Source organism: Sinohyriopsis cumingii, chromosome 14, assembly GCF_028554795.1.
Source record: "Sinohyriopsis cumingii isolate HCF-2022 chromosome 14, ASM2855479v2, whole genome shotgun sequence".
Lineage (NCBI taxonomy): Eukaryota > Metazoa > Mollusca > Bivalvia > Unionida > Unionidae > Sinohyriopsis > Sinohyriopsis cumingii.
The window spans coordinates 115,742,687-115,886,865 of NC_142974.1; the positions used below are offsets into that span (position 1 = coordinate 115,742,687).

At 35.1% G+C, this 144,179-nt stretch overlaps 2 protein-coding genes and 1 long non-coding RNA gene across 6 annotated transcripts; 2 read left to right on the forward strand and 1 right to left on the reverse strand.

Annotated features, from left to right (window-relative positions):
* Nucleotides 1–5,728: 5,728 nt before the first annotated feature.
* On the forward strand, nt 5,729–14,921 carry LOC149784647 (collectin-12-like). The gene is made up of 4 exons (XM_089933303.1): nt 5,729–5,842; nt 6,614–6,853; nt 11,269–11,445; nt 14,501–14,921. The coding sequence occupies exons 1-4, from the start codon at nt 5,779–5,781 to the stop codon at nt 14,728–14,730; spliced, it is 711 nt and encodes a 236-aa protein (XP_089789429.1). The 5' UTR covers nt 5,729–5,778; the 3' UTR covers nt 14,731–14,921.
* Nucleotides 14,922–31,142: 16,221 nt separating this feature from the next.
* LOC149784648 (sodium-dependent phosphate transporter 1-A-like) lies at nt 31,143–112,437 on the reverse strand. Of its 3 annotated transcripts, XM_089932702.1 has the most exons (18): nt 112,292–112,437; nt 92,672–92,823; nt 88,092–88,164; nt 86,052–86,153; nt 74,649–74,869; nt 71,732–71,833; nt 68,860–69,000; nt 65,376–65,558; nt 63,023–63,142; nt 58,044–58,109; nt 54,668–54,796; nt 52,451–52,512; nt 48,264–48,405; nt 47,015–47,041; nt 42,279–42,340; nt 41,078–41,199; nt 37,708–37,893; nt 31,143–35,130 (listed from the first exon to the last, which is right to left on the reverse strand). In XM_089932702.1, the coding sequence occupies exons 5-18, from the start codon at nt 74,836–74,838 to the stop codon at nt 34,893–34,895; spliced, it is 1,770 nt and encodes a 589-aa protein (XP_089788828.1). In that variant the 5' UTR covers nt 74,839–74,869; nt 86,052–86,153; nt 88,092–88,164; nt 92,672–92,823; nt 112,292–112,437; the 3' UTR covers nt 31,143–34,892. The 3 variants fall into 3 exon arrangements, with proteins under 3 accessions (XP_089788828.1, XP_089788829.1, XP_089788830.1); XM_089932703.1 differs by lacking the exon at nt 88,092–88,164; XM_089932704.1 differs by lacking the exon at nt 47,015–47,041.
* Nucleotides 112,438–118,161: 5,724 nt separating this feature from the next.
* LOC149784649 (uncharacterized) lies at nt 118,162–130,026 on the forward strand. Of its 2 annotated transcripts, none has more exons than XR_016413920.1 (3): nt 118,162–118,318; nt 127,061–127,204; nt 129,058–130,026. It is a non-coding gene; the product is annotated as an uncharacterized LOC149784649 (long non-coding RNA). The 2 variants fall into 2 exon arrangements; XR_016413921.1 differs by lacking the exon at nt 118,162–118,318 and adding an exon at nt 118,893–118,939.
* Nucleotides 130,027–144,179: the final 14,153 nt, after the last annotated feature.

Sequence of the window (144,179 nt, forward strand, 5' to 3'; positions counted from 1 at the left end):
TCCACCCTATAAAATCTGGCCAGATTCGTGTGGAAATTCAGTTTGCAAACCGAGACCCTGCTGATCCAACGTTGAACGTCATCCTGTATGCAGAATTTGACAATACGATAGAAATCAACAGTTTGAGAGAAGTCATTCTAGACTATTAGAAGCCATGGAAGACTGTTATCCCTTTTTACCTAGTGGAGAAACTTTGGACATGGAATGTAAGGAGACTGTGGAAGAAGAAGTGATCATGATGAAGTCAAGATGGCCAGAACAAGAAGCCCATTTAGTCTCCTGTTTTGCCAAACACTTGGTCGAAAAAATGACGGAATTGATCAAGAAAAATTGCTATGGATGTCAAAACGATCATCCCAGTCAAATTCAACACGATAAATGCCTAATGTTGAGTCAAGAAGAAAAATTGGACGAGTATCTGGACGAAGCTTGGAGTCTCATCTCGGACAAAGACGTGTTGCACCAGTGGTATAAAGACTTGCGTAAACATTCTTGTCCACCATTAACCACTCAAGAGATCCATCGTATCGAAGCTCTCCTGAATCAGAGTGAGGAAACAGAACGAATAACCGTTTATTCGTCAGACATTTTCAAGCAAAAAGTCAGGATCGAATTGACGACTTATTATTACCTGTGAAGAAAAAAACACACAAATGGATACTTTGGAACTTTATTACCTTTTGAACCACAATTCGTATACGGCTTCTTGGAATCCTGTCGTCTGTGCTAAAGATGAACTTCCTCATCGCAAACCTAAAGACCATCAAGCTTACGTGATCAACACGGACGACAGTCATCTCCCAGGAACCCACTGGGTAGCCGTCTACTTTCCTCAAGAAGGATGTGTGGAATATTTCGATTCGTACGGATTGCCCCCTTTGGAAGACGATATCATTGACTTTATGAGAAGAAATGCTCAGACTACCCGATTCAATAATGTGAAATTACAAGGCACAGATTCCTTGGTGTGTGGACAGTACTGTGTGTATTTTCTGCATCATCGCAGCCTGGGCTATTCCTTAGAACATTTAGTGACTCATTTTGATCCTCGTTCTTCTACTAGAAACGATGTGAAAGTAGATCGATGGTTTTGTGACCATTATGCTTATCTTTTGTCTCAAGCTAGGAAACGTAGCGTCCATCAATGGCCTAATGATTTCCAAAAGTGGAAATCACAATTTCATTCACAACGTTGTCAGCCCTGTTCAAGGTAAATTGTATTTGAAAAAAAAATGTTTGTGATTTGAAAAGATTGTTTGATGTTATAGTGTTGGATTATTGTTAAAAATGTTAGAGTTGTTGTTTAGTGTTAAGTGATTTTTGAATAAAAAATGTTGTGTTTTGAAAAAAATGCCTTTGTCTTTTGTTTAGCTATAAGAATGTTGGATTGATGCTCTTTCATTTCTTACTATCCCTCTCGTGACACTCATTGAACGTTGCGGCTCGAAAACCGTGTGGGGAATGTTTTCCTTCACGTCCGCGCTTTGACTTTAAGAACCGGGGTTGTTTCCAGTCTAACCATCCATTGTCGACTCATCCTCCTAAGAAGATGTGTTCCAAACTAGCCAAGCTCAACGAAGCCTACGTGAATTTGCATAGGGTCAGACACAGTCTGATACCGAAGCCAGAAGAAATAGAGAATGTGAGAATGTTAAAAATCACTGAAGACCTGATAGAAGAGCTCTTCAGAGAAGAAATGAACAGGGAAAAAGAAGAATGGACAGAGAAGTACAGACTTCAGAGACAGCAGCAACAGCAGCAACAACAACAACAACAAGAGCAGCAGCAGCAACCTGAAGCTGACAGAGGCTTTGTCGATTGCCGTATCGACACCAAAGAGTTCTTCTTCTCTTTCCGAAGAAGCAGACCTATTGCCAGAAAGTCTATCCTCAGAGGACATCGCATTCTTAGAAACTAAAAAAGAATGCCATAGCAAGCAAAAAAAAAAACAGCCCTTTTCAGGGCTACCCAATACTCTAGAAAAGAAATAACGATCGATTTGCCAATGTGTGTAGGCAGAGTAGTGTGAAAATAAACACTAACTCTTTATTGATAGTGAGAGTGTATGTGTTTGTGTGTTAGTGTTAGTAACAGTTCACGTAAGTTTAGGTCAATAGTAGATTAAAATAATGTATTTTTTGGTGTTTGAGGTGTATATTTGGGGTTAGATTGGATTGCTTTGCGTATGTAAATAGTCTATTGAAGTGACTTATAAAAAATTTTAAAATAGTGATGGGTAGCATAAAAAAGTGAGTGAGTGTTTCTTTTAGGTCCGCGCGTTGTTTTTTTTGGTCATGATCTAGGTAAGATGAATTTTATGTTTTTAGGGGGATGTTTTCCTTCACGTCCGCGCTTTCACTATAAATTAAAAACTAATCATCAGTTGGGTCACATCGTCGACCTGTTAACAGCAAGAGAATGAATACAAGGATTGTGAAGCTGCTAGAACTCCAGATGCACCTGGAATATGCCAGGCGCATAGTAAACGAACTATCAGCGGAGGCTATCGTAGAAGAAGCAAGAATAAAGAAGGAAGAGGAGGAGAGAAGAGAGAGGGAAGAAGAGGAAAAGAAAATAGGAGAGAGGATGTCATACAATATTGACGAGACAGAGGATTGGGGTGCTGAAGCGAATCATCCCGCCTCTGCACTCTCAAGACAAAAAGTAAAAAGAGACTGGAGTCAAAGATGTGTGTGTGGCGCCAGGCCTGGAAGGTGCAACCATTAGATAGGTGCATCTGGAGTTGAAAAAAAACAGCCCTTTTAAGGGCTACCCAATACTCTAGAAAAGAAATAACTATTAATTTGCCAATGTGTGTAGGTAGAGTAGTGTGAATATAAACACTAACTCTTTATTATTAGTAAGAGTGTATGTGTTAGCGTTTGTGTTTGTAAATGATGAAGTAAGTTTGTGTGAATAGTAGATTATGGGTTTCTTTATTGTTTATTAGCGTATGTGGAGAGTATAGTTTGGGTTTGATTATATGAAATGAGAAAAGTGGGGATGTTTTCCTTCACGTCCGCGCGTTGCTTGGTCATGATCTAGGTAAGATCAATTTTATGTTTTAGGGGATGTTTTCCATCACGTCCGCGCTTTCAGTATAAGAACCCACTACGTTCGTCGTTGGAACCATTCTACGGAATAACTGAGACAAAATGACTCAAGTATCAGTTCTATTCAATCTACTGAGAGACATCTATTTTTGGATAATGGATGTAGAATATGTTTTAGGAAGAATAGAAGAGGAATGGAGGCATGGAGATATGAAAGACTTTGCAACGAGTCAAGTTCAAGGCCTAAAGACAGCAAGAGATATCATAGCAGGGATGATTGAAGAAGAAGTCAATAAGTCAAGAGGCTTCATTAACCCACCTTACTTCAGAGTGGGAAGTTTGAAGGAAGCACTGGATCATGTCATCCAAGTCCGGTGCTTCCTAGAAAAGATATTATATTGGACAGAGTGGAGGAATGTAAAATGGGGGTTGGACAAGGTGAAGAAAGGGGAAGATATGATGAGAAAAGTAATGGAGGAAGAATTAGAGAAGATTAAAGAGAAATGGAGGGAAGAAAGAAAAGATGTGGAAAACAAAAAGAAAAAGGAAGAGTTCGAGCGACTTAACAACAATTGGATGAAAATCCAAAACAAGTTCCGAGCCATGGGTCACCCGGACTGGATGCCGGAAACAGAAAAGAAGAAGAAAGGAATGATGAACAAAATAAGAGGATGGTGGAAAAAGTTAAGAAGTTAAAAGAAGAAGAAAAACCCAAAGGCCCTTTTCAGGGCCAGCCATATTTCTCGAAAAGAGATAGCCTTTCCATTGCCTACCCCTTTTTTTTAAAACATTTAAATTTAAATCTAAAAAAAATTTTTAAAAAAATCCCATATTCAATTTCCCTTGACGCTATAAAGTCCCACCCTGTTTAAATTCCTTTGACGCTAAACCGTCCCACGATTTTTCTCCATGTTAAATTTCCCTTGACGCTAATCTGTCCCACGATTTTTCTCCATGTTAAATTTCCCTTGACGCTAATCTGTCCCAGGGGTCTCTGTAATGCTAATTCCCATTGACGCTAATGCGTCCCCCCTTACTACTGTTCTCATTTGAGGATTGTAATTTTCGTTGAATCTTTGCACCGCTCTTTCAAGATCTATTTTGGCATGAATGTACATATTTCTTCAAAATACTTATTCGACTATTCTCCTCGGCCAGTATCAAAAATATCCCGTTTTGCATTTCATTAGACTGGTTCTTTAGACAATTATAACAATGTTCTTTGGTTATGAAAGTGATTCTGTCTGCAAAGTGGCAGTCATAACAAGAGACTCAGCGATGTTCTTTATCTCCAACAAATAATTGTCTTGACCCCATACGTTCAAGAGTAAACGATCCATCGTTTCTAAGCTTATTTGACTTTCTTTTGGCGGTCGTTAAATATATATGCAGTGGAAGTATATTTTTCATTTTATCCGTGCATTGCACACTCGACAGGTGAAAGAAATGGAGCTCACAACTCTAAACTTATGTGAAAGAAGGTGACTAATACAATAGCTAAGTAAAATAGTCCACCATTATCTATCTCCTTGTTTCAGACTCAAATTTTCAATAACTGATACAATTACGCAATGTACCGCAATGCACCGCAAAGATTGGATAGAAAAAGAAAAATCATTACATCCACTGTTTTTCTTGTATTTGTAGATTGTGAAGAGATGAACTCTGCGAAGAGAATACGTTGTTTTAAAGGCATTACATTGTTAGTTCTTTTTTATAATCAAATACTTTTGAAGCTGCAAACAATTAAAATAAGATGGGTTGAGATTCTTTCCAACGTTGTTTGACTCTCTGGATGCAATATACTTTACTTCACCTTTCTTTCCATCTATTTAGTAATAAAATATCGCGTCCAAGGGGACTGATTCATGTATACGGCGCTCGACACTTCCATTTTTTCTTCTGGTCTTTGGCGTTGCAAATAATCGATCAGACTTTTGAGATAATTTAAGTTTACCTTCTTCATTTTTTTGTATAACTGATTATTTCCAATACTTACTGTTGAGGTCAGTATATAATGATTCTATGGAAATCATTATATATATATATATATATATATATATATATATATATATATATATATATATATATATATATATATATATATATATATATATATATATATATATATATTCTTAATTAGCATCTCAGTTGTACACAGTGGTGTGGGCAGATTCAAACGTTAATGATCGACACTGGTACTTTTCCTTTCGTATTTGTCTAACAGTTTTATTCAGTTCTGCCTGTTTTAATATAAACTTTTAAAACATCTATAATATTCAATTAAGCTACATTTGTTTACTATAAAGTTTACTTTGCGTTACAATAATTAGACTGCATACATCAAATATTTTGTGTTCGCTTTAAAATTTCGATTTTGAAGCGTTACACAGCAAATACCATGCACTTTCAATAGAAAGTGTATGTTCTTTGTGAAATTTCATTAATATTTCACAATGTTATCTTTTAAATCGCATGACATATTTGTATTTCATTTTTTCCATAGCAAATACGAACGGACTTGTTTGCTGTAAGCAGGTACCTGTGAAAGGCTTTAATAAATTAATAGAATACGTTGAAACATGCTTCTAATATTGTGCATTTGAGATGCGCATGTCCTATCATCATTAAATCAAGATTTAAATCGTGTTTGCATGCATCTCCTATGACAGAAAGAGAACGTCTGACGTACTATTTCTCTAAAGCCTTGATTTCAGGATTGCAAATGGGAAAGATCCAAATCAAACGTATATATGCTGTGGTGATGATTGCTATTTACACGACGGCCAGTACGTATTCTCTCTCTCTCTCTCTCTCTCTCTCTCAGGTAGATCAAGATCGATCTTGGGATTTCGTTGTCAAGTTACAAACATAAATAGATAAGTATGATAACATTATAGATCCATTGTATTAGTAAAATGCTAGCAATGTACATTTTTTTATCAAACATCGCAAATGTGAGCCAGAGTTTATTCCAGTCTATAGAAGTGTCCCATACTTTATTTATTTTATCCTTAATGAATCCGTGGAAGCTTTCTCTAGACAATATTTCTCTTGCTCATTATACAACAGGTCAAACGTTTTCAATTCACTATTTCCCATGTGCATGTGGTTGTGTGTTTGTGTTGTTATTATTGTTGCATTTTTATCGTAGCTTTAACAATTTCTCAGTCATATCGCTACGATGTATGTAGTGTTGCACATCGTAGTCATTCCTAGCACTGTCGACCTCCCGCATCCGTGGCGGATGCTCTAACCACTAAGTGATCGGAGTGGTCTCCAATGTATATAATATACATACGTATGTCGGTACTTAGGTTTATTGTAGATGTTGTGCAATTATATTGGTTTGTCTCTTGAAAGCTCGTTTCTTATCTCATAGATGGATATTAATATTGATTGATTTAACGATTGTTTGTTATTTGTGTTGCTTATGTTCCTTCCTTCTTTCATTCTTTCTTTCTCTCTTTTCTGTTTTATTTATTTGTTTGCTTTTGTATATAGCAAAATACATTTAAAATAGATATTGCCTTATTTAAGTAAACACTTTCTATCGGAAGGTGCTTTGAGCAATAAATGGGTGCTGGACCATGACTCTGAGAACAACCTAGACACTTCTAAGGTGTTGTGGGAGAAGGACGGAATATCATCGGTAACCTGTGGCAGTTTATGTAACTTGAATCCGTCATGTAGATCTTTCTTCTATCATCCTTCACTGAAGAAATGTCTGGGGTCCCAGTCATACAAGCGTGGTCTCCCTTCTGGTCAATCAATGCAAGAAGGATGGAAATATTACACAAGTACGTACAATGGTAACTTATGAAAATGACTGGGGAAATATGTTACTTATTGTCAACGGTCATGTTTCGTGATTGCCATGAAAAATAAGGATACATTGCCCTTTCATCTCCCGTCACCATCTGCAGCGAATATGATGACAACCTTTGTTAACTATAAAATAAGCGATTTTACAAGAAGCACATAAAGCTGTCATGATGTAAAAGGTTTACACATTCCATTTCATTTTATTCATTATAGACCAGACATGACTTTTATGTATTTTAGACGGAATATATAATTTACACCTTATAGAAATAGCATGTCTTTGACACATGACAGACATGACACTAGTTCCGAAAATGAGCCAGGTCATGGTTGTTGTTCTGTAAACTAACTAATCTACGACTACCTGTTTCTTATGTAATTTTTAAAATACGATTTTGTATGATCAAACGCATAGATTTAAAATGTCATCTGTTGCAATACATTTTTAGCGTCTATATTGACGTCATTCATTTATAGATGATAAAAGTATTGCCTATACGTGCCCAAATATGTACTCTTCCAAACTATTCACGCGGCACATATGATAAGAACAAATAGTTGCCATACGAGCGCATTATCACTTTGTTGTTTGTACCCTAGTATTATTATTATTATTATTGAATTACCTGTTCTCCTGTTATTTCTGTCAATGTGGCAGCTTATCCATTCAGTTCCATTATTTGTCTTTATAGTTCCGTTTGTACGAAAAAGATAAAAAAAATATTAACCTTTTTTGAATATATCATGAATAATCATTCCATAAGGACGTAAGGTAAGTTCATCCTTCTTAAACATTACTAAAAGCACACATCATCAAGTTCCATCCTCCCTCGTTATCTTCATAAGCACACAACATATAAATTTCGTCCTTTCTCAATATTTCCATCAGCAAAACATCAAGTAAATCTCACCCTTTCTCAATATTTCCATAAGCACACACCAGGTAAATTTCACCCTTTCTCAATATTTCCATCAGCACACGTAAGATAAATTTCACGCTTTCTCAATATTTCCATAAGCACACACTAGGTAAATTGCATCCTTTCCTATATTTCCACAAGCACACGTCACATACATTTCTTTCTTCATCAATACTTCAGAAACTGATTCCATTAAATCATTTCTCAGAGAAAATTACATTACATTGTTTCCTTGTTTGCTGTATGGCAAATATGTCTTGCACCAAGATTTAAAGAAAACAAAAACTGTGGAAAATAATCCTATTTTTATTTTGTATTTTGTTACCAATCGTCTCCTTGCATACTCTGCAAGTCGAAGAAGCGGTCGGTCGCCATAAATAAAAGAAAGGAGTTTTCATTCAGGAAACATATTGTAACAGAATGGGGGGGGGGTATGGGCTAACTTGTGTAAACGTAATAATAAATTGCAAGAATGCTCAAAGTCAAAACCTTTTTATTTTTGACTATGAAATTGTGGTAAGATGCTTAGTACAAGAAATATGACTAAAACATGAATGTATGTGTTTGATTACGTGTAACGTATGCAATACACAAATGTATGTGTTTCATTCCGTGTAACGTATGCAATACACAAATGTATGTGTTTGATTACGTGTAACGTATGCAATACACAAATGTATGTGTTTGATTACGTGTAACGTATGCAATACACAAATGTATGTGTTTGATTACGTGTAACATATGCAATACACAAATGTATGTGTTTGATTACGTGTAACGTATGCAATACACAAATGTATGTGTTTGATTACGTGTAACGTATGCAATACACAAATGTATGTGTTTGATTACGTGTAACGTATGCAATACACAAATGTATGTGTTTGATTACGTGTAACGTATGCAATACACAAATGCTATGATATGCTGGCCTTCATAACCTTGACGTAGTCATTCAGCGAGAAATGGACGACCCACGGAGTATTTTGAAAGTTAACCCTAAATTCTTAGTGTGGCGGGAGATAGCTGCTTATTTATGTGGCACCATATTACTTTTATATTAAGCTAGACTCAATAGCAGTGAATTGAATTTGTTTGAATTGAATTGATTCCTATTGTTGTACTATATATAATTCAAGTTTAGTTTTGAGAATAAAGAAATTAAAATTTGTAGACTTGTCTTATTTTTATAAGTATCTGTGAGCTTTTTAACGCCATCCAATAAAGTTGTAATTATAACTACCTCAGTGGTGGAGAGATATTGATTAAAGCGCTGATGTTGACAGCTATCTGCCGAATTTCGAATTTCACTCCTATTTATACTCTTTGGAAAGTAGTCATGTGATGTAAACATAACCAATCATTGCTTGTCCGGGACGCCGAACAGGTCTGGTGGTGCCGAACAGATACTCTACAACCAGCGACACAAACTGAGGGTTAATATACAACTTAACTATCATTACTTGTCCGTTCACACTCTGTCATTAGCAAATATATAAACATTACGTATTTTGTCGTGTCCGTCAAACGTCAACGTACTTGAAATCGTAACCAAGACAGTTAAGCTTGGGTGAAGAGTACACAACTACCAATGAACGCTGATAACATTGAAAATATACTGACCAGCTTAAACACGAAGAATACACCATTAAATATTCAAAACATACTTATTCTAGTATAAAAGAAGGCCAGCATTTACAATCAACAAGTGAAATTTAATTTTTAAAAATGTGCACTTGACAGATTTACTGTGTGGAACCGGTCATGTGATCTAGTGTCGGCCATCTTGCCTGCAGACGTATTTTCGTGATGTCAGCTGTTGGAATAGAGCTTAGTGCTATTCAAATGATGAGCTGTCATGGGAATTTAAGGGTGATAAACATATTTCTTGGTGTGATAAATTCATATGAAATAAGATTCCAGAAGATTTTGTGAGCATTTAACGATGTGCGAGGTTGAATTTCATGACGCATGTTACCACATGACCGGCAGTCACAGTTGACATAAACATGAACGGTTTAATACAGATATCAATGTAAGTCGCGATCTATACACTTCTGATACATTACAATGTTTAAATTCATTCTTTCAGCAGTTTATATGTTCATTGACATGAACAACATGTTAAATTTATGACATAGAAAAACCACCCTTCCCATCCATCCTATTACAGCTTTAGATCCCCAGGTCTATTACAATATGATTCAGCTGAAGATAACAATATAAAACCAAATAACATACTAGCGTCATTTTCCATCACGACCCTCTGTTTGCAAGCTTTTTGCGATCACTATTTTGTAACTAATTTTACTCTTACAAGCAAAGAATAAATGTGACCCGAATTCAAATCATGCTTAGAAACAGTTAGTATGGACCAAATTTCAATGTTGCTCTCAAGCAGTAATCATAGACAGAAAATTTAACAATTGCATTCAAGCAGTAATTCAACTCTTGCTATCAAACAGTACCGAGAGACCGAATTAAACCCTTGCAACCAAACAATAATTATGCACCGAATTCAACTCTTGCTATCAATCAATAATTATGGACCGATTTTCAATTCTTGACATTGAGAAATAATAATGGATTTTATTCAGTACTTGTTTTCGAGCAATAATAATGGACTGAATTCAATTATTGCTATCAATCAATAATTATGGACTGAATTAAATTATTGATATCGAGAAATATTAATGGGCTGAATTCAGTTCTTGATATCGAGCAATAATAATGGACTGAATTCAAGTCTTGCTATCAATCAATAATTATGGACTGAATTAAATTCTTGATATCGAGAAATATTAATGGACTGAATTCAATTCTTGCTATAAAGCAATACTTGTGGACAGAATTCAAATGTTGCTATCAGACATTAACTATAGGCCTTATTAAACTTTTGGTATCATTAGGTAATTATGAACAAAATTCAGCGCTTTAATTCTTGCATCCAAACAATAATTATCGACCAAATTTAACTCTTGCTGTCAAACACTTCTCTCTCTCTCTCTCTCTCTCTCACACACACACACACACACACACACACCATGAGATAGTGACATGTGTTTATATGAAATCTAATATCCAACAAAAACGATGATCATGTTTTACTACCCTAGGTCTCTAAAGGATAATTTCAAAACTATTCCCAGCATATATTCTCTAGTTATTTTTTATTCATAGTCATTATCTGAAGGGGTGATATTAAAGAAATTGAGGGTGTTCAAGAAGCAGAACGATAACTTTGGACTGGATCCAAATATTGGTATATCAGTCGACAATATCGCTTTTCGCAATACGAATTGAGAATATTTACGTGTAGAGATCAAAGGGATGGCCCTGTTTAATAAAATCATATACTACCACATATGTTTTAATGCACGTACAGCACTTTTATCACATCATCTGTTAGATTATGTTCTTTATAATAGTTGTCATGTAAAAACGTTTGCGTTTTAATTTTCCTATTCTAGAACAACAACAATGCGATGCAACATATACACTCAACATGACACTTGGACTCTGCTATAAAATTCATCTAGAAATTGCAACCTCTTTCGAAGCCATGGATGCATGTGAAGCAGAGGAAGCGAAATTGATTATTATCAGGAATGAGATGGAATTTGTACAAATTAAAAATGCTGTCAAAGGTATGGTGTAAAGCTGTTTCTTATAACTCTTTTTTTTGTTTTTATTTTTGTTATTGTTGCATACAAGAAAATGACAGTACCAAGTGTACTGGCCTTCGGTTCCCTCTGTTACTTTTTCAGATGAACTTTAAACACTAACTTTAAAAATATTACATAAACTGTGCATTTGTTTTGCCTGTAACATATTATAAATTCGAGAAGTAGTTTCAAGGTGTCTAAGCAAATCAAATGGTACACTTATATTTCTATATTTAAGTGTTTAATTAGATTTATTTGAAATATATCACTCATAACATATGGATGTGTATTTTTCTTATGTAAGCAAGAATAATGGAAAAGTGTTCAAAGTGGATCATAAGACAAAAAGCACCAAAACCCCCGTTATAAATGCTACTTACTTTGGACACAATTATAAAATCCACGTGAAAGATTGATTGCTGTAAAGTTGGTTTGATAAATGGAGGCAACAAAAAAAGAAAAATGCAACAAACAATGAATGTGTGTGTGTGTGTGTGTGTGTGTGTGTACGGATAATCTCGTTACGTTTTATTGGCATTTCTAAAAGCTCGATAAATACAATAATATAAAACTCAGTAATTGCTAAAATGTGGCTATCAAATTTTAGCTTCTTCTATGTAATTGTTCAAGTTCTATTATATTCTCAAATTTTTGAAAGGTTTTTCTTCTTTTTAGATCTTAATGATGTAAAAATACCTGAATTTGTTCTATATGTGCATAATATCTGTATATCTGTAGTTACAACATGTTTTTATTTGCACACGAGTTCAAAGTGAGGTTCTTATTATTGGCTAGTAGTTATGTTTGAAGTTGAATAGTAAATTCCGGTAAAACAATTTATTTTCAACTAGACCTATTTATATCAGATCGATAGGTCGATGATGTCATCACTCCGATTCGCATGTTGGAAACTGCTTTTTCTATTATGCGTATGAATTAAACTATGAAGCGAAATATTCAAATTTTGTGGAACTTAAGCTGCATTTCTTCTTTGACAGTAAAATGATTTTCTTTCAAGCCCTTCCGATGCATGTTCGTAGCTTTCCGATGCATGTTGGTAAATCGATATCCTCCACATAACATACAACTTTCGCCCGTCTCAATTGTACTGCAAATCATATAACAATTTTTGGGGGGCCCCGAGTGGCCGAGTGGTCTAAAGCGCTGTTCGTTACGGATCACTGCCATCTCACCTCTGTCTGCGGCGGTTCGAGTCTAAGATTCAGCCAATGTGGGCATGTGAGAAAGCTTGCCAGTAGCTTCTCGTGGGTCGGTGGTTCTTTCCGGGGTTTTCCGGGTTCTTCCTCCACCATTAATACTGGCCGCCATGTATAGCCTATCGTGCTGAAAAATGGCGTTAAACCCCACAACAACAACAACAACAACAATTTTTGGAGCTATAGAATAATAAACAAGTTTCTAGTTTACTATCATAGTATATCACTTTAGATTTGCTTATAACTATTTTGTTCGAGATATTTTGTGAAAAATAATTATGTTTGGAGATTTTATTTTGAACAGTTTTGGTCGTGACGAGGCAATCCGGTTGACATTCGACCTAATAGAGATAATGTGTTCATTACAATGACTCGATCCCATACCGAAATATTTTTATGTTCGACTGACTACACGCACCTGACTCCGCATGATGAATAGGTTAGCACAGATAAACCAAACCTAATGTCAATGCCTGAGTCTAAATTATCAATATTTCTGAATATTAATGTACATATTTTTAAGCCTGGAGAAAACAATATAACAGAAACTTCCTTAATGACATAATCTTGCAAATAATGTCATCTTAAGTTAATGACCAGTTTAATATATATTCTGTCTTTACAAACCTGTATCAAGTCTATTCAAGATTTCCTGGTAGGATAATTTTAACAGAATTATTATTTTCAGTTGTTAAAAGTATATTCGACGACCTGCACCTGCCTCGTTATTATGTTGAATATAAGTATTCAAATAATAAAATAATTGCATATTCTTGATATCCTGAAAATGCATTGTATTTTGTTGTAAAAACCATATTCTTGCATTCCATCAAGCTGATTTAACAATATTCATTTGTATTAAATGACAATCAATCTAATGTGACATCCAAAATTACTTTAATATTCAAAGACTGCAAAACAATCATACAACTAATAGGAACTTGTTTTTGTATCATGTTAAATGGAATGTATCCTATGGTGAGAATAACGTGAGAAAGAATATGAGATTCTCTTCGTGTTTGAGAATAATATTATTGGCTTCCACACTGAATTATGTTGAAGAAAATGCTCTCACGAGCAAGATGTTCATTTTTCATATGTTAGTAATAACACCTAAATAACACAAATGTATTTTTTCTCAGAGTCCGAATGTGTATAGTAGCCTTACAGAATTTAATTAAGTAAGGTGTGCACAGAGAAGAACTGACAAGCAATTTGCAGACATGTAGCATGATGTCCCACCCAGTCACATTACCCTGACACCAGGCCGACCAGTCTTAACACTAACCTCCGAACGCGAAGCGAGGCAGCTGTTAGTACCATTTTTGTAAGTCTTTCTATGACTCGGCCAGGGATCGAACCCACGACTTCCCGCATCCTAGCATCTGAGGCGGACGCTCTAACCACAAGGCCACCGGAGCGGTCAATTCACACAGAAGACCGAACAATGATAATATATGACTTTATAGACTGTTAGACCTTTTTGTATTTGAGAAACTTACAATATTTCTGCATAATGTATTTACACACCTAAATAATGCAGCATATCAAAGATAACATTCTGATTTGTTTCGTCAATCGTCAATGCCATCATCAATAATGCTCAAATGCTAATTTTGAACAACCTTAATCTAGCCCCTGTAGATAATTCAAATTCCAATATAATATGTATATATGTCCAAATGTCAATTTTCTTTCTTTTTAAACAAAATCTTCATAAATAATGATGTATATATTGTATATTAATGACCGTGGAACCGTCTTGTGGAATGCAATAGTAACATAACAAGTATTCCCAACTATCATCACTCTAATTACAGCTGCCGTCTCACCAATATATCCAATCATCGGATTCAGGAAAACCATTTCCAATGGGACAATAACGTGGAAATGGTGGAATGGCCAAAGTCTTTCTTATCAGGACTGGGAAACTGGACAACCTAATAACTTTGGTGGAGTTGAGGATTGCGGGAACCTCTGGGCAGAACATAACTTTAATGATGTTAGCTGCGTATGGAAATATTCTTTTATCTGTCAGAAGTACATTTAACTGTATAAATATAACACTTATGACTAGATGGAATGTGATGTATTCGAATCCTAGATATTCCTACATACATGTTTGTCAGTGAACATAGTGACATGATTGTGAACGAAAAGAGGAATTACATTGCGTTGATTTCTGAGGAATGATTTTGGAATAATGTGGATGTATAAGCATTAAAAGATTATGATTGGTCATGCAGTTGTTTGTTTTATCTACAAGTTTATTATCTTAATATTTTTTCATTCACAGATGACAATAAAGAAAAACAAATATTTTTTATAATAAACATCACTCATGTATCTTGAAAGAAACTAAAGTGGCACTCTAAATATATATATATATATATATATATATATATATATATATATATATATATATATATATATATATATATATATATATTACTATTCAATAATGTACAATAGAAGAAATTTTGGTTCAGGGTATTGGTCACAATATTGTCTACGAAGTCTCTTTTATACCACAATGTAAACTTTCAGATCAAAATATATGTATGGCTATTGTAAATCAAATCAAAGCATAACTTGCGCATTTATTATCTTCACTTAACTATTCAATGATGGATTATATTAAAAGGACGATTGATGGAAGAGTTCATTATTAGCCTGTCGGATACATTGGTTATAATTGAAACAGCCGATATTTCTAAGCTTATGAACTTTCCTAGAACATCTGAAATCAATTAGATAGGAATTTAATTTGTATTTGTTCTTTTTAAACATAGATGCCGTCAGCCGACCATTATAATAATATATTTGAATAAATTGCAACTTTGAATAACTCAACTGTCATAAATAGTTTATAAATAAAAATAGATATATATATATACATTTATATATATATATATATATATATATATATATATATATATATATATATATATATATATATATATATATATTATTATTATTATTATTCTGTATCCTTTTCATATTTTTATATTACCTATATACTTGACAGTGCTTTGTACAAGGATGGTTCTTTTCTTACAAGTGTACGTTTGTCGGTGTTGCTTAACATATGTTTATCATAATCTGCCATTCTCCCAAATCAAGAACGCTAACAAAATAGAAGTACATGCAATTAATTGAAATCACATATATGTTAGTATCCTTGACTATTTAGCAATTTCGAAAAATATATATTTAACCCTGATGAAAAGGACATAAAACGCTATGCTTTGTTGTTTTCGAAGATACTTAGAATTCCTGCTTTTAATGAAATAATTTCATTAAAATATATTCACCATTTTCACTTGTTTTAATAATTATCTCCCCATCTAACACTCTTAAGCTGGTCATTTCTACACTAATGCGTTCATCATTATTAGAAGGACAACAATCAAAAGTTGATTTAGATATACGTAAGGTCTCTGGGTAGAAGTTTGATAGTCATAGCCAGCCGCTGTTAATCTCATTTGCATCTTAATAGGGAATATATACGAGCTGGAAGCTCTGTTATTTCCCGTCCCCTTATTGATGACTGTCCATGGTAGGATTCAACAAGAGCGTGTTCGTAAAACACACATGCACTGCACTATCGTTTACAGGATCCAGAAGACAAACATGCATTAGTCTCACCAAACCCGAAGTCACTGACGCGTGGAATCTTTAGCCTTTTGTATCCATATAAACTTTATTCAATCTATATCGAACCATGTCAAAGAAATCGACCTTATCGCAAAATTGAATTGGAGTTATTAGGGCAGGAATATATATGATGACCGGGTCTAGAAGGTTTCTACTGCCATGACACTAATTATATTTTTCTGCAAAGTCATTCAAAAAATAAAACGTGTCTATTCGTTAAATAAAATTGAGTGATGTATGATTTAGTCATGTGTTTCATGTAGAACCTTACGTGTGTCGTTTAGTTGTACTATTCATATGTTTGATGGTTCAGTTTAAACTGGTTACTGAAATGGGTTAAACAGACACAACTTAGGAAATTAAATTGACATGTTGATACTATATATGTAACATAACATCCGCCGCCCGTCTCTGATTCTTATTGATAACAATCAACCTACAACCGATGTAACAGCCACTGTATTTATTTCGAGGCAGAGACTACACAATGTGAAAACATCACTATGAGGCAGATTGAACTTGACACTCATCGATGATATTAGCAGCACAGAGGCTCATCCCACCACGATCCCACTTCCGGCGAGCACCAGCAGAAAACATAGTAGATGAGACCTGTTGCTACAGATAAAAGACATATCAAAAGATTTAAGTTTAGAACTGCAAATCATATGTCTCCAGTTTAAACTGGTTGGTGAGTAGATGTTCCCTACTTGGCAAAAGATATTGCACCCGATTGTCAGTGTCAAAATATGAGGGATGAATCTCACTTGCTTTTATCAAATTCTTATCTTTGACGATGAGAAACATAATTAAATATCGATACTTTCACTTCCAGGATTAACATTTATAAATATAATCAATTAAGGAATACAGATAATGTACGTTACTTACAAAATATTTGCGGGACTTCAGGTTGTGTTTCCTGAATACCGTAATCACGGTAATGCATTCTGAAAGAACATCACATGGTAAATCCAAGTTCTTTTTTATATACTTCATATCCTGCAACATTTATAACCGGAGTGTAATAAAGTCTTGTCTTGCAATGAGTAGATAACAAAGTTCGACATGCTTGACCAGCCTCAAACTAGGTACAATAACACCATATAATCTTTCAGGGTGATATTAGAATTAACCATATAACATGTCTCTCAAGCATCAAACGAAAGAAGTTTTGTTTGCTAAGTTTGATCCCTTTCGTAACCGGAGAAGTGCTTGCACAACTTAGTATTGTATCGTGAGAAATTAATATGTGTACAATAAATGAACTTAAGTTCTCCTAACTTGGTATTTTTATATTCCAGTTTTTATAAAGTTTCACATTATACTTTAAGTCTGATTTCAATCGATTAGACATTTTGTCAAAACAAAAAACAACAACAAAAGGACACTTGAATTAAACCAATAATTGTGTTAATAGAAAGATAACACCTTTGTTTGTAGAAGAAATGAAAACTCTATAGTTAAGGTGGGGAAAATAATGTGTTGCTTTTTTACATTCTCGGCAACAGTCCTGAATAAATGTCACAATAACCTAATTAGATACTACGATACATTCATCCACATTGAAAGAGACCTACATGTATGCGGCTAACCATTTTCCCGAAATTGGACTGAAGACAAAATTTCCACTTTAATGACGATGTAATATTTAAATGTATGTGACCCACTTTCGTTGAATTGACGTTTTACAAGCCAAGACAAGTCTGCATACAAACTCTGAAAGACACTAACAATGACAAAGACATTAATTTAAATGCAAAATGTAACCAAGGTCGGCAATGACGTGTGCATACGAAGAAAACACAAAACTGTAAATCATAAATAGACCATTGATAATGGTCACAAGTGTTTTGTCCAGAACATATCCGTTTTTGGTCCATTTATCGAAGACCAGGAAAAGTAACATTATATATTGTTCAGCGAGCATTTGTATATATGCATTTATTCTAAATAACAATTTTGCTTCTTGGATTCGATATTAAGACTAATGGTCGAAATATATCGTTTCTTGCACGTAGTGAGAACTTCCATACAATGCAATACATTCGAGGTTCTATTAAATAGGAATAAAATCTTGTACGGTAGGAAAGATTTCCGTTTTAAGCCAGTTCACATGGAATACAAGCTGAAAGCGTTTGTTAAAAGCAAATACAATGCATCGTCCTATATGCTTATGCATGTTAACGAGTATCATTTAGTGTCAGTCTGCATTTGTAAATTAATAATGGTGACAAATAGAAATGTACTAAATGACATCATGGTTGCATGACTAATGTGCTTTTTATTGTAAACTTCAGTCATATAAATAGTGTAACCAGTCAAATGACAATGATTTGGATACAATATATAACTTGAAAGATATGATCGAGTACACAGCATGCTAAGCTGGTTATATTACCGTTTTGCCTTTATATTTCTTTATTAAATATTAACAAGACATGAGTTTGTAAACACATACGCATATCCTTTCTATGCTCCCTTTGATTGCCAAAAACCATCTAAGACAATTAAGATGGAGGAGCAGGGTGGTTGGTGGATGTGTCTATAAGTTTGAATTTATTTTCTCATAACTGTTTGTTATATAATTGAATATCGCTATCTTTTAATTAGATTTTTCTATATTAATCTAAGGAATGATTAAATATAGGACTGTACTGAAAACACATGTACGCTTTCCGACCAGCAGTGTACACAACCAACCCCGCAGCCCACTAGCCCGCCTAGATGTATTTATACCAACCAGCCTAGACCCCATTTAATATACTTAAGAAAGGGGAATAGTACGTTTTTATTAAAACTTCAGATACCATTATTATGTACCGCTTTTCACATTTATATCAACTCTAAATCAAATCTACTAAGTTAACCGATAATTATTCTAAACCATCACCTCTTTAACTTTTAAACTTGTAACTTAAAATGAGATAACGCCATTTACCAGATATTAAATCATTACTACCAGTTAAGAAAATTGATTTGAGCAATTGATATACTAATCTTTTAAAACCACAAGAAACGTTAGGAACCAAACTGGGACACGCCTGGATGGAATCCTTACACACTAACATTAATTAATAAACACTGTCAATTTTCGTCACTTGAAATAAAGACAACAATTCAACGGCAATATTATCAATTTCCATTTCAATTTCAATTTATCGTAAAATCTCTTAAATCAATATTAATCCGATTTGAATAAATATTTAAATAAAACACTAATAATGGTATAATTGTCAAACATAAAACTAACATAAAATGAACATAAATTGTACTACGCCAGAATAAACTAGACGCACGCACTAGGATCTCAAGATTACAGATTGTACGCATTTTTCCAAACATAGCCAGGCTCTCAGATTACACAAAGACGTAGGAAGGGACATGAACAATTGAAACATTTGATATCGAGATCATAACAACTTGAGCAGCTGTAGTAATCCCTGAATTAAATATCGAAATAGGAAACAGACTGCCTGACCACAGCTCTTTCTATACGACAGAATTATGGGCCATCTTGGAAGCCCTGAAGTGGATTAAAGAAAACAACGTTAACAAGGTAGTAATAATAGGTGACTCGCTTAGGGCCAGTTCCTCTATACTAACAAAAATATTAAATCAAAAGAGAATTTCCTTAACCATACCTACATACTATTCACATAATTAAATAACAACCAACAAAAAGTAGAATCATCTACCTTCAATCCCACGTCCATATAAAAGAAAATGAACTAGCTGACCAAGTAGAGAAACACAATCTAAACGAACCTAACCCCACTAACATTAAATATAGATTCAGCGAGTTACTCAGTATAGGGAAAACGTATATTAACATCAAATGGCAGGAGCACTGGAACCAAAGCACCAAAGGTCGGAAACTATTTTCCATACAAAAAGATATTGTCAGAACTAGGAAACCATCAAACGTTAATAACTCCAATCAAAATAAAATTAATAGAACTCCCACCTGAAAAACAAAATTGGCCAGCAATTTTAGAAAGCACATAGTATCAAAACCATCCAACATAAATGCTTCCACTGCCAAACTGAAGAAGATTTCACTGACATATTCAACAACTAAAAAACACTCAAGAAAGAACTAAAATCAGAAGGGAACAAACCAAAATTGGAACCCTTGATGCATGTCCAGAATTCAAATAGAATGCAAACCTCAACATAAACATACGTACGTAAACATCATTAACTTCATTCACGAGTCAGGACTTTAAAAAATATAAGGTAAACCATCATTTAAACTAGGAAACGATATAAGATTTTATATATTTGAAAAATCCCATTCCCATGGAACACTCGGCAAAGATGTCGGTCTTCTCAAAAACCAAATTGATAGGAGTTAAAATAAGATTAGGTGTCTTTGAAATGCCCCACGAATATTAATATCTGTGGGAACCAAACACTTGGCAAAGATAAATGTCTTTTCAGAAACTCCGTATTGATTGGGACTTAAATAAAATAAATCTCAAAAAAGAAATTCTGCATAGCCATTAAAAATATTAAGCTACATAAGGCATCAAGAAACTCTCTTAAAACTTTTAACGAAAAATATTCTTTTTCTATTTTACTTTCTTTCATTTCTACCTCCTTTAACACCAGCCATCTTCTAATCTATTACTCTGTACGAATACTAATATTATTAACACCCAAAATCTAACCACACTCTAGCCTGAAGGTGACAGCTATAATTTCGGCAAGGACATTTAATCAACACAGAACATAGCAAACATTAAAACAAATAAGGTGGTCAAAATACTCAAGACCATCAAGCTTCGCAGAACAAGGAGGCAAACAAACAGTCATTTTTTGGAAAGTAAAACCCAAAATTAGCTCATATAAGGTGGTCTAAACACCAAAGACGATCAGGCCCCTCAACACAAGGCTGCAATTAAAAATAAATTATGTAGGTACAGGAATGACCCCATCTTGTATACATATAAGGTGGTCTGAAGTCCATGACCATCAGGATCAGCCACACAAGGTGGCAAACCTAGTAGTATAACAAAGCTGTCATCTAAAGTACTCATATCCATTCTACACTAAACGTTCTAAACAGCACAGAGTTTCATTCCAAATTGTACAGGACGACCCAGTTTAGGCCTTATACAATGGAGTCTAGCAGCGCCGACCTGTGAACCTGAATTCAACCTGTCCAAATTTTCCTCCCTTGCCACGTTTGGACATCAAAACCAATTAGCGAGCGACGCATGCCATAACACTACTGGAAATTCAGTACAATTACAACATTTTATGAGTGTGTGCTGTGTCTGCTCCCACTAAAATACTATATTCTCTGCTCAGTGGACACAGATCTGAAACATGAGTGTGTGCTGGGTCTATTCCCACTCATGCAAACCCATAATTCAGGTAGTTAGGGATTTTAATTAGTCCCACGACCTGACGGCTTCAATTAAGGAGTGCTTCTTGAGCACATAAATGTCTGGGGGATGTGGCTCTAATTCCTTATCTTGGAAATAATTCAATAGTCTGCTGTGCAGGCATACAACAGTGGCATATGCACTGATGTGCGAAAACCACTTTCATTCAATGTAAGCAATCGTTCCATTCAGTTGCGTGGAAGTCGAGCTAGTGAGCATACCGCAATGGAATCAATTAACAGTAACAGCGTAGCGCATTGCGTGCCAGCCAATGAGATTATTCTTATTTCATCATTACGAGCAATTAGAGCAATACGTAACGCTAAAGCAGACAACTGGAGCCTGAGAGCTGGAATGAAAATAATTACTTTACTTCTTATATGGGTTAAACGTGAAGGGACAAACCAAGATATTGCTCACCGCGGGGATAAAGGCGAACGTAGACCGGACATAATAAAAGCGTAAGGAGAGGAGAAAACCGGCCTTATTAAAGACTAAGAACCAATCTACTGAGTTAACTGGACCTCTACCGGGAAGTCTACGATCCCAGAACCGAAGATGGTCACCTTCACTGAAACTCAAAGCCAATAGATCGGCAGGTAAACGGCAAAAATGTGGAAAAACAAACTGAATGCAGTATCCCTATGTCTGACTCAGAGTGAAGCGAAGATGAAGAAGACACTGAAAGGAAAGAGAAAGACGCTGACGAAGTAGCTAAAGAAGAAACAGACAAATCGGAAACAATGTTGAAAATTGGACTCGAAGCTGCACTAAGCAACATAAGAAACGCACAGAATTACGTTAGTACAGTAAAATACGTTGGATGGTGGCAACTTGCAGTCAGTAAACTGAGAACTCAATAATGGCTGTTTGGGGTTCGTATACTTGACCAATACTACATCGATGCTTTTCACTAACGTCCAAAGGATACCCTGATAGAAGCTGAAAATCATCTGACTGCATTACACGGATTAATGGCGTTCCCTGAACAGCGACATAAAGAACTACGCAGTTCAGTGGCAAACGTAGACTATGAAGACGACCGCTACTCATTTGGAACGCCGTCCTAAAGTCCTTGTAAGGGCTATTACTAAACAAATGCCTCTTATTTTAAGGGTTTCTGCTTTGGCTTAGAAACCGAATTTGAAACCCAACTAACAAAACTTTGGCTACTTTTAAATACGGTACTTTTTTGATACATTTTTATTAAAATTTAAATCTAAATTTTATGTATGCTGAGTATATTAGCTTTAAGCTAACGACAGTAGGGCAAATTAAGACTTTAATTAAACGTGTCTCTAACGACGATTGTGGCCAACACAAAATTGGCAATGAACTCCCGAAAAATTTCAACTGGGATTAATTTCCACTGCACGCTCAGACAATTTGCCAATTATGAAGTGCAACATTCGCACATAAAAGCGGGAATGTAGTGGCTTCATTCGTACAGTCCCGACCAATTAAGAAGCTCGACATTAGAGACTTAGCCAGTCGCAAAAGCACTAGTTTGGGCAAGCGACTATAATTATTTTATTGATTGATTGAATCGTTTTATTCAACATTGAATAATTTAGCCATAGAGACAAACCATATGGAGCAGATGCTTAAATTTCAGGAAGGTAGATTGTATTGGAATGGTAGAAACTATGCTGGTCAGAGTGGAGGATGTGTGTTACAGCCCCCTCCGTGTAAGGATGGAGATTAACAATTTAAGGACCGCTAAGGAACGATTGAGAGACATGATATAAGAAGTAAAAGACAAAATAGTAGTTAAAAGAGGAATACGAACATATAAGAAGATGCAATGAGAAAATATTTTTTTTTTATCAAACGTTCCTCTGCATCCTCTCTGATGAGGAATACAAATACGTAGAGTAAGAGAGTAGGAAATCAATATGGGTATCGTACAAGAGCCAGAGTTCTTATAATCATATGTGTATACAGTTCCCATGGGATCTTTGTATGTTACACGACACCAATACTACAATGTCCTTATTATATAATGTATATACACCACATGGGATATTTGTTTACAGGTATGTGATACCAGTAATACAATGTTGCACAAGGGTGCTGGAATGAAAGAGCCATACTCCTAAAATCCTTGCTTGCTGAAATTTATTTATATTGGTGTACTTGATTTTTATTGTTTTTTCACACATAACAAATGACTACAGCAGATCATTTTTAAATTGGTCTATGACTATAGGCATCTGTGTTTGCTGGAAATTCAGCATGTCTGTTCCACTCCAGCGACTCCATGTTGATATTTATGAGTGAGAGAAGAAATAATGGCATGGTCAGTAGAAATCATGAGCCATGTTTAATAAAAAAAAACGGTATTTATGCAATGTTTTAAAAAAAAAAACCTTTTCTATCGTTTTGCTTGTCCTACATTCGACAATGGATCAGCATCATTTGTCCAAATTGTAAAGGCCTACGTGCCTCACGTTGGCTGTACTCTTCATCAATATTACATTATGCATTTTTTAAAATTTGTTTAAGTTTTACTTTCAGAAATAATAACCATAATATTACCAGATCTGCATCATTTCTGAATATTTGTAAGGCTAGCTAATATTTCTATATATAAACCATTTTTCTTCATTCAATTAAAATCTGCCTTGACTTTGAAAATACTTCCTTACCTTAAATATAAGTCATTGACTAAATCTTGGGCTAGGTCCGTTTGCAAACTTTTTTTCTGCATTCAGTATGTGACTGAGATTTTTGGATAACAAACTCAACACCTTTCATCATACCCCTAGCATATGCCATCTAAAATGTTTGGCTCAGGTATGCCATATAAAACTACTCTGGTATTGTGCAGAAATATGTGCCTTTTATTTCTGTTAGTGATCTTCATTTTTCAAGTCCGAAATCAATAGGTTTCTTCCTCATACTAAATATATATCGTAAGTTTGGTAGCCAATACAATGGAGAACTCCATCGATTGTCTGAAAAACAGTTCTTATTTCATTCTATGTGACACCGACCATTTGCCCATCTGAACCCAAAATCAGCAGTGCTCATTCTTACCAAGTGATGGTGCCAGGATTTTATCTAAAGGGGAGGAATACCCCCCCCCCCTTGTCACAACAACCAAGAGAAATAAGGGGGAGTACAAAAAGCGAGAGACAGAGGGAAACAGCCACACTTTAAAAATTATGGATACATCAATCTCCATCTCTTTTACTACTCTAATATGCTATAGCTTCATTCAAACCAAAACCTTTTAAAGATGTTGCCTATATTTGTATAAACCATAATTTCTTCGTTGTTTCTGAGCTTTACTTTGCCGTATCAGTGTGTGAATGTTGAGCTGTGCTAAATTACCCACCCACCCCCAACTTCAGTCTGCTGCCATAAGACATAAGACATTAACCCTTAGCGGCGACTTAACGGGACAGGAGGTAGTAGTCTACTGTCGAGCTCTCTGTAGCGTCATGGTCATGCATGGTATTATAGAAAGGTAGACAGATTTAGCTCTACAATGATACCAAATAATCTGGAATATCTAGTTGCACTACAGAATACAAATATATTTATTAAAAAAAAACTCATTTTTTGGACTTTTTAAATACTAAAATTCGCCCATGCTTGGAATCCGATTGTGTCCAGATTGTAGCCTTTTTGGTCTCAGATCTAAGCTAAACGGATATGAACTGCAAACAGACAGATGAGCCTTTGAAAAAGTAGGATAAGATGGCATTTGGAATAAAGAGTGTCTCCATACAAAAATAATGGCTCTGTTTAGCAACAACAAAAAAATGCAACTTTTACCCTTCTGCTCATGCGCAAGTGAAATAGCCAAAGAAAAATGTTTCTAACACAACTTCGCAGTATGTTATTGAAGATGACCAGGGATTTGGTGATTTCGAGTCTATTCAGAAATAGCTTTCAAAATGTGTTTCCTACTCAATTTTCAGGCGAAAATGACAAAAAGCTCCAGGGGTTAATGTGGTAAGGGGCATATACATCGTTAATTTAGCAAGCTTGAACAAGCTGGGAAACTTTATACTTTATTAATGTTTCGCTAGCTCCAATAACCAACTATCTGCATTACTTGTTTTGCAACATTTGCTTTAAAAAATTAGTAAAAATTGCACATTACACCGAGCACATCCTTATATACGTGACTTTACACTGCTTTGCCAAGTTCTCATGCATTACTGCTCTCCAAGTGATTCAATGTGTACATAATTTCAGTGTTTCCAACAGCCTGGCAGCATCTCTGCTCATCTCAAGTACAGGCTATCCATATAATTTGGTAACCAGATAGTAGAAAACTTCCGATATTGTCCAGACACTCTCTCTTCCTTCGTTCAAAGTGACCAATATGACCTTGACCATTCACATACATGGTTTTGGTCTTTGATAAATATTTTTTACAAAGCAGAAAATATTCTAAAGGGGTTTCCGAGTTTTCCCCCAACAGGTGAATATCAGTGTTCACAACGTAATTAAGTCCCAATAATTTGCAAATTTTTGCAGCAAATATATTATACTTCTCTCTTTTCATAACAAATCTGTAAAATAAACAACCAAGTATATCAACTATGTATAAATTATCCCATACATTTACATGTCGTTTTCTCCAATAGACACAACCTTTTGATATGCCAAATGTTTATCCTTTGAGTCACTACTTACGTTTTTGGCTCAATGTGCAAATGTTTCTTTTCCTTCTCAATGACAGCCATTTATTTTCTTTCAAGCTTGTACTGGCAACATCCAGTGCACATACTCTGACAGAGGCCTACATCTGTTCTCTCATGCAAGAGATCTTTCTTCTTATAATAATTGCACTTTTTCCAGATGCAATCTGAGCTTTAATTTTTCCGTATGCAGCATATTTTGTAGGTGCTGATCCAAACCCTTACAACCGCGATTACCGTAACTCAGATCTTTTAAAAAAAATGACACTCAGGGAAAAAACTGCTCTTTATGCAACTTATGATCATAAAATAGACCAAAATAATCATTTGAAAAACAAATAAACTTACCAAAAATGTTAAACTTGTCTTCAATAATATCACAATATTTAGTCACATGACTTTGTTCTCCAATACTATTGATGCAGAAGTTATTTTATGTGCATGCTGTGTTGACATTGTAATTAAATCCCAATAATTTGTCAATTTTTGCAGCAAATATGTTATACTTCTCTCTTTTCATAACAAAACTGTAAACTAAAAACCAAAGTACATCAACTATATATAAATAATACCATACATTCACTTGTTGTTTTCTCTAATGGACACAACCTGTTGATATGCCAGTCGAGCTCTTTTTGCAGCTTTGGTAAAGATTTTTTTAGTCTGCCTTTTTGTCACCACTGACGGTTTGGCTCAACGTGCAATCACTTCATTTCCTTCTCAATGAAAGCCTTTTTTCTTTCAAGCTTGTGCTCAGATCTTTCTTGCAGAGGTCACAAAATGCCAGGCCTCTAGCATTCAGTTTTCTTATAAACTGACCAAGTAAATTTATGTCAACTTTTCGCTCCAGCCATTCCCATACATTATTTAAAACATTTAAACTTTTCGTGTCATGGTCTCTCCCAATAACTCAGGATGCCATGTTTTGCAAGCATGCTTTTTCTTTTCATTGCCATTAGTTTACATTACAGGAAGATTCATTATATGAATTTAAACCTTTGACCAATCAGAATACTCTTTATGAGAGTCATGGGCTAACTAATATATGGAACAAACAATTTACAAGGGTTGTTGCGGAATGGTATCAAATCGACTGTTTTTTAAAAGCCGGATTGGAGACGATATTTTAAAAAAACGGACTATATCAAGAAAAATCTGAAGAAAAGCGGAATGCTGCTTTAAAACAGAGAAAAATCATGTCTGCTCTCAGCTCTTGAGATTACAATTGATCAAAATGTTCCTAACCCTAAGTGCAAGCCTACCACAAAGTCTTGTAAATGTGCATGGTAAATAAAGATGGACAAATGGCTGTACACCATAACACAGCTTAAGTTTGGTAGACTGCAGTGCAGGACCAATGTTACTGACTGCAAACCATTTATACTAGCAGTAGCACATTGGATCTTTATGGATATCTTCTGTACGTGTGTCATTCGGATTTTTAACTTAGCGTTAACAATGTTTCAGTCATATCACTACAACGTCTGCAGTGTGGCTGTTTATAGTGATGTCTAGCACTCAGGCAAATCTAGGTAGTGTTGGGTTCCACGGGTCTTGGACCAGCGAGTCAGAACTGAGATTGTAGGCCCTGACTCATCTTTGGTTATGAGACCCAAAACAAATTCCATTGATTTTGTCAAAAGAAAGTAAAGACAAAACACTTAAATTTCCTATGTCTTTTATTTCATCACTTTTGACCTGTCAAGTGGCAATTATGTACCTGAATCTGTGGCTAAATTAAGAAATTTTTAAGTATTTGTTCTTGTTTCCCCACCCAATTTATTGGTAATGTTTCAAACAGTTTTCACATTTATTAAATTTCTTTGAACTTGATTTCTTTTCAATTTTGGATTTCTAAAAGGCGAAAAACAAAATCCCAACTCTTTCTTTTCTCCAATATTGCATTATTTTAAAATTTGATCACAAGTATGATGGCATATCACTGATAGATTTCTATTTGAATTACGAATTCAAAATCTCATCAAAGCCCAGTTTCTTTGCTAATGAAAGACTTAAATTTTAACATCATGAAGCTCTTCGAAAATAGACTTCATTAATTATGTACACAAGTATTCCGTATAAACGAAAAAGCTGATTTAATAGACAATGCATTACAACTGAAAACACACAGTAACATGAAATTATTTAACACTGCATTTTACATTCATTCAAGCAAGTTCTTTACATTCTTTCCAAACTTATGTCAAGTGACAAAAGTAATTTGTTTTAAACAGATATGATGAAAACTTTTAACTTCAGATTAGAAAATTCAATGCACATTTTCATGCACTTTTACTTTTCACTTTTCCAAACACATGTAAATTAAATTATTTAACACAAATCAAGGAAACACATTTAGATTGTTAGATTTGCATTTTTAGATTATCTTCCAAATTAATTAAGGCTAAATATATGTAACAAAATTAAATATTGCAATTACACATATGGCACTATATTAAAAAATATTTATTGACTTATCAAGCATATTTTGCCATGAGAATTATGTGTAATTTACACATATACCATGCTGATGCATGTATTCAAGTCATATTCTGTGATATTCTGCTGCGTGTATTTAAGTTATATACTGTGAAATACTGCTGAGTTATCTATTTTATAACAACTGTATTAGGAAAAGTTTTGACATTCTCACAACTTGCACATACCAGCTCCTATTGTTTTTAAACTGAATAAATAATTGTTCAATATCTCCACTATAATAACGAGAAGAGTACATTTAATTGTGCCAGTGAAATCTACATAGATGTCATGTATTCAAATGCAGTGGTTCCCAAACTTTTTCGGGACACTGCCCCCTGGGTTATTCTCAGCGTCCACCTTCCTTACCACACAACAAGCACTATTCAGAATTAATGCCCCCCTTGGTAATCCCACAACCCCAAGGGGACAGTACCACCTACTTTGGGAACCACTGTTATAATGCATAAAAAAGCACTTCAAGAATTTTCTTGCACAAGTTACTAAGGTAATAGATACAAATACTTCTGGTACAAATGGTATGGAAAACAAATGTTCAAAAACTAAATAAAATCAACATTCTACAAGAAAACCTAAATTTTAAACACAAAAAAGGAAAATATTATAGGCAGTTGATTTGATCAATCCCATTCCTAATAATAAACAATTTAAAGCCATACACCAACAGTTGGCAGTCATGTGGACATCAAAGTAGGACTGAATGACCGCTGACCCATAATCAGTTAGAATGATACACCAACATTTGTCCATGTGAACATCAAAAAGTATTACTGATTCACCCTTTTCCTATTCATAAAGTTAGAACCATACACCAACAGGTGCTAGTCCATGCGAACTTCAAAACGTATTAATGATTTACCCTTTCCTCTTCATAAACAGTTAGAACCATACACCAACAGCTGGCAGTCCATGTGAACATCAAAAAGTATTACTGATTCACCCTTTACCTATTCATAAACGGTTATAACCATACACCAACAGGTGCTAGTACATATGAACTTCAAAAAGTATTAATGATTCACCCTTTTCCTATTCATAAACAGTTAGAACCATACACCAACAGGTGCTAGTCCATACAAACTTCAAAGTAGAACTGATTCGTTCCTTTCATAATTACAGACCGTAACAATAAATATATGTCAATAATTGTCAGTCCTAGTAGAGATCAAAACAAAATCCTGACCTACCAGCCACAGCAAGACTTTCTCAGTATGACATCCAAAATATACCACTTTCAGTAAGATGTAATGAAATATGTACGGCTATTGTCAACACAGAAACAAGCATTTAAAAAGTTCAGACCTTCAATTTGAGACTAGTGCAGCAAAAGTAAACAAAGGCTTATTGCTACATCTCTCAACTTGAAGCAATCTTTGGGTTTGTTTTGTTGTCTTTTCAATTTCAAGTGGCATTAGGAATCACCTCTCCCTACATGAGATATATTCATTTCTACAGAACATAATGTCCAATAAACAACTGTTGCCTTTGCTTCTCTTTTAGATCAAGAATCTGAATATTCATTTTCATATTTCTATGTGGACTATTCACAACTTTTAAGAGTGTCTTTGTTCATTGGATGCAATTTCTATACTAATAATAAAAAACTAAAACACTAGCTTGATCATGCAGGCAAAATATTGGCAGTTTAAAGCATTAAGTAAATCACCTCACTACTGGTACTGAGGTAATGACCTGTCGTGTTTTGTTTTTTTTTCCACCAGTGTTAAAAGTCATTTAGGAAGTAATTGCAATGAACTTAGAACTAACTGGATAATGTTTATCATGTGTATAATACACAGGATCTGATGTAACACTTCCTACTTGAACAAATAGTTATTCTTTTGATTAACAAAATGTGAGATCGTGAACAAATAATTATTTTTATTATCAAGATGTGTATACTACATACAGGACCTGGTGTAAAACTGCCTGCTTGAACAAATAATTCTTTTGGAACAAAATACTTATCTGGACACATTAATCATGGTGATTCAAAGGTTAGTTTGCTGGATCCAACTCAATGACTACAGGTTACAATCTCATCACTCAATCATCCCAGGACAGCTGTCATTATCATAGTGTATCCCTTGAGTCAGCTACAAGAGTGCAGGTTACAATCTCATCACTCAATCATCCAAGGACAGCTATCATTATCATAGTGTGTCCCTTGACTCAGCTACAAGAGTGCAGGATACAAATGCATCATTGAATCAACCTAGGTTAGTTATCATAGTGTCCCTTGACTTAACTGCATGTTATTTCAATTTTCCTACTTTTCCTTGCCAATGTCTCTTAAGTCGATAAATACTTAAATTTCAATGAAGAATGTTACTAGGATAGACCAAACAGTAATATGAATCTTGTGGCATATAACAACATCGAGGAAAATGAGTTTCTAAATTAATTTTTAATTTATTTTAAATTTCAACTGATTGAGAGCAACAAGAAATTAAAATTGACTGGCATGTCTTCTACTACAATGCCATCCATACACATCTGATATCTGTTTCATGAGTTACATGTGTACAGTTAGATCAGAAGAAAATTCTCAACCATATTTGATGCATGCACGATTAGAGATAATACCTCATCTTGTGACTTTACAATTCCGACAACAGCATCAATTCTAGAACTGAATTTTCCTTTCAATATAGAAGGGATTCAATGAAGAATAAAAAGGCAAGGTGATTCAGACAATTTAAAATTCAGACTTAGATAAAAACACCAACACCCCATTCACACATCATACTAGTTTCAGCAAGTGACTTTCAAAGCATACAAATATTTTCTTTTGTTGGTAATGCAAAAGGGAATGTTAGTTGATTATACATAATATATTTATCCATCTATACCAGGGGTCTCAAGCATGTGGCCCGCCAAGCCAAATACTGTGGCCTGCAAAATGACTGGCATCACAAGGTGCCACGAGATAACAAAAGTGGTGAAGACGTTGGGCCATCATAAATGCCCTCAAACAGCCATCATGGTGGTTTGAGTTTGAGACCCCTGATCTTAACATTAATGTCAGGTAATAAGAATTCAATGTTACAAAGAATTAATCATAGGCAAGTCAACAACTAACATCTTTGATATGATCACAAGCAAAGGGCATGAGTATATTATAGTGCCACAGCTGGCATTGCACAGACAATATATGTTAAAAGTCTAATGATAACCTCAAGAGTGCCACAGAGTTTCATCTTGCCATCAATGTGCTACTGGCATGATTTTCAAGTGAAACTCCAGACACGTTCAACCTGTAGTGGTAAATAACCTGTTCCAAACCCAAAACCAAAAATATCCATTCTGAGTATAGACTTTTTAAAGCATACCAGTAAATTTTGAACATTTCATTGTTTTGCCATTTACAATCAAAGATTGCAGGCAGATTTAACTGTTAACTACAACAAAATTGCATAATGAGTTTATAATCTAAAGATTATAACATGTTAAATATTTGTTTGTAAAGCTCCAATGCTGCATTTTTTTCCCAAACCAATTTGTAGCTAAAATAAGAAGTGTGTTGTTTATGAGTGATAACTGTAATATTATGGTTTTACACCTAAAATCTATTCAGATTGTTCAGTTTAGGTTTAGTTTAGGGAAACCCAACATTTTATTATGTACAGTGTAGAGTTTGAAAAACATGAGATTCACATTTCTCAAATTGCACAAATGCATGGTATTCTGATTATTACGTTGTATAAAAATCAGTGAGGGTTTATACATTTTTTTCGCCCACTTTGTATTAATTATGTTTTGTGCTCAGCTGAACATGTCCTGCTTTTATTTTTGCTGATTCTTTTCTGCAATGCACAGCAACCAATGCACTGAAAACCAACCAAGTACAATGAGACAGACCTGTCTTTGCTTATTTTTTTCAACTTTAATGGACATTTTCGCAGGAAAATGTCACTTCACCTATTCTGAGAGTGGAAATGCAGCAGGGTCATGCATGACAAGGAATTATGAATAATACATTCAAAGACTTTTCCACAAGCATTCACAGACCACAAGACTTCAAAGACTGATACTATCATTTTGTCATTTTGTGTTTTGGTTTGGTACTACTACTGAATACTTGAAAAATAAGAGAACACTTTTTTATTTAAATTTTTGTCTTTATAAACATTTATTTCAGGCTTTACATAATTTGCATATTATAAAGAGTTATCTCCCTTCTGTTGTTGGAGTTACTTTCCATAACAAGTTAATTAAAACATTCAGGTTTATTTAAATTTTCAAAGGCTTACAAAGACATCAGGATAATCTACTTAATTTGGCCAGGCTTTCACGGCCTGCAAACAGGCTACCACATTTCTCAAACTCCTTCAAAAACCCTCTGAACATTGAGCACCTTCAACTTTTACAATAATGTCAGACAATGAGGAATGAGAACAAATTATTTCTGACATTTCAGGTTTTTCTGACCCGAGTATCTTACAATGCATTTCAGCACATTACCTATATTCTACAACATGAACAATGGTTTATTTACAATTCAGGAGTTTTCTATTTTTAGTGTATATATTTGCCGTCTTGTAACAAGCTTTAATCAGAGCATCAAGTTATACTGTATTATCATATTTGCAACTTCTTTATGGTAAAATACACCTCAAGATCGTATATGTCCATGATCAGACAACCATCACCATGACGAATACTTTTCTATCTTCATTAAATAATCGGATTAAAAAGATATCATTATTTTCTCTATAGATTTAAAATGACCTAGGAAGAGGCACCTGGCTGGTCATTTATATGATTGATTATTTAAACATCCAAGTCAGATGTTCCATCTATTTTGCAGCCATTATAGTTCAGCTGGTGGACTATTGGAATTATAATTTAAAGGTCACGGGTTCAACGCCTACAGTGACAAGACTAGTTTAGCTGCCTATTTGTGTCCTGTGTAGTTAATGTGTTTAAAGCGCCCATTAAGGAACACACCTTTACCGGTGAACACATATTAGAATTACTTACTTCACTTTTTAGATCATTATATCATCCTAACTACAATTTTATTTGACCACTGAATGTTTCTCAAGCATTTAGCAGATATAAAGTTGCATGTTAAAAATAAACAAAACAGATACAAATACTGAAATTAATTAATCATATGCCTTGATATAATCCTATGCATATCATTGTAAAGTGTCAGAAATTTACAAGAAAATGACTCCATTTCTTGTAATTATGAAATGAAAATGATTATACATATAAATGAATATAGTAAATATCAGTTTGATAATGAAATGATAGATGGAACAGGTGAAAAACTTGATCAAGAAGCTGACCATGGCCTAAGTGCCAAGGTGGTTCCCATGCTGACCATAGCGTAAGTGCTAAGGTGGTTCCCAAGCTGACCATGGCCTAAGTGCTCAGTTGGTTCCCAAGCTATGGTCCACAAAGTCTAAAGAGAGTGGGACCAAATAAAATGGTGAGGATTTAAAAGTAAGCAAACTTTAACAATAAGGTTAATCTTAAGTGTGATTACAGATACACATAGAAGCCGAGGTGATGTCAAACTTCAGCCAAACTTCGACAATTATGATTACATCTTGAGCATCACGTAAACAATTGCTCCATGGAATGTAGTGTCTCTCTGATGAATTGCCTTATGATGGTTCAGCATTCCATTTATACACAGCAGTGGCTTCAGCTGAATACAGCAAGTGATGGTGAATGTTCAGAAGCTTTAAATAAAGTACTCTGCTCTTTCTCTCCCTTCACAAGTCAGACAAAAATATCTGTGACAACAGAACCAGAACTGATAAATGATCAAAGCGAAAAGGAATTTCTATTTCTAATGACTCCTTTAGTGAAAGCTTCCTTCAAACAGAATGTTCTAAATTTCCATACCAGTTTAATCAATTTTACAAAGAAATACCGGTGTCAACTGCACCTTGATATACAGTTCTGACTTTTCTATCTTCCATTTCAGACACATTTCTTCTAAAACTTGACACATCCCTGAGAGATTACTCTCTTGCTTTCTCCAGTCATCATACAGCTTGCATCAAGCCAGCCATGAAAGCTGCACTCAATCCAGCAGAAACAGGAACTGTCACAAACCATGCAAGGATTATATTTCGGAACAGTCTCCAATCTACAGTGTCCTTGGACCTTACTCGTCCCGTAATGACAACCGAGCCCACCTTGCAGTGTGTTGTGCTGATTGGGATTCCGATATTAGAGGCAATTAGGACTGTAAGTGCTGATCCTATTTCAATGCAGAATCCACTGTGGATGAGAAACAAAAATAACATTTTATACTTCTCTTAGTCAAGAATGAAATAATCCAAATGACCTTAATTATTTATGCACCTTACAAAGAACTGCTGATAGGTGACCGGTTTTCACCCCTCTAATCATGCATGACAATTGTGTGAAGGTGACTTTCCAGGAGCATAATAAAATATGGCACTTTGTCTTTGCTAGATCACACAGTATTGCCATTTAATACTGATGGCTTGGACATATGGTCAATTTGCTACATTAAACAGGATCACAAGGATGACCTTTATTGAGAGACCAGTATGTTCAAACTCAGTATTATCCCTCTGAACACCTGTAACCTGAATTATAAATGAAGTCTTTTCTCTTTTATTTCTTAACAGAAAATATGTTGCAAAAAATTCACACATTTTGTTTGGAAATTATGTAACCCTTTCACCAGGGAAAGACTACCTTACCAATTTTCAAGATGTTAATAAATTACAGTAATACAATTTCAATGATTTGTACACATTTCATTTCTTGTCATAGCAATACCTATCTGATTCTTTTGTAAAGAATTTTCATGGTAAACTTCAGTGTTTAAAAAGTAACATCTGGTCTGATTTTGAGCCATCATGCTGTTCTTACAAACTGTGGCTTCCATAAATGCATTTCTGAAAAATCCATAGGTGTGTAATGATATTTATACAGGCATTAAAAAAGTATCCATTTTATATTGATTTTTATGGAAATAAATAAGAACTAGGCGTTGCACCAGATTAACTGAGCAAAAATCCAAAACAGTTCTTTGGCACACAAATTTATCACCTCTACATGCATAACTCTACAAGCATTAAAGCATTGCCAGATTATACTTTCATGTGGTAGTCATGGAAGCAAGTGCTGCAAGCATTACAGCATTGGGGAACATCACATTTCAACACAACCTATGTTGTTGTTTTGGTCCTTTTTTAAGGGTTACTGCTGTGTGGAATGTCAAATGTGATGTTACATATTGCATACAATGAACATGTTGAATCCACCAGCACTTGTTGGGCAATGGTCTTTTTCATCAAGTCTACTGCATCATTGTTGCTTTCACTTCTGGGATGTGTGAATGGATGTTGAGACCTCAATGTTCCAAATGTGCTACATCAAGCCGAAATGACATCCCAATTACGTTAATAAGGAGGATTATGAACAAAGACAGTACCCTCGATGACATAGGCATTGCACAACGAAAGCTCCAGTAACATGGATTCAACTCTTCTGTACCACCAATTATTGGAATGATATGTCCTAGTATTCGGAAGCTTCAAATTTGTAACTGGGATGAGAGGTTTGTCTTTTATTTATTGTTTGATTCCAAGTTTACCTTTAACTGGTACGATGGCTTCATTCACTGATTCTTCTCTGCCTGAAAATGTTTCCAACTGAAACTGGTGACGACACTGGTCTAATATAAAACCTTATTAAGTTCAATTTGTCACCTTTAGGATTTTCACCTATATCATCACTAAAATTCAGGTAGAGTTACCTGTATGAATCAGTCATGTGATATAATGTCTTCAAAATTCAATTCAACCAATCAGTATTTCTCACTTTTAAACCAATAAAATTTATGCTGAATTTCATTACTTCCATCAAAATCAACAAGCCTTTAATGTCATAGTATTATTTATTGCCTCTGCAAACATGATGTCACCCCAAGCACTTCTGAGCATATGTAGGTTGTAAATTTTGCTATTTCCAATGTAACATGGTCACTATAAAATAGCTGAAAACATGCAAGAGGTGTTCCAGATTCATTGAATACTTGTGTTGGACCTACACATTTGGAAAATGAACAAATATTAAGTATTCATTCCGAGGCAGTCCACTTATGAAATTCAGATGTCTTGACACATTGATCAATTTATAGCCTTCAAATTCATCAGTCATCACTATCTCCAATTATATCATTCCACTCTTGTTCCCAACATTTCCTTGCTTCCTGATTGATGTTTACAATATCGAAATTTACAGTATTTTCAATTATTTTATCCCCAGAAAATTCCAACTCAGTATCAGTCTGCCATTTTGAATGTACTTAGCTGACTTTGTTCGGAAAATCCGCAATTTCTTGTTAGCAACCTACTTTACAGTTCAAATTAATTGTGCTACGAAAAAGATACTGATTATAGGGAAACTTCTAACACTGACTAATCAGTGAATATATTGTCAAAATGAGACATGCATGTGAGACCGGAATACCAGTCTGCAGTGTTAAAAGGATTATGTAATTACCTTTCATAAAACATTTCTATTGGAATGATTCATTATTATTTTAATTACTGCACATATTATTTTAATTACTGCACAAATGCAATCACAATTATAACAAGAGGGAAAACCATTCTGGGTCATATAGTTTCCTCTAAAAAAATTAATAACTGAATGTTTATGCATTATTGCATTAGAATTTTTGTATCAATGCACCAGTAATTATGTTTTTATTTTGCCTTGAAATTGTAAATAAGCAACTCATTAAAACAAAAAGACAAACAAGATTTGGTTAGTGCATAATGCAGCTAATATAACAAAGTACAATCTATATAATACCTGGAAGGTGTGATCTTCGTTAGGTCCTCTCCCATGGTCTGTATGACTCTCCTGCCCCAGACCCAAAGACCCACAGAAATTCCCACACCACCGTATACGAGAATCCAGATGGGTACTGGGGCTTCCTGGGCGGCACTTCCTGTTGTGGCTGTCACCCAAAGGGCAACCACTGGACCAATACAATTGCTGAAATAAATAAACATACATGAAGTATTGTAACAAAAATCTATTTTCTTCTTTTCAGGAGCCTTGGTCCTATTGATGATGGTGCAAACTAATGACGCATTTTGACAATATTTTCAACCACACTGATGTTAACCAAATGAGAAAAATGACACATGTTGACAACTGTGGCTTTAATGTTCACAATCTTTTGTAATCTTTTTCCTGCAGTTTGACTTGCAATATAAATGAAATACAATTCAATATATGAGGGCAATCTCCACGTGTTTGAAGCTTCTTTGAACTGACTCAAAATGACAAACAATGGTGTCATTATTACAATTTAAATTAAAGATATCAGCCAGTTTAAAAAAATAGTAAACACAGTGAATATTTTCTTTGTGTGTCCATTTGATTTGGGTTTTTAATGTAGCTTTAACAATTTTCCAGTCAGCGCTACTATGTCTGCAGTGTGGCAGTTTATAATGATGCCTAGCACTTGGGCATCATGCCACAGACATATAACATAATGTCCCACCTAGTCACATTATCCTGACACCAGGCCGACCAGTCCTAACACTAGCCTCATAATACTGAGCACCTAGTGAGGTAGCTGTTAGTAGCATTTTTATAAGTCTTTAGTATGACTCAGCCCGGGTTTGAACCTGCAACCACCTGCATCCAAAGTGTACACTCTAACCACTAGGCCACCAGATCGGCCATATCAATTTCTGTGCAAAATGACAATTGCACTAGTAGCACAATTTGTTGACTGAAGGATTTATATTTCTGCTGAGAATACATAGCTGGGTATAGCTTCATTTGTGGACCGGAGAAGGGTTTCTATATCCGCTATGAAGATATAGTTGGGTATAGATTCATTTGTTGACTGAAGAGGGGTTTCTGTTTTGGCTATGAAGACATAGTTGGGTATATTTGTTCTCTGTGCTACGTTTCACTGTCGGACTTCAACATACCTATCCGACCTCACACATGTGTACACACCAGCAAGATACTTACGCTCCTCTTCTGACAGTCGTATGCTCATTATTCCCACTATGAAAACAAAGTCATATGGACAGCGTTCTTTTGCATACCAGGGTCCAGCAACGTGGAATGAATCGCCCACTGAACTTAGACACAAAGACACAGTGGTCACATTCAAAAGGGCTCTCAAAACTAACTTCGACTGCAAGAACAAACTTAAAGACCTAATAATGTTTCCTACCTGAAATATTCTCAGCATGTTTACTGTTTTTCTAATTTCATGGTGTTTGTTTTTGTAATCATATCATTATGTTTTTTTTATATCTTACAGGTGTTGTCTAATGTTGTAAAGCGCTTAGAGCTTCTAAAGATTAGACACCATACAAAGTCCTCATTATTATTATTATTATTATATCTTCATTTGTTGATTGGAGAAGGGGTTCCATTTCCTCTACAAAAGCGTCACTTGGTGTAGCTAAATTCATTAATTGGATACGGGGTTCTATTTCCTCTACAAAAACAATGTTGGGTGTAGCTTAATTCATTGACTGGAGAAAGATTTTTGTTTTTGCTATAAAAACATGCTGGGTGTAGCCAACTTCATTGATTTGAGAAGGGGTTACAGACCTGCACAGGCTAAAAAGGCCTCAGTAAGGCAATCAATTTCTTTCGGAAAGTTAGACCAGTTTTCAGTAAGGTGAAACAAAATACCATTTAATGCTATTGTAAAGCTGGAAAACATGCATCTGAAAGTCAAGAAGTGTGATTCAAGACTGGTACAGTGATGGTAAACACTGTTCAGCTGGTCTAAAACATTTGAAAGTTTACATGAACCTCAATTATCTCCATTACAGTTTCAAAAACTGCAGTTCCAAACCCTGTGGAGCTCAATGGCTTCTTGCTATCTCTCAACTTGACATAATCCTTAAAAAATATTCAAATTTGACTTTGGCCATTGTAACAACAGTCACCTTTCCTGCTATCTGATCTACTGAAATCAAAACAAGTCCACTAAACATAATTGTGGCCAATCCTACTCCCCCCACCAAGAATCTGAACATTCCATTTTATTCTTCTGTACTATTAAAACTTTGAAAGGGGTATATTGTCTCTTTTGTCTTGAAAGTATCACTTATGGATGCCATTTTTGAAAATTTTTCCAAAAACTTCACCTTACAAATGTTTACATCATAAAGATTGTGCAGTTTAAACCAACCCTACTGAATCTAATATAAAACTGGCTTTTAATCAGACATGGACAATCAAGTATCTGGATTTACTACAAACAGTCATATTTCCATATCTTGTGCTTTAAATCCTTAAGTCTTTATTTTAAGGGTCATTTCCACAAGACTTAAAAGTAAAATCACTAGCGCTGACAGGTCAGGGGTTCTATTTCCACTATAAAATGTTGTTGGATGTAGACAAATTTGTTGACTGGAGTTCTATTCCACTTTCTGTTGGGTATTTAAATCTATGGTTTCTAAGCAAGCAGAAAAATCCAAAACATATTGGAAACCTGATACTTGACCATCGCAATGACAAAGACAGACCTGCTAACCATAACGAGACTTTCACAGTAAGGACGTGCCATTTTTTAACCAACTTTAATGATAAATGCCATTGTCGTCTTGGAAACATGCATTCAAAACTGTGACACAAGACTAATGCAGCAAAAGAGGTTTGTCAAGTACACCTAAACCTTAATGATTTCTGAAAGTTTTAAAAACTGCATTCCAAACCCCATAGAGGACAGGGGCTTCTTGCTTGATCTCTTTTGACATAAGCCTTTGTTTATGTGGCAACAGCAGCTGTTTCTATTGTAGTTAAGTGTAAACCCCATTTTGATAGAAGATTTTCAAAATGGCTGCCATATTGGATGTCGGATCGACACCATTTTAAATCTAAACCAATAAGACATTAAGTGAAAGTCCACACTGATATGACCATTCATAGCTTTAAGATATTCAAGATGGCCACTGTGGCAGCCATATTGAATTTAATAGCAACCCTATTTTCATCTAGGACCAACTAGACCATGGGGTTAATGTGTGTGTCAAGTTTCATATCAATCCTGAAAGTTGTTTAGGAGACGAAGCGATAACAACTTTTTGCGAATGGAATGATGGATGACTAGTAGATCTAAATAATAGATATTCTGCAAAATCCAGAATTCTTGGCAGCTCTTTATTTTGTGCCTTATTTTCCACACAAGAAATACCTGACATCATTTCCACCATGTGCAAAGGACCCAAATATTGCAGTCAGGATCTGTAAGAAGGAGAACAGACTGGCTATCTCTGGTTTGTCCTCCACTTTGCGTCTAGCTTCCTCTCTCTGGGCCTGAAAAATTTAAATTATTTCATACAGTGAAACCTCTTGTAATGGTGACCCCTGTACAGCTTTCACCTGTGTAAAATGGTCGGGCAAATTTTATGCAAATTTACCTCTATTTTGAATATCAACTGCTCAAAACGTCAAGTTTTAAAAGCCACATGGGTTACTTTTATGCATAGGTTACTGCTCAACCAAAAGAACTTTGCACAAATCCATTATGTGGAGGGACCTGGATGGACAAGTTGTCTTGACAGATCCCTCACGTCTCACCTGTGTGGGTTTGAGTCTCAGCTCTACCAATGTAGGTATGTGAGAAAGCTCAACAGTAACTTCCTACGGGATGACATTTCTCCCTAGGACCCATGGGAAATTCTTGTACCAGATATACTGGCACCATGTGTACCCAATCATGAAAATGGCACTAACATTAAATCAAACTCCATACATTATGTAATTACAGGTGCAATTGCATTGGTCACTGACTAAAAGGACCTCCATAGACCACTTAGCATAGTCAAGGATCACATAAAATTCTTTTACTATTCTGTTTAATCTATTTTCCTTCATTGTTGGCTAATGATAACTACTTATTGTGAAATTTTACTCCAATAAATACACTATCACTGTATTTTATGAATCTCAGTATAAGACACACAAAGAAAATGTGCTTCCTATTGCACTAAAATTAGATTATGTCATGAAGAAATTTTCTTTTTTTAAACATTGTACATGTTATAACAATTAGTATATATTATGAAACCAGCTCCAGTAAATGCACAAATCAATTTCAGGATTCGTATTCCTTTTTTGCCCATGGAGAAAATGTGCTAGGGACGACAAAAAGAATCAGAGACGCTCGTCCAACCAGAAATATTTTTTGGGGGACTAAGGTAGTGAAAAACAGAATTAGAAATAATGAGCAATGTACTGATAATGGGGACAACTGTTCACTATTTGCATGTAATTTTCTTACTCAGTCCACCAAAACCCTAGGTGGCCAAGTGTTTGAAGGCACTCACCGCTACATAACACTGACATTCCACCTCTTTAAATAAGGCAAATATGTAAAAATGCAGTGGACTTACATAAATATCTGACTGAGAACTGTCTGTGGAACTGGTTACTCCACTGCTGTCCCTAGATGAACCTGAAGAAAGAAAAGAGATTGATTTTTTAGTTTGCATAAACAAAGATAAATAATGGTCCAAGGATAAATTCAGAACTTACCAAAATATAAAAACAAAAAAATAAATAATCAATCAATCAAAGACAGCACAGCTTACGTACTTGTAGCATTGAATTTTATTAAGATTCTCAATTAGAAACAATTAGAGTGCCAACTATACTGACATTAACAAAGTTACTTAGCTTTCAAAACTAAATAGAAAAAAAGGAAGATAATTTAAGAACTTACCAAAATATAAAGACAAGAAAGTAAGTAATTTCGCAATCAAAGAGAGTAATGCTTTATCTACTTGTAACAGTGAATAGTCAATTATAGTCACATCTTAACAAAGTGAAACATAAATAGAAATGTAAATCACTATTTAGGTAAATCACTATTCAATACAAGGATACTCTGGTACAAAGCCACAAGACAAGGTGTGGAACATCAATGCATAATTTTAAATGGACCACAGCGTTATAAATTCAATGGGGTTACAGTTGAAAAAGGATGGTTTGTCATCATTTATGATTTAACAATGAAAAGTGCACCATTTTAACTGAAAAAAGGAAGCTTTAACTGAGCACTCCCAAACACTCTCTAAATCCGCTTTTAGCCACAAAGACTTGTTTTATAATAAAAGCAAAATATCCTAGACTTGCAGGCATGTTACAACATATCAAATTTCATCAAGACAACAGCAAAAAAAGTACAAGAAGTGGACCATAACATTAAAAAGCTGTCTCAGTATTAAAGCCTACACAAATAGTGATGACTATAATGACGATGCACAAGAACAGTTGTTTTCATCAATACATGTACGTGCAGGTGAGAAATACAAAATAAGCAGGTGTTCCAGACAACCTTGTGTTTATCTATTTCGGATTCTATTTGAATTGCACATACTTAACACAGAACATTATATATATATATATATATATATATATATATATATATATATATATATATATATATATATATATATATATACACCTTAACATGCTAGCCCCAGTTCACTTTAACTTCACCATTGTTATTGCCACTGCCTTGCCATTAAAATGATGTACAGGTCTGAATATTTTGTTACTACATTTGTTTCTTTGAACCTGACAATAAATATACCATTTATTTTTCTTAGTCTTGGTCTGCTGGGGTCTAAGTCCCTTTTCAGCACACACCAGGCTATACATTACCGCCAGTATAAATTGTGAATGTGCACACTGAGCACTTCAAGGGGATGCACTGATGGTTCATTAATAAAGAACACTGCTGTACAGCATGTTGATATTGCAAATATCCCTTGTATTACCATGGTAATCCTCGTGTACTTAAACACTGTTACCACTGCTGATGATAGTGACAAGCATTACTATGGTAACTTGGGTAAGCCAATAAATAAACCAATAAATAAAATGAACATATTTTAAAGAAATTCTAGAACTAATTTGTACTTCAGTTGGGAAGTTAATGCCTTATTTCAGAATTTTCTATCACAAGGCTGACAACCTTAGACTGAATATTATCATAATTGTCCCTTTTTAAACAACTACTACTATTGTAGTACATTCTTCATTGTGCGAATGCTTTTAGCCAAACATGTTATCTTATGCCTACTTATAAATGGATTACTGTGCCTGTGCATTTTTAGAACTTTTATACCTTTCTCTTGGTCCTAAACATGGTGGTAAACAAATTGGTTTTAAACCCGAAGGTTATATTATAAAATTAAGGTGTGGGTAGGGTGACAGCAAATTTTTCTGTAATATCATTTGCAATAACACCCCCCACTGTCCATCACCATTCCCCTGGCTGTGAATACTTAATACTGCCTAAACAGAGTTTACTAAGGACTATTCCATTTGACTCTTATCATGGAGGGCAACATGAGGGCAAATCATCCATCAGGCCGGGGTGGGAGGGGGGGTTGGGGTGGTGGTGTAAATTACATATTATTCATCTTTCAATATCTTAATAATTTTCGTCTCTACTGATGGTACTAAAAACAAATACACTGGCATACCAGAAAAGACAGCAACTTTAAATTAAACAGATTCAAGTTTATATGATATTTCACTAATGCCATAGTAACCATGACATGCAAGAATTTTAATAAGAAAGTAACTGTGTCTATATTAGACTACAAGAGAAAGACCATTAATGCAATCATTAGGCTTTTCTAGTTTCCTGTCAAAACAATACAACAATTTCATTTAAATAGACAGCTATCTTTAAATAGTCTGAAGGTTGTTGAATGTTTATATTTTTATTTGTAGAATTAAATGATCATGGTTGGGTATTTATTAAAGAGTATGTTTTGCCTTGGAACTTATAATACTAACAAGTAAAATGTACACTTAAAAAACCTTGATCATTTTAATCCCTACAAGCAGCCGTGAAATAGAGATCATTCTAAAGTATTCTTACATTTAACTAGTTAGATGGGACAAGGAGTATCTATCTGAGAGTGGATATGAACAAATACGAGTGCCTTGGAGTATAGTAATTTTACAGTTGACTTGGTGATGTGACTACATGGTGTTGGACCTGACCTGAGGCAGATGGGTGAATGGTTACCAGTTTTACCCATCCAGCTGTTTGGCAGCCATACTGTTGTACATAGGGTCTGAGTCACCAGTTAGCCCCACACATGGAGACTATTATGTTGAGGGAAAATAATAATACCATCTTTCATGTGATTTTTTAGTCATAAGGTATTTTTTTGCAAAGTAGTGTCTAACCGCTGAAGTTTAGCAAAGTAGAGCGTCATTACTTTAATAATCATAGGGTTACTTGATTGCTAAAATCTGACAGGGAAATATGATTACTAGTTAATTATGGTAGTACTTTACTGCTAAAATCTGACAGTGGTAGTATCGTTACTAAAGTTAATCAATGAAGTACCGACTGCTACGCATTTCACTGAATATTTCACTGTTATACCATATTATTCATTGTCCCTGGTGTGAGAATGAGAGAATAAGCATATACACTTTAATACATTTCGTATCATTGAACATACAAGTTTTGTGGTTTTCTTTTAACCCATTTCAGTCTCAAAGGGGTGCAAGCTCGACTTTGTTACACTTCTAAAGCCTGACATATACTTTGTTTGGCTACATAGGTAAGGTTTGAGTGCAGAAGGAATGTGCAATTACATTGCTTAAGCTTTCTAATGGAAACTTTATCAGGAATTACACATTTTCAGTTGAAGTCACATGGGTGTTTGTGCACGTGGTTTATAAAATAACTTGAGTGGAAAGTATATCAGACACCAGATTAGAAAGCAAAAGTAGTCCTGTCTAGAGTTTACCAATGTGTAAAGAATTCCAAAACTGTCTTATGTAACCATCATGGTCAAACACATACTAGAAAATGTAGTCCCTTTATAACAATTTTGATTCCATTTTTAAAACTGAATTTATTGATTCCAAAGCAATTAATGTTAGAAAACAAAGAATGTCTAATTGAGATGCCAAGTTTTAATCAAGCTGAATTAAACGAAAATAAACCATTGTGATCAGATATACATGAACACAAAATGCCATAATATCATATTTCAAGCTTTCCAAATTTCTGGGCATTAACAGCTGATACATATATACTCGCTTATAAATCGACCTTTTCTTGTTAAATTCTTTTTAACAGTGCAGACTTATGAAGAAAATATGAACAATTGAAAGCCCTTATGCAAACAGGTAGATTGGTTTGAATGAGTGAGTTCTAGGGCAGTGTCTTTTTGGCTTATTTTGAGACTATTAAACAAATGTGGAAATATGCATAAAAAGGGGTAAATGTCGACTGTAGATGGGTCAAAAGAATTTATAAAGGCAGAAAAGTGAAAAGTCCAGGGATTTATTTAATAGCTCAACAGGTGTGTAATACATAGAAGGAAGATGGACAAAATATAAGCTGTCAATTTATTTGTAAATATTTAAATCAGTAATACAAATGTGTTTATTCTACATTGGTATTGTCTTTATTTTTCCTATCGCTATGTCTATCCATCTATCCAGTTTGACTTGTTTATTTTTCACCACCTGCAACTCAGATTCAACAGTCACATGTCACCCATTACACATGGTGTTGACTTGCAAAAAATTACCTCAACTTATAGGAGGGTCAAAAAGGAATTCACATTTTTGCAGCCCTAAAATGGGGAGGTCGTCAGACTTATAAGTGAGGATAGATGGCATATAAATATTTTCTTAATACCATTTTCCAGTGAATATATACACATACAGCAAAAACTGGGACTGGTTTTATTTTTACATCATCTAAAACAAAAATATGGATCCACATACACTCCTGCTTAATTTCTGGGCATACTAAAATGATTAGGCAGTGTACCTACATGTGCCACTTTATTAAGCTCACATGTCTAGATGAAATGGTGTGTAAGAGAAATATTCACTCAGCTTTGTATCTGCTTTTGTTGGGGAAAAATGCAGATAAGCTCTAATTACTAACATTTGACACCCAAATCTAGTAACAACATCAGAACTGGCTTAATAGATACACTAACACAAGCCAAACATGACTCTAAAGCAAAAATGTAAAATATAAATCAGTTTTAAAAATGATGTGCAAAAAATATACTGGACTGAACAGGTGTGACAAGGTAAAATGGGAGGGTGAGTGTAATAACAGTACCAATACCATACTTCTTGAATTTTAATTTTTTGGCTGGAAAAGAAAAGTTTATTTATTTGCAAGGTTGCTCAGCTAAACATAATCAAATATTTAAAATAATTGTCCTAATTGCTACATATTTTCATCAGAACTTTCCTAAACTAGACATTACTGGGACCAAAATATATCTGAATGGTCAGTAAACAATATTCAATATCACTAGCCATGTTGTATCATGATTCATATCACAATGTCTTTGATATGTAACAAACTATAAAATACATGAGGAAGTCCATATTTGGAAAACATTACTTTGATCATCAAAAGAATTTTCAGAAGTACAGGGTAAGATTTATTTTCCTTTCTTTCTTTCCTTAATACATCTACCAAACATTGTTCAAACCTCAAGAATTAACTACCATCTGTTGAAAGAGTAAAATTCTTTGTAAACGGGAAATTAGAAAGGATGCAATTTTTAAAAACGTTAAGTAAAGCAGGTTATAAAGGGTCCATTTTAGGGGAAGTTTCCACTTACTGGTCTGTAAAAACAAAGTACCAACAACACCAAATGGAGATCATTGTTAATGCTATTCTGAAAATTCACTTCATGGTGAGGGCTCGTGTGGACAAAACATAAATGGTATATTTATGATGTGCAACCAGTTGGATACATTACAGATCAAGATCTGCCATCTGTTAAAATGCCAGAGTCTAAACTGATCTTTCAAAAGCAAAGTACTGACTCTGTACAATGACCTCCTCACAACACGTTTTTTTAGTCAAAACATGACTCATACTGCCTGTGAGATTTGTTTTGTAAAGACATTTAAGGAGTATTTTTATTCTTAGATAAATGGAAATTTTTCCATGTATTACTTTATTTATCACTGCAACAACAGGTATAAAAGTAAAAAGACTAATTAGTGCATCAGTAAAGAAATGCTACTCCATCTAGTAACTACCCGTGTTGTGTGCAATTTATGCCACCAATCTTTTTCTTATTTTTCTATTATCTTTTGAAATATGTAAATGGGAAAATAATCAAGGAGTACACCAACCTTCTGACACTGCAAAATCAATGCTTACATTATTTTACAGTTCCTCTCTTTCTGCAAAATTTACACAATCAATTCTCCCTAAGCATTCATTCCCAAATTCACTACCACTTCCACATCCAACTTCTCTCACACTTTAGCATAAAACAAATGCATTTATAAATCCCATTTTTTTAAAAATATATAAAGAAATTCAAAGATACTGATGTTGGCCTACTCACCATCACAAGAAGAATTAGTGTAGCCTTGGGAACTAATTAGATGAGTGGTGGAGTTTGCAAGGAGTGGCATTGATGATGCTACACTGGCAGTGCCTACGATCTTAGTATTTTGGAATTCAGGATCTATGTTCACGTCCTTCTCCTGCAAGAGGGAAAAACGTTATCCGGTCGCATAAAAATTGGCGAGTCAAACCTTAACACGGAAAAAGGTGATTTGAGTAAGAGTAAAATTTGTAATAGTCTACATCTTAATGCATGATCAAATAATTATCGGGTCTTTCCTGGTTTCTACCACATTACTTGCACTTGCTTGAAATGTATGCATATCTTACTCTGACAAAAATATATGGTAATTCAATTATTAATCCCTTCCCATCAGAACTTCAATGCTGTCATATGATTCCTACTATTTAAATACATCAGACTGCCAATACTGCTTTATGGTACCTATTAATTCAATACATCGGACCTTTAATACTGCTTTATTGTTACTATTAACTCAATACATCGGACCTTTAATATTGCATTATTGTTCCTTCTGACTCAATACATTGGACCTTTAATATTGCCTTATGGTTACTATTAATTCAATACATCGGACCTTTAATACTGCCTTATGGTTACTATTAATACAATACATCAGACCTTTAATATTGCATTATTGTTCCTTCTGACTCAATACATTGGACCTTTAATATTGCCTTATGGTTACTATTAATTCAATACATCGGACCTTTAATATTGCCTTATGGTTACTATTAATTCAATACATCGGACCTTTAATATTGCCTTATGGTTACTATTAATACAATACATCAGACCTTTATTATTGCCTTATGGTTACTATTAATTCAATACATCGGACCTTTAATATTGCCTTATGGTTACTATTAATACAATACATCAGACCTTTATTATTGCCTTATGGTTACTATTAATTCAATACATCGGACCTTTAATATTGCCTTATGGTTACTATTAATACAATACATCAGACCTTTATTATTGCCTTATGGTTACTATTAATTCAATACATCGGACCTTTAATATTGCCTTATGGTTACTATTAATTCAATACATCGGACCTTTAATATTGCATTATTGTTCCTACTGACTCAATACATTGGACCTTTATTATTGCCTTATGGTTACTATTAATTCAATACATCGGACCTTTAATATTGCATTATTGTTACTATTAATTCAATACATCGGACCTTTAATATTGCATTATTGTTCCTACTGACTCAATACATTGGACCTTTATTATTGCCTTATGGTTACTATTAATTCAATACATCGGACTTTTAATATTGCATTATTGTTACTATTAATTCAATACATCGGACTTTTAATATTGCATTATTGTTACTATTAATTCAATACATAAGACCTTTAATATTGCATTGTTGTTCCTTTTGACTCAATACATTGGACCTTTAATATTGCTTATGGTTCCTATTAACTCAATACATCAGAACTTTCATACTGCATTACACTTACTATTAACTCGATATATCAGACCTTTAATATTGCATTATGGTTCCTTTTAACTCAACACATTGGACCATTAATATTGCTTATGGTTCCTTTTAACTCAATACAATGTGCTGCTTGATACTGGACTTCAATATTGTGTTATAATTCCTACTAAATGAATACCTCAGACATTTGATATTGAGTTATGATTCCTAAAAAGTGAGAGCAATAATGCAGGTTGAAGTTGATGATTTGATAACAATTTTCATGTTACAATATGACTGGTAAATAGCAAATTTAGCAACTAATATATTTAAAAACACCAGTCTAATATTTATCGTCATCAATCAAATGCTTAGGCTTCCTGAACTTCAAATAAAACCAAGCATCTACTCTGTGGGCTTACTGAATATTCTATACGAGTTTAAGTATCGATTTAGTGGCAGGCAACATCAAGCAATGGGAAATCATTTGCAATAACTAGTACAGTACCAGTTGCAGTACAAGGCAGACAACATTCCAGGTTTTAGAAAAGGATGCAATCCACCTGAAAAATAAACTGAGGGCTGTGTATCTATTTCTTCATGATTCATTAAAAAAATTCAAACTGAAATTTAAGAACTTTTTAGAGCCTCTTAGGGCCTTATCACAAATTTTAAGGCCCTATAACCAGCTGTTTTGTCCAACACTGTTTTAGTGGGTAAGCCATGTTGATATAACCAGCTGTTTTGTCCATCACTGTGTTTTAGTGGGTAACCCAGGTTGATATAAGTAGATGCTTTGTCCATCACTGTGTTTTGGTGGGTAACCCATGCTGATATAACCAGCTGTTTTGTCCATCACTGTGTTTTAGTGGGTAACCCATGTTGATATAACCAGATGTTTTGTCCATCACTGTGTTTTAGTGGGTAATCCATGTTGATATAACGAGCTGTTTTGTCCAACACTGTTTTAGTGGGTAAACCATGTTGATATAACCAGATGTTTTGTCCAACACTGTTTTAGTGGGTAACCCAGGTTGATATAACCAGATGTTTTGTCCAACACTGTTTTAGTGGGTAAACCATGTTGATATAACCAGCTGTTTTGTCCAACACTGTTTTAGTGGGTAAACCATGTTGATATAACCAGCTGTTTTGTCCAATACTGTTTTAGTGGGTAAACCATGTTGATATAACCAGATGTTTTGTCCATCACTGTGTTTTAGTGGGTAACCCATGTTGATATAACCAGCTGTTTAAGATGAGTAGCAGTTACATTTTTTAAATGGCTACAATGCTAGCAACAATCAGGTCAGAGCAGAACCATTTTTATTCCGGTCAACATATTATCTGAAGTCTTAAGTAAAAAAAAGAATGCATGTCCTTATGAGACTCCATTTAGATGTAGAAATTACCTGCACAACGTCTGAGGTGTACCAGTTTTATTTAAGACCAACAAAGTCATTTACTGAAAACCCCATGTTGATAAGACCAAATGTTCAGAAGTAGCACTAACAATATTTTCAAGATAGCTGCCATGTTGGTCACCAGATCGTCCCATAACCAATTACATATAGTCTTTTAGCAAATCACCATGCAGAGATGACCATTTAAAATCATGCAGAGATGACCATTTAAGATCAGTAAAATATGATGTTTAAATCATCCATCATGGCAGCCATGCCTGGTCAGGTTGAAAGCATTTTCATTTCAGGATCAACTCAACATACCAACTCTTTAACTGAAAATCTTGTGCCAGTCTATTTCGGAGGAACAGTGATAAGATATTCAAGGTATGGTACATCTGAAAGACACCATTTTCATTCAAGACCAAATAAAATGAACTGTGTCACATTGCATTACTTTCCTCCCACTAGTTTAGACTGAGTAGCTACTGCAAATTTATTACAAATCAAAGCCTTCCTGTCATCGATCGACATACTCTGGAGATTAGACAAGTATGTACCCACAGCATGAATATATTTAACTGATAATAATAATAATAATGAGGACTTTGTATAGCTGTGTTCCATAAACATGTTTGGAGGTCGTGGTGAGTTATTTGAATAGATACCATGAACATGATCGTTTCCTTCCATGATAATAATAATAAGAATAATGAGGGCTGTGTATAGTACACATCTATTACAAACTCGGGACAAATAAAAATGGAAAATAAATATGCTAATAGGTTCTAGTTACTTTAATACTAATATTCATGCACACACAAAAATGCACTGTGAAACACAATGCGCACTGAATACATGTTATCAACCTTCATGACAATTTTTAATTTATATTTGCAGCAACAAAAATCAATAAGTGGCATGTATATATACAGCATCAGTTCCATATAAACATGAAAAAGACTGATTCATGATCATTATATAATTCCTTACAGGATTTTGAAAATTTAAGTTCATTGCCGTGCTTCTTCAAAATCCCAAAACGCAGAAAATTGTTGATTTTGAAAAGCAAGAGCCCAAAACCAGGAACTGGCAGTCTTGAAAGCAAAGTCTCACAACTCTTATTACAGTGACCAATAATTTCCCAATCGTTTTTTTTTTCCTTGCAAAATTTCAAAAACAGGTCAGAGCTAGAGGAATATGTAATGAAGATGCAATTGTGCTAATTAGGTTTTTGGGTAATTCTGCCATGTCTCTTCCTTGACAAAATACAGGCAGATACAAAAAGGAACTGACAAAGAAGTGTGAACTGCAAACTTACCTTTGGCACTAAACCATTCTTTTTTATGGGTGTGCTTGTGGCACCCTTGCTCATCAAGTCAACTGAAAAGATTGTAATTTTAACGTAAAACCGAAAAACAAAATGTAATGGGCATAGATCTAAAATATAATCTTTAAAGGAAAATAATCTAAAACTTATCGTTTATTCACATCTTAATGAATACCTTAAAACTGTGGGATAATAAAAACTATGGCATCAAATAAACTCCACCTCCCACAAGGTTAGCAGTTTTTTTAAACTTGCTAAATCAGTGCAGTTCTGATACTGCAGGAAATTTAAAAATGCAGGATCAATGTGCTTAATACTCTTCACCTGTCTTATAAACGTAATAGTAAAAATGTTAAAAATAAAAACTAGCAAATTTAAAAACCTGTTTACTGAACATGCATTATCTGTAAAACACTTGAACACATCGCATGAGACATAAATAAACAAATGCTTCATTTGTAACAACTTATTGTTTAAACTAATTTAAGCTTTTCTAGTAAAGATATCCCAGGAGACCCAACTAATAATGATTCTTGAGGAACTCAGAAAAAATGTGAAATTGGTAATCAAACTGATTTGAATTTTTGAAACTACAGTAAATATTTGCAATAATGCTGCTCATGGGAAAGTCTCCTCAGCATAACATTATTATGGCTACTTTAGTATTGATTGAAAAGAAGCCTAAGTCCAAACCTCTGAATCATGTAAACTTTGACTATTTCTCAAGTTTGAACAATAAAGACACAATTAACATGTATGGTTCTGTAACCCATTTACCAAATGTTACTGAATCTGCTTGAGAAGTATGGTCTTTGGTGAAGCAACAAGTTCTACCAACTCGATGCAAGATCACCACATTAACATGGACAAATCTCGCTTGTTACAAGCCATGATGATGGAAGCTTATTTAAAACATTTTTGCAAGATCCAATTTAATCTCAATCTCCAGAGTGGCAACAATCTTAGCCACTTGGACAAAACACTACAATAATATTGAACTCATCTAAGATCACATTGAAATAAGATATTTTAATGAGCCCACATTCCAAGTTTGATCAGATTCAGACAAGAAATATGGTTCCTAGTGTGGTAGCAATCATTGTGAATCAGCTGAAAGATCACCTGATTATTATGCAAGGATCTCTTATTATCAAATCTGTCAGAGATGAAGATGATATAAGATCCACAAAGTCTGACCAAAATCTGATCAGAAATATGGCCCCTGAGTGGTAACAGTTGTTGTTATAGGGTTTAACACCATTTTTCAGCACAAGATAGGCTATACATGGCAGCCAGTATAAATGGTGGAGGAAGAATCTGGGAAAAACCCAGAAAGAACCACTGACTCACGGGAAGCTACTAGCAAGCTTTCTCACATACCCACATTGGCCAAGCCCGAGACTTGAAATCACACAGAGATAAGATGACAATGATCCATAATGGTGAGCGCTTTAGAAATATGGCCCTGTGCTAACAACACACTAAGCCAATCATAAGCATCGGCAGCACATTAATATGCGCGGATCTCGTTCACTACAGAATTTGTCCAATATAAAGATTAATCAAAATCAGCTCAGAATTATATCATTCAGAACAGTAACAGACAGATGGATGAGGGGTGATACCAACGAGCTTTCAGGGGTGAAATTTCAGCCAGGTCAGTTGAACACTAATCTCACCCATGGAACATCAGTTCTTCTTACCCTTCATCAATTGTAAGTCAACAAACCCTTGAACTGTAAACCTGTGATCCACTCATATCCTCCATGTAACCTTGGTGCAAATACTAATGTATCTGGTAAGGTAATAGATAATGCCATCTTGACATTCCTTGGAAATGCTATACTCAAAATCTTGTACCTGCCTTTTGTCTTGCCTATCACAATTTATTTCTCTTGCAGGCAAAACAAGCATTCTCATATAAAGCATTCTACTGCAGTGTTCCATGATCTTTTAATCCCCAAAATGAATAACATATTTAGGTTAAATTTGACAAAGTCTCTAAACTACATTCACTTTAACATTCTCTTCAGCAAAGCCCTATTTATGTATACTGTTAGGCTTGTCAACTGGCCAACAGATGTCACTAGCACATAAATGTCATGTTGATAAATGAGCCGACTGTCCAAATTCTATTTGTTTCCCTCTCCAGAGAAGGACTTTTTTCATTCACATCTGCACTGAAGAACATTGCAAAGGAAAACTCACTCGGTTGAAAATTCTCCTTGTCATCGGTGATGAATCTCGTTTCCTGTCTTCCTTTCCTGTCCACTTCATTATCGTATTTATAGGTGCATACCTCTCTGCCTGTTGCTTCACTGAGCTCCTTTTCTAAAGCTACAAAATAAATTATTAACAATGTTCACCAGAAAGCGGTCTTAATAATTTCTAAGATGGCAATGTTTATTTCATAATTGGGTTGCATCAAGGATTTAGCACACTAGGGCAATATCACCCCTTCAAGCCCCTCATAATATGGGAGGGGGAAATTTTGTCATAGATGGGGCTTATTAACAGAGCATAAATTAAAACTAATAATGCAAGCATAACAATAGTTCTACAATATATCAATTGCTTCTTTACAGTTAAAATATGACTATGAAAATCCATTATCCATTTCTTTAGTTCAGGTTTTAAAGTTTCATTTCTTCTTTACAATGCCACAAAAGAAACTTAACCAGGCTGCACTTCCAAAATACAGTCAATCACTGTTATGTCCATCCACAAGTTCTTATGCAACACTGAATGAACACACGTTGCTGTCACATAAAATGTACAACCGAAGACTCTCCGAAAACACGTCTAATACACAATTTGTCCTTTGATATTATAAGAAGAAAATGTAGAGTCATGATACTGTGGATTATCAAGTACGATGCAGTGACATTACTATCATCAAAGTCTACACCCATCATTCAAATTCAACAATAGAACAAAATGGTGTGGATCCATATCTTCAGACCCATTATATCAAATTAGCAGACCTTTCAATCCAATTGGCCTTCTCAGTGATGTAATTGATATTTCCCCATCAAGTCAGACCAATTTGCCTTCTCAGTAATGTATTTGATATTTCCCCATCAAGTCAGACCAATCTGCCTTCTCAGTAATGAAGTTGATATTTCCCCATCAAGTCAGAACAATTTGCCTTCTCAGTGAGGTAGTTGATATTTTCCTACCAAGTCAGACCAATTTACCATCTCAGTGAGGTAGTTGATATTTTCCTATCAAGTCAGACCAATTTGCCTTCTCAGTGAGGTAGTTGATATTTTCCTATCAAGTCAGACCAATTTGCCTTTCTCAGTGAGGTAGTTGATATTTTCCTATCAAGTCAGACCAATTTGCAGTACGGTGTAACAAAATATTACCTACTGATGTGGTCAAATTGGAAAACATGCATTCAAAAAGTTCTGAAGTGTGACTGGAGACTGATGTAGCAATGGTAACACTATCTTCAAGTAAGGAGTTTATGAAATACATAAACTGTAATTACTACCAGCACAGTTTCAATAGCTCACAACACTATGGAACTTCATGGCTACTTTCTATTTTGCAATTTCATGTAATTATTGGCTTTCATTTTCTTTTTTTTAAATTTTACATGGCGACAGCAATCATCTTTCCTGCCATGATGTATTCTCAAATCAACAATAGACGTTAAATAAATGAAACTGTTGTCTTTCCTTTCCTTTTTAGAATCTGAATATTCCATTTCATTCTTCTGTGCCAACTATATAAACTATCTAAAAGGTTTATTGTCCCCTGTGATTTGAACATGTATCCTTTGTTGGTCGACATTTTTAGAAAATTCAAAAAGCAACAGATTGATCATGCAGATCTGTTTCGTGAAAAACTACATACAGATTAAAGCATTAGAGGTACTCCTATAAAGATAGTCTGGTTTCCTGCCAAACTCCACTGAATCTAATTTTTTGAAGTTCTATTCTTTTCTTAGAAATGGGTCATATACATTTGCTATAAATAGCACAAAAAAGGAAAGTATTCTCACAATATTCTTACATAGCGTTCATCTTTTTAAAAATCTTCTCAAATGTAAAAGTCGAATGAAAGGTGATAAGAAAAATGACAAAAACTTCACTACATTTTTTAAGAACTTTTTGAATGAACCAAAAAAATTGTAATCCATACAGCCGAGCATAGAGCAGAATTTCGTTATAAAATGTTAATGGTTACCCCAAAAATATAATGGTCACCAAGTATGCAATTACATCTTTTGTACATGAATTATATATCATGAATTATATATTAGCAATCATGTAAATGTTTTAAAATCCTTCTCAATGTCAGGTCCAGTATTTTTTTGTACATAAATTATTCCCCAAATTGAAAATTATTTGTACACATTTTTTTTGTACTTTTGGAGGACATCTTTTTCATGTATGAAAAATTAAACAACATACAATAAAGCGATCTGAATGGCTGGCAAATTAAGTTTTGGCAGGTCTGTGTGTTCCTACAATGTAAAACGATGACCCCTAATATGTATAACTGGGGATTCGATGCCTGGCTACCATAACAATCAGTGCTCAGCATCTCTATTCAAACAGTGTCGACAGGGAACTGGAAGCCAAATTTTCAAAACAACCCTTCATAGTTGGCAGCCTATATTGACATTGTTTCAGAGCTATGACTCTAATTGCTTTATCCATACTATGATTATTCAGATGCCTTTTGTCCTTATTTAAGTAAATCCTGGCACCTTCAGTTCACTGAGGGTTAGTTCAACTCAAAATTCATCATTCCTCAGTAACCATTGCTTTTCATTGCTAAATTACTGGTTTACAACGGTAACATCATTCAGCATCAAAATGGATAATTCCTACATTTCTTGAAGAAAAAAAGTATATCCGACTCTTGAAAATCGGGCCACACATATTAAAACATCTTTGCAAATTGTTAATTTAAGCAAGATTTTCCAACTGTACATCCTAGATACATGCCAGGAACACCTCTGTATCAAGAACCGATGGAACAAAATAAACCTTATTTGGTCATTCAATCAAAATAAGCACCTAATTAGTCCGTTCACCAATTAATTAATTTGGACGATGAATATACATGTACTAGCATGCTCCAACTAGACTCTTACTATGTACTACTGGCAGGATATAATATCTCTCAGCAATAAAACATTTTGCTGCATTATTTATTTTTGATATTACCCTATTAATATACTTAGGAAAATTCCTAGTTTCTAGAAGAGACCAGATTTCTCTACTGATGTTTATCCATTACACCAACAATTACATTTGCATATGGCATCTTAAATACCATCAAAGACAAATGGACAACATTCAAGGCAAAGAACATATCTTAAATACCATCAAAGACAAATGGACAACATTTAAGGCAAAGAACATATCTTAAACATCATCAATGACAACTGGACAACATTCAAGGCAAAGAACATATAGCATGGGAAGGCATGGCACAAAGCATTCACAGTCACAGACAAATGTAAAGCAGTAATTGGGATTTTGATTTTGCGGTAAAATTAATCACTTGGACGACTTGAAAAGGGGCAAAAAACAGAATCAGGTGATATAGCAGTTACATAAATTACCAAGACTGAACTCCTCCTCCTTCTGTTTCTTCAAGGCCTCTGTTTCCTGTGCATCTCTAATTGCATCTGAGAAAGATTTAGACATGAAATCAACATCTGACAGTAACAACAAGTATTGCATAACATTTAAATGAAGTATTCATGATGTTTTACAGTAGAAAGGATTCAACAGGAAGTAAAAATGTCAAGTCCACTGTAGACAGGAAAAAGATATTAGAACAAAGCAATATCACCAGTTCCAATAGTAACCTTCAATGTTGCTTTCCAAAAGTCATGTAACATTCAAAGGATGTAACTTACCTGCACAAAGGTGTTGAAAATATCTGGAATTTATAGTCTCTTTTTATGGTACCATTCTCTTCATAATATTTCTGAGAGTGATGAAATGGAGATTGAGTTAATAGACCCAATATAGACTAATACTCTTTTTACATTAACTGTCGAATGTTCTAAACTGCTCTGAAATTCACCTTTACCTCAATAGGCTACAATCAAAATTAGTGTGGTAGATACTTCGAGACAAGAAGTCCTTTCTTCCTACATTGATCTACTCATGACTTATACAAATGAATCTTCAAGTTTTATGTGTGAAGATTTAGTGGAATACTATAGCATAGCTGACAACCCTCCAGGCTCGCAATTAGTGAAAATAGGGATAAAAATTAGTGAATTTTGTCATGTCTTCGAGTCCGGGAATGTTTGTCAGAACAAATGTTTTGCATGGTTTCCAGCTGACAAAGGAAAAATGTGTTCAACAAGAAAACTCACAAACAATGCTTCAGCACTGGTAGCTTGCAGGCCTTCTGTGAGAGCTGAAATCTGCTGAAAGTTCTTCATTTTCCCAACCTCTATGTGCTTTTTGCTACCAATGCGCCTCCTCACATTGTCTCTGCCATCATGCCCAATGCTAACATTTTTGGAACACTGCGTGCAAAAAGCATGATGGATAACAATGTTTGATGGCTGAATGCACGGCCAATTTTTGGTATTTTCCAAACTAAACTTCACTTTTTGTGCAATACATTTCTTTTTCCTTGTTGGTGAATAGATTTTCAAGATGCGGTGCCAAATGGTAATTCAAATCAGTTTTTGTGGCTCATGCGAGGAACAAAATTCCGGTTAGGCCCCAGTTTCCCTCAAAAGCATTTGTAAAACTACTCTTCTACATATAGATTAAAATACGCTAAAATGCTTGCTACTGGGCCAACAGTACCAATCGGTGTAGTTCTACTAATATCGCTATCAGCAGTACCGGACTGTTTCGGCAACTGACGATATCACGACTATCGCTTAACAGGAAATCAGGGTTTTTTTAATTAAAGATTTAAAATAATTTAGAATTGGGGAATTAGTGATTTTTTAGCATGCAGCGTGAATCCGTGCCTCGCTGAAAAAGTTGTGAAATTCACACCAAATTCGTGAGATTTGGCAGCTATGTACTAGTACTACAAATGCAACTTCTAATTTTATATGTGAAGTTTTGGTGTGAAACTAGTACTATAAATACATCTTCAAGTTTTATGTTTGAAGTTTTGGTGGAAAACTAGTAAACTGAATTGCCGGCATAAACACAAGTACTTTGAACAACATGTTTTACTTCTTCTTAGTGTCAACTAGTTCTCTACATGGGAAACTGAAATTATATTTTATTTTCTTCTTCAATCACAGACACCTTGACCAAAGACCTTTTGATCCCATAATTACTAGGCTTCTTTATAAATCTAACCATAAAGACTGGTCTAAGTCTATGATATCAACTAATGTTATTTGGCAGAAATAACTTTTCATCTGACCATGAACCTTTATGATTAAAAAATCAATAGGTTCTTTCCTGAGCCCAAATGCAAGCCAATTCACTAAGCATGGGGGACATATGCAATGTAGACAAAATTTGATTGCGAGGAAATCATTTTATACCTTTGTCTAAGACTATCATGTTTAAAAGAAATCAGACGTTCAGACAACCATTGGAACACAATTACTGAAACTCGATTACTCCTCCTGCATGCTAGAACTGGCAATTTGTACCAAATGTTAGTTATGTTCATTAAGGATATTGATATGTAAAGTCTCCTTAATTAATTCTGGAAATAAGTCTTTTCCTGGGAGCTGTGGTGTGGTTCAGTGGCTAGTGTGCCAGACTCACAAACGAAAGGGAGTGAGTTTGTATCCTACTAACAGACTAGCCTGGGTTAGCTATTGTGTATTGTCCTTGGGCAATGCATTTGACTCCAATTGCCTTGGCACTAAATAAACTACTTTGTCTTGCCATAAAGCACCAAAACCAAATGTAATTTCAATAATAAATCAGATTACGTGATAAAGCTAGTTGCCTGTTAACCCAACCTTCAGCTTCAATTTCGAATGAAGGACAACTATATATGTACCCAAAAATAATACAAAGAAAGAGTATCACAGATTGGATCCTTGCTCTGATGATTAAATAAATGACATTAATATTATCAAGATAAAAGTAAACTTGTATAAACAACCTATCCAGGTGATTTGAATCTGTCTTCGTACATAAATTTCCTTCACATCAACTGTGTATGTAGACCAAAAGTTGCAAAATGCATATTCCTTTGCTACAAGAAAGTGCACAACAGTATTATCTCATAGTCATAATGCAGTAACTTGCAAATTGAGTCACCTAGAATTTACAAGGGAACAATTTCAGACATTTTCTTAATTTTCTCTTTCAGTATCTGTGAACTATTCAGATAAATGGCACTCAGTTAGCATTAGTATGCAGGCACAAATGTTTTCCCCACCACACCAGTGTAGTAAGATGCCTGGCTCTTGTCACGCAGTGGAAATCATCTCAGATGGAACACAATAATATAATTGGTTGTAACACAAATACATCTGAAAATTTTAGTGTTTTCTTGGCACATTGCACAAAGGACTTAATTTGACACAAGAACCTTTGAATGCCTCCCTCTCAAATATACTGAGTGGCAAGAGGTCATGTGCACACATGATGGTTAGATTTTCAATACATCACTGCCACATCACTTTGGATATTGTGGATAGCAGTGATAACTGCAGTAATTGGCTGAGTGTTAATACTTTTTTTGCCGGGGACCACATGCCAAGTAACTTCACTTCTATGAGACTTGTGCAGACATTTTAATAGGTTGCTCATCACATCAGTCCTAACAAATTCAGACCCCAATGAGTCCGTCTCAGTAACGCAGTTGATTTTTTTAAATAAGATTGACCACTGTTCAGTAAGGTGTAATAAAATATCAATAACTACTACTGTAAAGCTGGAAAACGTATTTAAAGGTTTGATACATGGACGATAAACATTATGTTCCACTTAAAAGTTTGTAAAGTACATGTAGACTTTATTTACCACTAGTAGAGTTTCACAAACTAAAGTTCCAAACCCTATGCAGCTCAATAGCTTGTTGCTATCTCTTAACTTTACATAATTCTTAGAAATTTGTTTCCATTTCACATGATGACGGCAATCATATCTATCGCCATGAGACATACTCAAATTGGTACAAGATGTCCAATAAATGTAATTGTGTCCTTTGCAGCTTTTATTCATAAGAATCTAAATCCTCCTCTGTGTTGATTATTAACACTTTTCTAGAAGCTTATTTTCCCTTTTCGTCTTAAACATACATCACTTTCTGGATGCCATTAAAAAAATGATATAATCAAGAGTTTGATCATGCAGATGCTTCACATGAACAAATAGGTGCAGTTTAAAGCATCTGGGATGATGATGTAAAGTTAGTCTGGTTCAATATCTAGTTTCACTAATTTTAACATGAAACCCAGATCCAAATAAAACATGGATAAACCAATTATCTGGATATTTCGGCAATGATCCTTTTTCCGTAGTTTTCTCTAGAATGCCGTATTATAAACTAATTTTCGTAAGACTTGCGGCAAAATCATAAGAGTTTGCATGTCTGTAATTTTGTAGAAAATTTATGCACAGTAAAGGCAGCATTCAGCTTTGTTTGCAACATGCATCAACAATTGTGAAATACTTCCCAAGGGGAGATAATTTGTTATGCTTGCTTACCGTGATGTCGTGATCTTACTTCTCCTTTGAACAGAAGGCAAGTTTTGTAAACAATTTTGTTCACACAGGCAAACACAAGAGCACTTCATCCACAGAGGCCTTGGACCTCTGACCTCTTGAGACTAAAATCACTAGGGTTTTTCCCTATGCCAAATGTAGGTCATCCACAGAGTTTGACAACTGGGAATGGCAGAGATCAAGTTAATGTACAGAAACAATTTTTGTTGATGCTGATGTTAATGAGTGAGAAACGAAAATGGCAACATACAAATGTATGGATGGACAAAAAGACATAACATGTTGCACATCATAGGAACATATACAATCATTGATTTCACACAGAAGTTGGTCAAAAAGCACATATACAATACAATTAAACCATTTTATATTGCTTTTTCAACAAAACAAGTTACTATAGTGCACAGAATATGGAAGCAGTCAGTGGTGAGCATAGTGAGGTCAATATTATGATAACTACAGTTTCTCTGTGCATTTGATTGAAAGAGTAGGCAATGGGGTAACTATGGTGTTCCTTTAAAAAATAAAAACAAAAACAATCCAGACCTTTCCAGACCAAAAAGAAAAAAAATTCCAGACCTTTCAAAGAGCTCCAATTGCATATACTAAAACTTCTCCCAAACGCAAAATAGCAATCAAATTAATGGTTTCCAACAATGACGGTTGAAATAAACAAACATTTAATACTTTTCCAAGATCGTTCAGTCATTTTTTAATTTTTCCAGATATTTTCTAGACCGGAAAATCAATTTTCAAATCGAGAACATATCAAGAATTCCAGACCCACGCATGAACCCTGCAACTAAACTGCACAAACATCCCTAAGCACGGAACCAGTAAAATAAAATTCCAGATATCTAAAATCGGGTGTTTATTCTGAATCTAATGAAATAAAATTTTAACAAATCAAGCTTACCTTGAATCTTCCTTCTCTGATAGGGTACTATCAATACCCTCACAATAAAAGCCGCAATAATGGCTGGGCCAAATGTCAGAATGAAAGTTCCATAGAGAGGAATTTTGTTAAAGTGAAGCACTGAAAGAAAACAAATAAGATTTGTGTTTGTAAAACATGCATACAAATCGAAAAGCCCAAACATGTCAGAAATTTAAAGAAATATAAACTTTGGCAAGTTTTGAATAAAGATAAGACAAAATATGTGATGATGTGTGGAAGAAACTATTGGGTCATGACTTGGAATGCTGTCCATTATGTTGTTGTTCTTGTTGTGTGGGTTTAATACCATTTTTCAGCACACAATAGGCTATACTTGGCGGCCAGTATTAATGGTGGAGGAAGAACCAGGGAAAACCCTGGAAAGAACCACCAACCTACGAGAAGCTACTGGCAAGCTTTCTCACACACCCACATTGGCAGAATCCTAGACTCGAACCCATGCAGACAGAGGTGAGATGGCGGTGATCCGTAAAGGAGAGCACTTTAGACCACTCGACAAAGCATTTGTGTAAATGTTGACACCATTGTTATGTAAACTATGTCATAATTATTGTGGATCGAGATATAAGCAACTTATTTGCATTCGCCTGTTCCTTGCACAAACTGGCAAGTCATCATGAATGCAGCTCCTATAATGATTATTAATTTTATTTTCCTGCTCTGAAGTATTGTTTACAACATAATTTTCTTCACTATCCGCAAGTGACAAACCATGCATTGATGAGACTGGTTCATTTGCATTTGTACAGATAAAATTTGTTCTTGTACAGACTTTTTCTGTCCTTGCCGGTACCATGTACTAGGAGTAGTGTAACCATAGCTATATGATGCCAAGTAAAATAGAAGTTCAAAATGTGTCAAACATAAAGATAAAATTAAAATGCAAAAAATTTAAAGCAAACAAAAATCAGAAAGATGGACAAAACTGAAGCAAACTAGATGCTCCAGCTGGCCCTGTGAGGGCTTTGTACCAATCCAGACAGATCAAATATTCATCATACAGTGTTCCTGCAACAAATTTTTAAAAAAAAAAGATTCCAAGCATTTTCCATACCTTTTCTAGACCAAAAAATACAAATTTCCAGACCTCCCAATGATCCTTGATTCCATAAGCTAGAACTTCTCTCAAATGCAATAGTTGTTGTTGTTGTTGTTGTTGTTGTGGGGTTTAACGCCATTTCTCAGCACACGATAGGCTATACATGGCGGCCAGTATTAATGGTGGAGGAAGAACCCGGGAAAACCCCGGAAAGAACCACCGACCCTCGGGAAGCTACTGGCAACAAATGCAATAGAGCAATCACATTACTGGTTTCCAACCAAGACAGTATTAATAACGAAAAGTTCAGACTTACTCCAGACATTTTAGTCATTTTTCCATTTTCCAGACATTTTTAAAACCTAGACGAGCAAATTTTACATGTTAGTCTTTTTCCAGAATTCCAAACCCATGCAGGAACCCTGATGTATGCTGCATTCACCAAGCTAAAACATTTTTTGGGAAATCCAAAAAAAACATTGTCCACAGCTGCTACACTAATACTTTAATTTATATTTTAAATTTCAAGTCATTTTTATAGTTTTTTCTTTGTTCGGAAACTGAATTTTCTCAAGACTATATGTTAAACAGGTATAGTAGTTGCCAAAACTGCAGAAGAAAAAAGTAGCTCATTAGCTTGCCACTACAGCAAAAGTGACCTTGGCAAACAAGCTGTATGTCTTATCTTTTGATCCAAAATTTTATTTAACATTTCTGAAAAATATGAAAATAATAAATCTGAATTTAAAAAGTGTTTCAGTCAGTTTTAACAGTTTGGATTCCTTAAAGAAAAAAACAAAGGAACTTTCTGAAAGAATTTTTCAATATAGGCTTTTGTAAAATTCAAGGAGTTTTCAAGGCAAACCCTCATTAAGGTTGTATGAAAAATGGCTAACAGATGAAAAAAATCATCTAACAAAAGGTGTTACAAGGCATTAAGACAATACATTTAAATACTTTATGGCCTAGATAATCAATAGAAATTAATCAAATCGATCTGATTTTATTCAAAATAATTTGCTTGTATGTCCTTCACTAAACATACATTTCTACAGACAATAAATGTTTCTTTGTCAATCAGAAAAAATACTCCCCCTCAAATAATAACAATGAGTGAAGTGCAGTTGTGGGAAATGAGTTTTTGTCTGTAATATTCAAAATCTGCAAGAAGACCTGGCTATGTAAAAGAACCCATCTTTTCCTGCCTAAAATTTGCTATGTTCCCACTGAATGCACCACAGATATATCCGACATCTTGACAGGAGGACTTACATTCAGATCCCTCAAAGAAGATGGAGAACAGGTTGATGGCTAGTGTCACGGAATAGAAAAATGGCAATAATCGAAGCCCATATTCCATAGGTTCACTCTTTTTCAACACAAGATGGTGCACAAGCAGAAATAATCCAGCTGATGCCAACCCTGATAACAATGGTGAAACAAACCAAGAGGCAACTGAAAAGAAATTAAAAAAATCATTTAACGTTTGGAAGAACCAGAATGCCTAATCAGGAACCTTACATGAAATTTATTATATATTGTTATTACCTGCAAATAAGATAAAACACTACCTTTGAGTTTCAGTTTATGTACTATAGAACCTTTGCTTTCACCGCTATCTTTCCATCAACACAGTTTCTACTATCATGAGCTGACACTAGAATTACATTATTTAATTGCATATTTTCCAGTAATGTAGGTAAGGTTTACAATGAAACAGGTGGATTATCTCCCATTGCAAATCTCACATGTGGTAATGGCCCCCAAAATCATGAGTAAAATCCCAGCCAGATTAAAAATTATTCATTTTTCAAAAAACCATACTGTCTTGCAGCTACTATTAAATACAATGTTTGTGATTATTTAACATTTCTGTCAAGATGATACTTAACAGGATCATAAAACAAATATAAGTTTCTTTTAAAACATCAAAATAAAGTGGTTACCTGCAAGTCCAGCTTGATTCTTAAAGCTTTTCTCATGAAGTACAACTCTGCTCCTAGTCTACTTCTGTATTTATAGACTTTGCAATGAATAGCATATCCAAAGACTTTGCAATTAATATCTATTAGACTTTGCAATGAACAGCATCTACGTTGCTTTAAATGTTCTTTAACCCTTTACCTCAAAGAGCATAGTTACAAAGTACAGTGTACTATAAATAGAACACTTGTTACCTAAACGACATCATACGCATAGGCCTGCCTGTGAACTGTTAAGCAATGTAGTGTATGTTAAGTTTAACAGCAATTTTAACCATTTTACATTTTTGGTACAAACTATTATATGTGGAAAAATTGAAGAGTAAAGTCCGATTGTTATAGCTGTGTAATTATTTTTAATGGAAGAATTTTTATGTGCTTTAAAATCTTGAGAGAACTCATTCACCGTCATGTCAGTGAGGCTGTATGATTAACTGTAGCTGCCATTTGCCATACTGGAAATTTACAAGTTTTTGTGGGTTTTTTACATCACAAAGTCATCTGAATTTGATAATTTATAAAAACTAATTGCTGCCTACATCAATATCAGAGCCTTTACCTAAGTTATTGAATCTTTCATGGTTGTGATTCTAATCATGAAAACTTTGTACGTACTGAATGAAATTCACAACCGCCATTTGGAGAGTAGAGATTATGACCCAGTTATTTTAAATAGCAGATATCGACCAGTTCATAAACAGCAACCATGTGATCTGATGTAAATGTCATTCACAGAAATGAATATAGTTATCTAAAAAGGGGGGTTTCCTCCGAAGTGGTGCTACGAAAACCATCTAAAGTGGCTGATATTTACAGCAGGTGTCAAAAGGCACTTCCATGCGAATGGAGTAGAGGCGTCAAAAGGCACATCCATGTGAATGGAGTAGAGGCGTGAAAAGGCGCTTCCATGTGAATGAAGAAGAGGCGTCCAAAGACGCTTGCATGAGGTAAAGGGTTAAATATTAAATTAAAATCTCAACTACCATACCCAAGGCAGTGTGTCATCTCTGCATGAAGAAATCTTTGTATTAAACATCTCCTATTGCAAAGGCTGACACCCTGACATGTAATAAAAAAAAATAGACAACCTCCCTAATAATACAGCAGGTATTACAACATGCTTCTGCAAGTTTATAAAGGCAGCCAAACGGTTCTGCTAAAAGAAATAAAACCTTTTAAGAAAGGTAATACCTGTGCATCCAGTTCCAGACTGTGCCTCTCTCAGATTTACCAACTAACTCAAAAACAGGCTGTGCCTCTAACAGATTTACCATGTAACTCAAAAACAGACTGTGCCTCTATCAGATTTACCATCTAACTCAAAAACAATAATCATGGTCTTGCACTGAACCTTGATTTGAATCACAAAATCACTAACAATTTGGTATGTCAAACAAACAAATTTTGGTAACTATTAACCTTTTCTCTGTGCAAGATCAGTTTGCAAATTGTGATTATTTGAATTAGATATCGTGTCAATTATGACAAATTGAACATTTAAACTGGTATGTAACACTGATCATCACATTGTTGTCATTTCAATGTGCTTTATCACACCTCAGTTGTATTTAATATTCTACATATCCAGATATCATGTTTCACCAGTTTGAATATGAATACTACATTTTGTTGGAGAAAATACATATATAAACTGTGTTCACTATTTGTTCCGTTTTGTACTAGTATAATCTAAACAAAAATTTTTGTCGTTAAAGCATTCTTGATACTACCATACACTGGAAATCAAGTAACTGAAATAGGCTTCAGCTGTTCATCTATTCTATTTTATTTGGTCTTGACCCCACTCATTTCATGATTGTGTCTATCTATCTATCTATCTATCTATCTATCTATCTATCTATCTATATATATATATATATATATATATATATATATATATATATATATATATATATATATATATATATATATATATATATATATAGATAGATAGATAGACACACAGTGGAACCCTGCTATAATGCGATATTTGGGGCCATAAAAATTGGATCGTATTAATAGCATGGCCACGTATACGTGGGGTTTTACATTAATTTATTTTTATTCAATGAAAAATGCATTGGCAGATTTACCTTTATTCATGTCTAATGTATAGGGTGTCAAATTAATATGTGAATTCTTCCCCAAAATGATAATAAACAGTTTACACATTATTTCTCATACAGTGCAACCCTGCTTAACGCGAATTCGGATATAACCCAGTCGTGGCGTGGCTCTTGAAATTTCATATACTCATTCGCACATGAAAAAATATTTTTGGTTCAAAGTTTATCATGATTATGAGGAAGACAGCACGTATGAATTCGAACTTCATATGACTGTAGCGTGGTTCCTGCCATTTTAATTACATGTATGTGTATTTTTCTTGTACCGGGATTTTTTTTTTAAAGTACGAGAAATAGTGTGTAAAACATTGATTATCATTTGGGGGAAGAGTTAGCATATGAATTTTATTATAACAAAATCATGGTGTAGCTTCTAAAATTTAACAATATCATCAGGTTTTTGAAGTGTTATGCCAAAATAAACATTATCAGAAATGTTCCTTATTACTGGTCAATGAGTAAAGCAAGCAAGTCGCCCTCACAAAAAACCTAAAAGGGGCAGAGTCAAGTCAGCGTCAAAATTTCTATGCTAACTATAACTCTGAAAGCGTAAAATTAATTGTAATATTAATATCAATTGTTCCCTTTTGAAGCTTCCTTTCCTCAACTTTTAAACATACATATAAAAAAAAAACACCGAAAACTTACCTATCATACCAAGCGTTGCCCAGCTTATGCCCTTGAGCCCATGGACAACCAGAGAAAATCCAAGCGTGGCACCCACAATACTATGTGTTCCAGAAACTGGCAACTTGAAAAATGTGGCCACCAACATCCATATACAGGAACCTGCAGGAAAAGTTATTTCACTAAATTACATCAGGAATAAAAAATTGGCTATTTGTAGCAATCAAAATGCAGTAGAATTTACTAAAACTACTCCCACCCATACATACCAAACTAGCCACCCACCCCAGTGTACTGTAGAAATTATTCCTAATATTTGGCAAAAAGTGACACTTTGGCATAAAAAGTGTAACCTATATGTTACATGCCATAATTACAGCACACTATAAAAAAGTACATTTAATTTTGCTACTAACCTGGTACTGCAGCTGGTCAAAATTCTTGTGACAAAGGGTAAAATGGAAGTGGATTAGAACCAGAATAAAAACACAAAATAAATTGGCAATTATTCATATTCAGCACTTGCTATAAATAGTACAGACGGGTAACTTTCACTGTATGATCGTGAACTTGAAGTCGTTAACTCCACACTGAGCATGAAAATCATGTACTGAATCAGAGTGCTGTATTACATCACCCTCGGTTTCTTCTTTTAAAGTTTGTAAAGCGGCACTTATTTGTCCTTTGTCTGATCTGATGTATTGAAGTTTGAAAAGATCTATCTACTTAAATATTTTCATTCATATAACATCCACAACTGACACTGTAAATCCTGTTTCACTTAACATCTGGCACCATTTTCTTTGAAAGTATTGACTGGTCCACTACCTAACTACCTTATTAATATAATATTGTTGCTGTTGTTGGGTTTAAGGACATTTTTCAGCACATGATAGGTTATGCACAGCAGTCTTTATTAATGGTGGAGAAAGAACCCAGGAACACCCCGGAAAGAACCACTGCCCCACGAGAAACTACTGGCAAGCTTTCTCACATGCCCACATTAGCCGAATCCAAGACTTGAACCCATGCAGACAGAGGTTGAGATGGCAGTGATCCATAACGGACAGTACTTTAGACCACACGGCCACCTATTAATATAATGAATCTGAGGCAAAGTTCCAAATTGAAGAGACCTATCTTTCTCTTGGAAATGTGTCATAAAACAGAAGAAGAAAACAATGAAAGTACATGTGGATGACATCTAGTACTCTTACGCTATTCTAACATACCCATTCCTGCAGAGGGTCATTGGAGGTATTTTAGGAACATGGATACTTTTGTTAAAAAAAAGAGGCACTCTTGAAACAATGTGAAATATTTTGCAATAAAAGAACTTTTTACCACATTGTGAAATGCAGAATTTCATCTTTGGACACAAACAAATATTAACAAATCTCACTTTAAATGTACACACACACGCACATAAAACCTAAATAGAAAATAAAGGCAGAAGTGGAGTTAGAGTGGCAACGAAACAGAAGGGAAGGCACTAGAGAACACAGGGTGTTGGGGGACACCCCTCAATTTATGTCAAGCTTCTGGAGCAAATGGCATTAGGACTAAGCTGGTTCATGACAAATTCACAACTCAGACTGCTGAGATCAGCAAGTTTTGCTCCTGGTCATCTGACAGTACTGGTGGGTTCAGCCATTACTGGCTCCAACACTGGTCATTCAGATGACCACTCAAATATTCCAAGTTCTCATCACTGTTGTGTGCATGATGTGAGGAATAATACAATTAAAGATATAAATTATACTGATACCAACTGTTATTGTAACACCTAATTAAAGAATTAGTTTTAAATATTTTTGTGGAGTTATTTCCCTTGAATAAAGAAAGGAGCTAAGCAAATCAACTTTGGAATATATCCATCAGTTGCAATAGATGTATTTTTCATCCTGGGGTAAAGACAAGTGTATCAATGTTTGTTTTAAAAAATAAAAGATTTCCCTTTAACCTTGTTCAGATTCAAGTTAAAATGGTCGAATGTCTCCCCATCTTTCACCCTGACATATGCTGACATGGAATACCAGATGGAAATAGTAAAATGGGGGCAATCTTGTTTTGTAGATGCCTCTCAACATGGAATAAAAAGTAACTAAAAATGAAACAAGAGGAATCTTATCATGTATCACTTTTATTAACTGGTGTTAAAATATGAAATAAAATCTACATTCTTTTTCATTAGCTCATTTTTGAAGTCTTTTGCTTTCTTTTTCATATGCACATCATTGGGTCAAACTGCTTTATTTATGCTAAATTTACTCGGCAATCATTTTACTTGTTGGGTAAATCTAAGAACAACCTTGTTGTTGCATTTTTCAAACTCTGTCAACCACCATTCCAGTTCCTTGAACAGTCGTTCTACCCGAGGAGTGCCTAAGCCTGTTTCAGTATAGGTGCAATTTCTTTGACAAAACTAATACATCTAATCACATTCAGCCTAAAGTGATTTAATTTCATTTAAGTTTTTCTGACAGTTCAACCAAATTCAGTATTCGTTAGCAACCATCGCTCTTTAACTGAAAAGGTAGTCTACAATAATAACAATGCACGTGAGCAAAACAGAAAATTTATACAATTCTTCAAAGTAACGTATACTGATTGCTTGTATTTTTACGGCGCATCAGCACTCTTAGACTATTTAGCGCAAACCAAATATGACCCTTCAAGTTTGAAAACTGGGTCAAGGCCACCATAACCTAATCCAGGCTTGGTAACCTGACAAGGCACTTGGACATTCAATTCAGTTTTGTTTGATTCGAAGGTTCACAAGATATCCCGCCTACAAACTCAAGATGAATTTCTCCAGCCCTGAGAATTGGATGTGGTGGGGTGGGATGGGGTAAGGAGGAATATGGATGCACTGCTAAACTCTGCAACTTACCCGATAAAGCAGCTACATTTCCCACCATGAATACGCTTTCAGTTCCATTGAAGGCATCTGTAGAAATTATTCCTTTGCGAATTGTGTTGGATACTCTTGCCCCTGTAAGTAAATTTCTGATGATGAAACCATGCATCTCATTACAAACACGAGTATACTGGTTCTGTCCCTAAAGCAAACAATGGTAACATGGATCTCCAACTACTAGCAAAATGAATGAACCTGCATTCTAGTTCTACCTGGTTTCTAGTGCCCTATTTAACTATTTAAAAACTTGCTGAACACGGACATTCATTTTATATAATATACTGAAAAGTTTTCCCTACTCTTACATTTGCACATCTAGCTAATGGTCACCAATCTGCCTTGTTCCATATAAACCATTGCAAGCCAAAACATATCAGCCATTAAACTACCATTCTGATAAAATACAAACATAGCCGTTATGCCAATAATGAAGATAAGCAGTTTCAAGTTTTATCTTTATTCAGTAAAATTTATCACACAATCATTCACTAAAACACAGTACAAGGGGGCCTATTCATAGATACTGTGCATATACATTAATAGCTACCCTTAAAATGTTTTGAAAATTCCCTTATGAAAATGAAAGACCTGGATTTCACCCTATGAGGAAATTCTATAGTCACTGGCCAATGACAAATTTGTGCTTGTGTTCAATCCTGGCATGAAATGTACTATACCCACAGGTGTAAACTGAACTCAAATCTACAGGCACAAAGACCTACCTGGAAAATTAGTGGATTACATGTGTGTGTGTGTGTGTGTCCCCTTACATTCAAATACTGAGGTTTTTGTCAGAACTCAGTTTTGACATTTATGTGTGTAAAAAACAATGTTCAATAGAAATTACAGCAGTTAAAAGTAAGACGTCTGAAAAGTTACCATGGTATAACCTCCCTATCTTATCGACAGTGGAAGTAATGTTGTAGTTGTTGCTGTTTTGGAGTTTAACGCCATTTTTCAGCACACGATAGGCTATGCATGGCGGCCAGTATTAATGGTGGAGGAAGAGCCCGGGAAAAACCACCGACCCACGAGAACGGAAGTAATGTATCACTACATCAAACAACTTGCCAATATTTAGATTAAAGTGAAGAGAATGTGTGACAGATTAAAGTGAAGAGAATGTGTGACAGATTAAAGTGAAGAGAATGTGTGACAGATTAAAGTGAAGAGAATGTGTGACAGATTAAGAAATGAACAGTAACCTGCTGGAAATTTAACAAATAGAAAACTGTAAGGCCAAACCTACAGCTGCCAAGATATAACCTAAAAGGAAGGGCTCCCCAAAACCACCAAAGTGCACAGACTCTGATCTACCAGCACATCATACAATGGCAGAACCGGGTCTGTGCAGTTTGAAGCTGGATCGCCAGTACATACAGTCCATTCATGAGGAATTATTTCATGACATTACAGTCATGAGGAAATATTTTACAACAGTCCAGTCATGAGGAAATATTTTACAACAGCCATGAGGAAATATTTTATGACAGTCCAGTCATGAGGAAATATTTTATGACAGTCCAGTCATGAGGAAATATTTTACAACAGCCATGAGGAAATATTTTACAACAGCCATGAGGAAATATTTTATGACAGTCCAGTCATGAGGAAATATTTTACAACAGTCCAGTCATGAGGAAATATTTTACAACAGCCATGAGGAAATATCTTACAACAGTCCAGTCATGAGGAAATATTTTACAAAAGTTCAGTCATGAGTAATTATTCTATGACAGTCCAGTCATGAGGAAATATTTTACAAAAGTTCAGTCATAAGTAATTATTCTATGACAGTCTAGTCATGAGGAAATATTTTACAACAGTCCAGTCATGAGGAATTATTCTATGGCAGTCCAGTTATGAGGAAATATTTTACAACAGTCCAGTCATGAGGAATTATTCTATGACAGTCCAGTCATGAGGAAATATTTTACAACAGTCCAGTCATGAGGAATTATTCTATAACAGTCCAGTCGGGAGGAAATATTTTATAACAGTCCAGTCATGAGGAAATATTTTATAACAGTCCAGTCATGAGTAAATATTTTATGACAGTCCAGTCATGATGGAATAAATTACAACAGTCCAGTCATGAGGAATTATTCTATGACAGTCCAGTCATGAGGAAATATTTTATGACAGTCCAGTGATGAGGAAATATTCTATGACAGTCCAGTGATGAGGAAATATTTTACAACAGTCCAGTCATGAGGAAATATTTTACAACAGTCCAGTCATGAGGAAATATTTTATGACAGTCCAGTCATGATGGAATAAATTACAACAGTCCAGTCATGAGGAATTATTCTAAGACAGTCCAGTCATGAGGAAATATTTTATGACAGTCCAGTGATGAGGAAATATTCTATGACAGTCCAGTGATGAGGAAATATTTTACAACAGTCCAGTCATGAGGAAATATTTTACAACAGTCCAGTCATGAGGAATTAAATTACAACAGTCCAGTCATGAGGAATTATTTAATGAAAGTCAAGTAATGAGGAATTAAATTATGACAGTCCAGTCATGAGGAATTAAATTACGACAGTCCAGTCATGAGGAAATATTCTATGTCTAGAAAAAACAAGATCTTTAAGAAAAGCTAGCACATATTTCAATCATAAAATTTTAGGGACATCACTGGAGATTGCAACAAATTATGAGCAAAAAAAGTAGCTAAACAGATTTCATAGGAATCATTGAAAATTTACAGGGAGCTGCAATGTCTGACTTTTCCTTAAATTTTATTTTTAAAATATAGAAACATTGGCACTGTCTCCTGCAGAAAGAAGCCCATACAAGTCAGGCAACATTCACACAGTTTGTGAATGCAAACCACATTTTGATGAACTGATTATTAAAAATGAGATAACAAAAACAGTCTTACCTATCAAAACAGCACCAAGAATTTCAAATATTGTCCCTAGAATACACGCCTGTCGAAGTGTAAGAACTTTTGCTCCGACTGAAGTTCCAAAGGAGTTTGCCACATCGTTTGCACCAATGCCAAATGCCAGGACAAAGGCGATGATAAAGCCAACTATGACCATCCATAGATACTCGTCAGGGACTATCATTTTGCCAAGAGATCAAGAACAAAGATGAAACCTGGAAATGACATGAAAAAGCAAAATTTAACAAAAAAGCCTTCAGACAGTGATGGAATAATGCGCTATAATCTGACATACCAAACCTCCCTCTTGTCATGATCATGGATGCTGCCAGGAATTTTCTAAAGAAGGTCCCCCACACACATCTGAAGAGTAAAGCTGTACCGATATAATTGGCCATATTATTAGAACAATCGGTATTGGCAGTGCTGCTTGTCATGCTCTATACAATTTTGTTGTGGCTGATTACTCTATCAGTTTGTTATATCCTTCAAGATGACAATTTAACCCTAATTCCAGGATAGTTTTTGCAGAACCGGCATCTGATCTTAATAATACAGATGGTTGCATTCAAACACTAAATCTACATTAATGCAGATTTATGGTGATCACTGGCAAAACAGACGACCAAAGCTTAATTTGACAAGACGTTATTTTAATTTAATATAAAAGAAATGAAACAAATACAGTGCACAATGGGTAATACAAACTGGGCGTAACACAAATTACATATTTCCCCATTTGGTTTTGAGAAGTGGTGTGAGTAATGATTTTGTTGTGAAAATCGAGCAATCCCATGGCCTGGCAGCATTTCTGGTCATGATAAGTAATTATTTAAGATCTATTACATCATTAAAGTTTTAACTGATATAACCATTCTGCAAAAATGAGATTTATGTATGTAAAACACATACAATGCTCCCTCTTTATAATACAGCCAATGAGTGACAGCATATACTTTATAGAACTCCCTCATTATCAGTGTCAATGAGTGACAGCATATACTTTATCATACCACCTCATTATAACAGTCAATGGATGACAGCATATACTTATAGTAATTTCTCATTATAACACTGATCGGTGCCATTGAGTAGAATATTACTTTAAAGTACTCCCTCCTTGTTAGTCAACAGGTGACAGTGAGTATACTGCATTACAGTACTCCCTCATTATAACAGTCCATATGTGCCGAGTATACTGCTATATAGTACTCACTCATTATAACATTATCAATGGGTGACAATTAGTAAACTGCCATATAGTACTCACATTATAACACAATACAAGGGTGCCATAGAGTATACTGCCATATAGTACTCCCTCATTATAACACTATCAATGTGACAATGAGTACACTGCCACATAGAACTCTCATAATAACACAATCCAAGGGTGGCATAGAATATACTTCCATATAGTACTCCCTCGTTATAACACTATCAATATGTGACAGTGAGTACACTGCCACACAGAACTCTCATAATAACACAATACAAGGGTGCCATAGAGCATACTTCCATATAGTACTCCCTTGTTATAACACTATCAATATGTGACAATGAGTACACTGCCACATAGAACTCATAAAAACACAATACAAGGGGGCCATAGAGTATACTTCCATATAGTACTCCCTCGTTATAACACTATCCAAGGATGCAAAGTATACTGCCTTATAATATTCCTTTATTATAATTCTGTTGATGGATACCATAGCATATACTGCCTTGTGGTGAGTCTGACATACAATTAAGTACATGATCCATATAATTTTAATACCACCTAATGAAACTGGATTCATGACCAGATCATGTACCAGGAACCATGCCATAATGAAATACATGATCCATATAATTGAAAATACCACCTAAGGAAACTGGATCCATGACCAGATCATGTACCAGGAACCATGCCATAATGAAATACATGATCCACATATGATATATATCACACATCTATTTTAATACCATCTAAATAATGAAATTTGATCACTGAACACATCTTATACCAGGAACCATGCTAAAATGAAATACATGTTGCATATAGTGTTACCACCACTTAATGAAATGGGATTCATTACCCTGTTCTGATAAAGTACATAATATATACAATGTTACCACTACTTAATGAAATGGGATTCATTGCTCAATTCATACCTGGAATAATATTATAAGAAAGTACATAATACACATAAGGTTACCACCGCTTAATGAAATGGGATTCATGACCTAACTTATAACAGGATCATTTAGGGGTCCTCCCCCAACGGGGTCTCAAGGGGCAGCACCTCTGAGCCAGGGGTCTAGGGGGCCAAAGGCCTTAGGCCAAGAACGCATTTTACACTCTTAAAAACTGCTCCTAGTGCAACTTATGAACATAAAACAAAAAAATTATCATTTGAAAAACTAATAAACTTGCCAAAAATGTACAATTTTACTTCAGTAATTTCACAATATTTATAGTCACATGAATTTGTTCTCCAATACGATTGATGCAGAAGTTATTTCATGTGCATGTCAGTGTTGTAATTAAGTCACAATAATTTGTAAAGTTTTGCAGCAAATATATGATACTTCTCTCTTTTCATTACAAATCTGTAAAATAAACACCCAAGTACATCAACTATATACAAATAATCCCATACATTCACTTGTCTTTTTATCCAGTGGAAACAACCTGTCGATATGCCAGTTGAGATCTTTTTGTGGCTTTGGCAAAGATTTGTTTAGCCTTCCTTTTTGTCATCACTGACTTTTTTTTTACTCAATGTGCAATCGTTTCTTTTCCTTCTCAAAGAGAGCCTTTTTCCTTTCACGCTGGTGCTTGTATTGGCGACATGCAGTGCACATATTCTGACAGAGGGCTACATCCATTCTCTCAAGCAAGAAATCTTTTTTCTTATAGCAATTAATAGCACTTTTTCCAGATGCCTCCTGAGCTTCAATTTTTCCATATGCAGCTTCTTTTGTAGGTGCTTTTCCAAACTCTTCCAACCGTGATTACCATAATTCTTATCTATCTTGCAGAGGTCACAAAATGCCAGTCCACTAGCGTTCAGTTTTCAATAAACTGACCAACTAAATTCCATCAACTTTTAGCTCCAGCCATTCTCATTTCCATATGTTTTTTGAACCTTTATTTAAACTTTCCATGTCATGCTCTCCCTCTCCCTCAACAACTCAGGACGCCAGGTTTTGCAAGCATTCGTTATCTTTCCTTGCCATCAGTTTAATTTAAACCTTTGACCAATAAGAATACTCTTTATGTGAGTTGTGTACTAATATATGGAACAAATAATTTACAATGGTTGTTGCACAATGGGACCAGAAAGACCGTTTTTAAAAAACCAGATCAGAGATGACATAAAAAACAGACTATATCATTAAAAATCTGATTCAAGTCAGGAGAAAAGTCGAATTCCGCTTTAAAACGGAGAAAAATCATGTCTACACTCTAGACCCCAAAGTAAAAAAAAATAACAAAATTATATAATACTGGAATATCTATTGTAACAGCCTGAAATTATAATTAGGATATACCTATATGCAAACAAAAGTAACTGTACTCTATTTAATCCAAGTCTAATCAGGTTAACTTCATCCAAATCTAATTAGGTTATCTATATGTACATGAATCAATGCAAGCTTTTCCAGTGTTAATTTCATACAAAACTAATTAGGTTATCTATATGTACATGAATCAATGCAAGCTTTTCCAGTGTTAATTTCATACAAAACTAATTAGGTTATCTATATGTACATGAATCAATGCAAGCTTTTCCAATGTTAATTTCATACAAAACTAATTAGGTTATCTATATGTACATGAATCAATGCAAGCTTTTCCAATGTTAATTTCATACAAAACTAATTAGGTTATCTATATGTACCTGAATCAATGCAAGCTTTTCCAGTGTTAATTTCATACAAAACTAATTAGGTTATCTATATGTACATGAATCGAAGCAAGTTTACTTAATTCTGTCTCTCTCAAGAGGACTTTACTTAATCAAGCGAACAAAACTAAATCAAGCTGTGGGTTTAAAGCCATTTTCCAGGCATGATAGGTTATAAATGGATGCCAGTATAACTGGCAGAGGAAGAACCAAGGAAAATCCCATAAGAACCACTGACCCCACAGGATGCTGCTGGTAGGATTTCTCATGTATTCACAATGGTCAAGCCAGAGACTTGAGCCCATGTAGACAGAGGCGAGATGACTGTGATTGGTTAAAGTAAGCACTTTAGACCAATTGATCACCCGGGGCCCAGAAGTAATATTAAACGTATAAAAACACAGAGACTCAGAGCATGAATAGCCATAAAATCTCTAAAATATCTAATTGTGCAATTATGCTAAAATGGACTAGTGACATGTCCAAACTAACAATCAGTGAACAAAGCTTGATTATGTACATTATGTAAGTCTACATTAGACTTGTATTAGACAATACCCAAGACGTTCAATGCAGACTTATAATGAAGACATGATAGGCGAATAATGTAGGTCACAATGACCTTTATTCTGACAGTCATTTCTCCAGTAAGCAGGCACACATATTTTAAGAGCACACAATCAAATACCATGCATACATGCATATAAGTTGAGTCCAACTGCAGACTGTACTGATCCAGATCTTCCTTCTCATAATACACCGGCAGATCTGGGTCTGTGCAGTTTGTTAGAAGTAATCAGTAAACAAATAAAACGAGACTGTGACCTGCTGGTGCATTATGCTATGGCATATCAGGATCTCTGCAGTAAGCCTTGCCTTATAAGTGAGTATATACAGTGTGAGAAACTGAACTAGAGAGAAGAGAGTCCACCTTAAATAAATGATGCCCAAGTAACTGAACAGAATTTGTAAAAATTCATGAAAAAGCCATCTCTTTCCTCTTTATTTCTGATAAACTGTCAGGCTGAGTTTAATTGTACTCTGCACCATTGTGCCAATGACCCTTATTTTTCCTCTTTGGCACAAGAAAGTAGTCTCTATGGCACACATGGTTTGCATATAGAACACCTCAACAATAAAGATAAATGATAATTACATCGGATTTTAGACCAACTGAATCTAGCTCAACCAAGGCTGGCTCACTAAACAGTGTACACTCCTTGCCAAAGAAACACAATGAAGATCAATTTCAATCAAAGGTCTTACTGATTTATTGATTAGCCTTGGTAACAATCGATAACACAAGCAGGGTTGCATCTAGGATTTGATAAATGTGGGTACTTGCCACCACTGAATCTGAAGGAAAATAAAAGGGGACCAACATAGCCATGTGGGGAGGGGGCTTCCATTATGGTGAAAAACCTCAATGTATGCAAAAAGAGCAATAGCAAGCATGATAAGTGCATTAAATGCATATCATGCCTTCTTTATATTATAACACTTGAAATTGAAATCAGAGTCTTATGTTTTCTAATAACAAGATTCTATCTACACACTAACCATTAAAGAATCAAACCATAAACTACAAATGTCACTCCTCTGTACTTCATGCATGTCCCATGCTCAATTCTGATTGGTTACAAATCCATACTAAAAAAGATCAGAAGAGCACATTTTTTCATTTCATGGATGACAAAAAATAATTTGTTATAAGTCCAAAGCTCAAAATGAATTAGGGAAAGTATATTTTTGTTGTTGTTGTGGGGTTTAATACCATTTTTGAGCACACGATAGGCTATACATGGTGGCCAGTATTAATGGTGGAGGAAGAACCCAGAAAAACACCGGAAAGAACCACCAACCCACGAGAAGCTACTGACAAGCTTTCTCACATACCCACACTGGTCGAACCTGAGACTCGAACCCACGCAGACCGAGGCGAAGATGGTAGTGATTCGTAATGGAGTGTGCTTTAGACCACTCAGGGCCCCAGGAAAGTATATACACTGTTTCTGTAACAGTTAACCAGTGTATCCCCCAGGGGTGTAAAATTGAGGGTACAAAAAACCCCTAGGTGTCAAAACTGGGGGTCAAATAAAAAATGTGGGGGTCAAAAATGTACTGACAAATTTTCATACGACTCGTACTTTTTCAGCTTGAAATAGGATATTACAACTTGCACAACATACTCCCTCTCTCTCTTGCTCTAAACATACAAATACACCAACATGCACAGTTAACAAGCAAATGCATTGTCCATTCAAAGAATAATTTTATTAGTTCATTTTTCTTTTAAAGTCGTACTGTTAACAGTCTCCTCAACAATATTATAGCCCAACACATTACATATAAGCCAATACAAAAAGCCAAACAAATATTTTTAACCAAATGGGAGTTAATTTACTGCCTTTCATCAAATGTGTACTATCATAGGTTTCATTGTACTTCGTCCTAGAACACATTTATCCAAATAGCAAGGAGGATACTGATTCATCTTCTTTCTAATAAGTTACACTTGAACTTTAAGATCTTTCTTTTATTGCAGTAAAAGTTAAAAACCAACAAAATCTGCAATGACCCGCTGACTTTGTAATCCAAATAACGCATTTGTCTCTGCAAGTTTACTGATTTCTTTGTTGTGAAATAATGTCTTAGGTTATAATGTGTTCTCCAGATATCTTATGGCGAACGAGGGCCTCTTTTTAAAAATTTTAAAATCCTGTCACGAAAGGATTATTCACTTTTGCAGTCTTTGCAATCATGCGATCAGAAGTCACACCGGTAATCATAATGAATATTCCAGTCAAGGGAATAATTTTCTCCATTTTTCATTAAAGTTAGATCCACAGTTACTCTTTGTGTTCTGCTTCTTTCACTTTCTTCGCTAATGCTTTTTAGTGCATGACGTTTTAATCTGGAGATCACTTTCTCGTGCAACGAGCCTTGATGTTAAATATCTAGAACAGTTTGCTGAGCTCGATGAAAATCGCGAGAAGCTCGCGAGATTAGGGGAAGCTACTCCGTCATAACATTGCCTATGCTAATCTGGTTCATTGTTTTATGTGTTTCCTGCGTTGCACTTTGCTATACGAATAGAGGAGCGCAAGGCAGGGAGAAAACAAGGCGGGGAACCAGTCAATGCCTATACGTGAAGTATATACGATGCCATCCATCGTCCAATGCATTGGGTATTAAATAAATCATGATCATATTATGAAAATCCTTTGCGTCAAAAAGAACGCACGGTAACAAAATGTGTGCGTCAATTTTCTCCAGTGTGCATCCCTGACGCACAAATGTGCGTAAAGGGAAACATTGGTTAACTCTTAAATGGAACATATATACATCTGCATCCTGGCTGTAATTGTGACTGCATTATTCTGCAAATATGATCACTATTTCCTAAATAGCCTCCTGTCCTTTCTCATCCTCCACTCTACCAATGCCTTGTAAAAGTTGAAGTCTCTCACAGGAGGTCCTTAAATTGAAATCATCACAAGTCTGTTGAGAACCCTTTCTTCTAGACGCCTTCTTCCTGCAGTTTTGGTTTGATTTTGATTGCTGAATCTTCTCACAGTCAACGGCCTAGTATGGCATAACCATGGCCATCGATGCTATTTGAAGAAGATTTGGAAATGTGTCTGCATGATGTTGATGTACAATCTGCCAGAGCCCGTACATTTTGTCTCAAGGGCACATTTTTCTCTTACTGATAGTCTTAGCAAGAGACCACTGTCAAAACATGTTTTGGGTCACACAAAGGGGGACTGATAGCTTCACAGAGAATTTTTATCTGGTCATAATCATACATTTCTTGTTCCTCAGAAGACAGGAATGTGAGGTTACATAGACCAAGAACCGCAAATGCTGTTGCCACTTGTGTGCTGCTCTTTGGAAATCTTGCAGCCATCTCCACCTTCACAAACTTGTGGCAAAGGTTAGACACATGATCTGAAACTTTTTCAATGTGCTCCTATGTAACTTGAGTTAAACACCATTGTAAGTGAATTTTAGTTTTGTTTCCATTCTTAGACGATTTAAATTTTTCAAACATACAGGTCCGGTGATAGGATTTTCCCATGTCTGCTTTCTGTAAGGTAGAATTCAAAATATCAAGTGCCAGTGACACAGCTGCTATATCCAAGTCAGATTTCTGTAAAAGCATTTTTAGCTGTGCTAAGTGAAGTACGATATCCATCATATTATTCATGCATGCCACAAATCTGTTGTCTATGAGTTTATTCAACAAGTCTTGACACTTTTATCTTGTTATTCTTTTTGAAATAATTCACAAGAGCCGCCCAGCTGTGAAAATTTGCAAATAGTGCATCATAAAATGCCAGCCATCTTATTTCATGCACCTCTCCAACTTTCAGTTGAGGACTGTACAAATCATTCTGGATTTCCATCAAATCAGCTGCTCTGTTGGCAGATTTATAATTTAAAAAACATAGTCATGTATTTAACTGTGCCAACATCAAACCTGACATCAGATACTGTCAGATTTCCCACGTTCTAATTCTGGTTCAATCAGTTAACTAATTTTCTTTTTAGAATTCTAGAAGTTTTTGATCTTGCATCACTCCTGGTATTCCTTGGATACAAACTCGGTATGAAAAAAATCCATGTATACCTCATGTCATCATGCTGAAAAGGAATCCCATATAAAAATTGATCAATACACTATCAAGATGACACTAACCTTGAACTCAGTGTTAGAGAGCTATCAATTAGGTACTGACCTTGAAATCAATGTTAAAGTGTTGGAGCGATATCAACTTGACATTAACCTTGAAATCAATGTTAGAATGCTGACTATCAACTTGATATTGACATTGAAATCAAAGTTAGAGTGTCAACTATCAACTTTAAATTAATCTAGAAATCAATGTTAGAATGCTGACCATCAACTTGGTGTTGACACTGAAATCAAAGTTAGAGTGTCAACTATCAACTTTAAATTAATCTAGAAATCAATGTTAGAATGCTGACCATCAACCTGACATTGACCTTAAAATCAATGTAACAGCGCCAACTAACGTTATCTCAAAACAATCCAACGTAAGTCATTTGAATCTAAACCAGACTTCAGTCAACTGGTAGCTCCGCCCAGTTCATGTATATCTTCCATTGGTGTGATTTTATTGACCAGTAAGGTCTAAACTATCGACGAGCAGACGTCAATTGGTGCCTCCTAGAGTAAATTGGTTATGGACTGAGTAAACGGTACCTCTTAGAGTAAATTTGTTATGTTAAAAGAGAATCAAGGGTAATTAAGATTGATGTTTCAGCCCAAATCTATGTGTGTCAAAAAGATGCACAAGTGACAATTCCAGCACGTCAAAAACAGGTCATTTTTAAATTCCATGCACCAAAACCTGAGGGTACGCCTCTGTTAAAAACCCAGATATATGTAATTTTGGTGCAAAACATTTTCTAATTTCAGTGTGACCACCTACCTGTTTTGAAAATCAATCAACTTCTTCCATTCACTATGTGCAAGCCATGCACAAAGTTTGAGCAAAATTAGTTATTTATACATGCCAAACCCTTTGGAGGTATAAGCATAATTCTTCCTAATATAAGTGGCCAAAACAAGCACAGTCTGACAATAAAATGTGTGATCTATACCACAATTACAGTTGACTGTAAGAAAAATGTGCACTGATCTTTCCTACTTACCTGAATCTGCAGCAGGTCAGGATTCATGGCAAAAATAGGCCAAAACCATGTGGATTAAAAGCAGAATACAAACACAAAACAGTTTTCTTGGAAATGGTTCACATTCTCTTGTTATAAACAAAAATTAGGAATGTGTAGATCAATGATGAACAAATTAGCTCTCATGCTATTTTTAACACATTAACCCATAGAGAGGAGTTAATGTGGCAGGAGGTAGTAGCCTACTGCACAGCTCCGTAGTGTCATGGTCATGCATGATACACTAAAGTGAGCGGTATTATAGAAAGGTAGACAGACGGAGCTGTAGTTGCACTAAAAAATACAGCGGAAAAACTCAGTTTTTGGAATCGATGTTTTTCGATCCAAAATTGCCATATGCTCGGAATCCGATTTTACACTTTATGGTCTCAGATCTAAGGCAAACCAGTATGAACTGCAAACAGACAGCTGCAAACAGACAGATGAACCTTTGCAAAAGGTAGGATAAGATGAGCATTTGGAATAAAGAGGGGTCTCGAGAAAAAAATAATGGGTTGGTTTAGCAACAAAAAAATAAAAATAAAAAATAAATCCAACTTTGACCCTTCTGCTCATGCGTGAGCCAAATAGCCAATGAAAAACGATGTTCCTAACAATTAGGCAGTTTGTTATTGAAAGAACACCTGGGATTTGGTGTTTTCGGATGCATTCAGAAATAGCTTTCAAAATGTGTTTCCTACTCAAATTTCAGGCGAAAACGACAAAAACCTCCAGGGGTTAATGTGTTAAGCAGCTGTCTTTGTTTTTAGAATATTCTTAAGTTTTTATGACGAGAGGAATTAAAGATGACAATATAAATGTAAAACAAAATTGTATTGCTTTATTTTAGTTATATTTTTTAATGTTCCCAAAGAGCATAATGGTTGGCATGTATAGACAGTGTGGAAACCATTTTGCTCCTTGCAGTAACTATGACCTTTAACCCCAAAATCAATAACCTTTATACTTACTCCAAGTACAAGCCATCCAGAATATTTGTTTGACGTATATCATGCAGAACTAATGTTACTGTGTGAAAACTCATTTGTAAAAATATATTTCTGTTAGTCACCTTGAATTTTAACTTTTTCACTACAAGATAGGTAGTGTTCTTCCTTATACCAATTGCCAAAATTTGGTAGCTGTGGGTCATGGAGAAGTGCATCACTGTGTGAAAACCTGTTTCCTCCCTTCATAGTAACCTTGACCTATGAAATTTTAAACCCAAAAGCAATAGTTTTTCCTTACCTTATTGGAAAACAATCCATGGACAGAAGAAAACAAATTATTCAACAGATGGACAGAAGAAAGCAAATTTTAAGATAGTTGGACAGGCATCAAAACATTCTCTGCCGTGTTGCAGACACACATAAATGGCAGTCATATATAACAGCGAGTCTGCATCTCTAGCCATGAGAACTTCGTGCCAGGAAGCTGTTAAATTATTCAAAGTAACTATTTAGAATAAAAACATGGAAAGAAATTTTTTTTAGGAGTAAATTGCTTAAACGTAAATTCTGCAAGATTATGAAATTCTTTTCATTGTGAAAGGTGCCCATTTTTAGGCCTTAAGGAGACCTAAAAGCAATTCCAATGGTTACACCAATGACAACATCACCTTCATCTACTCTTCTAGACAGTAACTGGGCTATAGCATTACCCCTCTAACGATTTTCATACAGATATGCTAACCTGCCTTGTGTTCCTTTTGTATTTTTAAATGGTAACAAAACTGTCAAGATCAAATTGGCCATCAGACCACAAAGTGGGGCAGGTAAACATTGCCAGACAGCTTCCTTACCCTAACAAAGGACTGATGAAAATGAATTCCAGGTAGGATCAAAGGCTGTTAGCACCTGACTGACAGGTAAATAAGCTGTGTTCTTGTAGAACTGTCTGCAATCTGAAAGACAAAATTAAACAGTTCAATGTCCTGGCTGCACTCAAATAACATGTGTTTTTGTAGTGAAGAACGACCTTTAAAATAAACACCTGCCTATACAGACCTGCCAACCCTAACAGTACTCTCAGTAAAGCAGTTGATTTTTACCTCTAAGTTTGACCAGTTTGCAGTGAAGTGTAACAAAATACCATTTACTTATATTGTAAAGTTGGAACAAGTAATTTAAAATGTTTGGTATTTTAAACTGATGAAGGATGGTAAATGTTATCTTCAAATGAAAAGTTTGTAAAGTACACACAGGTCTTGTATACATCAAGTACAGCTTAACCAAATTCAGTTCTAAGCCATATGCAGTTCAATGGCTTGTTGCCAGCCTTAACTTGACATAATTCTTTTTTTATTTTTTATTTCACATGACAGCAATAATATATCCTGCCTTATGAGATACTCAAATTAACATGTGATGTCCAATAAACATAATTGGATCCCTTCCTGCTCCGATTCACATTTTTTAGAACAGATTATTAAAACTTTCGAAGAGGCTTATGTTCCATTTTACCTTCAACTTATATTACTTTATGGATGCCCTTTTTTTTTTTAAAAATGTCTCTAATCAATAGTTTCAACATTAACATGCTTTTTATGAAAAATGTGTGCAATATAAAGCGTCCGAGGTACTATTGAAAAGTTAGTCTTGATTCCTGACAACTCCACTTAATCTAATATACTAAATCAAATAGTTATGAGCCAATTATCTGGATTTTATTGCAAAACTCTTATTTCCATAGTTTATGCTTTTCTACCACAAGTCCATATTTTAAAGGTTATTTTCTTAAGACTAAAGGCCAAATCCTGAGGGAAGACAGGTTTACATATAAATCTGGTTGTAACACTAATACAGTTAAAAAACAGTGACCTTAAAAACAGCCAGAGCAACCTATTTTCAAAATGCTGGAGGAGTTACTATGCTCTTATATGATCTTAGCTGTACAATCAATCAGTGTTCTGACCCTAAACTCTCCTTTAAATTTCTTAAAATGCAACCTAGCTTAAAAAACAAAGACATCTTATGAACCTAAAAAAAAAGCAGTGGTCTTAAGTCTGAGACGACCAATTTTTTTTTCAATATAAAGTCCACTGGACCAGCCAGATTGTGACAATTTATTGAATAAAAATCATCAATCATATACATATGTCTAAAAAAAAATGTTTCATATTCCTAAAAGGTAGGCCTCATTTTTAAAACATCTTATATATATTTAATGTGATTTTTTTTTCTTTAATTTTACCACGGCAGCTGGTGAGTTTGCATAGGTAAGTGCTAGGATAAGTAATGAGAAAATGGGATAATAGGCCTACTGGAAACACATTTTTTTGTGTCCTAATCCCAAAACATCACAGTTTAGATTTTTAGAGTTTGGCAAATTGAAAGTAATGCTGGAATGTACAATATCACATGTTGAATGAATGCATGGCCTTGAAATCAGAACACTTGAACAAGTTTTGACAAAGTAACGTTTTAGCAACTATTTTGCTCTAATTATCACATGCCACCCAATATTCAACAAGTAGTTATGGGAACTAGTAAAGGTGTAAGGCAACTGCCTCATCGTGAATCAATTCAAGCCCAATTTTTTTAAAACCAATTTTATATATATATATATATATATATATATATATATATATATATATATATATATATATATATATATATATATATATATGTATCTGTATTCATGTCTGGTCCATTTTACCAACAGCTGACAATGAATAAGGTCAAAGGTCAAAATCTGCAGGAAAAATCAAAGGCTAATGTTCATTTCAGACTTGTATATTAAGGCTGAAATTACCTGAATAAACCGCAATGCAAAATGATATATAGATACTTTTGAAAAAATAATACATGTATATAAGAAAAAAAAAACAAGGAACACTCACTATAGCTTGAGGACCTGCAACACTCCCGGACAAGCCCCTAAACAGGACACACTTGACAGGCCTCCTCTGTATCCTGAAAGTGTTAACCATCCACAAAGTTCAATTCAAGTCTGTTAGTTAACCTATATTGTGTTCCTGACTGTTTTCATCCCCTGCACCTGTTAGTTATTCCTGATACTGACAGGATATTATATACCTGCCCTGAATTTAAAAGCCCTTTATGTAGGGTATAATCGACCCTGGAGATTTCTGACCAACAGGTATCAGTAACCTAATTCTTTGGCTCAAGTGTGGTCTTCTGACCTAAATGTGATGAAACCCTATCTGCTTGTCAAACTTACAGGACTGTGACCTCTGACCTATATAGATCTCATAGTCTATTGGTTCACAAATTCTGGCCAAACTATTAAAGAACCAAAGATTTTGTTCAAAATCATTGTTCTGTGAATAAAACTCTCTTAAACTTATCATCGCCTGTTCCATACTTTCTTCCATAAACTTTACTTAAAAAGTATATGGTCCAGAATTTTCTGCAACCTTTGACCTTTTCAATTCCAAATCAAAATGATTTTTCTCACCCAATGGACTAGTCATACACAAACTATGGTGAAGTTACATGGTCTGGAATTAAATTTTCTGTTTGTGCAGAAAAACAATTTTTCTCTTTATAAGCCAGTGACCTTCACCTTTTACATTACAACATGCAACCACCACCAACAGGTTTCCTCCTTCCTTCATGTGCAAGCTATCCATAAAGTCTAGTCAAGATTTGTGATGTAAAAGAGCTTGCGCACAAGCTTTTCATATTCAGTAAGTGAACTTGACCCTTAACCTTTCAAATACAAAACAAACTGGTTTTCCCCTTACCCCAAGCATCCATATACAAAGTCGATTCAGGTCTTTCGTGTAAAAAGTTTGAAATTCTGCATTAATTTAAATATTAAATATTTTGTACTGGGGCGTGGGCCAATTTTCAGCCTGAGGACTCCCAAACCTACCTCTCTGCACAGTGACCTTTTAAAACCAATAAAATAATATACTTGCTAATCACCATAAATGCATGACATCCACAAAATCTGATCCAGTTTCTAATATTAGTTTTCAACAGCTTTTAATACATTTGGCCATATAATGATGAAGAAAAGAGTTCAAAAACCTTCCCAGAAGGCAGTGGACCAAGACTTCGTTTCAGCAGGTTATAAAGTGCAACATTTAGATTACAAGTCTGATGCTGCAATAATTTAACTACAGTGGCTTGCTTGTGTGTGATTGGATTTTTTAACCAAGTTTAACAAAAATTTCAATATGATTGAAATATGTAACAAAAAAATTTAAATCACACACACCAAACTAGACATCACAAAACATCTGGTGAAAACCTCATGTTCATTCAGGACTAGCAGGAACAAGATTTTCATCCTGGCTGCAATCAGTGACAATACTGGGTACAATCGGTGACAATACTGGACATTAGTTTGGTCACATATTTATCTACGACCAAATAGACATCAGAAGTATTTGAGTGAAACCCCATATTGCTCTATCCAATCCAAGTTTTCAAAATGACAACTGTGAAGCTATATTGGATAACCAAATGCACCATTGTCACTTAGGGTCAACTAGACCATGGGATGTCCAAATGCACCATTATCACTTAAGGTCAACTAGACCATGGAATGTCCAAATGCACCATTGTCAATTAAGGTCAACTAGACCATGGGATATCCAAATGCACCATTATCACTTAGGGTCAACTAGATCATGGGATGTCCAAATGCACCATTATCACTTAGGGTCAACTAGACCATGGGATGACCAAATGCACCATTTTCACTTAGGGTCAACTAGACCATGGGATGACAAATGCACCATTATCACTTATGGTCAACTAGACCATGGGAAGACCAAACCCACCATTATCACTTAAAGTCAACTAGACCATGGGATGAAAGCAGGCACAACATTCAGTAGCAACCTTCCATGAAGCTGAGAAGGACTAGTGACAACAAACCTGGAGGAAAACTGATGGAGGAAAATGGGCCATAAGATCTATGACCAACTAAAACTGGTTTGGATAATTAATGAGTCTTAAGTCAATCATTTTGTGAGTCTGGTACACATCCTAAGTTCAATTGTTGATTAAATAAAGCTTATATAATCTCCATCTGGCATACCAACATCATTTCACTTCCTTGATTACAAAATGGATAGGTGGTAGTTTTATTGATTGCACAGCTCGGATCACCTCCAGCTAGAATATGAACCTTGCTCTTTACTGAAATTAGAATGCTTAGTAAAGACTATTAGAATCAACATCTGAAACAAGGAAATCCAAGCTCAGGGATTTCCTTGTGAGGATCTCTGAAGCAGAAAACAATTTAGCGATGAGATTTGAATTTCTTAACTCCTCAAATTTATCAACAGCTTCAAAAGGAAACTTCCAATTTACATACACCACAATAATAGCACATAATCAGACTCTGCCCGTGTCTTGTGTGTGATTTAAATTTTTAATGTTGCTTTATTAATTTTCATCATATCGCTACAACGTATGCAGTGTGGCAGTTTATAGTGATGTATAGTACTGGGCATCATGCTGCAGACACGCAGCATGATGTCCCACCCTGCTGCATTATGCTGACTTCATGCTGACCAGTCCTAACACTAACCTCTAGTGCCATTTTTTAAGTCTTTGGCATAACTCAGCCGGGGTTCAAAGTAGGGGTCTCTATCACATGTGCAAGAACTGGTTCAATGTTCATTTTTCGGTACAAATTAGCATTGCTTTACATTGTGATGGAAACAAGACTATCTGAAAACACCATCCCATAGTCCTGAAAACTAAAGAATTATTCTGTCTTTCACACCAGCCAAAAATTCATTTCAGCAATAAAAGTTTTTGAGGATTCTGAATATCATTTCACGAAATTTTCACCAATTTTAATTTCAGAAATAATATTACAATGATCATTAATGCGAAACAAATTTTAATTCTTTATGAGTGACAGATTAGAAGGAGATCTCCCGAATTAAAACTATTAATAATTTTACTATAAATCTACATCATACATGTACAAAAAGTGAAATTGGAAAAAGTTCAGAAATTGGTAAGAATATTAATACCATACCAGACATTTTAACATCATGGAGGAAAGAGAATGAATATTCAGACCAGTGGGTGCGAAATCACAACAGCATGTTCCAATGTCAAGTGTGTGTAACGCTTTATTATCCACTCGGCCAGAGCTAAAACAGCTGCATACTTCATAGACACACATCAAATGCTATTCGAAAAAACAAGTTTGCATTTTTCTTTCTTCAACAAGCACAAGTTCCAGCAGTCACAAACAGGAAATGGCATATTTTAACATCTCCAAAATAATTATACAAATTAGATCTATGTCACAATCAGGTGAATGACATCATTTCTATTATTTTTTCTACAATGATACACATTTTGTTTCTTATATTTTCCATTATGAGAATAAGCACATCATAGGATACATGTGGAGACATCCATGGAGAATGCCTAAGGTCAATTTAACACCAGAAGAAAGTAAAGAAAAGAATAGTCTAAATATCACTAGACAGGTAACCAAATCTCCAAAATCACGCACATAACAAAATAATAAAAAAGTAAAATTCTGCAAGCGACTCATGAAATTTCAATTCTAACTTTATCTCAAGTTTTTTCTTCTCTTTTTTCTTTTTTTAAAAACCCCAAATGACAAACACAAGACCCATTCAAAATCACGCTTGGAAAAATCCCAGCCTATACCATACCAAGCTACAATATGCTCAGATGGGCGGCAGGCAAAGGGGACTGCTAAAGAACATACACAGGTACAAGTGAAGACTGGAGAGATCAAGTTCACTGTGTTACTAGGTCTCCTCTTCCCGTTCTCACAGTATTGTAAACCACCATTTCAAACAGCATGATCATTATGCAAAACAATTCCCAGTACCTGGACGAATTTACCTCCAAGGTACCTGTTCCATATATGAAAATAGAAATTAGCACAAAAAACTGCTGACTTTGCAAACTGCAAACAATGCAGAATGCATGTAGCTGTTTAATCAATTACTTATCAAAGACATTTCCGAAGAATAATCCCCAAAAAGTTTCAATGAAGGAAAGTGCTCTTAATATATGTATGCAAGTATCAGAATACAATAACATGAAAAGGTTTATAAACACCAGGTCATTATAAAAGAAGATGTGAAAAAGTGGTGGGGAACAGAATAGGTTTCAAGTTAAAATATTAAAAAAGGGGTGGGGGAAACAAACAAAAATGAAAATACAAAAAATCTGATATCATACAGAATCTCTCCATAATGAAAATGAACTCTTAAATTGTTTGGCTAAGATCTACTTTCCCACCTACACCCCCAATAATGGTTGATGGCTCCCATTTTAAAACGCTTCAAACATATTTCTGCATCTCCTAAACAGGTAATGTAATGTTAAAGTATTTAATCTGTAAGATGAAATATTAATGTTAAATTCTTCAAAAAATGCCTAATACTGTAAACTTGGTTAAATTAATAATAGATACTATATAACATGCACATGTACTTGCCTGACTTCTTTCAATAATCCCCAGAGAAGACTTTTTCCCACGTTCACACAAATTACTCCTTGCGTTTGCAAAACTAATGTTTCAGCTGAGATATCAGACTACCAGACTACCTCATCACCTTAGCTTTCCTAGCATGTAGCAAGGTGTCAATTCTGCAATAGAAGAGAGTATGTGGTGTAAATGTCTGACAGTCCATAAACAAGCCTGAAAATTGCCTTCACTCTGTGATACTGAACTATTTTTTCCAAACAGAGACATTGACTCGAGCTCTATGTTTTCAAAACCCGATATATTTCACTAGATATTACCCTCTATTGATTTATCCTAAGCTAACACTGTTGAGACCACTGTTTCTAAAGATTATGTCTTAAACACTGCAGGAAATAATGGTCAAACAAATTATGTAAATAGAGCAGCAAATTAATTCCTATAACTTCAAACGATTTATTAATTGCTAATTACTTAATCACACAAAATGTGCATCGACTAAAATTTCCACTGTAGTAATGATATGATCCACTATTATTTGTCCTTACAGAAGAATGGTCTTTCATTTCAATTATCAATTCTTGATTGCATATAAGTATAAAATAAGATCAAAATGAGATGCTTGAAATTAACTTCACAAGTACAAATTTCAACATCAAGCTAATATTTGTTTAAATAACGGATACTTAAATGAATTCAAAAGAAAGTGCAAATTATATTTAAATAACATGTTTCCACAGTGTAAATAACATGACTTCTTACAAATCTGACATACCTTCAGCAGGATTTTTTAATGGAATACATTTCAAGGTACATGTATTACAAAATCAATAATCTTGCATATTCAAAAACTTCAATAACCACAAATATAAAAGTTCACACAAAATGCTCAAATACAAAATTCCAGTATACCACATGTACCTTACATAAAAAGCAATCAATGGATTTGTAAATCCTGTTTGTAACATCTGTACCACATAAAACCATTGATGCTAGAATGAGGTTCTACAAAACATACCTAAAATTTCTTGACTTTATATACCTTTCACAGACATCATCCTTGCATAGGAATTTAAAATAAGGTGTAGCATCACGTGTGATAAATGTGTGTAACAATGACCTTGCGGTAGACTAATTATTCCCACTACAGACACATGCAAATTAATTCATGATCTTTATCAGACACATAGGGTTATCTTCAGGTGAGCACACCTGACTTGCGAATTTTGACTACACCCAATGAAGTCTCCAATTTGTGTCAATTTAGGGGTTGTAAACCTTTTTGTATACCATGTAGCATAAAAACCAATAAGAGTAAAAATTATTCTTGCTTGTTAACCTATTTTTAGCTTGACTAGTAAGTTTGCACAATCAGCTGAAATTTATAATCACTAATCAGGCAAAATGTTGCGTTACATGCATCAGATAAAAAATAAGAAGTCTGATAATAGGTCCAGTTATCTGGCAAAGTGATTCTATGTTCTAAGATGTTCTCTTTCATTCACTTACACTTTTATCCCCCGCCCCCAAGTTATATTATACATTTAACTTTTATAAGTGCACCAATTTTATATGTAATCTCCATATCATCCCAAAATTTATGATTCAAAATGACAATTCCCCTTGTGGAATGTTATAAAAGTTGTAAAAATCAATACACTTGAAAATGAATGAAAGCATGAATGCCAGAAGTGAGTAGAGAATTTTTAAACGCATAACAACCATAGAACTGTAGTCTTGTAAAGCTAATTCCAGCCATAATATCATCTTTTTGTAATTAATGTATTCATCGCATGAGAGAGAGATAAAGAGATTGCTGACAACTGCAATACAGCTGGAGTTAATTCTGAATTTTTCAATATAAATTAAGCACAATTGAATAATGTAAAATTGAACCAAGAACAGCAGGAAGGTGAGAATATATCAATATACATTATTAAAAAGTGACAGCTAAATAAACATCTCTAGATTATACAAAAAGAATACACAGTACACAAGATTTCTTTCTCATCTAGCCCATACTGATATATTTTCAAACTGTGCACAATCTATACCAATGAAACTTTATCTCAAGAATACTTGATCTGACATCTAGACTAAGTTCAGTTTTCTATATTAAGCATGATTAAAGCAAAAGAAAAACCAAAATAAAAACTTCTTGTTAGCAAAGATTTCAGCTACTGTAATATATTTAAAGTTACGAAATAAACCAGATTCAATTTCAAACACAGAGGCAGGTTTCTTGAAGATAGATGTCTGCATTATTTCTACTAAAATTTTTAATTCAATACCGTACAATTTTTTTTCTTAGTAGATTTGATAACTCTGCATCTGTCCTGTAAATAAAGACTAAATAAACAGCAGTTTCATTACAACTAGAGACCATTAGTCATTATTTAATGTCCGCTTTCAGTGAAAATACAAACCCAGGCTTTAATTGGCAAAATATAAAATATAAAACAATAAAGTTTTCCCCAAAAATGACAGCGATGAGTTAGTATCTTACAATTTTGTATACTAAACATACCAAGCCAGAAGGGGTTTTATCTCAAACTCAGGAAGATATAATTTTTAAACACAATGCAAGCAAATAAGCTCCCATGATTTGGTGAGATGCTTCTCATTGGTCAGAAATTAAAGCTAAAAATCATAGATGCAATCTAATCATGCTGAAGAACAAAGTTTAGCCTTCGAACCATCGATTCCACGTCCATTCAAGTTTTTATAAGACAATTATGAAACTAATGAGGCTAATTACTAGGCTATAACTGGTTCTGTCCAATGACTTCTTGTAACACAATGGCACCTGTCACAAGATAGAATTAGAAACTACTGATGTTACCTGCTGGGCTATAACTGGGTCTGTCCAATGACTTCTTGTAACACAATAACACCTTTCCCAAGACAGAATCCGAAAATGCCATTTTTTTAATGCTGTGGATGTCCATATTTCATAACATCATATACAATGGCCATCAACATTACTCTTCATTTCAATATGGTTCACATTTACATTTGATTATACTATCTGAGAGTTTTGTAATATTTAGCAATAACTCGTTTGTAATTTATCTGTGCATGTGTAATTGGTTTACCTTATTAAAACTAGACGAACTGATGCTGTTCAAGACTTCTCATGAAATAAAACATTTCAGAAAAATTATTTAATAACAATTACTGTAGCTCAAAAGGTGTTGCATGCAAAAGGTGACAATAAAAACAAGGATAAGGCAGTCGTCTTATGGTCTGAAGTCGTCTTATGGTCTGAAGTCGTCTTATGGCCTGTAGTTGTCTTATGGCCTGAAGATGTCTAATGGTCTGAAGTTGTCTTATGGTCTAAAGTCGTTATATGGTCTCAAGTCATCTTATGGTCTGAAGTGGCCAGCACACGTAGAAAATACAAGGCTGCTACCTAGTTTTAAAAGAAGAAAACTAGAATGCTGCAATTTAACAAACTTCTTCATTTATTTTTTTTAAAAGGCCTTTTCGGCTTTTGGGGGCATTCGGACCTTACTTTTTCATTATTAAAATGAAGACTAACAATTAAGAAATCTCTGTTTCTTAAATTCTACCACTAAAAGGTGACTGTACATCATTTCCACCTTCTCTGTACATGTATTCAACAAAAATACTAATATTAAGAATGCAAGTTATCAATTTTGAAAACAAGATTGTAAATTTAAATGAAACTTCAACCAGACTATCATGCTCAAGACAGAGCCGTCCTATTAGATGTCACATGTATTTGAAGTTACCTGCTAGTTGCTGTCTTCACAGAAATGTTAAAGATTGCCTTACCTAATAAGTACAACTGTGCATTTCTCCAACGTAGTTGCAAGACTGCTTAACTTGTAACAATTAAACATGACAAAACAGCAATGACCTAAAATTTGATTGGCTAAATCACGTGTCAAATGCCTGTTGCTTTCATCCCCCAAAAATGGACCAACTTTTTGCCAATTTGATATACCCAAGATGCCAACTACCCCTTATTTATAATGCACATGGCACCTAAAAGAGACAATTCTAATTTGTATTCACAATGTCAAAATCTAGGGTACTTACTAATAAATCAAATCAAGACAAATACTTCAATGTGTATTTTGCTTTACTTGTAGCTGGATGAGAAAGAGACAAATAAGAATCTAGGCTGCATTACACAAATGATTCCCGTCAACCCAGTGTCTCGCTTGCATCCATTTGTTCAATCATCCTCCATTTATCTAACCTGTAAACATTTTAAACTCTGTCAAATATGCTGATGTCAATATAACTGTAAGAAATATGTCACATACATCTCACTATATTTGACAGTTTTGTAAAATTTAGCAATAACTGCCATTTGTAAGTTATGTGCATGTGTAATTGATTTACCTTATTGAAACTAGATGAATTGATGCCATTCATCAAATAAAAACACATTTCAGAAAAATTCTTTAATAACAATTACTATAGCTCAAAAGGTGTTTCATGCAAAAGGTGACAATAAATACAAGGATAAAAGGCAGTCGTCTTATGGCCTGAAGTCGTCTTATGATCTGAAGTTGTCTTACAGTCTAAAGTTGTCTTATGGTCTTTAGTCATCTTATGGTTTGAAGTTGTCTTATGGTCTGAAGTTGTCTTATGGTCTGAAGTCGTCTTGTAGTCTGAAGTCATCTTATGGTTTGTAGTCATCTTATCTTACGGTCTGAAGCAGCCAGCTCATTTAAAAAATACAAAGCTGGATCATTGCAACTAAACTGCTACCTAGTTGTAATAGAAGAAAACTACAATGTTGCAATTTAACAACTGTTTCTTAAAATAAAAAAGACACTTTTGACCTTGTTGAGGCCTTTGGACCTTACGTTTTCATTAGGAAATGGTTAAATCTTTTGCCAATTTTATAAACCCAAGATGCCAACTACCCCTTATACTGTGACTGCTGAATCCTTTAACATAAAAATGATTACAAATACAAAAAGCAGTATCTGGTTCATGATATGTAATGAATAAAAACTGTCTTGCTGAGAAGTCAGACAATGAGAGATGTGAAGTCTACAAGACTATCATTACTGACTTCTAAATCTTTTCTTGGCATATTTATAATTGACATGGCACCTAAAATAAGCAATTCTAGTTTGTATTCACAATGTCAAAATCTAGGGTACTTACTAATAAATCAAATCAAGACAAATACTTCAACGTGTATTTTGCTTTACTTGTAGCTGGATGAGAAAGAGACAAATAAGAATTTAGGTTGCATTACACAAATTATTCCGTCAACCCAGTGTCTCATTTGCATCCATTTTTTTAACTATGCTGATGTCAATATAACTGCAAGAAAAACATCACATACATCTCACCATATTTATGCAGGTGTGACCAAAATATAAAAAATAAAATAAAAACATATTAACTGATGATCTCCTAAATCCCCACTGGAACCAGAATTTGAGCTGTGTAGTGAAGTATTGGTGCATGAATACTTGTAGATGTGTTAATGGCTTAAAGATGGATATCTGTATTTTTGATGCACCTTTCTGCAGTGAAACCTGTCTTAAAAGACCACTACACAATATCACCTGTCCTGAGAGACCAGATTCTCAATCCAGATTTTATGATTTACATTCCGTTTTAACCTGTTAAGAGAAACTTTTGTCTTTGGTTTTTGTCGGCAGTTGTGGTCGCTCAAGGCAGGTTCTACTGTTTAGATTAAGCCAGTTAACTCTGATTCACCTTAACACAAACAAATTTGGAACTATGACAATGTATAGACACAATACATACAACACCCCACACATCATATAGTAGAAATCAGAAAACTTTATAATAAACTCTGTAAATATCGCAATATCTTTTCTCTCGACTTTTTCTATCAACATAGAATAATCTATAATCTGGGCAAATATAACAGTGAACATACCTAATAATGCTTCATGTTATCGAATAAAACATACTCAAGTAATGTTAGGTATCAAATGGCCTCCACCCAAAAATTACGTACCAGTCAAGCATCCAGAAATTTCAAAATAGGTTTGGTCACCTATGGATAGTTCCAGCCTGTCAATCAAAACAGGCACAATGAGCAATCAAAAATAGGCATCTGTTTCACTTCCTAGTTACGCACTGTTATCCGCCACATTTGCTCACAAGACCACACTCTATTACTTTCTTATTACATGGATGAGGAATTTGAAAGATTACTTAGAAAATCACTGCAAATATATCAGACAAATGGTTCACTGTTGTACTTGGGGCAAATGTGATGTAGACTGTCATTATTATGAATCAAGAGGAACTTTTTACAATAAAACTTCCAAAGCAAACACCAACATCGAAAAATATCTAAATTGGAAGTTATTTATAACCATATTTCTTCTATGCATATACAACACATTTTTTTAATAATGATAGTATTTCTTCTACTTCTAAAAACATTTAATACAATTCTTTGCTAACTGTATGATTACGTTTGAACTGTATCATATCTGAGTCATCATGTTACATAAAATAAAGACAATGTGTGTATTACCTTGCAGTTTCTATTAATTTAAACTTGGAATATTGGAATCCTGCATCAGGCTTCATTAGTGAGGACTTTTTTAACATTTTCAAAACTGAACATTTACTTGTAACTGGTATCAAGTTGACAAAGCACTGCTCTAAAATTACATTCTGGATTGGCCTTAATCTTATTCATATCTAATTAGATTTGACAAATTATTTAAAAATTTGTAATTTAATTATCTTGAATACAATTCTTTTTATGGGTGGTTTTAAAAAAACTTTAATTTGTTAATTTAAAAACAAACTCCACTGATGTTTGTTATTAACACAAAAACACCATTTGCAATGTCAAAGTAAAAATTTACAATGCTGAAACAAAACAAAGCATATAAATTTGTTAAGTGTCATGCACCGACATGCTTACTTCATCGTGAAGACCAGCACCATTGTCATTTTAATCAATCAATTAACAAGCATACCTTGTTTCCGAAAAAAGAATAGTAAATAATGACTCTCTTGTATTCACCAACAGCTATGGGCCATGTCTCAAAAGCAATTTTTAGATTTCAGACAATAGTGTATGACCCTTGCTAACGCAATGAATGTTTTACATTAGCATATATCAACTAGAGTAGTTGATCACAAGGGCAAAAACGTGTTCATAACATGAATGTCACATGAGGTCACTATCAGTCCACTTGTGATGCCTCTGTCAACTCAAGTAATGCAATTAAAGACCAATTACAAAACTTTGCACCAAAATAAATTATTCAATATTGTTAATAAGAAGGTAAATTCTTAGTAAAATAAATGTACTCTGGACCTAAAGGACCAACACCAACCATTTTCATTTTGGAAAAACTATGCATCACAAGAAGTTTCCGGGGGAAAACACAGCAACATAACTTTCATACAGGACAATTAACTTTAACAAGATTTTCAAGATGGCCAAAGTGGTGGCCATATTCAACACTTTCATTTAAGACCAGCTAGAATTGACATGTGACTGCTACATGAATTTCTATCCTACATTGGCTGTTCACAAATGCATGATGAAAAATATAGTGCCAACTTTTTTTTAACACATTAACCCAGGAGGTTTTTGTCGTGTTAGGCTGAAATTCAAGTAGGAAACACATTTTGATAGCTATTCTGAATACATCCGAAAACACCAATTTCCAGGTGATCATCCAATAACATACTGCCTAATTTTGTTGGCTATTTGGCTCACACGTGAGCAGAAGGGTAAAAGTTGGATTTTTCTTTAATTTTGCTAAATGGAGCCATTATTTTTTAATCGAGACCACTCTTTTTTCCAAATGCCCATCTTATCGTACTTTTTGGAAAGGTACATCTGTCTGTTTGCAGTAGATCTGAGACCAAAAAGTCTAAAATCTGGACACAAAACCGATCACGAGCGAACTTTGGGTAGAACAAAATTGGGTCCATAAAATGAGGTTTTCCCCTCTGCATTTTGTAGCGCAACTAGAAATTCCAGATTATTTGGAATCACTGCAGAGCTACATCTGTCTACCTTTCTTTAATACCACCCACATTAGAGTATCTTGGATGACCATGATGCTACATAACTCGTCGCCTGGGGTTAATGTGTTAAAGCAAAATTATTAAGTTTATGTATTGCATTTGTTTTCAACTAAAAAGACTTATTTTCCAGACCATAAGCTGCTGTACAGTCAGAAACTGTCAGTTCCCTTACTGATGTGTCGTAACATCCTTTTTATCATTAGAATTGTGAAGTACTTTCAAATTGGGCATCTTATTAGAGTGACCACCAGTTCTAAACACAGGAGGTGCAACAATGAAAACTGGAGATGCAAATTTGCTCCAGGGTAAATAATGTACAGTGCAAAGAGTATAAAAAAAAGAAACATTTTTACTATTTGTAAACAAGGGTACAAGTAATAAGTCAAAAATATTCAACCAGAAGAAGACATTATGCGGCACTAATGATATGTCTGTGTTCAGCAGAGACAAAGCAGACAATTAAAGTTTTAAGATCATTCTATGACATGCATTCTGAACTCTTCATTCTCTCTCAAGTCTGCTTCATGTATAATTATTTTTTTAACCATTCTACTAAAGTGACTTGTGTTTTTCTGGTTCATATTTGGCACAGATTATGTGACTGTTATCTAAGCAGGACAGACCATTGGCAATTAGCAATATCCACAAATAAAAGACAATTGGCAATAAGTAGTATCCATATTTAAAAGTCAACTGGTATTTAGCAATATCCGAATTAAAAGATAACTGACAATTAGTAATTTCCCAAATAAAAGCTAATTGGTAACTAGAAATATCAGTGTATCCCCCCCCCCCCGGGGTGTAAAACTGAGGGTAAAAAAAAAACTTGGTGTCAGAACTGGGGGTCAAATAAAAAATGTGGGGGTCAAAAATATAGACAAATTTTCATCTGACTTGTACATTTTCAACTTAAAATAGGATATTGCAACTTGCAAAACATTCTTTCTCTCTCTCTCTAAACATACAAATAAATCAACATACACAATTAACAAACAAATGCATTGTCCATTCAAAGAATAATTTTATTAGTTCATTTTTCTTTTAAAATCGTACTTTTAACAGTGTCCTTATAATCTTTTTGAAGCAATATTATAGACCAACATATTACATACAAGCCAATACAAAAAGCCTAATAAATATTTTTAACCGAATGGCAGTCAATTTACTGCCTGTCTAAAAATGTGTACTATCATCAATTTCATTGTACTTCGTCCTAGAACAAATTTATCCAAAAATCAAGGAGGCTAATGATTCATCTTGTATCTAATAAGTCACACCTGAACTTTAAGGTCTTTCTTTTACTGCAACAAAGTTAAAAACCAACAAAATCTGCAATGACCCCTTGACTGAGTAATTGAAATAAACGCATTTGTCTCAGCAAGGATACTGATTTCTTTGTTGTGAAAGAATGTCTTGGGTTATAATGTGTAGTCCAGATACCTTGTGGCGAACGAGGGCAGATTTGTTAAAATTCCTAAACCCTGTCACGAAAGGATTATTCACTTTTGCAGTCTTCGCAATCACGCCATCAGAAGTCACACAGGTAATCCTAATGGATGTGCCATATTCCAGTCAAGGGAATTACTTTCTCCATTTTCCATTAAAGTTAGATCCACAGTTACTCTTTTGTATTCTGCTTCTTTCACTGTCTTCGCTAATGATTTTTTGTGCACGACGTTTGAATTTGGAGATCACTTTCTAGTGCAACAAGCATTGAGGTTAAACATCAAGATGACATCTTGCTGAGCTCAATGGAAATCGCGTGAGAGCTCGAAAGATTATGGGAAGCTACTCCGTCATAACATTGCCTATGCTAGTCTGGCTCCTTATTTCGTATGTTCCCTGCGTTCCACTCTGCTATACGAATAGAGAAGCCCAACACAGGGAGTAAACAAAGCGGGGAACCAGTCAATGCCTATGCTCGAAGTATACACAATGCCACCCTTCGTCCAACACATTGGATATTAAATAAATCATGATCGCATTATGTGAATCCCTTGCGGCAAAAGAACGCACAGCAACAAAATGTGTGCATCAATTTTCTCCAGCATGCATCCCTGACGCACAAATGTGCTTAAAGGGAAACACTGAATATTCCAAATAAAAGCTAATTGGTAATTAGCAATATTCCAAAAACAACAAAACTAACTGATAATTAGGAATATCCCAAATAAGAGCTAACTGGGAAGGTATATTTTACTTCAGGTTGAGTGTTGTTCAAACACGAGACAATTCATTACTGCTTCGTCTCCAAATGGACTCTTTATACCATCTTTACTGAAAAGTTTTAACTCTGAACTTACAGCTTTAATTTGATCATTGGTACTCTTGTCTGCTGTCTGCCACTTTCCACTGTTGACAAGCAAACTTTGCATCACAGAAGAACTTTTGAAACAGAATTCGCATCAGGTGACCGGTCCATTTTGTATTCATGTAATGCTATTTATCATTCATGCCACATGATGTGCAAGCTTCCTCAAAGCATAACTAACTGAAAATGTTTTGTGGGAATTGTTAGTAGCATAATTGTAAACTCAAATTAGAGATCACAAGTAACATACTGAATTTGCGTGCAGACAATAAGCATACGTGTTACCTTTTTTTCTAACATGCACGATGTTAGTTGTATGTGATTCATGTACAAATTAATGTTAACCGGTAAACACATTCATTGCATTATGGCAAAACCATGTCTCATCATGTTTTTAACCTGCAAAATTGTGAAAGATATGCTTTTTGAACAAGAAACTTCCAATTTTATTTCAGCTTAATAACAACGTGATCCACATTACGTTTACCAAATAGACAGACCCCACCCCATCTGAGACAGAATGCGAATGTTGCTAAGTGCATATTCACTTTCTTATGGTTTATATAATAAATGAAGGTAACTGAAACAGAAATCAGATATCTTTACAACATGGTCACATAACAACTGATATCGCTTGTTGTGATGCAAAGTGTGACCCAACTTAACCTATTATATCATGAACATTTCTTTACGAACCCCAAAAAGAACAATTATTTTCTACATGTTTGACCAAGTTTCAGTATGGTCTAATGTAAAAAAAATATCAAGTACTACTACTATTGATCAAGAAAACAAACACTTAAATGATTCAGATGTGTTTTATGGAACTTGTCTCATTTGTCTTCAATTTATTTTCATTTGTTCCATGCCATTTCTATAATGCTATACGCAATAGCTTGATCATGCGGGTGATTTGCATGAAAAATATGACCTGGTTAAAGCATCTGAGATGTTAGACTGGCTCCATTCAATCCAATATAAAACCAGGATCTAGATCAAACAATGTAAACTCAGTCTCTGGACTGCAATGATTGTATTCTTGCTATATTAATAAGTACTCAATTTTGGGGTCATTTCAGCAAGACTTTATGGTCAAATCACAGTGCTTGGCAAGCCCGCATAAACATAATAAGAAAATAACTCAAAGCTAAGTATGTGAAATAGGTAGGTAAGCATTAGAGATATGAGAATGAATTAAATATGCAAAACAACACCATGAAACTACTAATACTAAAGAAAGTTAAATCTTGTAACAAAAAATGGCCAATATTTTCAACAATTTCACATGTCAAATGTTCAAGATATTTTTCTTTAACACTTCACAGCATCATTTCAACCATACATTCCCTTATTACAAAGTTGGTGTAATAGGTCACTTGATGGACTTATAGAAGTCTACTTCTGCTTGTGATACAGCTATGCATAAGCTCTAGTACAAAAAGCAATGCAAAAGCACACAGAAAATGAAAGTATGAAGGAAAAAACAAACCAAATTCAGCATTCTCTAGTATAATTTGGGGTTTTGGAGAGACAATTTATATGATTTTTTTCAATAAAAAATATACTGAAAAATTTACAAAATTACTGAGGACCCTGGGTAACCAAGTGGTGTCATTAAAGATCACTGCCATCTCTATCCACGCAGGCTACAGTTTCTGCCTTTGCCAATGTGAGTATGTGACAAAGCTTGTCTGTAGCTTGTTGATGGTCAACAGTTCTTGGTACAATAATGACATACTCCCACATCTGAACATCACTGTCAACAGCTCCACATCGCACTTTACTCTAATGCATTACTCCATTATAAATTTTGCTACTGATGTAGTTCGCCAATGTGATTCATGCTACCATCACATCACATAATCAGGTTCTACTCTTTAGTTATTATCAGTCAAGGGTAAAGTTGTTTCCATTGGCAACATGCACAAAGGAGAGAATGTTGGCATACCTCTACGCAGATTCTATGAACTTCAATGAACTTTTGCATGACTGCTTGACATCTCAGGTATGTGATAAAGCTTCCCAGTAGCAAGATAAATATATTTGTTACATCAGTGGCTCATGGAAGTTGTTGTTGTGGGGTTTAACGCCATTTTTCATCACACGATATGCTATGCATGGTGGCCAGTATTAATGGTGGGGGATGAACCCAGGAAAACCCACTGACACACGAGAGTCCTATATTCAAACCCACACAGAGAGAGGTGAGATGGCAGTAATCCATAACAGAGAGCGCTTTAGACCACTCCTGTCTCAAGGAAGCATATCGAAGATCCCTGATAAGGAGGACCTGAATATGATCTATAATCAACGTAAAAGAGACCATGATGGACTTAATGACACTGATGGCAATAAAACGGGCCTTTATTCAGTACAAGGCAGTGCTTGAGAACCTTTGAAGAAAACCACAGGAATGGGTGTGCTAGAAGTAAATTACCAACACAGTAACATATTTCCATATTATTGTGTAATGGCAGAGGATATTTTGTCATCAACTCTTACTAGTTTGGCTTACTAGCATGGCTTTTCCAAGCAAAGTTGTTTGAAAACATGGGCAACATCTAGCTTGATCATGGGACAGAACTCATTGGATCATAAGTAACTTCCCATGCTCAAAGCATAAATATGTCAGGAGTTCAAAATTTTCAGCAATATCACACTGCTTTCATCAGCAATTAATGCTGATCATATGACTTCAACGACAATGTGATACGAGGAGGCTATTGCAGATGGGTGGTAATTCAAAACCCTCGTCCCTGTTTAGTGTTGGCCTCCATGTAATTAACATTAATTGCTGATGATGGCAATGGGTTATTGCTAACAATTTTGAACTCTTAAGTTATTTATGCTCTGAGTAAGGGAAACTACTAACAATCATGAATTATCCAGAGCAAGGAAGCAGCCTTTTCTAAATTTGTCAAAAATACTGATGCAAAGAGGGTGGCTGCCAAATTTGTAAAGAGTAAAATAGAAGGAAATGATTGACATGCATGTCCTTTTGACAAATGACTTGTTGTTCATGTTGCTCGATACATTAACTTAATCCATGACGATCATACTGAATTTATTAGGGTTGTTATTTTATCTTGCCACACAAATGACACGTGTTCATTACAACCTTGCATAGATTTAACAAACTGTATGATTAAAGTGTGACTTTCAAAACCGAGTCTCTAAATAAGCATCCCCACATGACATTGAGGCCAATGAATGGGAATCTGACAATATTTATGACTAGACTGTGACAATTACTAGACGATGTTGGAGGATTTCAGAACTTTATCAGATGACTAAAGCTGTACTGCTGTCACTTTTTGCTGATTATGCAGATACCGCGTACAGCTGATTGTTAAAACTGGCAATACCGATTATGAGACAGATTATTATTATTTGTTTTCTGACAATGACTGGTTCAGAAACATAAACATAAAGCAGGTATTTTGCCGTGTGAGTTATAACAAGTTTGTTTATGCGGTAAGTGAATTTGAACCTTTTTTTTTTTTTTTTTTTTACAAAAACAGACAGAAACCAGGTAAATACATTGCTATTTATAGAAAACGACGATCACAGAAACAGAAAACTTGAAAAACTTGTGTGCAAATCTGTTTTGGACTCGTCCACTGAATTTACTTTAAGTAATTCCAAACTAAACTTGATTGTTTCGAGTTCGACATTATGCATAGGCTTGGTAGTACAGTGGAGCCCTGTTATAACACGATAATTGGGGTCCACAAAATTGGATCACGTTAATCTTGGGGTCACGTTAATGCGGGGTTTTAAAGTATTTTACTTTTTTCAGAGAACAACTCACTGTATTCATGCCGAATGAATATAATGAATAGGGTATCAACAATGTTTATTATCGTGCCATCGTGGCATTCGATTCATCTATAATGCATGTAATTCTATTGAAAAATGGCACACAGACTTACAATATTCAATATTTTTTCCCAGATCATTGTGTCTGAATTCAACGTTTAATATATAGCATGAACAGAGTATCAACACTGTTTACTTGCCATCTGATATCCTACCGTCGGGGCTTGAAGTTAATCCATAAAATATGTAATTCCATTGTAAAAATTGCATACATATGTAAACTATTCAATAAATGTTTCACATATCATTGTGTGTCTGGATTCAATGGGAAAAATTAACAGCAAAATTAGGTTAAGAAAGACGAAGCACATGTATTGTTCATTACATTCCTGTGTCTATGAGTGGTGTCAGTACAAATTTCATACTGGTAAAGTTTTCTCATATGCGTTTCCATGTACATTTATCCTTTGCAAATTTCCAATAATTAACGCTTGTACACCTATTTGTTTGAACGACTACAACAAGAATAATTACCAATCAACACATGCTTTCAGCGTGCAGATAACTTTTGCTTCAGATTTTGTGAATAAAGAAACATATGAAAACTACTATACTAATCATTGTGCAAAGTGCTGAGAATGACCTGCGTTTGTGAACTAGCTTTACCATAATGGTAAAATATTTTTAAAAAATAAATAAATAGGAAATTAATAATGAGTTCAAAAACAAACACCATACCCATGTAAAACCCGAGAACTAAGTGTAGTAGGCCTGCAATGATCACGAATCACTTTTATATATAAAAAATTTTAAAGCTGAACGCATGTACAATTTCATACTCTTTCAGTGTCCAGCTAATAAAGCGGACATTATTTAGTAGTCAACTGATTGCGTCTAATAACACCGCCAAGCCCAGCAAACATGTTGGCGGCTTTCGTTTTTTGATGTTTATTAAATTGCGAGAATCTTCTATCAACCACTGCATTGGCTGCTGATTGTTTGTGTATGCAGTTGAAGGAGAAACACATGTCGGCTATTGTTTGAGGATCGATTGTATACAGAATTAATTGAAGACAATCACAAAGACGACTTACTGGCTTTACTCATGGATCAGTAACAAGCAACATTTCCGATAACGTTTATTTTGGCATAACACTTCAAGGACCTGGTGAAATTGCTAAATTTCAGGAGCCAAGCCACAATCGTATTATATTCAAATTCATACTCAAACTCTTTCCAAAATGATAATAAACGTTTAACTCACTATTTCTCGTGCCTTTAAAAAAAAGTATTTTCCCAGGTACGAGAAAAATACACGTACATTATTTAAAATTTCAGGAACCATGCTACAATCGTATTCTATATAGTATTATACTCGAATTCATACACGATCTCTTCCCCAAAATGATAATTTGTTGCACAATAACATGTTCATAAGTAAACCCAAATGGCCACGAGTCACTTTTATAAAATAAAAATAAAAAATTAAAACTGAACGCATGTACAATTTCCTACCCGTTCAATTTCCAGCTAATAAAGCGAGCATTTTTTTAACTAGTCAACTGATTGCGTCTAATAACACTGCCAAGCCCAGCAAACATGTTGACAGCTTTCGTTTTTTGATGTTTATTAAATTGTGAGAATCTTTAATCAACCACCGCATTGTCTGATGCTTGGTTCCGAATGCAGTTAAAGAAGAAATAAATGTTGGCAATTGTTTGAGCAATGATTGTATACAGAATTAATTGAAGACAATCACAAGGACGACTTACTGACTTTACTCATGGACCAATAATAAATAGCATTTCCGAAAATGGTTATTTTGGCATAACACTTTAAGAACCTGGTGAATAATGTTAAATTTCAGAAGCTACGCCAGGATCGTATTATATTAAAATTCATACATGAACTCTTTCCCAGAATGATAATAAACATTTTACACACTATTTCTCGTACCTATATTAAAAAATTTTTAAAAATCCTGGTACGAGAAAAATATACATGTATTTAAAATTTCAGGAACCATGCCACGATCATATAAAATTTGTTTCATACCCTTTCAGTTTCCAGCTAATAAAGCGGACATTATTTACTGGTCAACTGATTTCATCTAATAACACCACCAAGCTCAGCAAACATGCTGGCGGCATATTTTTACTGGATCAGTAATAAGTAACATTTCCAATAATGTTTGTTTTTGGCATAACACCTTAAGAACTGGGTGATATTGTTAAATTTCAAAAGCTATGCCACGATCGTATTGTGTTAAAATTTATACGCAAACTCTTCCCCCAAAATGATAATAAACGTTTTACACCCTAATTCAGGAACCACGCCACGATCAAATTAAATTGGAATCCATACGCGATCTCCTCTCCATAATGATACCAATTTATTTATATGCTATTTCATGTACTTTCGAAAAAAAAAATTGTTTCATGTGTGAATATGCAAAATTTCGGTAGCCACGCCACAACCGTGTTATATCCAAATTTGCAGTAAATCGGGGCACGTTATAGCGGGGTTCCACTATATTTAATAGCGTACAATCGATAGTCAATATTAATAATCCAATCGATTCGCACTCTTGAAACAATGTTTTAAATCAACTAATTTACTAATAAGTTGTTCACATGGCTGGAGAGATGCACACACCACACTGCGAGTCGCATGCTGAAGCAGCTGGGGTATCCAGGGATACGTTGCTGGTGCTGGCATGCTAATATCAATGCTGCATATCTGCTGTATGTCAGCGTTCAGCTGCTTCAGCGTGTGACTGCTATTCTTTGATTAGCAGCATTACAGGACAAGCTAAATAACAGATTAACTATAGTGAGTTATAGTTTCGTAGAGCTGGAAATTTTGCTAGCTATCTGCTAATGTGTATGCAGGAAGTTCAACAGCCACACAAGGCCTCATTTGCTGGCTGGCTGCTGTGACTGGGATGAGTGCATGCATGGTATTGACAATTTGTTGTGTGCAGACAATCAGCAGTAGTTTACAGCAAGTGTGGTAAAATGTATTTACTTTTAAGAAAATATCGTCTCTCAGTTAACCCCCAAATCAAATGTTTATTCCTTAGTTTCCACTATTTAATTCTGATTTAAAATTCAAGCCATGTCAAGAAGAATGTTATGATTGAATTTATATTTGGAAATATGTTTACATCGGCATCAATTATTTTTGACAACAGTTTATATCGATTGTTCTCATAATCTGCCCTATTAAGAGTATGGCAGATTAATCGGTACAGCTTTAATAATAACGATGAATTCTTGGAATCAGAACCAGATGACATTAGGTAGTAATATTTATAGGATACTGTGAATTTTTGTAATGTTGACTTTAATTTTGTACACATTTAATATCCCTTTGATAGGACACCTGGGTAACCAATCATTAGGATTAACAGATACCAATAGAAGTTTTCCACAATTTTAACATCTTCAGTAGCTGACCAGATGCCCAATCTGGAAAGAAATTGACTTGACTCATCAGTGTAGTTAAATCTGACTTATTGAGGTACGTTTTATGCAAAATGTAGTATTTTTTATGGTAAGTACCTTTGTTCAATTCACACTGATAATGATAGGACTTTTTACAAATCATATATATATATATATATATATATATATGTAAATGAATCAGTGTTGACAGGTGTACAGGTTACTGAAAGTGAGTTTTTAACCTTTTGGTTAGGGATTTATCTAAAGCAGTGCAAACAAAATTAAAGGATTCACTCATACTTACAGCACTTACAAACTAATTCACCTAACAATAGATCTGTAACCAACACATGTCCATGTTAGTCCTACAATCCAAGACATACCTTGTTTTTATTCAAGTGCTATGTCTTGCTATCCCAAAAACGGGCTTGTAATTGTTGACATCAGAATGATTAGTCAAAGTTTCCGGAATATTTCACACATTAGGCAGCACATTTCAATACTCTTCCACTAATTCATGTGTAATTAATAAACTTACTGTGCTGTCTTTATCCATGTGGAATGAAAATACAACACTAGCAAATAGACGCATTTTCATGTTCCGCTGACATGCATTTGAATTTGTTGCAGTGTGACAGTAGTCAAGGTACGCCAAAGTATGTTTAAGAAGGTTCATGTGGGGGATATGTTTCTTAAACGAAATGAAATGTTGCTCACATTTCCAATAGGCATAATATATTTTTATTTTGTTTGGTTAAAGAATAATGTATCAACTTAACCCAATTTCAGCATCCTTGGCTTTCATTGCTTTCTAGACAACTGAAATGTAGGCCAACAAAACTTGAAAACAGGTCCAGTTCTTTTGTGAGAATTTGAATTTATTTGAGAAAAGACATCAGGGTAAGTAAAGTCTGATAAAAACATAACTTTACTTTGTAGAAAAGCGTTGTTATTGGTCGCCAGTTGTGTGTGATATTTCTGAAAATTTGACTTTCATTACACTGTTAGTCGACATCAAAACACGCAACACAGTACCCTTCGTTAGGCAGTAAGACCCATCACTTCCCCAAGAACAAAAATATTGGGTGATGTGTCTTATGTGTAGGACTAATGTCCATGTTACCTAAACAAAGCAAGGTTTCCATGGAGATTCAGATGGATTCTATTCGAATGAACCGAATTATTTTCATGCGTTTTGGGTAATATTGGCTTTTTATTATCCAGACGTACAGGTCATGGAAAACTATAAATTAGGTTTCTGCCGACTATACTTAACGAAAATTATTTAAATCTTAAAAATTTTAAACAGCAGCACACACTTTATTTTACTTATTTAAACCTAACAATGCGTAATTCAAAAAAAATTATTATCCACTTTAACCTGCTGAGCATTTCCCAAAAATAACTGTTTATGCCTTTGGGAACCTAACCGCTCCATGGCCTAGTGGGAAGCTGCTAAGAATCATGAATTATCCTGAGCAAGGCAGCACACTTTTGAAAACTTGTCAGGGTATGCAAGGAAGATCCCCAGCCGAGTCATACCAAAGACTTACAAAAATGGTACTAACAGCTGCCTCGCTTGGCTCTCAGAATTTAGAGGTTAGAATTAGGACTGGTCGGCATGGTGTCAGGATAATGTGACTGGGTGGGACATCATGATACATGTCTGCACCATAATGCCCCAGTGCTAGACATCACTATAAACTGCCACACTGCAGACATCGTACCGATATGACTGAAAAAAATTTAAAAATCCAAATCACACACATTGTTTGGGAACCCCAACCCTCCCGGTCACTTCATTCCTCACAAAATGATAATGCATGATGACGATAGGGTAACAGAATGTCACTGATTCATTGATGCCAATGAGAAGACGGGAGAAAAAAACGATTACTAAATTTTCATTCATGCAAACATTTTATCAAAGCTGGTTGCGCGCCAAGAACTAACCGGTTACACAAAACGTTTTGGAAAATTTTCTGAAACACTTTATGCTTTTAAAAGTGATAAGGGACAAATTACCTGAGTCGTCATCTCTGATCTGCACTATATAATTTTCCTGTTAATTTTAATAATCTTTCCGGTTTTCTTATCAAACTATATGTCATTATCTGTCTATATTGCGCCATCATAACCTTCCATCTTTCATACACTCACGTGTATACGATACTTGCTGGATCATTCATAAGTCACGTGACTATACTATTTAACCAACAAATACACAACGCGTTCGGAAATCTCGGAACTCAAGGTATGGACGAAACAGTCAAACAAATTCTACACTCATGATCGACTCATGCACTTTCCCTCCCAAAACATAACAGGGGAGATAACCAAAGTGATTATCTACACAATACTCACTACATATGGAATGTAAAGTCCCTCAATGGACTTTTAAAGCAAGTGGATATACTAAGAAATCAAGACATTTTCGATACATTTCCAGGGGATAATTTTAACAATCAAACAGAGATGACAATGTAGCTGTCGGCAACGATTCAGTTCTTACGCGCTCTGTTTTGGAGGGATTTTGGCGGAGGGGGACAAGGATACTTTCACGATCAGCCTCAGAAGAATACTTTCCAAACAATTTTTTTAAGCTTAATACTTGATGGAAAAGTTGCAAATTTCCCTTGATATGCATGCAATAGCTGACCTGTCACTAAAATGCATGAGCGCCGGCACATAGGAGCAAGGGGTACAGCACCTGAATCCCCCTCCCCATTTCACCTCCAAACATGTTTTGGCCTACATGGGTAAAGTTTTAATTGCTGACCGATATATGTTTCCCCTACACCCCACCCCCACCCTGCGGCTCCCCTGCACCACTGCTATTATGTGACTGTAAATATGAACGGTAAATAGTATTTACATGGTTTCTTGGAGGTTTTGTCACCGTTTACAAACAATGTTATAAAGTTTCTTGAAATTTCATTTTCATTTATACCACGGATGCGGGAGATCGCGGGTTCGAACCCTGGCTGAGTCATATCTAAAACTTACAAAAATGGTACTAACAACTGTCTCGCTAGGCGCTAAGCATTAAGAGGTTAGTGTTAGGACTGGTCGGCCTGATGTCAGGATAATGTGACTGGATGGAAAATCATGCTACATGTCTGCGGCATTATGCCCCAGTGCAAAACATCACTATTATAAACTGCCACACTGCAGACAACGTAGCGATATGACTGACAAATCGATAAAGTTACGTTAAAAATCCAAAACACGCACATTTTTAGCATAGATATAGTTTAATACACCAAAGGCATACATTAATTTTTCCATTAAAAGTAATGTCAACAATTAAGTGTTTAATGGGAGATATTGAAATGGCCACAAAAAATGTGAACCGATTTGTGATTCTGTGGTAATTAGCAAAATTTTCATGATGTTTGCTCATGGAAATGATGTAAAGGATGGCATTAACAATGTTGGAAGGTGGTAACTGGTGGCATTAAAGTTGGAGGATGGTAACTGATGGCACTAACAAAGCTGGAAGGTGGTAACTGATGGCATCGGCAATGTAGGAATGAATGTTAATAGGTGCGTAGAAATCATTTAAAAAAAAAAAACCAACAGATTAACGGTTTAATAGAAATTAATTTTAAGGCTTTACTTTGGACTGGTGGAAGAGTAATTCTGCTATAATTAGTTGGGCTATAGTTGACAATTTGATTATTTAAATGCATAATTATTGCTGCACACCAATCTTTACATATGTGGTTGAGGGGCCCCGAGTGGCCGATTGGTCTAAAGCGCTCTCCGTTACGGATCATGCCATTTCACCTCTGTCTGCGTGGGTTCGAGTCTCGGATTCAGCCAACGTGGGTATGTGAGAAAGCTTGCCAGTAGCTTCACGTGGGTCGGTGGTTCTTTCCGGGTTTTTTCCGGGTTCTTCCTTCACCATTAATACTGGTGTAGCCTATCGTGTGCTGCAAAATGGCGCTAAATCCTTCAACAACAACAACAACAAATGTCGTTGACTTGAAACAGTTCATGAAACAAACGAGTCAACAGAAGTGTTAGATAACCTTCGGCTGCTTTGATTCGGAAAATAAATATTTTCTTTTCGAATTTCATGCTTTCTTCCTTTTGATTATCGAAAATATTTATTTTTTAAACAAATTGTTGGGTATATCATGCCATGGAAATGGAAGCTAAGTGTCTTTCTAAAGAATAAACGGCGGCAGCTGACAAGGGCTGGCCTAGGAACTCTTTGGGCTGTACTTTGCGTTTCTAAATATGAATCAGGTGAGTTGTCGCCAGTGTTAAATTCGTTTTGCCTTTCACCGGGTTCATAGTGCATCCCATGTCTTCTGAACCGTCGACCTTGTTCCATCATTTACGGAATGACTGCATGGCTAATCTAGTTAAGGACACTTTAACGATAGGTGCCGTTAATCGCGACACGTCTACTCCTGCTTTGGACGAATCGTAATTTTCTAACCTGATTGATTTTATAATATACCCAACATTAGATCATTGGGCCACCCAAAACTGCAACAGGGATCAAGCGCATGGGACACATATGTAAAGAAATTAATTGATCAATAATCAATAAATCAACCATATTCATCTGATAATGAAATAACCTATCAGCCAAGCAAGTGTACGCTGGATCATGTAGGCACCCTCGTAATTGAATTAGTCAAGTCTTTGTTTAAGAATATGTGCGCACTGGCAGAACACTACATAAATCAGAGGGTGGCTTCTTCATTGAAATATGTATTTATCAGTACTAGGTATTTTGGGAAACCGCTTCTTATCTATAATTCAAAACATTTGCCCAGTTCCATCGACGGTCTCGTTTGTAGGTGAAAAGAAAGTGCCGTGTAATAGCATAACAAAAGGCACAAATATTTTTTTTATTTTATAAAAATAAAATTTTTCTTAAAAGGAAAAGAGGGAAATCGTACATTTTCTAAAATAAGATGTATATTACGCATGTCCTGCAAATAACAAAAAGAAAAAGAAAAACAACAACAAATAACGTGTACGGTAGGTCGTTTTAGGATAGCGTAAAAATGAAAATTACCCATAAGACCTTGCCACGTAAACCAATGATACTGATAAGTACATTAAATACCTTTAGTCAATGTATAGTAAATCAGTGGCATATATGTAGATATACATTTTCACTGGAATATGTGTGCATATGTACAGTAAAGCATATTAATAAAATAAAATCAAATGTAATTTCTGCTTACCTTGCGTAAAAGCATAACTATCCAAAATTACTATTCTGACCACCAAACAATTCTGCCTAAAAGAAGATTGTGTCTGGCGAAGGAGTTAACGACGGTGTGAATGAACGGTCGTGGTCAGTGTTTTGGTCATCATGAAAAGTTAGAGCAATAGGGGTATCACATATAATACAGTCGTCTCAGCCTAAGATCTAGTGCAAAGTAATTCCATTCTAAGTACGATGCATGCCTTAGGGAGTTTTATACAATGAATGAAACACATCACCGAATAACGTCTTGATTTCTTAGTATATCCACTTACTTTTAACTTTACAATGAATTCTGTCTTCTATTTTTAACTTGGTTAATTGCCCGTCCTATGACGAACGGGATTTTTTTTAAAAAAAGTATAATTATATTTTTAAAAAAAACAGTTGGAACCAGCGAGTTCAAAAATAATTTACAGATAAAAATGCAAAAAGTATTTAAAAAAGGGGATACTGCCGCGAGGTTCGAACTCAAGGCCTCTTGTGAGGCAGCAGGTTCATGTAAATATGTGTGTGTGTTTATAAATAAGATGTGATTTTTCAAGAAAAAATCGTCTGTTTAAAGTGTTTTTACAGATTTAGTCAAATTGACATATTTGTTCTGAAAATAGGCACGTATTCAATGTATCGACGATATATAGACACAATTTTTATTATTATTTAAATACCTTTTACTTTGCCGTCGATCATAGCGGGCGTTCGTGTTAAGATTCAAGCACAGACAGCAATACTGCTTGCATATGTATGTGTTGTATTCAGCAAGGAAAATACGTTTTAATTTTGTCAAATGATTTGTATTACACCAACCCAAACATGCAGTTACTAGGGTGGACAGGGCCGACAAGGGGGGGGGGGCAACCGGGGATACATCCCAGGGGCTCGGGCCTAACAGCACTTTTAATTTTATAAAAGAAAGTTTTTGTTTGAACATGAACTAGGAGAGGACCGGATGCTTCTTATCCCAGGGCCCGTGATCGCTCTCTACGGAACTGAGGGTGGAGATTAGGGGAAGGGTGTGTGTATATCTGTATTTGCAAGCCTTCGCTTTAGCTGCTGGCATCCTGCTCAAACAACTTAGTCCTATATTTCCTTAACACCAACATATTATGACGAACTTTTGCACTAAGTTAGCATTGTACTTCAGAAGATAATGGATGCTCTTTGTTAGTAGGTATGTATGTATGTATGTATGTAGGTAGGTATGTAGGTAGTTAGGTAGGTAGGTAGGTATGTGCATGGCTGATTGACTTTATTTCCTCTTCAACAGAGATTATATCAGATTAATCAAATTCAGGACAATACAAGATCATGAAATACAATAGAAAGGTTACGAAAATAAAAGAGTAGTACTGTGTCCGCTACCATTTTGGCAAAACAAAACATCTCAATACCTACAATCATACAAGTATGTACGTATGTACGTACGTATGTATGTATGTATGTATGCTGTTGTTGTTATGGGGCTTAACGCCATTTTTCAGCACACGATAGGCTATTCATGGCGGCCAGTAATAATGGTGAAGGAAGAACCCGGGAAAACCCCGGGAAGAACCACCGACCCACGAAAAGCTACTGGCAAGCTTTCTCACATACCCATATTAGCCGAATCCGAGACTTGAACCAACGTAGACAGAGGTGAGATGGCAGTGATCCGTAACGGAAAGCGCTTTAGACCACTCGGCCATGTATGTATGTATGTATGTATGTATGTTTTACGGAACCACTGAACAGTAAGAGCTCTATGGTGCCAGCTAAAAGTAAAGTTCAAAATGTAAAAAAAAATGAACTACACCAAAAACTAGGAAGATAAACTCTTCCAAACAAATGTAAACATGAGATACAAACATGAGATACAAAAAGATAAAACATAACAGTAAAGATGTTAGAATTTGTATAGAGATAAAAGATAAAAATATCCATTCGTTAAAGTAAGTGTGTGTGTGTATGTGTGTGTGTGTGTGTACCTATATGTCTGACTTCATGTTATTTCATCTGTCAGAGCCCCCGGGTGACCCGGTGGTATGAGACGCTCTCCTGTACATATCGCTCATACATCTCACCTCTATCTGCGTGTGTTCGAATCTCAGCTAGACCAACGTGGGTATGTAAGACAGATTACCAGTTGTATCCTGTTGTCGGTGTTTTTTTTTTTTTTTCATGGGTCTGCACCAGAGATTCTGTCCGCCATGTATAATCGATCATATCTGAAAAAATGGCGTACCCCCTCCCCCTCAACAAAAACCCTCGCATACCAGTCTCTCTCTCTCTCTCTCTCTCTCTCTCTCTCTCCACACTTACACATACACACACACACACACACACTCACACACGAGCGCGCGCGAGGTACATGTGCTGGTGCTGCATGTGGTGTTGCTGTCTTAGATGTATTAATTTGAAGCAGATACAATTACATACAGTGGAATTACTTGTGCGAGAAAAAAGATCAACAAATTGTATTAAAGTAAACTTTTGTTACAAAGGACAGTTTTGGTCAAAATATTGTTAATCCTTCGGTTGTGGCGAAGTACAATGTTCATTTGACAAGCATTCACTGTGATGAAATGCTGAATTAAAGGCAATACACGACGTCAGGCGCAAGATCAATATAGTGTTGCAGGATTCGGCATTAAAGGCGGATAAATGGGTCGATCACAAGTGTTTCCGTCTGATTAGTGGTCAGTCTGACCTCATCATGGAAAATAGTTCTTCAGTCAATGCTGTAAATGGGTTAGCGCAGGTTTACATTGACTGATACCGCCCGTCATTTCTTCATATAATTGAATCACCATTAACGAAGCGAGAGGGACTGAAAGGGAAAGGTTAGTTTTGTAAACTTTTGAACGGTGTTTTGTACATCGCTATACAGCACAACTCTTTCTCATACAGGCAGTGATGTACATGTAGAAAGCACTATGAAAAAAGGTTCTTACCTACGGGAACACTTACCTAATATACATAATCCACTTGACTCAGTCTACAAATATGTGAGGTACAGTATACAGCGATTTACTGGAAATGTGCAATATACGTTTTTGACGCAGTCATAATGCTACAGTACTGGCACGCGTCTAGACATATTTAAATAATGAGATGGGGGGTGGGCAATTTCCCCACGGGCGCCAGGCGACGGGGTGGGTAGGGAAGACTACTTCAGGAACACCTTTTTAAGCCGAAATTGTCATAGCATTTCACCTCACTTTAGTGTAACGGTGCAATTCCTGATAAAACTGCATTTAGGAGGGGGAGGAGAGAGATTAGTGGCTGACAGAAACGGTTGTCTGTGCCAAGATTGGGGCGCTAATAAAGAATAATGCATGGGGCATCTCAATCTGAGCTCCGTTGATTGGCCCCGGGCGCCTCGATCCATCTCGCTGCCTAAAGGTGGTGCTTTGTACATCGGTTGAAAATGGTTGCGGCAATTGACTTCAAAGGGATTCTTTGTAAGTTTTTCATTGCAAGTAGGACTACGTACCAGAGAGAAGCCGTTACAGCTATATTTGAGAGAAATGATACATTGGTACAAACACTTACTGACTGTGGAAAACTGCCTATTTAAGAGTCATTTCCATTTGTGTTCTCTCCTTCTCTCGATTAGGCAGAGCCAGTGTTAACATTTGAACAAGTTGATTTTGATTGGATGTGGTGGCTTGGGTTATACACGGTGAGCTCAAATATGAAACCTTAGGCTCTTTTTTACGTACGCCATAAACAGTTGCACACAGCAAAACGTTAATTTTGTGATTCATACATGATTGGTAAATCAATACACACATTTTACACAAACGAATTTCAGAAAAGGAGACCTTAAACGGAAACAAAAGACACAGTGCACTCAACCGACATATGCCATTCGGATCATCTGGTATCCAAAAGCCTCACGAGTTGCATTCCTTTGTATGTAACATTAACTAGCCAATAGAATAGCGCGCAACAGCGGTGCAGTGAACATTGACCGAAAATGGTGGAGTTAGCGGACATCTCGCCATTTTGTTGACAGTGATAACGATAATTGTGGGAGCTGTTTCACTGGACGCAGTTGCTTGTCACTGCATTTAATAAAATTCACAGACATGACTTACTGAAATATCGGATTGATCCGCCAAGGTGTAGATAGGTTAACACATCGGAACCTTGGCTAGCGAAGATGTATTTAATGATTTATAAATATGTTAAAATCGATATCTGTGAAGCAGACAGATTACGGATTTGTGCGTAGACTCCTAATTGCGAGACAGAAAAGAATAAAATGCAGTAGTTGTAAAGTGTTGATTTGAAACTGCCATGCACGACATTTTGCCAAGTCACGGATCACCAACGTTTTTTTTAGACCCTATTCATCTTTGCAAGGTGGGTCTAGGCAGTCCTTAGCGGCCATAGCAACATATCATCAGACGGGTGACTATCGCTGTCCTAAGTTAGACTCAAGCATAGTGTCTGTACAGGTTAACTCTCGTAAGTCAAACTCTTGCACAGTGTCTGTACAGACTCACTGTCCTAAGTTAGACAGGCATAGTGTATGTACAGGTTAACTATCTTAAGTCAAACTCTTGCATAGTATCTGTACATACTGTCCTAAGTTAGACTCAGGCACAGTGTATGTACAGGTTAACTATCTTAAGTCAAACTCTTGCATAGTGTCTGTACAGACTCACTGTAATAAGTTAGACTCAGGCATAGTGTCTGTACAGGTTAACTATCTTAATTCAAACTCGTGCATAGTGTCTGTACAGACTCGGACTCAACTGTCCTAAGTTAGACTCAGGCATAGTGTATGTACAGGTTAACTATCTTAAGTCAAACTTTTGCATAGTGTCTGTACAGACTCACTGTCCTAAGTTGGACTCTAGCAGAGTATCTACACATATTAACTATCTTAATTCAGCCTACAATACGACATCTGTCTACAAGGAAAAATTTGGATTAAACAACTGTACATTATACGTCAAGAAAATCTATATCAAACTAGGTTCATGGTGATGAATCACTAGAAAAAATAATGTTTACCTGCATTCGCTACACAGAAGTTGGATTGGTGTGAGGTTTTACGGCATAGCAACACGGGCAGTTTGTTTAGTGCCGACGAAATTCAAAAGAAAGTGCCTTGCCCATAGACATAATATGGTAGTTGACCCGGATGATCCGATAATAGGATTCCAACTCGCACCCTTTCAGATGCGAGTCTGATACGCTAACCACTAAGTCCCTGCGGAGCAATGTGTCGCCTCTTGCGACATGCAGACAGCCGCATCTGACCTATTCTATGTCACCAAGCCCGTAGGTGACAAGAAAACATTAAAATTGTTTAAATTTATTCTAACAACTGAAACGCTATGAACCACCATATATTACCTCAGTGTATAAGTATCAAATTAGTATATAACACTGGTCAACAGTGAAATCATTACTGACTTGAAAAGGCCCTAATCTGTAGTATTTTGGTGTGCCGAACACGAATATAACCGTGAAAAATTTGTATTGGCTCTCGTTTTGAAGATATTCATATACCTCATTTTCTATGTTTCACTGTGTAAATTTCTCCAGTAGGACTGCAGCAACATCTGGAATAATGATGTAACATTGCATAATACCATCATGCTCACATCATCCACAGTTGATTGCATCATTTTCTGATGCAATGCAATACTAATGCCATGCGGCTGCTGAAGTAAGTTGACGTCAGCAGTGTACTATACATGTGTAGGCCTATTATACTAATGCCAGGCGGCTGCTGAAGCTGACGTAAGCAGTGTACTATATAAAGCCCAATCAGATAGGTTCAGCATTTAAAATATTTTAGACGTTGTGCGAGACAGTTCAAGCTACTGTTACATAAAACTTATTATTTTATCCATTTACGTACAATAAAGAACAGTAATGCCTCGAAAGTGTGTTAATACCACGGACAATTTTTGCTATATTTGTGGGGAAGTGACATTTGCCAACCAGAAGAAAAGTATCAATTCTCAAGTGAAGAAGGCATATCATCTTTACTTCGGATGCAAGGTTGGTGACCAAGACAAGCCTTGGGCTCCGCATATATGCTGTGCTACATGTACAACACAGTTTTCACAGTGGTTGAATTGCAAAAGGTCATCAATGCCGTTTGCAGTCCCAATGGTGTGGAGAGAGCCAAGCAACCACCTAAATGACTGTTACTTCTGCTTGGTTCCTCCTCTTTCCGGCGGAATAACGAAGCGAAAGAAGTCGAGAATAGTCTACCCAAACATTCCGTCTGCATTGAGACCAGTTCCACATGGTGAGGGACTTCCTATTCCAGAACCTCCAGCAGAATATTCTCTTGATTCATCTGACGAAGACAAAGGTGAGTCGACCTGTTCTTCTCCTGGTCCATCAGCATGCAGTGATCCAGATTTTCACTGTGGTGCATCATCAACCCCACACAGAATAACACAGGAAGAACTAAATGACCTGATTCGTGATTTGGACTTATCAAAGAACAAGGCAGAATTGCTAGGATCAAGACTCCAACAATGGAATCTTCTAGAAGAAGATGTCACAATTACTGCATATCGAAAGCGCCACCAGCAATTGGAGCCTTTCTTCAGAAAGGAAAGTAATCTGATATTCTGTTCCGATATTGAGGGCCTCATGAATGCTTTAAAAATCACTCATGACCCACAAGAATGGAGACTATTTGTGGACTCTTCGAAACTGAGTCTCAAGGCTGTGCTTTTGCACAATGGAAACATTCTTCCATCTATTCCAGTAGCGTATGCTGTCCACATGAAAGAGACATACGATAACTTAAGGCAGCTACTGAATTCCATTGAGTATAACAAGTACAGCTGGCACCTCTGTGGTGATTTGAAGGTAGTTGCCCTTTTAATGGGACTGCAGCAAGGATATACAAAATACATGTGTTTCTTATGCGAGTGGGATAGCCGAGCAAGGGAAATGCACTACATGAGGAAGGAATGGACTCACAGGCAGAATGTAGCCATTGGAGAGAAGAATATCCAACACCCAGCTCTGGTTGAGGCTCAGAAAATCTTGCTACCACCCCTTCACATCAAACTAGGTTTGATGAAGAACTTCGTGAAAGCCATTGACCGGACTTTGCCAGCATTCCGATACCTGCATGAAAAATTCCCTCGACTCAGCGAAGCAAAGATTAAAGAGGGAGTTGTTGTGGGTCCTCAGATTCGAGAGCTTTTCAAAGATGACCGGTTCAACAACTTGCTGGAAGGTGACGCGAAACAAGCATGGAATGCTTTTCGCCTAGTTTCTACAAACTTCCTCGGAAATGTTAGGGCAGAAAACTATAAGGAACTAGTAGAAGACATGTTGATGAAGTATAAGAAACTTGGCTGCAATATGTCTCTAAAGATTCACTTCCTTCATTCCCATTTGGATTTCTTTCCTAGCAACTGTGGTATTGTTAGTGATGAACACGGCGAACGTTTTCATCAAGATATCGCAACAATGGAACAAAGATACCAGGGAAAATGGTCCACTACAATGCTGGCTGACTACTGCTGGACACTCCTCAGAGATGCTCCGGAACAGCTGTACAAGAGACAGGCGAAGAAATCTAAGATGTAGTCAATGACTTGATTTTTTATAGGTAGGCTATTACAGTTGACCTTTTACTATTGGAATGCATTTCGTTATGTAAACATTAATTTCTTGCAGATTACAAAAAAACTAGAGCCAATTTTGCAATTTGACTGTCATATTCGTGTTCAGCACATAAAAATTGATAAGAATTGACTAATTTTATTTCAGTAACATGACTTTTGTAAAAATTTGTTGTCCAGTGTAATCTGCAATGGACATAACTAACATGGGTATGTCTGTCATGTGTTTTATACTGGTTTCACACATTTCGTTAACTCTAAAGAAACAATGGAGAATGAGAAACGGATGAACCAACATAAATTGGAGAGGATGACAGTAAGGAGGAGGAAAGGAACGAGCAAAGGCATGAAAACGAAGCAGTAAGTTCATACGGGAGTATTGGGAACAAAAAAGCATGGTCGGAAAGAGCACAATAGAAATATGACAGACGAAGGATATACATGACAAGAAATAACGTACTTAGGACTCTTATCATGTAAAACAAATAATAAAAATTAAAAGAAATCAGGCAAAATGGATGAAGGGAAACCGGGGATGGCGTGTATTAATATAAATGGGTTAAACGAGTCTAAGATACAAAAAAAAAATCATTGAGGAAACGAAGGAATATATTATTTTTTTTTTTTTGTTACAAGAGGCACACAATGGGATAGGGGAAATGAGAAACCTACTAGAGGAAAAGATGAACGCAGAAATGAATGTAAATGATATAAGCGCAGGAGTAGCAATAATAATGAAAATTAAAGAAGGGTGCAAACAATGGGAACAAATAGAAGTAGGGGAAACTGTCAGGGGAAAGCTCTCACGCATAAAAATGAAAGACTGACATATTCTAGATGTTTTTTACCTGTTTAATACAACGCTAGATAAGTACAGTTTATAAAGAAACGTACAGAACATATCCAAACATTTGCAATGGAAAAATATTATTTTGGGGGGGATTTTAAAATGTTTAGAGGGGAAAATATATATGATAGATGGGTTAACTCTGAATGACGTTTCTTTATAAAATCTTTTAGGAGATAACACATTGTGTGATGGGTATAGAAAGTGGAACCTTTTAAGAACTGAGTATACATATGAATATAATGTAAATAAAGCAAGCAGACTGGATACATTTCATGTCTCTGAATTGGGCTGTGGAATCTGTGGACGAGTGTAGGATGTGCACTGTCAAAATTTCAGACTCATTTTATGATTGATCTAGAGGTGGTAATCAAGGAAAGAGAAAACTGGGGGAAGTATTGTTGGAAATTGAACAAAAAGGTTTCAAATGATAAAGAATATAGGACCTAATAAGAGAAAATGAAGAAGACCTGGCTATTAAAAATGAATGGGATACAATGAAAAGATTGTGTAACAGCAAAAAGAAAATGTAGAATAACAACAAAGAGACAATGTAGGACAGTGTTTCTCAAACATTTTTGTCTTGCGGCGCACCAAAAAGATCTAAAACATTTCACGGCACACATGAAAAGATTTAACAATTTTTGTGGTGAAGAACTTATTTTTACATATATATTTAATTTTAAATTTAATGTGAAGGATGTGCCTGCTTTCGAGAGCAAATCAGATTGAAGCGAGGCTCCAAAGTCGACAAACAAGCGCGCATTTCATCGTAGTTTTTAAGAAGTCTCTCTCTCTCTTTTTCAATTTGATTTCAGTCAATGATGAAAATCCAAACTCACAAAGCCACGAAGACACAAATGGCAAGATTATTTTGATTGCTTTTGAACTGATTGCAGGATATGACTTCTTGATTGAGATCCAAAACTCATCCCGGATCTTTTCGAGAAATATTGACTGAAAAAATATATCGTTATTTTAAATCAATGAGCTTTTCTTCTTCTTCGGTTGTAAGATTTGTAGTTTCGTTGTTTCCGAATGGATTGATCACCCATCCATATTCCTCGCTTACATGTGATGGGAAGTAATGCTTCAGTGCCGATTGTAGGTCTCTCGGTGTGTCCAGAATTTCGGGGATGATTTTCTTGTTTGAGATTCGTTGACAGTAGGAAGGCAGTCGAGGACTCCCTTCGAGACCTTATTTTGCCACAGCGACAACTTTTCATCAAACGACTTCAGTTTTCGTGTTGCAGTGATGATGTCTTCTGATGGTCCTTGAAGATTTAAATTCAGAGAATTTAATTTGTCGAATAAATCGGATAGAAAATGAACCTTCAGCCACCAGATTTCGTCATGAAGAGAGAATCCAAAGTCTGTTTTCTCAACCTCCAAGAACGAAATCGCTTCAATCTTGCGATGGACGAGACGCTTTAACACTTTTCCCCATTGAAAGCCAACGAATGTCGGTATGGTACAGCAGGCATTTGTAATCTGAATCCATCGCTTCACAGAGTTGATAGAAAAGTCGAGATTGAAGCGGTCGAGATTTGATGAAGTTTACAACTTGAATAACTTGTTTCAGAAGTTATATATATTATGTTTTAACGTTTGCGACATTGATTTACCATTTAATTTTTCGATATGTTAAAGGTTTTAAAACGCTAGCAATTTTAAATATTTTTTAAAAACTCACACGGCACACCTGCAAATCTCTCGCTGCACACTATTGTGCCGCGGCACACAGTTTGAGAATCACTGATGTAGAATAAGAAAAGAAAAGAAGTTTGTCAGGATGTGACTAAAGATGCAAACATGGATGCAGACACTCAGTCTAAAGCAAAACAGGAATTTGAGTTAATAGAGAACGATGAAATTCAAGGAAAGTTTAGGGACTTATACAAAAAGCGGAAGGACTGTACAAACGGGAGGAACTCAGAAGGGGGGAACAAAAGAAAATTGAAGAGATTAAGGAGTGACAAAAGGTTTTCAAGGGGAAAGGACAAGGGTAGAAAATATTAGATTATATTATCAACGTCTATATACAAAGCCAAATATGGAAGATAATGGCATAATGGATTACTACATGAATACCCAAGTGGAAAAAAATCACTGAAAATAAAATGACGAAAGTGAAGCTTATATTAGGGTGGAAAAAATTGAACAGATAATAATGGCAATGCCAAAGGGAAAATCTCTGGGACAGATTGGATTACGGTAGATTTTTATACAACGTTTAGAAAGAACGTGCACATATTTTATAAGCGTTGCATACTAACATATATTTACTGGTGAGGAAAGCCAATGTCCATGAAGGAAGGACTTATAACAATATTATACAAGGGGAAGGGTGATAAAAACAAGCTGAACAATTGGAACACAGATTAATTTATCCTGAGTAGAATTCAAAGAATCAAGGAGGGAATGTCGACAATTAAATTTAAAAAATCTGGGCGGGAGTGGGGGAAAAACGCAGAATATACACAACAAAATTTTAACCATTAGGACACCAATCGACTATCTGAACATACAAGGTTACAAAGGAGCACTGGTATTATTTGACCAAGAAGAAGCGTTCGATTGACTTGAGCATAACTATATCGATCAAGTTTTAGAAAAATTTGGCTTCGGTGCTAGCTTCTTGAAATGGACACAAATTTCTGTACCACAAAATCGTTTCGATAGTACAGGTAAATGGAGCGATTACTCAAAAATTTGAAATTGAGAGATTAGAAAGACAGTGCTGCTCTTAGTCTATGCTTTGATACATAATAATAATAGAAATGTTGTGCTTCTAAATTAGAGATAATGCAGATATAAAAGGTATCCCTTTACCAAATTGGGCAAATGAACTAAAAATGGTACAAAAATCCGACGACCGGGGCTCCATTATTACGCTCCATGAGGAGTGATACAAAAGTGGACAAGGAATCAGATCACAATTATTAGCTCTGGTTCAGTACCCACGAATGTAGTCCCAGTCTATTTTAGAGCACTTTTTCCTGTCTCCTTTTGGTGGCAATACAAGAATTATATTTAGGCATTTTTGGTCTGGATTTAAAGGTAATTGTTCATGGTTTAGAATATGAACTTATGATGCGGTTTTATATGTGTTTTAGCGACAGTGTACAGTGAGTAATAAGGCCTTCGTGATGATCCGGAAGTGAAATATGTTTTCCATTGCACGTTGTTTACAGTCCAGCCTCTCAAAGAAATGCCAGTGAGCCTAAGACAAGAACTTCACCGTGAAGTTATCTTTGAAGGTATTTTAGATTAACATATGATTTGTATTGATTGTCACAGAATGGAATGTTCACTACTGAGAAACAAATGTAGAGAATATATAGTAAAATTTATTGTGTTCTGGGTCTTGTCAGTACAGTATTGACTCAAGTTTAAATTGCTATAATATGTTTATTATTAATGATAGACACATTCCATTTTAATATGTTGTGTATATTGACTTTTAAAATAGAAGAATGAAATTAACAACACAAAATAATTTTTAATTAAAAAAATTAAATGCTTTTAAAACGAAATTAAATGTAACTTATTCCTCTAAAAATGCACATATAAAATATTTATTGGAACGATATTAAATATTATCAGCATGTATGTTTACCTACACCACATACAATCTGTAATGATTGACATTTGTCAGATTTTGTCAGAAAAGGCCTATTTGAATATCAAAATGAGATTTTTGTTTAAAATAGATCACTCAGACTACTTATCAGGGGCCCAAGCTGTTAATCTATGATGGGCTCACTTCCTGAGTAACACATATATTAGCTTGTATAGCTTTCAGTAATTGTTGATAAACCTAGTTATAAGTTATTTAGCGAGAGGACAGAGAGGAAAACTTGATAGTAGAACCTACTCAAGTCTACTAAATCATATTAAAATGTCAGATAATAGGTCAAAAGGATAAAATATACTTTCCCCATGCATATGTACCCTTGGATATAACAAAGCAGCAAAATGATGTAAGTTGAACGCAAAATGCATGCCATTTTGTTAGCCATTTTGGTTAAGAGATTGCTTGCTTTTTTTTCCGATGTGAGGTATTGTGGCCTCGGCTGATATTACGCGAATTATAATGAACTATTTTATTTTATGTATTATTGATTATTAGTAATAATTGTTAGCTGACTCTCTAAACATTACACCAGATTCAAACGTAGTATTTGAAATTAACTTTGTACGACTGATCTTAAGACGGTTACATATCCCGGATGAGGAAATATTCATATATTTTAGAATATTTGGAATCAAAAGATCACATTCAATGCATCATATAGGCTGTGATTGTATCAATAGTGGATCTGTAAGGCACATATCTGGCTGTGTGTACTTAAAATATCTCAAACTGTCATTTTCATCACGAATAGGCTTGTTTATGGTAACATAATTAAATTTAATACTAAACAGAGTGCAGTATCGTAGCATCGGCTGATATCACATTCCAACGAATCATTCAACTTAATAATTGTTAATCAGCACTCTCGAAATACATAAAAAATATTCAAACAGATCCATTGAATTATGTTTGCCCATTTGATCTTAACCGGTACATTGTACATGTCCCACATATGTAAATGTCCATCCTTGTTTACCCGTCTGGAGGATCCGAAATTCACATTTAGTTGATGATATAAGATGTATTGGTACCTATAGTTGAGTTGTATGGCCACATTTGCTGTATTCACTTGTAATATTCAAAATTGTTATTTCCATCATGAATACGATTGCTAATAGTACTATATTTGAATTTAGTACATTCTCACTTGACTTTCCTGTATACTGGTATGTACTAATGTTTGCACCAATATTCAAACCTCACCGTCCCAATACTGCGTTAAACTTTATGATACACAGCGTGCCTAATTAGTAATTTAACATGCAAATGGCTAAATATACATGTAGATACCTTGTATATATCTTCTGGATGAATACATAACTTTCGTTTATGCAAAGTGCTTCATATGTCAAGTTTAAATTTTTTCCAATGCTTGCACCCTTGATGCCATTTTCAAATTTCCATACGTATTTTAATTTCATTCACATCCACCTTACTGTTTTCTAAATTTAAGTGAAACATGTTATATCTTTTCAGGTCTAGCCTGGTATCTGAAACAAAGTGTTAGAGCTGGGTTATTTTGGAAGCTCTCGGGTAGTCAGGTGTTGATAGCAACATTTCATAAGGACACGTGCAATCTTCCACCATAAGTGACCAAGATTAGTTCATATCACCACACCGATATATATAGCACATCAAAGACATGGCTTATGTCTTCCTGAGAGGTTAGCACTTTTGTTCAATAAAGAAGAGCCTCCCTAGAAACTGTAATTTCCTATCACATTGTCACCTGTTGTGGTTATCGACAGGGAAATGGAAAACATTTGTGCTATAAAATATGGTACTGGTCTCATCAAAATTTTTAATTTGAGTGTGTTATTATTTATACAAACAACTGCCCGAGTACCTGACGAATTTCATAGTTACAGCCTTTGCTATACTGTTTTCTGTTGCCAAGTTTTCCGGTACTTATTTATGGTTCGACTGTTGACACATATATCCAACTTGGACGCCGAGCAATGAAAACGTTTCTCACATACGTCCAGTCCGAGTGACACAATGATACATAATGGATCTATATGGATATATATGTATATGGATATATATGTATATGGAAAACCCAATAGATGTATTACTTATCTATGTATCCGGCTCTACTTGTGGAAAATTATGATTTTTTAAAATATGTTTATGATTAGGTGGATCCAATTGAAAACAAAATGATAGATACATGTACTACATACCGAACTATAATCTACTTGTCAGGTTTAATATATCTACTATGTACCGAATATAAGCATATATATATATATATATATATATATATATATATATATATATATATATATATATAAAGCTAAATCCATTACAGTTTTCTTAGACGGTATTTTGAAAATAAACAGAACTAAAATAAATTACCAGCACCAGTATCTACCACCTTCTTTTCATTCACAGTAGTCACATTAATTAACCTTAGCAAATTGCCAATAAACAGGGAGAAATGTTCTAGATATCTTGTATCAATTTTCTGATGTCAGTTTTATTCCATGTTCTTGTTTATATCCTTTTGTGGACTCTTGTCATCAAGACGGGTTTTCCTAAGGGTTTTACTTGAGGCTTTTGGACTAAATGACGCGGAGGCTTCACTTGTGTTAACATTTTTAATCAGTACGTGTATCAGATAGCCGTGAGTGTTGTTTAATAATTTATCACAAGTAACGTGATGCGGAGTTGTAGAGTAGTGTTGGTATGATACGATGATAAAAGGCTGAATGTATAAGCAAAAACAAGTTACGATCTTGCACGGCAGCCGCTAAATATATAGGCGAAAATTTGATGACTTAAAAACAATTCATAACAGTAATTGTGCATTTTGTGCAGTCTTTTGTCTTATTTTGTAATATTCGTTGTTGGTTAAATTGACAATTTTCGAAAGGCGCGATTTTTTATTTCCTAGAAAGATATATACGGTAAACTGGTTTTGATTAAAAGTATTAGACTTAGGAATGATGTCGAAATAATAATCCCTTGACCAGTGAGAGAACCCTAATGCTAACGTTTATACAGAATTACAACACGCACAACATTCGCCAAACTTACTGCACCTACCAAATTGAAGCTATTGATTAAAATGAAAATAGAATCTACGTTATACTGAGAGCGGAAACCTGTCACGGCTTTATTAAACAGTGATCAGTTTATATTTCCGATTGATGCCGTTGAGAATTGAATTATCCACTAACAATGGATGATATTTTATAATTTACGAAACTGCAAATCAATTTGTTGGACTGAAGTAATGAAAGTATCAGTCTCATTCACTTTACAGCGATTTCGTTCATTTAATGGCAGCTAAGTTCTTATCGAAGGTACACCCTAATTATAGTGATGCAGTTGTGATTTTTTTTATAGTTTTGGTTGTGGTGGTGATGGCAGTGGCAGTAGTAGTTGTTGCAGTAGTTGTTATTTTAGCAGTTTTAGATTTGTGTTAGAAGTAGTAGTTATTGTTTTGGTAGTGGTAAAGCTTGGACTAAGTGTAACGATAGCATCAGTACCTTTATCGTTTGTGCTGTTAGTAGTACTAATAACACTGTTACCCATCTGTCAGCTGACTAACAGATTATAGTTAATTTATTGTGTCAGTGAATATTTGACACGTTATATATTTGTCCGATTATATGTTATCTGCACTAAGACACCAAGGTTGTATCAATACAAACATGCACAAGTTTCAAGTGTTGCCCGTACAGTTGGAAACGAGATCGCATATACTCAAGGATGTGGGTATGATTAATTGTATTTAAATAATTTTGAAGTATACTGGGAGTGAGGATAAAAACACAACAGTGACATAACAGAATGAACTGTCACTGCGTATTATCTACCTCCATATATTGTAATGGATATTTAATAATTTGTACGGTTTGGTGGTGTGTTTTTTAGCATGATTAGGTCATGATTTAATCAAACAAACATACAAAAAGATAAAGGAAAATAATTGAAGCCCACACCAGCATTAAGAAAAAAACATTCATTTAATTACATGATCGGTCTCCCTCGTTTTTACAATATTTTTGTAAGACTGTGATTTGGTTACGTTTCCTAAATAACGTCCTAGCTACGTCGTACATAAACATTAATCTCAATAGCCCTCAAAGCTATTAGGTACATATATTTTACAAATACTTCGTATATACATTGAGAAAAACAGCTTGTACCATAGTGTATGTGTCGTGTGTGTTTGGATTTTTAACATAGTTTTAAAAATGTTTTAGTCATATCACTACGATGTCTGCAGATTGGTAGTTTATAGTGATGTCTAGCACTGACGATTACAAACATGATGCAACACTGGCTGCCTGGTCCATGTACATTGTGTTTAACATGTAAATACCTTGCGATGTGCCATTTTGAAAGAAAGGAAAGTTAAGAAAATGATATTAATTGTTGGTATTTATGTGACCTTAGTCTGAATTGTACTAATAAGTGATTACACAATGGCGAAATTTTGCAAAGAAATTAAAGACGATGAGAGAGCGTGGTCATCGGAAAATGCTTTGAGTAGGCATTTTTCAATTGTTCATGCGCTGAGATCCAGATAGTAAGATTTATTGCTCCTGACCCAACCCCCAATTTTTATATATAAAAAATCAAGTTTAATTAGATACAGTAACTTATCATTAGTTTCGGTTATTTTCTTATGAGTTTTCTGGTCACCGATGGATAGAAGGGCTGGCAGAAGCCTTGTTTTATACGGTAGATGCATGTGCTTCAAGAAAAACATTTATTCCATTTGTAAGGCTGACGTGAAAGAAAGCATTAATCGACAGAGAGAATATGATGTACCATGTTCAAGATTTACTATCTTGGCATACAATGAAACACAAAACCTTTTTTTTGTGTCTACATCTGCAATTTAATTCAAAAAGCCCTTTTAAACGAATCATCAGCCACGAAGATTAAGGATTATGTCTTGCCCCTTACGGTTCATTTAGAAATACAAAACATTCAACATCAGCGTATTTAAAAGGTCGACAACGTTGTGGAATCAGACTAGACTTGCAATGATCTAATACAGTAAAGTGTTGCCATTGATGCATTTTACCTTTCTGGGCTAAATAATATAGAATGAAACTAGATAGCCTAATGTTCACAAGCCCCCCTTTATGTTTTCTAATCTTTCGTAGAGTACACAGGGTCAAAATAAGTCAATATATAATGTCTGGGAAATTCAAGGCTGTGAAAATGAAGAAACTGCAAACAATATTTTCCATACATGATGGAAATTGATCATTGTAATGTCAAATTGTTGAACTGAGTCGATACAGTATTTCTTTTCATAAAGATAATGATATCGCTCGCCAGAGGAGGTAATCTATACGAATCAAAATATTCTACACTGTGGTCGTTTGGAAAGTAGACGGCTACTCGGCGGGTTCCTAGTCGATGAATGACCTCTTTGTTAATCATGTAGGCTAGTAAGTCTTTTTGATTTTGATGAGGACTTTCATCTTTAGTACACATCACTAGATTAAAAGAAACTATACCGACTGTGAGTCAGAAGGCAATGATATAATCAGAACATACTTAACTTTTTTCCTTTGCTATATGTGTAAAGTAAGTCGAATACAAGAACATCGATGCGTCTCAAGATACAGTGGAATGGTCACACAAGTCTTTAAAGCACTTTAAAACATATCTTCTCTTCTGAGACGAGAATCCATTCATCTCTCCCGATGTTCTGTTATGTTTTTCTAATAGTCTTTAAAATTGTTAATTGCCTCAGTATTGTCAGATTCTGCATGGTATTCGCAAATACTTCCACAATTTGACGTTCCAGACGAAGCTCGCCTGATTTTAAAGGGTGGAAATCCATCGTCTTGGTCTGGAGTGAAATCAAAGCCCACAAGGCGTATCATTTTCTATAACCTTTGTCCGAAATACCATGGCTGCCAATGGTATCTAAGTTCATGTGGCTTCAAACAGTGTCAAGTAATATATCGGGTCATTTTTCTGGGCAATATTAGGTTAAAAAACTACGGTACGCAACGTTTGGCCTTCCATCTTGGATACGTTGAAGTGTTGAAATTCCAAAGGATTAAGATGGAGGACAACATTGCTGACGATGCAGATTAGTACAAGTTGCGATAGCTGCTTCTCAAAGACATGATCTTCAACATTAAATTGGAATCCAGAAGTAACGGTCAACGTTTTAACTTCTACTCGGTGTAAGGGTACTTGGCTCGTTGAGCTCAGTGTTTGGCTGATGTCATCCAGACTTTAGGTAAGACTTCCATATGTCTCACGTGATGTCTTGCTCCTTCGGTGATCTTTTTTACTCGATAAAATTAAGTATCACATTAAAGACGATGCTATTTATTAAGTCTCAAACGTACATCCACATTATTTCTTCTAGCCAAATTTCCGAGCATTTCTAAAGTAAGCCCTTGTTGATTTTCTCAGGGCGGTCGTTGAATCCAATTATTCTATGACCGTCATCTCCAGTTCACGCTCTGTAGCTAAACCTGTCAGAAGTGTCAGATTTCTATGCCATGGAAGGACCCAGATGTTTGTTCTTGTCTTCTTCTCCGTACGTCAAGAGTCAATGAACATGTCGCCGAAGACTAGTTTGTTGTTCAAGTACATATACACAAAGAAATACGAATGCTTCAAACTTTTGACAGGAGCCACTCTGGGAGTTTCCTCTGGATTGTTCTAGTCTTGTTTTGAGAACTTAGATTTTCTGGTTCAAATCTTGCTTTTGGAAGTTCGAAACAATTGATCAAACACCATCATTTTGATTTCAGGTATTACTTTTTCAGGATCCAATTCGATGCTATGATGATATAATTAATTTTAAGCTCTGACATGACATGGTAACAGGTTGAAATATTTGAGAAAATATTGATGTCTATAATATGTACGCATACGTTCTTTCAAGGTTCTTTGATAACTTTCTACGACAAAATGGTTTCTTTCAAGATTTGCAGTGGTGAAGAAATTAATGTTTCTTATTTTTCTAGACTTTATGTGCCTTTGCCATCGCAAAGAATATCATGCACTTAATTTTAAGACTAGTTTTGAAGATCTCACTGTGAAGATGTTTTAGAAGCTACACTACAGGAATTACTAAAGCTGACTGAAAACATGCCAATGACACAAACAAATAATGTATAACGCCACACTAGATATCACATCACGAGATTGTACACACGAGATATCAACTAAGTCTGATTTCCATTCTTGATTTTTTTCCTGCATGCAGCTTTTGTCTTGTGGAATCAGTTTCATAAAAGTATTTCGCAATCGACTAAGTCGTTCGTTCTCTCACTGACATCCTTCCACGGATTCCGGTGTAACACTGATGACAAAAAGTTATGGATGGAATATCTACTAGTGTCGTTGTAACGCATCTATGCCTGATCATTTGAACATTTTTAAAGAAATCAGCCTTCTTATAGCATTTAGACAGGAGTGATTAAAACATACATTCCATTTCGGATGCAAAATGTTCTTAACGTCTTACACGAATCTTGACAACCTCTCCGTAAATGCGCTCACGCCGGTCCATTGTCAGATTCTGGATGTTCTATTCTAACCGATGTATTTACAGGAATGTCTATTTTGATAAAATATATACGCTCTTGCCACGTGGAGTCTCCTGGTAAGGCATATCGAATAAATTCAGTCATTATCGCACCACTTCTTGAAGTAGTTTGGTATTGAAACGATATTTCTTTCAATTTGTTTTTGTGCTTTTATGTTTTGTATTTCTATAAGTACTTAAAATTTACCTAAACTTCGTTTCATCGAATTCTGGGTATCATTGCAATATTGTAGGTCGAAGCCGTTACAAAGTTTAAGTCAACGAAAACACAGTCATCACAATTTTACAATGGATGGATGACAATAGAAGACATTGTAGGAGGTCTGATTGGTTCCAAACGAAACTTATGCCTCGTGAATATCTAATATAGCCACCATAGAAACCAGCTTAATACTCTTGTTATTGCTACCCCACCTGAATGAATGACCATATTAACATAGAGTAGTAACTAAACGACATTTTGTGAAGTCTTGCTGATCTTCAAATAATATAGTGCCGATATGATGTCCACTATGTTCACGACAAACTTTCTAGTGATCAGTGGGCATTGGAGCATATTCGCAAATCAATGGATAAAAGAAACACGTATACCACCACCACGTGGATTTAAAGGTTTGATGTCCAATGCAAGGTACTCTTTTATCACAGAGTATTCCTGAGTTTGAAACTATGGCGTCGTTGATATGTTTGTTCATATAGCTCTTAAATGGTGGAATGCATCCATAAAATAAATATGCCCGAAATTCATAGTTCTCATTCATACACGAAAGAGCTTAACATTTTTCATTTCCCCACCATTTCTAACACGTTGCATCCACTTGGCTTCAATTTCACACAAGTAGTGGAGCCAGCGCGAAAGCTTTGGTGGAGTATCGACGACTAACAGAGGGACGTTTATCAGACTCGCAAATTCGGCAAAATAGCCCGAATAGTGGAGTTGGTCCAGTTGGATAATACATTTCGTTGTGCATACCGTGATCGTAGTTGCTAACTTCATGGAAAAGACGGGAGCACAACGCGTTGATTAGCTGTGAAGAAAAGTGAGGAATATATCCTCTGTCCATTGTATGCATTCTCTTCAATGGCACTACCATATATTTCATGAAATCTGTAAAGGTTTAGGTTTCCCACTTTCCTGTAAATCATTTTATCTTCCATTCATGGTCATTGTTGGAAATTCGGTGCCTTGTTCTAAACAATACTTCGAAAGAACGTGTCCGTCGTATCATGGGATCCAAATGTGATTTAATTAGTCGTATCATGGGAGATTGTGTCATTCATCGTGTCTAAAATCCATTCAACCAAAAGAGTGTGGTGTTTTCGAAATATTTTTTCTCATCCTGCTGGAATCGTTCTTCAATTTAGGCAGTGGAACAATAATGGTTCTTGAATGCATTGTCACAAGCACGATGAGCTATACAAAAATTAGTAATGGAAATTCCCCGTCACTTGTGAATATTCAGTGTCAAAGTATAATAGGATTCGCACGTTTCTTGTCATAATTCTTGTTCCGTTTGGCGTTTAATTCTTCCTCGATTTGATTGTTATGTCTCCGACGGTAACACTGATGATTGAAGTCGACAGCATGGTTACAAACATGGCATTTTCTCTTTACCGGACATACGTTTTATATTTTCGCTTTTGCAACTGAACACCCACCCACAATGAATATGTTATTCCATATTTTAAAACCATTGATCACATTTCATATAATGGCAGTCCGCAAACGACTTCATGACACATTTTCAACTTATTACGAAATGCCAACAGGTCTTGACATTTTTGCATTTGAGGAACTCCATACACGCTCTTTGTAAATAACTGCTTGATGCACAACAAACTCTGTTTTCGTTCTTTGTTTGCTTCTGTTTCTGTCATAGTCTTTTCCATTCTTCTGTGGCATTTACTTCCCAATACTTATGTGAGACGTTGAATGATGGACGCGCTGAAATTTGTTAATGGTTGTAGAAGAAATTAATTATAGAGGAATGCTGAAAAAGATCATCTCAGGAAATTTTAAGCTGTCTTGTGTAATGTGTGGTGCAACAAGACGTCTGATCTCCATATTTATTTTAGCTTTCTTCTGTAATCCATTCCTTCTAATAATGAATCTAATAAATCTGCCTAATCGGAAGGAACTTTAAACTTCACTATGGACGTGTGAGAATTTGAAACATTTTGGAAGCCATCCTTGGGTAGGTCGAATGTAAACATAATCTTCAGGAGTTACCAAACAACTATTTTTCATGGCTGATCAATACTCTATCGATCATGATGACGTAGTGGTAGGTTGTATTGACTTAGACTCACTTATACATCATCAAAATCGTTAGCATGAACATTTGCTGATACTTTAGCGTATGAGACTTATTCGTCTCTTGGAGCCTTCTGGTTTCTCCTTGGCAAGGTTTGACCTTTTCATCCTGATCCAAATGTGATTTAATTAGCATTAGTATCCATACACTCTTGCTATATAGAATGAGGCCCCATACCCGTAAGAGAATGCATTCTTTCAGGTTCAGTCTGTGAAGATGGAAGAGTTACAACCGATCGCAGGTATCGTCAGCGATTTACAGAAAGTCATTCGAAAGTTTTCTTGCAACAAGACGTCTGAATCCTCCTCATGCTACTTGCAACGGCTATCAGGAAAATGACTTTTGGCTGCAAGAGGTCAACATTGTCAACGAAAAGAAATAATAAACAAGACATTGGTCTTTAGAGTGCACTAAGAAAATAATAGATTAAGTAGGCGGAGAGGCTTTCTGTAGGAACAGAAGAGGAACTCATACCAATAAGGAAATTCAAGAAGTCAAGACACGTAGAAGAAATGGAATTGGAGAAACCCATGCCATAAAAGAAACTGACCAATCGCCACTTGTCAATCACGCTGATCAATTAACCAATCAGCAAGCATAGCTTAGACACACCTCTAGCCATTGCCTATATCCGCCATTTTCAACCGACATGCTGCTTGTGGCAACAATGAATTGACTATGATAAGTTCTTACATATTTAGCAGTGATTTCTTGATTTCGCAATCAATAAGGGAAAACAAGAAGTCAGTATGAGCCTACTAATTATTTTAGTCAAAATCCAGATCGTCTAAATGTAGGAATTATATGTTTTCCTTTCCTGAGAAATAGACGAAACTTCGATAGATAAATATTTGTGGTCGCGTATACGATCAGCTGAATATAGACACAGTTGATGGAATTACAACACTTTCGTTTGCATAAAAGTATGTAGTAAAGCATCTCCTGTCGATAACTTGAAGAAATTTGTTTGAAATTGTATGTAAAACTAAACGTTCCTAGAATGTGGGTGGAAAAAACCCTGACTTTCGGTTTTTTTATGTTACTGAATCATAAACTGCATTATTTTAGAGTTTGAAAAATTACATTTTAATGTTGGCTTGCCTTACAAATAATGATTTATTGGCTAGAATTTTCAGACGCTTAGATGACTAATTACTTTCTCATTGGGATGAATGAAGGGCGCGATTTAAAAAAAAAACTATAATAATTAACATAAACAATGGTTTCAGATAATTTTCTTCGATATATTAAGCATGCATTTACATCAGTATAATATCATTGACCAAATTTCATCTTACGAACATTGTAGAACTTTAAAATTATTATGTATGAATGTATACTCCTTAGCTGTAGTTATTTAAGATTTTCTCTATTACTTTTTAATTCGTTTACATCCAAGGCAGAATAAATATAAGCCACATCAAGTTAATAAGGATATGATTGTATAATAAATACATTAGCAGGGTTTGTAGAGAATTTCGTATTATATCAATAAGTTCTCAAACAGCTTTTAAACTGATATTTATTATTTACTGAAACAAAACACTTACGTTATTGCTATAGAAACTTGAACTACAAATATAAGTATTGCCTACTGCAGTATAATTTATGCAACATTTTAATTTAAAATTTTTAAGAATAATACAAATCACTTTTAATAAACAAATCACTTGAACTGAAACATATTTCTTTGCCAAATACTGCATATTTGTCGGAGGTTAACAGATCGTCATGTCATGTGATTTGGTACTGAAAGAAAGAAAGAAAGAAAGAAAGAAAGAAAGAAACCAAAAGAAGAAAATTTACTTTTGTGTTGTGTTACGAAAATGCATTTTGATGTTTATTCACGTAAGCTTACCTTTGTTATGATCTTTTTCTCTTTAGTATGGATAAGATAATGGCAAAACAATTTATGGACTTGACATTATAAGTTGTAAATATATTAAACCTTTTCCACTCTTGCTTATTATGCTAGTAGTGACTGCTGCTGATGCTGCTGTTGGCATTTCAGTTGCCGTGAATATCGACTCAGTTGTCAAAGGTTTTAAACTCATGGATCGTGAAGGCCATTTATCTTGTGTTAAACAAACTTGATCCATTTCGCTTGGATGTTTCAGCTCAGCCAGATTGTCTTGTAGTATACTAACTGTTTTATTTTCAGTCTCTTCCTTCTGTTCAATGTAAAAAATGTCATTCTCTTCTTGTTTTCCTTCTTCCTCTTCTTACTATTGTTGGTGTTGCTGCTGCTGTTGATAATTTTTAACTCTTTCCTTCTGTTTCTTTCGGAAATCATCATACACTGGTCATAACGGAGAAGGACAACCCGTTAAAATGTTAAATTGGAGCAACGGAACATCATTTCTTGATTTATGTCAGGGTATCGTTGGCCAATACTATGATACAGCTATGTGAAAGAGAAGAGTCAATGTGAAGTGAAAGTGTCTTCGGCTACAAACGGACTGCGAGAAATGTGCGGAGAGGAACCGTATGCCAATGTCACAACCCAGCTAAAACTTACAAACATCACTCAGATTAAAATCGGATTTCCATTGTCGTACGTGACGTTGTGACAGCGACCGCTAAGAGGTCATATCCTGGTGATCTGTTGTTACCATAAACGCTAACTTCATCAGCAATCTTCACGGTTGGGAGATTAAGCAGTATAGCTGAAAAGAATCGATTGGATTCGCTTTCAAATTTCTTAAAGCTGCATTTCCATAGGCTGGCTCAAAGATCACCAGAGCATGACCAATAAGCGGTCGCTGTCAGATCTTCGCCGATGAAAGTGGAGATCTCATTTTAATCAGGTTGTAAAACATATACTCTCTTGTGTGTGATATTACGTTGGTGCGTATAGTGTGTCCGTACACACTGCCAAACTCTTTCTACCCTTCTTATCTAACAGTATGTTGTGTATTTGTAAGTATATACACTCATACCCTTTTCATTGCATAGTCAGTATGGGATGTTTAGTCACTACTTACGACGTGTTGGATATTAATGGAAAAGTAACTGTTAGATAGGATATACAATAGTGGGTGTTGGATAGTATATCACAAAGTGATATGTTGAATAGTCGCTAAAAGCTCTGTGTTGGATAATATATCCAAATATTTGTTTTGGATAATATATCAAAACGTGTGTTTTGGATGGTATATAAGAAATTGCCTGTTGGATTGTTAATCTAAACATCGTGTGATGGATGGTATATAAGAAATTGCATGTTGGATTGTTAATCTAAACGTCTTGTGTTGGATAGTAATAAACACAATTTCAATATTACAATGCCCATTGTGTCACATAACCTATATGTACATAAGGACGGTCTCCGATGTAATCCTACGGCGTAATATTAAATTCTGGTGTCCTATATTAGCTCCCACATCTTCAACATTCTGAATATTTTAACATTACATTTTCAGTTGTTCCCATAAAAGTTATTAACATGGAAACTGTCCATAACGGCTTCCAGCTCAAATCTACGGCGTAATGTTCAATTTCCCTTGCGCCTATATCGTCAAGACACATGCTCAACTGGACAATTTTAATATTACATTACCCGTAGCGTCCAATAACATCCCAAACGTGAACCTGAAGGTAATTCTCGCGGTGTCCCAATCTGCTACATATTACTAATATCGTACGGCTGACACTAATGTACATACATACACATGAACATCTATTTGTGATGGATGGATTTTGCCAATGGCAGTAACAGTATGTATGGGATGGGATAGTTGCTAAAATCATGCCAAATTTCCAATAATTCACGTTGTGGGCTGGTCAATGAAGAAATCGCGAAGTCCATTAATTTGCTGATGCCACACGCTCTCGAGCTCCAAAACATATCTAATGCAAGATATCTTAGCACAATTCTTCAGCAATAAACCTGAAAGTTCTCACAATTCCCGTAAATGATATTAATAGAAAATATAATTTGACATTTGCATACAACTAAAATTGTAATATTGTTTATTATCAAATGTTACTATTTTTATTTAATTTTATATATTTATTACATGCCGTTATTTAAATTGCCTTAGTGAGTGTGAGGCTTGCTATTTTATTCCTACTCGCTTCTCATAGCCTTGCTTGCAACAGTAAAGGTGATAATTTAGGCCTTTATTAAAAATATTATGAAAATATCATCCTGGTTTAATTTTTATCATCGAATCTTTTTAAACTTTGTTTTCTTCTATACATGTTCATATGATTACAATTTGTACTGATGACGATTTGGCATACTAGTAACAAATAATTGTTTGTGGAGCTTAACATAATATTTGCATTAATAAAGTCACGTGGTACATAATGCGATGTAATATATGTTTATAGACGTCATAGGCGTTACATTCATACACACACACATACGTATATACATACATATATATATACATATATATATATATACATATATATATATATATATATATATATATATATATATATATATATATATATATATATATATATATATATATATATATATATGTGTGTATATATATATATATATATGTTATAGCGATATTCATCGATATTATGTTGACATCCACAGGTGTAATATCGATATTGAAGTAGCTTCGTACAAGTAATGATATTTGGTTTTCTACCTGGTTACTCACTCTATAATCTAGGTATCCAATATTGCCTGATATTGAACCAACATGAAAATGTGGGATCAATTTACAAGCTCCCCAGCATTCAAGTTTTGATATTATGACCCCATGAGGACCTGCCAAATTGGCAGCAGTCAATAAGATTAATTCGTACCACCAGGTGGAATATAGTATCACAAAAACAATTGTTGGTCTTATCGCAGATTTCAGAGTCACAGTCCAAAGAGGAAATCCCCAATGAAACTGTATTTTCTAAATTATATTGTCAACTTTTTTAATCGTTTTTATTTATATGTTTTGAAATTTAACGCTAACACGTGTTTCAGATCACATGACAATGGGTAATTTGAGGGTGCTGTAATCTTTATTTACAACAGGCGAAGTACCTTTTACTATAAATCAGGAGCAATGCACTTACCTGTCTCTATTGTGTACACCAGCATAAATCTTAAAGGTCTCTTGCATTTTGTCTCAAAAACCACTTTAAGCTATCACAAATCGCTACCCGTGTACTAAATACTGTCAGTTTTGTGAAGGCCAGTGCCAACACGTGTCTCTGATATGATTCATTGATTCACTTTCCTATCTAAAATTTATATTTGTTCACTTTTTTCTTAAAATTTAATTTATGTAATTCAAATGAAATTTCTTGAACATTGCAAGTTATATTCACAATTCCATTAAATAAGAATATCTCTTGGAAAGTGTTTTTCACAGATGCCTTATTTTTACATGCTACGAGTAAAGGATTAGACGAAAATTATTGCTAAACGAATGCCTTGTTAAAGTTGCCTGGTCTGTAAAGAAACACAGTGATATGTAATGTGCCACCTAATTGTATTTCATTCAGGCTAATTTTGGATTTCATCCTGTGATAGACTCTGTTCACTGTATTAAGGAAAAAACACACAGTCTGTCAAACATTAGCGAGACTTTCAGAACTTATTCCACTAACAATATAGCGAGTCATTGTGTGTAGAGAATTACGTAGTTTTGTGTGTTATATCAAACAATGATCAACAACAAATGGTTATATATAACCAATCATGGTCTGAACTCAAATTACAAAACTAGTTATAGATTTCCTTAGTTTCATTTTGTTGGTTAAATCCAGTGTATAAGTTTTAAGTTCACATGTACCAAACTGTCTTATTTATGTAAATTCAGTGTATTAATTAAAAGTTCATATGCACTGAACTGTCCTATTTATGTAAATTCATTGTATTAGTTATAAGTTCATATGCACCGAACTGTCCTGTTTATGTAAATTCATTGTATTAGTTATAAGTTCATATGCACCGAACTGTCCTCTTTATGTAAATTCATTGTATTAGTTATAAGTTTACATGTACCGAACTGTCCTGTTTATGTAAATTCAGTGTATTAGTTATACATTTAGATGAACCAAACTATCTCACTTATGTAAATTCAGTATATTAATTATAAGTTCATATGCACCGAACTGTCCTGTTTATGTAAATTCAGTGTATTAGTTATAAATTTAGATGAACCAAACTATCTCATTTATGTAAATTCATTGTATTAATTACAAGTGCATACGCACCGAACTGTCATGTTTATGTAAATTCAGTGTATTAGTTATAAATTTCGGTACACAAAACTGTCTTATTTTTGTAAATTCAGTGTATTAGTTTTAAGTTCATATGCACCGAACTGTCTTATTTATATAAATTCAATATATTGGTTTTAAGTTCATATGCACCAAATTGTCTGATTTATGTAAAGTACTAACTTGGAATAGCATTACAAAATCAAGCATACGTAGATTTGCTTCATTTGGATGACCTTTCTGGAACAGGCCGAATCGCTTCATTTGGATGACCTTTCTGGAACAGGCCGAATCGCTTGTTTTCTTTATCTACCTAGCCCAAAAGCCAAAAGGTTAACCTACCATTCTGTTTTATGTTGCCTAAGAGGCTGAAGCCTCCGCCTCGAATGCATGACTTTTAAAGTGTTGGTAGAAAGCAATTGGATATACCAATAATATTGGTATATGAAAACGAGACCCGTCTATGGGGGGCCCTGAGTGGTCTAAAGCGCTCTCCGTTACGGATCACTGCCATCTCACCTCTGTCTGCATGGGTTCGAGTCTCGGATTCG

What these genes read in the sequence shown, in the direction of transcription:
- LOC149784647 (XM_089933303.1), top strand. Translation starts at nt 5,779, where the DNA reads ATGGGAAAGATCCAAATCAAACGTATATATGCTGTGGTGATGATTGCT. An exon ending in TGCTATTTACACGACGGCCA is followed by an intron (nt 5,843 to 6,613) that starts GTACGTATTCTC and finishes TTCTATCGGAAG; the next exon opens with GTGCTTTGAGCAATAAATGG. An exon ending in AGGATGGAAATATTACACAA is followed by an intron (nt 6,854 to 11,268) that starts GTACGTACAATG and finishes TTCCTATTCTAG; the next exon opens with AACAACAACAATGCGATGCA.
- LOC149784648 (XM_089932703.1), bottom strand. Translation starts at nt 74,838, where the DNA reads ATGATAGTCCCTGACGAGTATCTATGGATGGTCATAGTTGGCTTTATC. An exon ending in GGAGGAGGAGTTCAGTCTTG is followed by an intron (nt 54,797 to 58,043) that starts GTAATTTATGTA and finishes TTTATTTTGTAG; the next exon opens with CTTTAGAAAAGGAGCTCAGT. An exon ending in GTTCTCAGTCAGATATTTAT is followed by an intron (nt 41,200 to 42,278) that starts GTAAGTCCACTG and finishes TAAATTTTTCAG; the next exon opens with GCCCAGAGAGAGGAAGCTAG.